The sequence below is a fragment of the Rhyacophila brunnea genome, unplaced genomic scaffold, assembly GCF_057557595.1.
Source record: "Rhyacophila brunnea isolate RB1 unplaced genomic scaffold, BYU_Rbru_1.0 scaffold_11, whole genome shotgun sequence".
In the NCBI taxonomy this organism is placed as follows: domain Eukaryota; kingdom Metazoa; phylum Arthropoda; class Insecta; order Trichoptera; family Rhyacophilidae; genus Rhyacophila; species Rhyacophila brunnea.
In genome coordinates, this window is record NW_028232763.1 from 32,278,576 (window position 1) to 32,415,627 (window position 137,052).

The following is a 137,052-nucleotide window of genomic DNA, read 5'->3' on the forward strand; positions in this document are numbered from 1 at the left end:
TAATTATGTGGCATATCATTGTCTTGCGATAACCCCTTCAATTTTGCTACCGTGTTCCATCAATACAAGTCTATCGATTTAGGAAAGTTTATATTATAATTCAGAATGTTATATTATTTAATAGGTAAAATATGTAAAAAATTCTATAGGCAAGATAATTTGATGGCAATAATATTATAATTGTTTCACCTTTTCTTTGATTTCATAATTCCTAAAAGCAATTTTGGAATGGTCGCTCCTCTTGGCACATTCCTGAATACATACCGAAGAAAGGATGTTTTGATCTAGATTCTAGGTAGATGTAGGTAAATTATTTTACAGTGCACCATGGATACGCCTAAGCGTTTCTCAGGTATATTGGAATTGTTTGCTATCATTGAAACAAGCATTGTAGCGAATGACACCAAAACACATGCAAAACGCCCACAATGCCACTGTAGAATGATTTACCTATAATACCTACATCAGAAATGGGCCCACAGTGTCAATATACTCTGCTTATAAAGTGTGCACTGCATGAAGACGTACAAAAGATCTACATTTTTTTCCATTTCATATACCTAATATAAAGTATCTCTATGAATTGCTGGTGAAATTAGAATCCCCGTGGGCATGGCGGGTCATATAGGAAGACCCGGTAACTGGAGAAGTGTGGCGAGAGACCGGAGTGAGTGTAGAGTGGTTGTGGAGGAGGCCAAATCCCACCCCGGGATGTAGCGCCGTGGAAGAAGAAGAAGAGAAGTGGGCATGGCGGGTTCATTTAGTTAGCTTAGAGTCACGTGGAGGACAATGCAGTATTATGTGAGGAACAAATGCAGATTTCTCTACGTGTGTGAGCTATCTGTATGACTGTGAGTCATGGCATCCTACCAAGGCCCAAAGGTCTCAACTTTTGAGCTTTCGTAAGCGATGTCTACGTCAAATCTTAGGGGTACACTTACGTCCACGTTACACACTCGATTTCGTGAGGTGACACACAGTCAGTCCTTAGTGATTTACGTGATCACGGAGAGACGCTTCACGTGGCTTGGGCGTGTGTTCCGGATGCCGCCATGGAGTGTGGCACAGTCGTAAGGATTCTGGCTTCATGACTTATTCTCCCTTACCGTGCAGCGATGCTCCAAACGTGATGTATGATGGGACAATCTTGTATTAAAATGTCAATGACCGTAACCCATTAAAAGAAATCCTCCCAGCTGATCGCTTCCAAAAAAACAACAACTGTTTTACCTGTAGTACCTATAAAAGAATGAACTACAGCGAAAAACATCTATTTTTTTAGATTAAGGGGGTCGGTTTTTTGGGATTGTACAAGATGGCGGCTGTATCCGTAGACGCTCCCGTCAGGAAGTAGTTTGATTTAGGATGAGATTTTTTGAAACATCAAGAAGATTTCCCGGGAAAGTCGATGCAGATGACATGGGATAGAGCAGAATGGAAGTTGATTAGAGATTTTTCAATGTATTATATGTATCGGTTTAGCATTCTGTGGATTGGGAAATACTAATTGTAAAAAGAAAAACCAGGAGAAGGGGAGACAATCTTAGACAGCTTGCTGTTAAATGCAATTGAAAATGTTGAAGGATAGTCTCCTAATGAAGGAAATTTAACGAAATAATACGAAAGCTCGTGGCTAGGCGTCGTGAAGGCGAAACTTGCTGATTGAAAAGGGAAGAATGACGTGTTAATGATTAAAAATGGGTCCCATGAATAAACAGAACACGAAGAAACAGAACGGTGACAAAACAGAACAGCGATAAACAGAACATGAAGAAATAGACCAGTGACAAAACAGGACAGCGATAAACAGAACTATGACTTTTCAGGAAAAACATAACATTTAATATTGAAATTGTCGTATCTCTATATTATGTTGTATATATTTTTAATAACACTGGTTTTCAATATGCCGTAAAAATCAAATTATATAATTTCTGCATTCCTAATCGCTTGAAAGACTCAATTAAACGGGACTCAATTCGGTGTTGCCGGCAAGCTAGAATTATATCTCGTCTTAATCAATCTAATATGTTCAAAATGCTTGGGTAACTAGGTTCAACGAAATAATGAGTTTAATAACTCTGTAGAGATAAAAAACGGGAATTTAGCTACATATTTGAATATGTATTGTAATCTATCTATTAGCATCATATTAATAATATTTATTTATTTGGCCAACTGTAGCCTTTTTTCAGCATTCTTGAATACGATTGAATTAGGTACCTACACGTTTAATTGAAACTTAATTTAATCCTTATCAGGTTTTCCGTTGAATATTGACAAAAAAGATAATAATTGTATGCAATTACACATCATAGTTTGCGGATACAAATAATATCCAAAGCGACATTAAATAAATGCATTTTATAATCCGTTGCATAACTTGTATTTTCCCAAATTTATTCCTTTAATTAAGTGGTTTTACAGTGAATGGTGCTAACCTATGGCAAATCTAGCTGCATAATAGCCAAAATGTCGGTTTTGTAAAACAATGGTCATATACTTAATAAACAGTAAAGTTGATTTAATTAGTTGAGTATTTAATTAATAAATAGACACGACAAAAATGAATGTTTTATTTTTCCCCTGGATGTTCTGTTTGGTCAGTGTTCTGTTTTTTCGTGTTCTGTTTTGTCCGGTTACCGCTTCCAACTGTCATTCTCGACATTCTCGAAAATATGCCAGATAGGATTCCAAATAAGCTAAATGGCAGAAAATATGCTAGATTTTCTAAAAATAAAATTATAATTAGAGAAATTAGCATTTCAAAACAATACGTCATAAATAATTATTTTCACATTGAAGCTGAAAGACATCATACAAATAAAATTGTCATTAGAAAGGATGCAGCAAAGTTTGTCGGTTTTAAAAACAATCCTATATGAACCCTTGCATATCACAATGCCGAGTAAATTACACAGTTGAAGGTAAATTTATTATTCTGTTATCATTGCCGCTCATTCCTGAAATTCGGTTCCAATTATTTTCAACATGGCTATTCGTCATTTCGTTCATGAAATTATACATTTATGAATTGTATTGGTGAATCACAGCTGACCTAAAATATAAAATATGAATCATTTAATTGGAATCGAATCGGTATTTCAACGTGACTCATTTCAGTTAATTGAATCGTGCCATATCCTATCACATTTTGTACCAACGTGGATAGTGTGGATACATAAGTAATATCGCAATAGGGAAGGTGATTGTCTCGTAATATGTCATTTCCTGGAAGTAACTAACATTTATATAGACTTACTTACACAAACAGTTTTATCAGCAATCGCTCAATAAATCTTGATCAATAACGATAACCGATACCTAATCATGTTTAATCTGATGGTTTGTATTATTTTATTATAATTTTAAATTATTATTCGTAATGCATGCTACATTCGCTACGGTATATCGACATCCTACGATGACCATTGAAGTTAATCCCTCCAAACCAAAACCCGCCACGCACCACACCCGGTCTTAATCGGGCGTATCACGTGGCCCTACATTGGCGATGTGAAGCATCTAGTTAAGTTTTAGGCCGGGAATGCCCTAGGAGGAGATACCCAGGACTAAGGTTGCTACGCTCAGAGTGAGCTCTGACTGAGTTTAAAATTACTTTCTAATGCAGAGTGCCGGGGAGAGAAGAGCACAGGGAAATTATGAAAATAATAATGATTCTAATGTATATAAAACAAAATAACGAAGCTAATCATACGGACAGCAAAAATTATGTGAAGAGATCTTCACGTCCGCAGTAAGACGCCGCAAATTTTTTAAATGCAAGATAATTGGCCTTAGTAGCAACCAAGTCGGACGGCCCGATGGGCCCAACAGCTGGTTGGACCGACCTGAGCATCTCCTCCCGTTCGGAGCACATTCTAAGACATTCCCAGAGGATGTGGTTGGCATCCTGAATCTCCCCTCCGCATGGACATGTTGGACGGCTTACAAGTCCAAGCTCAAAGAGCTTGCCAGCGAACCCACCGTGTCCAGTCACAAATTGACTGGTGGACTGCCTACGATGACCATAGTAGGTATGGTCATAGCAATAATTATTAGATCGTTTATTATAAAGGGCAGTTTTTTATTCGATTATAGATTTAGATTTTGTCGCCTTCAAAAATCCACTTTTATTCTTTATTCAGCCTTTTGTCATTTAACTAACATATTGCAGAAGTATGTGTTGGAAGTTGGAGCTAAATACGACATACATAGTGTTATGGAACGGCGGGATCAACTTCATATAAACACCTTTTAACTGGCTTTATTAGAAGGTAATATAGGTAGCTATATAATATATATATTATAATAGATTATGTTTTACACCAGGGGTTCTTAACCGCGGAGCCATTTTCGTGCGCCCCTGCAAAGTATTAAATAAGTAACGGAAAAAAATATTCATTGAAATCGCAACAAAATAACCATATTTTTGAGATTAAAAAAATTTTCATTTCAAAAGGTAAAACATTCGAACAATTAGATATCCATCATTGGTGATGGACTTGGTTTTTGACTGATATATTTTGTGAAAGATTAAACAATTTTAATCTTGAACTTCAGGGAAAACAATAAAGATATAGCAGAAATGATTAGTTCTATAAAAGCCTTCAGAGCTAAAAATACAGTTTTGGATAAATATTTTATCGAAAAATTCTCTTGTACATTTTCCAAGGATGAACAAAGTGATTGGTGAAAATATTTTTGATGTAAAATTATGAATTATTATCTTAACACGCTTTAGAGCAATTTGAAAATAGATTCCAGCAATTTTCCATTATCGAACCAATGGCTACATTTTTTTTTAAATCCATTAAATACAGACATAAATATTACTAAAATTGCTAATTCCATAGCAGAAATTCTTCAAGAAGACATACCAAAAATTAAAGAAGACATTTTAGATATTTAAAATGACATTATCTTAAAATCGTTCGATTTTAAGATAATTTTTTGACGAATTTTTAGAAATCCGATGTGCACCCGCCATTATTATCCCAAATCTCCAATGCGCCCTCTACCGCAAAAAGGTTAAGAATCCCTGTTTTATACAATAACTTGTTAACAGTTTGATTTGATACAGTGATTGAATGCAGACAATGCAGTCGATACGTCCTTCTTTGAGGTTGAGTTAAATCTGAATTGAAAAGCTATTTTGATTCTATTTAAAACAAAAATTAATAGAACTACTTATGGCATTCTCAGACAACAATATCCGTTAGAAAGAATTTTGAAACAACGAGCGATTAAGATGCATTGCGTGTAAGTCGATTAGATTGTTAAGAATAATGGTGCGATAAAGCAAATCTTTATCAAATACATTTTCAGCCATTCATTATGCATGCTTATTAATACTTGATAAGAATATAAAGATGGGCTCAAAGCTGAGGGACTATAACACTATCTAGCAGTGGTTCTTAACCGGTGCACCGCTAGCTTGTAGCTCATGCAGCGCGAAAAAATGATAAAAGCAATTGAACAAATTCGACCTAAGCGATAGTGCCCATAGAACGCGTCGAGCGGGCGAAGTCGGCGTATGAAGCGTTTATTCATAACCATAATCACACGTCTCTTGCCGCGCATTACCCTTCACCTATGTAATAAGCGGCCCAAGCAGCACAAAATAATTATTATTACAGCGTCTCTCATAACAAAGCAATAAAAATATTATATTATTTCGGGGCTTGTAATTAATATTTACGACGACATTATTCAACCAGCGAAATATAGGACACGGAATAAAATTAAACAATGACTTCTCTGTTATTAAATAATGACTTCTCGCCCGTCGAACGACGACGCTTCGAGCAGCGTGATTTTGGTAGCCGTGTTCAATGAATGGACTTCTTTGTATTTTCATTAAATCGTATCGCCGAGAAGCGAAAAACGGTGAGTCATGCGGCAGGCGGGGCACAAGGCATCGTCAAGTCAAGTCAAGTCATTCGATGATTTACGCGCCACTTGTAGAAATTTTGCGCGAGCGCCGCACTCGCTGCGTCAATGGGCTTTATGCCTTTGTTTCAGAAATCTGCAAACTCCGACATTCTTAGGTATCACATTAATTGATTTTCACATCAAATAAATACCATTTTGTTTAGGGTAATTTAAGTTACCTACTTACAGGTTTTTTTCCATAATATGTACCTATATTATATATTTTCTTTAATATTTTTTTTCTTTGACTGTTCTGTTATCTGTTTAATTTGTAATAAATGTTATGTCCGCATATTTCTCTATGTTTTCTGACCGTTTGATTCTGGTGCACCGCAATTTTTTTCTTAGGATCAAAGGTGCACCGTGACTTCGAAAAGGTTAAAAACCACATACGCCACGTGAGTAATACTAATTATTAAATGGCTTTATGGGATTTTTTTTCCGAATTGTAGATTACGAGAAAATAATATGATTAGTGGATTTAAACTATTATAATGAGATACTAAATGCGTTTATTACTTATGTGTAAATTCTAGATAGGTATGTTTGTAGATCGGTGCTTGAAGTTTTTAGCCTCCTAAATTTAGGAAAAATGTGTGTCAGATTTATTTTAATACCTATATTGTAATAATGACCAACATATTTTGTGGTCGCGCCTTAAAGTTGAGAAGCACTGATGTAGATCATCATATTTCTGGAGTGGCCGCGAGGCCCCATGGGTCCTATATTGGTAGAAGTCCTACGGCCTGATGGGCGAAGATATATGCCTTTCCAGATTGCCACAGATTAAAATCATCTACAACATTAGTATAATTATTATAGGTAGGTACATAGTCAGATTAACTTTGTTTAATCTCAAAATAATATCAGAAAGCCTGATAGTTACATTACGTACATTTATTTGATTCCGATAACAGGTAATGGCGGGTGTAGGGAAGTGGATGCCCAAGAGACTGACTGATTTTTAAGCCCCATACGATAAAAAATAATTATTTCAAACCAAAATAATTATTACCTACTGAATATATCAATGATTGATGACTGACACAATAATATTACATAATGGTTTCTTTGGATCTATTCATACACAAGGCGGTTATCGACGGTTGTTTAAGTGATACATATTATTACTTTATCATATTTATGTATTGGATTGAGGTGTTATGATAATTATTACAATAAGTTAGCCGTCTAAACTGTCAAAACTGTCTATCTCGCTCTAAAAGTTAACACAGCCAAGAGAGAGGTTGTTAAAACATAACACTTTTTGATAGCTTAGAGACGGTTAACTTATTGACATACCTAACAGTTAAGCGCCTCAATACATAAACCGATATGATAAAGTACCGTCGATAGCCGCCTTGTGTATGTTTGTTTATACCCCGTTGATGTTGGTTGCAGAGATTTTGTTATACTTTATATACCTATGATTAATTATTTTTAATGGCATACTTTTAGATATTTTATAGATAGACGAATATTTTTGACTATTACCTACCTATTATGACTTGGCTTACGCAGGGTTCAATTGAATTTTAAAACTAACCAGCACAATCTCTGCAAATTGTATGTCATACAATGAAAACAAATAATTAGGTTGACTGACAAAGTTTAGTGTGCATTATCGTCTATTTATTTAGTCTACCTTCACCCTTCACCGCTGATATAAAATGTAGCAGCAGCGCTCAAAATGGAAAATTTTACGAACCGGAGCGCTCGAAAATATTAACATAGTTTTTTAATTTTATGTGTATTTTCAAAAAACAGTGTTTGATTTTTTGTTATATCTATCTAGCTCAAACGGTCAAATTAATTTTTCCACGAGATGGAGCAATAATTTTCGGGATTTCATGAACTGGAACTGCGCTCCGGTCATTTCGAGCCCTGTGTAGCAGGCAATGCATATTAAATACGCAGTTTATATTCATAATTACCAATTTACCGCTCGTTCATTAATTTGCTTTTAATAAAATGTTATAAAATTAAATAAATTTATGTTGTGAGACGCTTCGCGTTGCTTTCCCGATAAAGGCGATATCATAAATTCGCGTCGAGTCGGACGTTGCAGCAATGTCACGGCCGATGCAGTCGTCTGCTGCCACGCAGGGGAGGGAGTGGCGACCAGTGCAAGAGGGGTAGAGGGCACATTATTTCGTGGAAGTCAGCTGACGGTTGCTATGTGAGCGGTGCGAGCGAGAGGGAGATACCTCGACCGCGCGCGCATCTCCTCGCCTGCTCTACCCGCCGCCGAATCAAACCGAATTTTCATTACATCGCAAACAGTTCTTCAGTTCAGTCGTGTACGCACAGCCAACGCGCCCTCGTCGTATTATTGCGAATTCGCGTAAAGTTAGAATAACCCTGAGATACTTTACATTCGATTGTGTGTATTATTTTCAGTCGAAAAAGCAATCCCGTGCGATCCGGTCGCAGTTTATTCTCGTATCCCGGGTAACAAAGTTCTGTACTACGAAGAAAAAAAGTTTTCTTTATTTGAATTTTCAAGAGTCTGCAAGATTGAAAAGTTACCACCGACCGTGCCGGACAGTAAAATAAAAGTGGTTTTCTCAATTAAAAAAAAAATGAAATTTTTGTTGCTACTCAATTGTTGGACAATGGTGATTGGGTCTTTTATTGGAGACTTCGACGTGTGGTATCGCAGTGCCGGCTGTTTGACTGCGGGGGCGGAGGCTGAGGCGAGGGGCGCAGAGGGGGGCGTCTAGACAGGGTACGTACCTCTCGGCCACGTTGGCAACGTAGAATAACTCACACATTTACACATTCATACGACTTTGAAATTACACACTTTACTTTATTACTAAACGGCTCCGTAGACTAATGGTAATTAATATCTTACAATATTAGACTTTCATTGACTTCGAACCCATAGGGAAGCGTCATAGTCAATTTTAATTGGGTAGATTTGGTAGTTTGTCATGCCCGTTTAAATAATAAGTACCTAATAAGATCAACCGTGTCTTTAATCAAAATAAAAAGTAGGACTGTTGGTACACCACCAGCATGAAAAAGCGTGGTGTTTTAGTCAATTGGCCCCCAATGCGACAGTACTTGGAGATGTCTTCAATCATGGCCCATGTAGACTGGCTGAAACTCAGGAATCTTTAGCAGTTTGTTTACTTTCCAATAACTCTTCCGAACAGTTTTTCTTACACACTTTTAAGCATATGTGTATTAGATTTGGAAAATGATGCATATTATTATTCCATTCGAGCAATGAATAAAGTTCGTCCTTTCAGAGGTTAAATGAGTCACACTTTGTTCTCTGTTTAAAAATAGATTTATGAAAGTAAGTTGATAAATGTGTTACAAAAAAAAAACTTTCGAGCACAAATTCCGTACACACTTCTTACCACTTAAAATAATCTCTGTAAATAACTCTGTGTCGACATATAGTTTCGTGAGATTAACTTTACTAAAAGGCGTATATTTTTTGGGTAAGGCCATTAATTGACCTTCGCTATGTAAGTAAAATATTCGCATACTCCCACCTGACACCAATAAATAAATAATCGAAAGTCTTATGCCGTCTTTGAGAGTTCAGGGCTTAGTTGAGCTCAGATCTATTTGGACGTACAAAATTAAGTCTTATTTTATTCCCTACCTTCCACTACCCAGTACTGAGTATGCATGACGTGATATTCTGTGATAAAGTTTAGTATCTGTAAACAAAATAAAAAAATACGTCCATTTACGTAGGATTTTTATTCTATTTTCAAATTATATTAATTTATGTAAATGCGATGACAGATTTTACAACGGTGACTCCTCGAATATTATTGTTCTATCTCTATGACGACAAGTTTAGTTTTATGAACAAGTTTGATAATAATTATGTAGGTAGCTGTATATAGCTGATTATTTTAGATTATTTAGACTATCTTAGTGGATATCTAGCATATTTAGGCATTTGTAAATCTGCAGCCGAGCTACACTGCTTGGTCATTAAATTTTTCTCCTTGGAAATTAAAGAAATCAGCACCTAGGTGTTTATATTACCCAATGACATATTGATATTACCTATTAGAATTAGAGGATATCGTAGTGCAAAATAGTACTTACGGTCAACGCTTTGAGATCTCATTCCTGTGGGTCTATTCACTCTATTATATACTCATCGACCACTAAAGTGATCAAGGGATAAACCAAAAATAAAAAATAACAGCACCTCTCTTGCTGCTGTTAAAATTTAGCACTATTGCAACAATTACAAACATCTGTTTATTTAACGTAATCTGGTGTTATAGGTCTGTTCTCATGCCTTTGTTACTGGTAATGAGAATATTTCATCAATCCTTCATAAATGATATTCTTTGCGACATAATTTGTGCCTAATGCCGGGTCCACACTGGCAACATGTCGCGCGACAACCTCTTTAAATTTTACGATAAGTATGATAATTATCGTAAAATTTAACGAGCTTGTCGCACGACATGTTGCCAGTGTGGACCCGGCATAACGCACAGAGATTTTCGATGATTTTAATCGATACACTAATAATAATTATTATTCATTTGTGTTTGTTTATTCACTAAATAATCGTTGACTTTCAATGAAGAACTCAACCGGTCCCTTTATTTGACCATTTTACATTGACCATCGACCATGGAATAGCGATCGAGTAGAATGGGTTGTGAAGATTATATACCTACCTATGCATGCGGTTAGATATTCGTAGTCGTATGCCTGCATAGAATAGTTTTTTTTATGTCTAGTCTTGACAAAGATACACGGCTGTTCGAAGGTTGTATCAAAATTGTTTCCGAACATTTAACAATATGTTCAGATACAATTGTCATATTGTGTATTTTTGTTTTCCGACGGGGACGGAAAATGTTCATATTATGCAGATGTATTTGGTTTGGAATATTCTTTAGGATTGATTTATGGTAACATTTAAAAGAAAAGAGTAGATACTCGAATCACCAGACTCGGTGCTATTGAACAGCTTCAACCACACCCACCATTTTTCCATTACTCGGTCATACTCTAACAACTAAGGAACTTCTACTCGTTATTATTTACCTTTTACGTATATTGATTACATACATATATATAAGAATTTCATGCGATAAGCACACAATAAATCAGTGATTTCCAACCAGGAACGATAAAAGAAAACACTAAACTTGACAGTTTTGCTTGGTTGCATTCTGCGTCATAGTTATAATCTTTTGAGATTATAACACTTCACCATCAGCAAACATGTCTTGTGTGTACCTATGCGGATGTGTATACTTATACCAAAATAGCAGATTTTCTGTACATAATATATTATTATGTTTGTCTGAGATTCCCGCGTAGAAGTTATAAAATTTAATAGGTCATGTTACATTAGTTTTGCCGAGATTTTACAAAATGTTTCCGCCAAACAAAAAAAGGTTTGGAATCACCGCAATACAATACGCAACATTTTCTACGCATATAAACGAGGAACCATAGTAAAGAAAGATTCCGTTTGAGTTGTTGCTAGTGTTACTACATTATCATGGTGAGACAACTTTAATTTGAAGTGTGGTGATATGGAGAACTAATAGCGCGTAAAGTTGCGTTGGCACGATTCAAGTACGATCCAAGTAAGCTTGGACCGAGCGCACTCGTACGAGACAGCTTCATACTAATTAGTAATTACTCGCTACCAAGCTACTCGGACTGCGTTCTACTCATCCGAGTTAGCTTGGATAGGAGTAATTAGTATGAAGCTGTTTCGTACGAGTGCGCTCGGATGGCGCTCGGTCCAAGTCAACTTGGATCGTGTCAACGCGGCTTAATACACAGTCGATATTCACATCGCGACGTTGAAAGTTGTCGGTCTCTATTTCCTCGGGGTTGTTTTTAAAATGTCTTTAGGTAGGTTCCAAACGTAGATTTAACATGTTCCAAAATAATATTATTGTTCGAGAGGAGTCTATTGTTTAGTTCATTTTATTTAAATCTTTTAACATTCCCCAAATTAAGAAAACTATTATTTTTAATTTCGCCAAGTATGTACTTACTCCTTACCTGAAGTCAAGCTACCGCCAGCCTTTCTTCGAATTCGTGGGCGGGCTGGAAATCCGAAGATGTCTGAATGTTGAACATGTCTCCATTTTTGCATACATGTTTGTAAGCTTGCTGGATGCCTAGCCCACTCTTGCCATAAGTATATTTTTTATACAAATTAATGGGCTCAAGGTGATACAACCATAATCCGAAATGTATTACTTTACTGTGTACGATTATATTTTATTACGTGTTATTATTTTGGTATCTAGTCAATTTTGTTGCTCGACTAAACATTGCCTCTACGAACACCAGAGGTTTTCGTTGTTTTTGTGGAAAGGAGCCATTATAAACGAACGTGTTAAAAAAATTGCCTGCAGAATCTTCTTCTTCCACGGCGCTACATCCCGGGGTGGGGTTTGGCCTCCTCCACAACCGCTTTCCAATCACTCCGGTCTCTCGCCACACTTCTCCAGTTAACGGGTCTTCCTATATGAAGCCAGTCCTCTTCTACGGCGTTAGCCCATCTCCTTCTTGGTCGGCTTCCGGCCTTGCCTTTCATATACCTACAGCTACACAATTGAGATTATTCATTATGTTTATTGTTTCAAATCAAAGTTTATTAATAGGATTTTTAAGTCACCATCGGGAGTGCGAGACACCTGGGTGGATTCTATCTTACTCCAACAACTCTCTTCACCAGTCCCTACCCAAAGTGGTTGCTTCCCAGTTCGGTACCCCAAATATACAGCAGTCATTGGTCGTTTATATCTACACAATTCCATTGAATTATGACGCGATGAATCGCTGCTAATATAATTTTCTACTCGCATGCGTATCCCTTACCGGATAATCGATTTCATCAGCTATCTCCATTTCGAATTAACCGCACGTGTGAAGTCAGCTTTCAGCAGTTTTAAAATTGGTTAACAAATTTCAATTATATCTTCGTGGTAGGTACTGCAATTATGTATACTTGTATACTTCAGAATCCGCCTTCAAAAATCACTGTCCTCGGCAACTCTCATACAGTTTTGGACTGTATATTCTGAGGACCCTGCATTGCAACGTACAATGCAATATTTAATTAAATTCACCGGTTTATAAATGAAACCTAATCTAATAAGTTTCGCCATCGCTTGTGTTGATTCTGTTTGGGTTTTGTTTGTATGCTTTTTTGTTTGATCTTCGTGCAGTATCTATTTATATTTATCTTTTAGTGGAAAGTGGTCACATCAATAATTAAAATAAATATAATTAAAATAAAAATAAATAAATTAAAAATAACGAAGTGCGTTATAACTGAGTTTATGTTTGTTGTGTTCCATTCGTTTTTAATATCATATCTCACACGGAATAATCGTTTAATTTTTTCCGACTCGTGGGCGGTTTACAAAAAATTGCCGCTGTCAATTGATTCACTGATTCGATGCATTTCCGTATTTGCTGAGAATCTCAAGAGTCAATTTAAATTTACAACTAATATGAATCCTTTTTCGTTTGTGGTATTGTAATCAAACTTTGACCTCGAACTTTCAGCAAACGTCTGTAACGAGTAACGACTGATCATGGCATTGGAACAGTAATTCACTGTATTTTGTTGTTACTAATTTTGGAGACAGTTCTCCAAAATGCAACCGTCCATTACAATCCTTTTTGTCTGGTTGAATTGTCATAATTTTACAAACGTTTACTTTTCAATTTTATTTGGTTTCTTTTCGGTCGTTCTGTCATGGGTTTTTTGAGGTCTTCTTGACCATTCCAAAATGCAATCATATTGTAAGTACCCAAGATTTTCTGTCACTCACGTCATTACTAGTTATCTCGGAGCTGAGTTAATACTGCTGTCAGTGTGCGTCGACGATCTTCCTCTGATTCAGTTTGTCTGTCTCAGTTTTACCGTTCCACGACGTCCATATTGTCAATAGTCATTCCTTCATTTCGAATCTCAGGATATTGATCGGTTTGTTTTGTAACCTGTCCAAGGAATTAAAAAGCAATCGGCGGCAACACCACGTTTCTTGTCACCACGTTCAATACCACGCGCAGATGTGGTAGTCACCATTATTGTAATCTCCTCGATGGTAAATCAATACTATTTTACTACTGTTAGTTTCAGCTATCTCTCATTATCGTCGTTATTTCGTACCAATAAGATTTCTTGAATATTATGTTTTCCGTCTTCTGCATTAAAATTAATGAACTGTACCTTGGCAGTTGTGCCAACAAAAACGGCGATGCTACATGTTTTTTTTGTATTCGGAAGTGACGAAGGTTAGTGTAGAATACATTATAAATTACAAAAAATAATTTGAATCGTGATGGTTGTCATTGTCCTCGCGTAGGTAAAACAGTATACAAAAAGAAAAATGCGAGGCGAACTCGCACATAGAAATTCAACGCAACATCAACTGAAAACTAATGAAATACACGATGACTTAAGGTGACGCATCAGTGAAACGCCAAATAATTTTCAACTGTACGCGCGACGAAATTTTGGACTCGCTGCCATTCAGTGAGAGAATGTTGACCCAGGAACACGTCACTTTGCTGCGTGATGGCGACGGGTCAATTAATTCTAAAATCGTGTAAAGATGACTAAAAACGTTACCCATTTACTTTAAAAAGAAAACATGTCAATGAATATATTATTATTGTTACTAATAGAACAATAAACAGAACATAAAATGGACGTATGTTGGATTTATATGACAAATAATATTTCGTTTGACAGGCGTCATTTTCACCCGCCACCCGCAATCCGCGCATCGCCTAGCAACGATCTTCGAACACAGCGCTCAATATTATAATATAATAGCAGCAAACGTTCCTGTAATCTCATAAAATCATCACATGCCAGGAAGAAGTATTATGATGATTCATAAAATTAATATCATGTTTGCGTTATAGGTACATAATGGACATACTTTTGTTATATCTTATCAAGTATTCATTAATAAGCATGCATAATGAAAGACTGGAAATGTATTTGGTAAAGGTTTGATTTATCGCACCATTGTTCTTATCAATCTAATCTTCTGGAATGCAATGCATCTTTGTCGCTCATTGTTTCAAACCCTCTTTACGGATATGGTTTTATATGTATCCATTTTTTTTATCAAATGGAATGTTTGAGAATGCCATGTGTAATATTAATAATGTTTGTTTTATATTTAAGCAAAATAGATTTTCAATACAGTTTTAATTCAACTTTAAAAAAGGACGCATCGACTGCATTGCAATCAATCACTATATCAAATTAGACTGTTATCTAAAACATAATCTATTATATTATGTATATTACCGTCTAATAAAGCCAGTTTGTTTATAAAAGTTGATCCCGCCGTTCCATAATTCTTTTCTTTCTATATTCTGGAGAAACTTATATATTGATAATTAAATAGGTACATGTCAAACGTACGAATGACAATATAACTTGTAACGATCCTAGTAATGCCAGAAATTACAGATGCATCGATCTCAGAGAGGTGTTGTGTTAAATTCGATCGTCAACTAGATTGCACGGGTTGCGGTTGCTTTGAGTTGGTATGTGCGAGGTTGCTAGCAACCGTAGACATATAAATCAGACCGTATAGCTGCATAATATACAGACTCGCAGATAGGTCATATTCGCAGACAGACACGTTGCGTTGTTTCTTGCGAACGTCATAAGACATAAAGTATCTTTATTCGTTCCCTGGAGCGAAAGGACCGAGCCGCGGAGAGGAGGAGGGTTTGTAGGAGCATCGAACCACTGACATTGGCGAGCGCGCGGTCGTCACGCGGTCAGCGGTCAAATAAAATTTAATATTCAATTTCCAGAATCCGACTCATATAGGTTTTTCTTTGCCACTATTTTCCCTGGCGATAAATTATATGTCTAGACCTACCTCGAGTTTATCCTGTGTAGTAGACTTTTTCTGTCCGATATCTTGGTCACTTATTTATCCTTTTCCCTTGACAATATTTCAATAAATGCTAGGTATGCAGTGTATCAATCTCTTATTCTTTGTCATTATCCTCGGCGGTGGGAGCCGCGGACTTCATTTACCGCAACAGCCCCATTTGACGTTTCTCCGCAATTCTTTCCGCGACTCCTTCGCTCATCGACTGCATCTTTCAGGGTCCGACCACACACGGGTCCGATCGGCCACGCCGACTTGATATCAACCAAGGCCAACTTTGCGGCATTCAAAAAATTTGCTGCGTCGTATGGAGGACGGAATAATTCCGATCCCTCCTTAGATTCATCACTTTCAACTCCTGACTCCTACGTTTCGGCAGAGTTTCAGTACACGGATACAGACGGCAGAGCAAGTCAAGATTCTTTTTATTTTCTAAAACTCTTTCTTCAATCACCAAGGTGCGTGGTTGCTACATCAGTCCCGTGCAGCATTGCTTCGGGACAAGGAAGTGTGGCCCTAAAATCTTTTCATTCTGACACGTTTATAGCGTCGTGGAAGGCGGCCGTGCACAAACCGCGACTACACATACATGGCGGGTGGAGATGGGGAAACTCAAATCATTGCCTTTTTACGCTCTTTTCACACTACGGTGTATGCACCGTTTTTTCCGGCACGAGCTCAGTTTGTGGTTGAGTGTTGTGCTGTGCTGTACGATTTAAACCGTCTGATGTGAAAGCGTGCATCAGGTCACCTACAGCTACACCACTGAGTCATCGGTGGCCGTCCGGGCTCAATGAATACAGTGAAAAGAACGGCTGCTATACGGCGCCGTTTCGGTTTTTAACCGTCGCCGTATGATGTTAAAAGCACATGCAGTTCTTCACGCCACTAAAAGAATGTCGTGAAGAAGATATTCACGAGCTTGATCGTCCGTGCAATTTGTAGTAGATATCCTTCACTAGCATCAAATCTTGTCCAGCCGTTTTTTGTTTCTTGCCTTCTGTTTTCACGATTCCATACCGTAAAGGTACCTTTTGGTGAAAATTAGAGATCGCACTAGACGTCATTTTAATGCACAGTTATCTTCTGGCTCTTCTAAATTCTGTCTGGTTTAGGATTAGTTGAGTAACAACCATTTGTGACTGTTTCCTAACTGATACGCCCAAGTAAATAATATGTTGAGTCATTCTTTAGGGCAGAATGTAAATATTCCATGCCTACTTACTAACTTACTTCCTTCAAAGTCTTCTCTTATTGAATGTTTTTTTATCATCGTCTGGAATAGTCAGATTAAGTTACATTTACACCAACTTGGATCACCATATTTATCGCGGGTGCTACTGTTCGTTTGTTTTGCTGGACTGCGCTTTTTACTTATTTACCTACCGCAGTTCATGTGACAAGTACCTAACTAATTCTTATTGAACCAATACTTTTGAAGTTATACTTCTTTTGGGTCGTTTGGTAGGGAGTGAAATTGAGAGCTGCGCGCGCACACCGCTACGAAAGTGCGCGGAAGTATGAAGTTAGATGCGAATCAGTTAGCTGTATACAAACGCAAGCTTGATAGTAGAATTGTTCCGTTGCCTAGGAGACGAATTTTTTATTCTCGGCCATTTGCAATTCCTTACGTAAACAAACGATTAAACGTCAGGCAGTTGTTACTTTAAAAATAAAAACAACGAGAAATAATTATATAGTTTAGTAATATAAGTTAAAGTGTTTAGAAATAAGCCAACGGCGCTCCAATAAGCGGCCCTTCTTCTTGAGTGTGTAATTTAACAAGATAATTAAGATCCAGTAGAATAATCTAGGTTATCCCAGGTTTTTGTTTTGTTACGCCAAAGAAGTATAACTTCTAACCAACCTAACCTAACGCGCGTACATAGATTAGATAGTACATAGATTTTTTTATTGGTTGTAACTATCTTAACTCAACACAAAATCCATGTAAATTCTTTTATTTAGGATACCTTTCCCTATCTGACGCTGCCCTAAACAGGGAGATAGAATGCATCTCAAACCACTTTGACAGTCAGGGCGTTCTTATTCTGCCAGGGCCTAGTAAAGTACTGAACATTTTTGTCCAAATGCCGATCTGTCTCTCTAGTAGGTATCCTTTTATGTGGTCAAACATGAATCCGGTTTGATCATCGGATTACGTCGTCTACTTTTTTTCATATAATGCCATGATCCGCACGTACGTGTCCTAAAACACTCGGAAATTATTTCAAAACAACTCAACAGCTGGTTATCTCTGGTAAAAATCATTATGTCCTAATAAATAAGATACTGGATGGATGAGTCATTGAAATGTTTCTGCCACGACTTGTTGAGGCTGGGCAACTGGGTACACGTCCATTCTTGTCGATTCGATGATCAATGAGGGAATCGTGGTCTGCAATTCTTGCCTTCTGTCTCGTACCCCATTTTATTTCAATCAAGTTGGTAATTTCATTGTCCATATTGGCAATGATTGGAATAATTCTAACATTATGATTGTTAAGTGCGCAGTTTGGATATTTTATAGACCGTGACGAAGGGGTTTGGCTACCCGCATGGGATAATTTTATCATAAAACAACAATTTATTATTAGGTTCATAATACTTACCATTGTTTGGTTAAACGATAATTATTATTTATTATAAAAGTAAGTAATATTTGGATTTAGAAGAAAGTGTTAATATTTTATTGCCATGGATAATTTCATTGTTGTTTGTTGTGTTGATTGCACGTTATGGGATTGTGGTTGAGAAGAAACAGGCAAAATTCGTGGAATTGGATGAAATTGAATCCACACAAATGTTACGTTTGTATGAATTGTTATTTTTCGCCTCTGCATACTTGAACTAAACAAGATCAATACATAATAATATTATTTAAAACATCTACATCACAAATACGAGTTTGTTTTGTAAATAATCGTGGGAAATACAAAATAATATTGTTAGTTGCGGCATTTAATATACGTACCTATTATACTTTGTCCAAGGGTGGCATCATGAACTTATCCTCTATTAGCAGCGCTTATAGTGGGTACATATATGCCAGTTAATAGGGAATAATTATTATCAAATAGTAATGGCAGAAAATCGTTGCTAATTATTACGCAGGTTCCTTGAATTTCCTGTAGGTATTTTAACGAATATAAAACAGAACCATTTAAATGTTTTGCGACATTCTTTATTTCAAATTTGTAATCTGTTCGAAATTCAAAAGATATCTGAACAAACAAGCTAGTACCCACCTATTGTATATTTTTCGAAGTTTTAGAAATCAAATCTTTCTTTCATACAAAAATAGCGATTTATCATAATGGAGTGCCAGTGTCCTGCTATAATAATATGACTGAATGAAAAGCGATATTCTCCTACCAAAATTAACATCGGTATTTTTTCTCTGTATTTTAGGGCTTCTTAATTAAGTATTACTTTTTCGCGAACCCCGTGGTTTATTATTGTCTCATCGGTGTTTTCTTTAATCAATACCTACAAAGTTCTCATCCTCCAAATTCTTATCTTAGCCATAACACCATTAGTATGTGTCCATTGACATAATTATGTGGACGTTACATTTGAAAAGTAAAACGTCTCTAGTAAAAATGGCAATGTCCTTATGCATCTGGGGGTTCGGTACTCATACAAGTTTCGTTTGGAAAGTAGATGAATGTGGTTGAAAAATGAACGCTACTTAAATTGCAATAAGTGTCATTATTGGAAATGTACGTTCGCGTCCTTCCTGCAGTGTTGGTCTATTCTGCTAAGATTATGATTATTGAAAGTTCTTATGATATAATATGAATGAACATAAAAAATAAGTGTTGGATTTTCTATTTAGCTCAGACGGTCAAATTTTTTTTCCGTGAGACAAGCGATAATTTTACCGATTTCACGAACAGGAACGGCGCTCCAGTCCCATTTCGAGCCCTGGGATGATTATTTTTTCAGCTGATTGTTACCTATGCTGTAAGTAAAGTGTAAAACATATTGTGTATTTTATACAGACATATTGATCGCACACGAAGTTATAAGCTATCCTAACGGGTATATTGTTTTAAAAAAATATTGATTGAAAATATACCTATTACATAATTTACGAAGTGCGCCATTTGACAATAGAAAATAATAAACAAACGCGATATACCTACATGCTTATGAGATGACAGTAATTTGACTTATTATTGTTTTTGTTGAGATTGAGATGATTAATTTGGTCGGCCGCGTTGCACAGTTTGACAACGGATGCCGCCGCGGCCTTCAAATGCGATTTCGCGAACTCTTTTTGTTGCCCGAAAGTCGTACGTCGCGGCCGCGGCAACGGTGCGCGAGACGAATCGAGTTGCGCGGGTTGGGGGCTGTGTCGGCCGCCTCTGTCTTGGCCGCCTCTGTCTTGGCCGGGCGGAGTGCGGAGGTAGGGGGCCCGCGGGTGAAGGACCCAGACAGTTGCGAGCCCCCTCCCGCGACCGCCTGCATATCGCCCCCGTGCTTCGAGCCACCACCGCGCGAATTTCCGAAGGTCCAATGGTTTTATTATCGTCGAGCAGTCGTAGTGCACTTTTGGGTGAGTTCCGACCGATTACTTTTTGTGGAGGTTTCCAAGTCAAATTTTATTATGACTTCAAGTGTACAGTGTTGGATCGCAGACGCTTGCAATGCGATGTTATATCAATAATATATGACAATACTAGCGTTTATACCAGGGAACTCAAATACCTAAGTAAGGAGTAGCAGGTAACCGATCTCGAGTAAGGAAGAATCCGGGATAAACTTAAACACGTGTCAAGAATACGTTATACATCGAATACTGACTACTGCTCTCGGGTTATGCATTGACGCTCATTTGTGTATTACACACACTATTGCACGTCCATAATGCGTGTTTCATTTTCTTAGGACACTTACACATTCAAAATGTAGCGTATTGAATATAACCTATCGGAATTCTATTTATTATCTGTTTTGTGGTTTATACTCAGCTTGTGGGGTTTCCTTGCTATTTGTGTACTTTCCCCTTATTATTTAATGAATGTTTTGATCCCTTTGTCCATATCAAAGTTTTTTTATAGGTTCTGATTATGTTTGCTTGATTAGATTAGGCACATTCTTTTGCCCAAAGATAATCTAATCTTTTTTGAAAATACTCTCGCCTGCCAGTAAGTTGGCTTTTGGATTATCCGCTCATTATATTGCGCCATACAATTTACCATGAGAGAACCATTCATCACTTAACTTATTGTTTGTCAATTGAACGATTAATCTTAATAATTTATGGCGAAGCAAGGCTAATCGAGAATTGAATCTACAAGGCCAAGGAATCTTCTTCGGTAAAAATTTCACCGCTGTCGTTTCCGGAGTCTGCATTCCGGACAAACTGTGTTTTTATAGTTATAGTAATAGCAAAACAAAACGTCTTTTACTTCTGTCTATTCGCATTTTTTATACTTTTATAGCATCGCTTGCGTATTTTATAATATACCTATATTTGCTACGTTTGCGAATGGTTAACAATAACTGAGTTTGATCCCTGACTAGTTTTATTGTTATTTTATTGCTAAAGGTGGAATCCGTTTCACATGTTTTAGTTGTGTTTTTTTTTCATTTTTTATTTGTCTGACGCAGGACGGTAAAACTTTGGGCCGCGTGCTGAACTAGTCTAACATTGGTGGATTAAATATAATTATAATATGTAGGTATGTTAAATATTAGATTTGAGAGATTTCTCGTCTCCCTTGCACGTGGAGGCGTACCTGACAATCGCCAGACGTTACCAGAAATCGCAGGTCTCGTGTCTAATGCGAGGGCAGTTTGGTATTTGCAAAAATGCATGAGTGTCACTACACACATTAGATGTGCGTACAAGTTCAGCATCTGCAAACATTGCTACCAAATCAAAACACTCCTCCACATTTACTCGTCGTTACTTCAATTTGCTTGTTTGTCAGTGCATTTTCACATGTTTTTTCACCCGCGTCGGAATACAAAAACACATGGGCATTTAAAATGTTTGTAAACAGTTTTTATACATTATTTATTTGCGGGTAAGATGTATGATATATTTAGTTATCTACTAGGGCTCAGGGGTTACTAAAGTCGATTCGGATGGAAAAATATTATGTTTAGACAAAATTAGCTAAAATTTAATAACGTGTTGACTTCGGTTTAGAGGCCATGAACTGAAAATGACAGTAACACTGTCTAGTCTTTCATTAGACGAAGGCTCGTTGGAAGGACATTGTCAACCAGTTCCCTTGATCAAAAATAATCTTGTAAATTAGTAAAGTATTTAGTGATTGATTAGTAACCCACCTTCCTGGTGAACAAAATTCCTTATATTTACGATTCGTCACTGTCCAGGAATGCGACACGGGGCGTTTCAGTACGTTGGGACATTAAATAAAGCCCACAGCGCTAGCAATTTAAGATACTTCAAACCGAACCGTGTATTAATTTTTACGATGTACCTAAGTACTCGAAATAATAATGATCGACGTTTTGTTTTATGTAGGTATTTATTATATTGAAAGAAAAACTATGCACCGGTGATGCTCAAATATCGTGATATCATAATATTATAATGCTTGTCCACCATGGATTTATTTATAAAAAAAAACGTATGGGTATCGAAATACATATAGGTCAAAAAGTATCGAGAATTCAAAGTATTTGACGACGCTACCCGTATCTACTAGAAGTGAAATATTTTTAAAAGTGCTTCGTTTTCTCTGAACAGGCCGCGTGGAAAATTTACGGCCTCGACCGCTTTTCGTTAGATTCGGTCTTATTTGATTTTTTTTATTACTTCAATGTCGTGCAAATTTTATGAAAGTTTTGCTAACTGACCTACGCATGTATCGACATACGGACACCTTCTATGTTGTTGTTTCCATGACAAAACAGAACAGTGACAAAACAGAACAACGATAAATATATCTATGACCTTTCAGGAAGATTATAAATTTAATATTGAAATTGTCCTATCTCTATTATGTTGATGGATTTTTAATAGCACAGATTTTTAATACGCCATAATAAATCAAATTATATACCTAATTTCTGCATTCCTAATCGCTAGAAAGCTTCAAATAAACGGGACTTTGCCGGCAAGCTTAGGATATCTCATCTTAATCAATATAATAATATGTTCAAAATGATTGGGTGACTAGGTACAACGAAATAATGACCTAACATAACCTAACTTAAATAGATTCCACAAAAATTAATGTTTCATTTTTCCCCTGGCTGTTCTGTTTTGTCACTGTTCCGTTTTGTCATGTTCTGTTTTGTCCTATGTTGTTATAGCCCCGCAGCTTTGAGCCTATCTTTGTATTCTTGTTAAGTATTAATAAGCATGCATAATGAATGGCTGACAATGTATTTGATTAAGATTTTCCTTATCGCACCATTGCCCTGATCAATCTAATCGACTGAGATGCAATGCATCTTTATCGCTCATTGTTTCAAACTTTCTTCTAGCGGATATTGTCGTTTGAGAATACCATATTAATTAATAATTAATATATTATAATAATAATTAATGTTTGTTTTATACAGAATCAAAATAGCTTTTTAATTCAGAAGAACGCATCGACTGCATTCAATCACTCTATCAAATCAGACAGTTAACAAGTTATTGCCTAAAACATAATCTATTATATATTATAATATTACCTTCTAATATGTAAAGCCAGTTTAAATATAAAGGTGTTTGTACTATATGAAGTTGATCCCGCCGTTCCATCACAATGTGTATCCTAACATAATATTATTATCGTCGTTCTTATCTATGTTATAAACCACACATCCAAATTGTCGCTATTTTTCAGGAGACTATTATAAAATAAAAACCAAGGCTGACAACTTATAATACAGGACGTGGCACTGAATTGATAATTACGATAGTACTGCTAGTAATAAATAATTATCTTGAATGTGCAATGCGGGGTAACCTGTTGGCAATATACATTTGAAGACCTCAAGCAAATATCATTCTATGTCACACCTGCATCATTTTGAGTAAATCTATTTTTAAAGTTCCAAACTCTGAATAATTGTTCCAATTATTAATCTTTCACTATAATTTTTAAACGATTTGTATAATTATTTAACATAAAAATATGATTAATAAACACTATCTACCATTTATTTGAAAATTTTACTCAATTGACAAAAATACAATATACCTACCCAGTATTCATGCACATGGAATGATCTTTCCTTGACCACTTTTCTAGAAACACGTTTTTATAGGACACATATATTTTTCCGAAAATGTTTTTACACAGAAAAATACGTTAAGAAATTCTTCACAAGATGGCATTAACAGTTCATTTTATACAAACAAATGGAATGATATTATTTGCTTGTGGTCTTTAAATATTTTCGATGCATATTTCGTTTAACTTATTACCATTTATTTCCGTATGCAATGATCATAATTTTTTTAACAGTTTACAATAAATTATTGCATTCGAAGTGTAATCAATAACTAGCACTACCATCGAAGTTTACAGTTTGACTATACTCTATTGTTTTCCTTGGTAGAAACTGTCTAAATTATCGTTTTAAATATTCGAAATTCAAAAAATGCAAACTAAGAACAATATAATGTTCGTAAATGTTGAACACGGCTTGCAATATTGGCAGGTTTGGGAGATTAATGTGTATTGTTTTTTGAAATAACTATAAGACGAATCGATTGACAAGTTTTAGAATGCCAACTGCATTTCAAAAACAATAATGTACCCTAGCTAGGTTCTTTATCGACATTTTAATACTGTGAGGCTACTTAGTTATTTCTAGTTGTGGTAAATTTGTTTTCCTTGTATTTCTGAAATATAATCTCGGTGACGTATTCGCCTCATTGCACTGACAGGACAATGTTCTGTCAATATTAAGAATTCTTTATTGCTTCGTTTCTTCGTAAATCTTTTCTTTCATTATCCCCCACTGCGGTCTTGTTTCTCGGAATTCCGCTCAGAGATTAAGTGGGTAGGTACTCAGACAGTCGTAATTTTACTTCGAACGAAATATGCAAATAAACTATGGGTAGGTACCTACTGCATAGTCATTCTTACATTTTTTGCAACTCGTGAGTCAAACCTTTGATGTATATACCTACATTGCTGCATCTCGCTGTAAACTGTGTAAACATGCCAGCAAGTATCCGATTTCACTGCCTGTGATTGTACGATTTTCTTGACATATGAGTATATTATCATCTGCCATTAATTGGACCGCGATACCCGTACGCAATTGCTAGTTTAACAGTAAATTTGAATTTAAAAAAATATATCTACCTATGTCACTTTAGGAACTGTGGAGATTTTAAGTATAGCCATTCGAAACTGGCGTATTTCCATCTTCATCACCGTTTACAACTTGCCCTCAAATGACTTTCATGTATCTCATCGTAAACTCCCCACGTGCGAACCGTCCCTCATATAAACACTTGCGCATTTACTCTATACACAAGATCGGCGGCTATCGAGAGTAGTTAATCATATTTATGTATTAAGGTATCTTGCTCAAAGGTTAACACAGCCAAGAGAGATGCTGTTAAAACACGTTTTTTTGTTATTTCCCTGTGCCTTTTCTCTCCCCTGCACGTTGCATTAGAGTAAAATCAGTAAACTCAGTCAGAGCTCCCTTAGAGCGTGGCGACCTCAGTCTTGGGTATCTGTTCCTGAGATATTACCAGGCGTAAACAACTGTACAGATGATTTACATCAAACGCAGTGCCTCGTGATACGCTCGATTGTGTGGTGCGGGGCGGGTTTGGTTTGGAGGACGTGTTGTTAAAACATAGCACTTATTGCAACAATTACAACTAACTTATTGTAACAGTTATGATTCCTGAATACATAAATATGAATACATAACTATCCTCGATAGCGGCCGATAGCAGTATTGTGTATAGAATAGATGCTCTGATAGGTCGTCGTGTGAGATGGCACCAAAAAGAAAGACGTACAGTCAAATGCTTCTATAAACATAACCATATTAGCGTGAGTTTTTTTTTTCTAAAAACTAGACATATTCAGAGGTGCTCTGAGCGAGAGAAAGCGATGCAATATTATTGATGTCCATACAGTTCACATTAGCACCCGTAACAATCAAATCAAATTTTCCCTGCCTAATTAATGCGTACCTACTAGAATAAGTCGCATTTGCGCATTCGTGGTTAAATTGTTCTACCATGTAGTTATTACACTGTTCAGTTCGTATTGAATTTCTGCAAGATCATCTGACAATAAGTACTACCGTAGTCCGTTTGTGTATTCGTGTCCACTCCATACTAGTAATTTGTGCTCTCTACTGGCATGCTTCGTCACTGGTATGTGTAACAGCTGCGGCAAGTTTGACTGCTCTTGTCTGAGTAATGCACTTGAAATGTGGCGGTCAATGAAACGGGTTGCAGGACTCGTTTCTGCATAGGTACGCGCCGATGAATAAATTAAATTTAAAACGTCTGCGGCAAAATCTTATTTTAGATATTGAAAGTCATTATGGCACTTCAAAGTGAGTGTTGCTCAAAGTTTTTGGACGCGTACCTACCCCTGGTGGTGCCCGCGTACGTAAAATGATTTTAGGTATTAATACTCGCTCACCCTAGCGGTTATTTTTTTTTTTGTTTCCTGCATCCATAATTGTATGGATGATTTATGATGGTTTTCCGTCTCGGGGTTTTGCCGACAATGTTTGTAATCTGTACTAATCTCTTTTTTAAGATTTTTTAAAGAGTTGAGACACCGTCCTGCTGTACGTGACCGGTATTTGTAGGTATTCATTATAATGATTGAATTACTTTGAATACAGCCTACAAATGAACCTGAATATAGTCAAAAAACTAATAATAATCCTACTCTACTTTCGAAATAACATTTAATCATGCATTGAAACAGGTGATCAAGCAACCAAGGTTACTCTCAACACTCATAATATAAGGCTTTGAGCTAACAATGTTTCAGCAACACGTACTGCATTGTTATTAGCTATTAATAGGCACAGAAAAGATTAATAAGATAAATATATGAAACCGTTGGACCATAGATCTGAAGCAGGATTATCTTTATTACTTTATGACGGTCAGGCAATGACGTATTAAATACGTAAATGTCATTGCGGTCAGGCCATGCAAGCCAAGAAACACAAAACGAGACGTAACTATTGAAAATAACATCTTTACCACGTGTGTAATTTTATCCCATAATTCTGCACGCGAGATTTAAAGCTTGTGTCAGCCTCACCCAGAAGGCAACCCACTTCCAATTTATTTTTGTGTTTCCTGATAAATAGCTTATGTTATCAATTCAGTGGCTTCACTGTTATGTACTTATCTTAAACATACAAATACATAAGTACCACATTACTCTAACCAACTCCTAATGATATGCATGCTCAATACTTATGTATGCTTTGATTGTTCAGATTTCGTACGTCCATGATGGCGGTTTGATAAGTTAATACTATTGTAGAGAAACATGGTGAATGCTGAAGTGTTACTAATTATCTTATACTTTGACCTAAAGAAATAAATGATTACTTAAGAATTTTCCTTATTTGTAACATCAAGGGTTTATAGTAGGTTAAGATATTTGGCGGGTAGGTAGAAAGAGATAAGTACACGTTTAAATTTGACTGTTCTATTTATGACATATATTAGATGTGGAGTGAGCTGTTTCTGGTCTGCTAAGGATAAAATTTATAAAAATCTTTTTCTTGGTAGTCTAATAAAAAAGTCGCCTTAATTACATATTTCATATTGTCGTAATACAATAATGTCTGTATATATTATATATTTTTTTAAATTGTGTGTGCATATCCCGAGTATTAATTTCCAGCCAACGCCAGAAATATAAAATCTTCACAACAAATCTATCCACACGTCATTAAACACTGTCAATTCTGTGTTCTTAAAATACCTATATGCATCTATTCTGTTATAATTTTTACAGATTTCGTCTCTTTTGAATATACATCTTTGTTTCCCTCATAATACGAAGTGTGTGTGAAGAATTACATAGTCACAATTAAATATTTTTGTAATTAACGATGTGAAAACTCTCACATTTTAAGACGTTTTTACGAGATTTAACTTGAATAAATATATTGTACTTTGATTAATTGAAATATACACAACATTGTTCGTTGATAGTTTTGCGCATAATATAAATTACCTAGTTGTAGTATTGATTCTATGCAAATCGTTTTAAAACATCTTATTAGTCGATTACCTATACAAGAAATGGTCGTAAAGTGTCATCTTATTACCACGTTTTTATTACTACGTATTCTTGTTTGTCCAGTACACATTTTTTCTTGTTTGTCCAATACAATTTTGCAATCGATTTTTATAACTAACTTCCCGACTAGCTAAACATTTGAAACTTTTAGAATATATCAAAACACGATGACAATGAATTATTTTAATATTTTTAGCCATCTTTAAGCAGAATTGAATTCATTTTCAGTTAATGCTGTCTTGTATGGAAAGTTATTTCGGAAAAAAATCGTAAAAAGTAAAACACTATTATTGGATGCTAAGGGGGTCCTAGCAACTAAATTATTAATATATACGTGCGTTACCATGGAAATCAAAATGACATTTCAGTAGTCTATATTTATTCAGTATTTCTATCAAGTACATAAAAAGTATTTATTAATACATAGAATTGTCAAGTTTATATGATTCAACACAACATTTAAAAACGTGGTGTATAAAAAATTCTTTTTATCTTGTAATTATTTTATTCTATAATATTTTAAATTTTAAAAACTTATCTGAATAGCGTTTCAAATTGCACGCCATTTTAATGTTGATAGATGATAATAATATTATGATATTTCCGCCATCTTGGTATTTGATGGGCTTCCAAAAAATTCAGCATCGTAAAATACATTATTTATTAACTGAAAATCAATAAAATGGCGGTAATTATACACCATTGAAAATTTGGTCGACATATTGGAATTTAGGGGCTTTTGGGTAAAATGTTAGCTGTCTAAATGTCTCCTAAAATGACTTTTATAGGCATATCTTCATACCGCAATTATTATTATTTAGCAGCTAGACTATTAGGTATTAAAAAATGTCGTTTGTTGATACAACTGGCCCCGATCTTTATTATGTATTTTATTTGATTTAATGAGTGAGTTTGAAATATATTATTTTATAATAATCAAGACGTAATTATATCACTGATCATTTTTATGTGCAATTTTCCTGACGGTTTTTTCTTTTTATTTGCAGCTCTCCGTGGATCGGCGCTCCGCAAGGGTCACTCCTTTGACCGTTTTTTTTTTGCTGCGCGAGCGGCTAGTGACGTCACAGTGTCTGTTTGGCTAAAAATGCATTTCCTGCGGCGGCAGTCAGTGGTGACAGTGACTCGGCCGAGCCAGACGCCGTTTCCTGCGCCCCGTCATGGGAACCGTGCCCCGACTGGCAATCGCATAATTATTATTTCGCATCGAGATCTCTATCAAGTAAGTTCTCAGAACCCTTTTTTTGTAATTCTGTGGCTCGCATTAATCATATTGTTGTTTAATGAGATTAATTAGCATGTAAGTGCTCTTTGGGGCATTGCGTTTTAAATTAAAATTTAGTCAGTCAAATAAATTAAGGTTCTTTATTAATATACCGTTGGATAAGCCACTATCTCAACCAATCCATTGAAATCAGGGAAGTGGATTCCTTCTGGAAGTGACTATAAGTAGGTACGATTCTAGAGTGTGGATAAACTTAAACGACGTAATTAAGTATGTACTTACAAAATTTTTGTCGTTAACATAATATGCGCTAACGCTTGTCACGTGTACGAAGCGTGCGTTCAATTATTGGTAATATTTGAGGACATTCAGGGGGCTTTGTATTCCTTGTGTTTAATGGTCTGGCTGTCATTGAGAAACTGACCTCATAGCTTTGGTGTGTGGCGACTGGTTTTCGCATTTCTATAATATAGGACTGTTCTGTGATTCGGATTGGTTCGACAATCTGGTGAGAAATGAAAGTTTGCCATTTACTCTGCCATGCTCTGAACCCAAAGAGAATAAAATAATGTTCAAAATTCTAATGAATTTAGTTTTGTATTTGTTTTGTTAGTTTAGTGTCGTTCCAACACAAATGAAATAGTACAAAACTTAATCCATTAGATTAGAATTACATTTGAGTTTATGCAAAGTTCTAATTATTGTCAAACCTGTGTGGTTGGCGTAGGAAAGAAACCATGCAATGTGGGAAAGAGATGGTTGTTAAATTTTCAAGTTATATTATATGTAGCCAATTTCGTGGAGGGGTGTAATTGGTTAATCGTGAAAATTGATTGGCAATTAAGTTTTATAATGGGATGTTCTACCCCTATCACACTGTTGGGCATTATTATAACATTATAACGTGATATTGTTACTTATACAATAATAATTATAAATTTACCAGACGCGGGACTTGAACTCTGGACACGCGACTCTTGATGCTGACATTTCTAGCATTCGACCACCGCGGCCGCTAAGTAGATTCGCCATCTTTGTAAAATTTTCTCCACAACATCAATCGCTATTATTATGGAAATAATATTACAATTCGATTAAATATCATATTAGGAGTTGTTATTTGTTTAAATACTAAATTTTGGCTGTATACCTTCTGGCATTGGCCAATGACTCAGTGGCGGCTGTACGACTTTATAGGTGCGGGGTTTACCCATTAACTATTAAATATACCTACCTACTGTCTCATATTATACATTATGTAGGTACCAAGCTATTTAATATAATAATATGCTTTATAGTAATGTCTAATTTTATATGTTAAATATCATTTTTAGAGTAAATAATATCATTATCAGAGTCCCCCTACTCAATCACATCTAGCAAGCTATTTTTTTACTGATTCGGGGTTATTCGAATCGCTCCCCAGTCGGTCCGTACTAACGCTAATGCATTTGAATCCTTTGTAGAACGAGATATTACGTACCTCGGATACAGAATGGTACACAATCATTCCCGGTCAGCGAGAAATAGACGCCATAGCTTTCTTAATTTGTACCTATTATATTGCTGCGGAAATTCGACATTATATTATGTCATAATTTACAACAATTGCTTTATATTATAATTGTAATAAATGTGTATAAAATAGCGACGAGTTAAGATGTATAAATGTAGGTATATTATGTCCAATAGTAAAAATATTGGATGTGTATTTTTTACATAATAGTGATGTGGGGATGATACCTACAAACCCCCAAGGTAGAGCCGCACCTGGCCACCGTAGTCTATTTTATTGCAAACTTAAAATTCCAACACAATAAATTATTATATACCCATTGGACTAGTAATAAATTATTTGTCTAGCGTAGCACGTGGCGCGTGACACGTGACACGTGACTTGACACGTGGCTTGTATTCAACCTTGTGACATTTTTTTGCAACAGCTGATCCCAACATAATATTACTTACGTCGTGTCGCTACGTTTTTATTCGGAATGCGTCTATTTATAATCCTATTATTTATTTAAGGCGATGTCTTTGGCCTAAATTACACATATAATGTGACTTTCACGCCATCTATTTATATTTACAGGCATCTACCATGAATTTCTAAAAATCTGTTACTAAAAACTTTGGTCGATTCCAACCAGATGGCAGTAAGTTACCATAATAAGTTAATAATGAAATTGCCAGATGAAAAAAAACGCTAGACAAAAATTCATTTACATATTATAAGAATATAATATATTCTACTTACTATAATATTATTATATATATATATATACTTATTCAAATAATTATTATTTTTTTTAAATAAGTACAATATTTTATTATATCGTATTGACATTTTTATGATAGTATATTATAATATATTGTAGGTATATAATTTGATCAAATTCAATTACACAAAAAACGTTGTTTATGGAATTACCTTCACTTATTATAATATAAAAAAGTTCTACTAGTTATTTTGTAATATGTGACAATCTAATTCACTGTGAATTGACACATATAATTTTAAATCGTCTGCCAAGAGTAAAAACTGGATTCCATTGATAACATTGACAATGTCACAAGATTTGATATAATACACGTGATATGATATAAGAAAATAAAATATAATCGCTAAGACACTTCGCTTTCTTCCATTTTTTGTGATGCAAGTGCTTTAATCGTATGTCCAATCACGAGAGTCCTTTTTGCTGTACGGCGTGGGTACGGGGAATTTGAAAAAGAAAGTTAGTAAGCGTCCTTTGTAAACCATGTACGGACCTGTGTAACTAATTGTAAAAACAAAATATGTAATGGACTATAAAGTAACGTTGTCCAACCAAATATTAAAATATATAACGCTAAGACCGCACGAGAAAGACTTAGTGTTTTATTTAATTTTACCAACATATATAAATCCTTTTTTTATCTTTTTTTTGTGAATCCGGGGTTCGATGGACACCTGAGCTAGCCTGGAACCCCGGGTATCTCAATTTCTTATCTCTGAAAACTGCTTGAGATTCATACAGGATAAGAAATGAGATGAATACAAATTGAAATCACCAATGATGGTTATACAATTATCAACTGGCAAGTTTTCAAAGTATGAAAAGAACGAATTATATGCATCGCGAGACGATCGCGGTGGAAAATACACGCAACAGTGAAAAATGACCCATTTCACCGTAATCGAATAATAACGACGTCAATAGCTGCAGCAAAGTGACAGTCAACAACAGATATACTATCTGGTCGGTCGGAGCGTACAGCAATGAGAACGCCACCACCTCTCTGCCCAAAATAAAAATTGCATTATAGTGAATTTTTTTTTAGCTTTATAAGCTGGCGACCCCACAGAAAACCCGTCGCGTTCCGAGGTTGGGAACCCTTGGTCTAAACAGTCATCTCGCTCGAAAGTTTAGCTTTGCCAAGAAAAGTGCTGTTAAAACATAGCACTTATTGTAACAATTACAACAATTGGATACAAACCTTCCTTAGATAGCAGCGGGAAGCGTCTTGCGTACATAGTCTAAGGAATAGACACGCTGGATCCAAACACATGTTTGTGAAAAATTGTTTAGGTTTAGGAATCAGGTTATAGAAAGTATTGAGAATACTAGACGTGTTGAAAATAAATCTTGGTGAATATCTTCACCTTGGAAGTGAATAGAGGTAATCCACACAAAATTCAAAAACGTTTTTATTTGACCAAACAATTTTTGAAATACTTATTGGTTATAATTATTATTATGGTGAAGAAAAATAACTGATTTTTTTACAGGAACATGTATTTCCATCAAATTTGCTAAACAATCTAATACACAAATGACATCCGTGAAGCTCTATTCACTTCCAAGGCGACGATATCAGGAAAACATGTATAATAAATAGTAAAACGCATGCGTAGATTAGAAATGCTTTTTATTATCGCTCAAGTCCGACAATTCTAGGAATATATTCTGGAAGAATTGCCAAAGAAACCAAAATAACCACTAAATAAACTAACTATATATGGTATATAATTATATAAAAAAGTTCCACTAGTTATTTTCATTAAAACATTTTAGAATATAAATCATTGGTTACATTGTATAGCATTGTAAATTAATAATAATTATGAGATATCGTTATAAGCATAGAACACGAAAAATCTGAAAACCATCGTGAAAATCCACGAAACAAGCATGGCATGCATAAACAGCTACAAAAGAAGTTGTTTATTCTAATGAAGTATATATAATAAGCAATATTATTGAAGTTAACCCACGAGCCATCACGTGGCCCTACATTGGTTGATGTGAAGCATCTAGTTCAGTTTTAGGCTGGGAATGCCCTAGGAAAAGATACCCAGGACTAAGGTTGCTACGCTCAAAGTGAGCTCTGACTGAGTTTAAAGAAGTTACTTTCTAATGCAAAGTTCCGGGGAGAGAAGAGCGCAAGGAAATTATTAAAATAAAAATAATTCTATTGTATATATAAAAAAATAATGAAGCTAATCATACGAACAGCAAAAATTACGTGTAGAGATCTTCACGCCCGCAGTAAGACGCCGCAAATTTTTTAAATGCAGGATAATTGGCCTTAGTAGCAACCAAGTCGGACGGCCCGATGGGCCCAACAGCTAGTTGGACCGACCTGAGCATCTCCTCCCGTTCGGGAGCACATTCTAAGACATTCCCAGAGGATGTGGTTGGCATCCTGAATTACCCCTCCGCATGGACATGTCGGACGGCTTACAAGTCCAAGCTCAAAGAGCTTGCCAGCGAACCCACCGTGTCCAATCACAAATTGATCGGTGTGATGGTCAGGAGTCAGATATTTGGTTATCTCCAATCGCCATTTAATGTCTGGAAAAAATTAAAATGTGTGCCGGCCCTTGGTTGATTCATTCCACCGTCACTGCCAGGTCTTCTATGCCGCGTCAAGCGTCAATAGACGTATAGTCAGGTTACTTTTTCAGCAACAAGGTATTCAGGGCAAGGTGAAAGTCACCAACAACGGCCTCCTCACCTTTGAGGAGCTTCGTTGACGGACCGCTGACCTGTATGTGCAGGTCAAGTGGAAGAATACGGCCAGGACCGGAAGCGCGTCCGTTGAAGTTGATCGGTAGGCCTTTGTGATTTCTAAGAGCGCACTACGTAGTCTATCAGTTTTATGGATACGCGAAATTCCATGTTCAAATGTCAAGGAAAACTATGACATATTTATTGCGAGAATTATATCAGAAGTCAACATAAATTACTTTTTTATTTTCTTCGCTTTAGTTTGCAAATTATTTAATATAAACTCAGGTTCGCGAATTCTCATACCCCGTTGGATACGGCTATCAGCTAATTCTGGAAGAAGGCAATCATTATAAAAACTTATCAAACGCGGTAGAACACGTGTCTCAAACTGTGGATCTGGCAAAAGTCGTATGATTTCGATTCCACTGTCGGCATATACAATTAAATCACAGTATTCCTTCTTCGCAATGTACAACTGTCCCTGTATTTGAAACCAATAATTATGTGATTCTTTTAAGTGAAGTACGGAGTTCACAATAGTTAAACATAATATATTGTTTTGTAATGCTGCCTCTAAAATTGGTTTGGAACCGATGGACGGAAGACATTTAACTTCTATCAACCCATTTTCCCCAATTAAACCGTCGGGGCTTGCTCCTAAAAATGGGAATTCCGTTCTTACAAAAAGACCACAAGGCATAACAGTGACTTTGTTTTTTGCTTCATATAAGGCAATAGCAGTGCGTTCATTCTTCCTGCCATACATTATATCCTTTGTCACAATATCACTTGGGAAAAGCATATTTTTAACAGTATTATGCCGTGGTGTCGTATTTCTCATTTTGAAAATATTCCCAAACTTAGATGCTGTCAAACGTTTATGCCTGGCATCAATCCACAAATAATTTTCACTTTGCCCTACTGTCGCCAACTGCAATTGCTTACAATCTGTATCGCAAGAAACCCCAGCCTGTAAAGATTCCATAATTTCTTTCATTTTCTCCTGTTAGTCCAACTGTGGAATATCTGAATCGGCAGCATGCGGGCCATATTCACAGTCAGCTTGGTTGCTTACAGGGACAGTTGGTTTTTTATACCTGGAAGTTAAATCTAAACGTCTCGCCTTAAGACGATTTTGACGATTTAGCCGACTAATAACAACACTTTTAATTATTCGACTAGGAGACATACCGGTTATATTTTTATGCATACCTAAAATATGTGCTGACCCCAGCGAATGAGCTAGTCCAGCACCATAACATCTACCCTTATAACTACTGCCTCTGGAGAAATCAACTCTTTTTCCACCTGTCAATTTGCTCACCAATGACATATAATTTTCTGCCGAGTTTGTGGTAACATTCGTTACCAGTCTATCAGCTTTTTGAATTATTCCGTCTAGATGGAGGCGTATACCTTTCATCATCAAAGATTTTTCCAAATATGGTACATTGTTTATATCAGGATGTGTCTTCTTGCAGTAATCTGCACGGCACTCAGAGTGTTCGCCAAATACATGATTGGGTCCATTTTTCAAATCCAACTTTAACTGAGTGATATTGCCCTCGCATCGTTTTATAACGCATCGTGCAGCACTTTTGAGACGTTTAATCTCCTTCCGCAATAAACTTCGGCTTTTCGTATCGTATTTTACGTTATTCCATCGTATAAAGTTTGCTAGTGTAGCATTTGACCATGTGATTCGCGCATTCCATTTTTTTAATTTTATACCCAAACGGTGCTCTCTCACGCACCCTAGCAAATACACTTGAATCACCATACCCTATTAAAAATTTTACCCATAATTGATGTTTGTCAAAAATATAATTTAGTCCCTCAACTACAATGGTTTGCTCCATGCCTGTCGATGGTCCAGAAAAAGATATATTACACTCATGTTTCTTAGCTGGTTTTTTTTCATTGGCTGCGATGGTACAAATGTGGCAATATTTGTTCTTAACACCTAGGTAAAGAAGTTTTCCTGTTCGTTTTCCGATGATGCATGCCACTCCGGATTTGGCAGAAAAACTATGGCCATAACTCCTTCTTGACCAACCTCCGTCAACAATGACCGTTATATAGGGGTGTTTTTCATCAATTTCATTATTTTCTATAGCCAACTGTTTCTCGATCTCTATATCCTTCGACATTTGATCACACAAATGAGTTTTCCATGACTGGCCAACTTTTTTTTCATGCCTTTGGAACGTTCCCGAAGACATGAATGGAATTCCCACAATACCGCATAATTCCTGTGCCTGACTGTAACCAATCCCGATATTTAAAGATCCCCAAACAAATGATGTATTAATCGTAGACGTTTGGGGTTCAGTTAATACTGACGCTGTTTTCTCACAACACCTGCATTCAAAATGCAATGTTGACTTAATACCGTCTCTTGTTTCTCTTTTTAGGACCATTTTTCCTCCAGTGCATTTTAACGGATGACTAAAGACTTGTTCCATCTGTTTAAACAGGTATCCAATGTCGACGATGCGTCTGCCAGAAGGCATAGAGCTCTGGATGTCTTCGTCGACACAATTGTACTCAACGACTAAAGGTGGTAGATTGTCCGAATCATCTGTGATGGTTATATCCAAATCATTATATATTACCGGAACAGGTTCGATAACCGATGGTTTAGGTCCAGTCGTTTTCGAATACGTTTTCAATTTTTTCGGCCAACAGCTCTGAATGTCTTCACAACTCTCAAGTCTTACACAATAATTGTGCTCATCTGTCAATACTGGAAGATTGTCTGGGTCATCCGAGATGGATACATCACTATTTATCACCGGAATTGGTTCACAAGCAACGGCTGTGTTGGATGATACTAACTTCCGTTTCCTAAAGTATTCATCACGACTTTCCATCAATATTTTGGTAGTTTTAGATAGTTTTGTATTTTTTCTAGTGTAGGACTTATATTTTTTAACACTTACACATGGCACATCCATAATTATTAATAAAATATAGGTACTAGATCAATATGTAACAAAGATTTATATTCACTTATCACACACCTCTGGTATTCACTATTTAATTAAACTACACTGAATATGAGATGTAATTTAAACACTCACAATATAATTTATCACAACAATATCACGTAATTTGCACTGAGTAACATAAATTATATAAAAATGCATAAAACAAGAATAACAACACGCCAAACGTCAGTAGCTACAACATAACCTAATAAAATAATTTTGGTTGCAGAAAATCATACAATGTGTGATTTCTTCACCAAAAATCAATCAATAATCACACGACCTACTTAGTAACGAAAATGTTACTGATTAGTCAATTAATTTATAATTAATTACAATTATTATAATTAATTAATAAAAAGAAAAAATTGATTGGCGGTTGGCGAAAACGCGTGGTGATTATTGATGGTGCTGCCATGTCAAAATGCGAGATTTGTTTATTTTTATCATAAATAATGGTATAAAATAGTTGTAATTTAAGCAAATACTAATTAAAAGTAATTTTCAGTATCAAATTTTGAATATAGGCAGGTTCCTACGTATATTAAGTAAATATTGTAAGTTTAATTTGTTAAGTTATTTTTATTCATATGGCAATTTCGCATAGAAGTTTAACACAAACTGATTTTTGCAAATCTTCAGAGAAAAATGTTACCTTTTGTCTTGTCTATGTGTGAGTTTCATTTTCAACGTCATGTTATGGTTGTGTGTGTATTTTGTATGAAGGTATTTTGTTTCCAAATAATTCCACGACGGCAGCACTATACGGCCAAGCGTCGGCTAAGTGTTGTCAGTATGTTGCCAATTCGAGCAATTATTATGGTTTCGATTTCTATCGATTCGTTAATATACAAAAATACAAGATTAAATTTAAATAACTGCCGTAAAAATTAATAAATAATATTTTTAATAGAAACGCTTAGCGTTATTCGCGATAAATTGCGTGTAAGCCGAGATTTTTCGATTTTAATTGCGTGCTTTCTAACCTCTAAATCGATGTTTTTTAAATTTGAAAAAAGAGATATAAGGATATAATAAATTCCAATTTTCGCTTAGCGTTTCCCTGGGTAATAGATTTACGTACATTTTTATCGTAATTTTGATAATAAATCTTATGTCATTCATTCTTACCACCCGATAGAAATGTACCGAATTTGACACTTATTTTTGGTATATAGAACTCCATGATACTTCTTAATTTTTTATTTTATTTTTCTCATTACTTTTGAATATATATTTACCGATTAATAAACTTTTCTAGCTATTTTTCGATAACAACTTTACCTAGAGACATCACCTTAACAATACTTCGTAAGCCAAAAGTGATTACTTTTCTGTATTTTTCTTATTATTATTAATTGATGACATATTGTGGTACTTTGTACAAACAAATGGGTAGGTATGTCTGACAAAGTTTAGCATGCACTATTTATGTCAAATATAAATAGATTACTTCCACCCTTCGCCACTGTTGTATTTATGTAATTCTTCTGCAATATATCGTCGTGGTAAATGCAATAGGTCGTATGTCAAAAAAATCTCAAAACTGTTTTATTGCGCCATAGTGATCAGCTCAGTCATCTACACGACCTCGAATAGCTCTTATGTCGTTGAACCAATAAGAAGTCGACTATTTCAACACTTGCAAAAAGACGAATCGACACGTCATTGATATTGGTCAAGCCAAACAGTTGTATGTCAAACCTCATCATGACAGTAATGTTTTTGTTTGTTTCTATTCCTCGTTCTTGACGTTATATTCAAGAATTCATCAAATAATTTGATGTAAGTAATTTTCTAACCACTGTTTTATTTAAATCTACTTTATAATTACATTACTGTTGTTAATTTTAGTAAATTTTTCAAGATTCTTTCTAGAGATACTAACCTTACTTTTTGTCTCATTTATTTATTATTGCCAAAGTAATTATTTGTTCAAGATCGACAGTTTTAATAAGACACTGTTTATTTAGAGTAAAAATTAGTTATATAATAATGCAATTATTATTAATTAAATAGAAATTTGGTACACGAATCTTTGACATAGAACCTTTTGCATCAGGGAATTCCGAGCATCGGTTTTGACATACGATCAATTGCATCTGTTCCAGATTACCAAAAAGCTATCAAAATGATTAATGGAAGTCGTGGGCGGTACTTGGTATCTTTAGCAGTCAGCAAAATTACTTCATCTAAGAATAACGGTAAGAATAAATAAGTTTATCTCGTCATAAAACAATACGGTGTGGAGTGGAGATGACATTTTGCTGAGGAGCATGAACGATTATCAAATTTAAAAATCATTATTTTCTTCAGGACCTCAAGTAACCTGTGGAGTCGTAGGAACCACTGACGATGTGGCGTTACAAGTTGAACCTGGGAATGCGGCGGAAATTGAACTCTTAAAGCATCCATTAGAAGAAATTTTTCAAAATATTGGCTCAGAAATAGAACTCGATTTTGCTGAAGTTAATAATACTTTGACTGTTGAAACTCCAATTTTAGAACAAGCAGAATCATTGTTGAAGCAACCTTCGGACATAGAGATAGCAGAGAACACTGTATCAACACAATCAGCCCTGAGACAAAATATAAATTATGATATGACGATGGCTGAACATCTAAGTGGCCCTGAACATTCACTATCTGACAGCAGTAGTGACTCTGAAGATCTGTATCAACCTGAAGCTAATCAATCAAGCTCATCAGAAGATTTAGAGGAGTTTGCTATGCAGTCTGACACCCATGGTGATGAACCTAATGAGCAAGTCAATCAAAGAAAACGAAAAGGGCAAAGCATTAATTGTAAACTGTGGAAGAGGCAAAAAAACTCTCAACTGCGATTGCTAGGCAAGTCTTATGTGGGTTTTGAGAAGAGTGAAGAGTCCGGCAAGTATAGACAAACGTCTAAAAAAAAATCTAAGACCATAGGTCCACGTTGTGGTGGGCATAATGTGCGTCCTCAAAAGGGTGGGCCAAAAACAGCCTTTAAGTGCGATACAATTAGTGATAAACAACGCACCGTGATATTCACAAATTTTTGGAAAAAAACAAGTTGGGATTCCAAAAAAACATTTGTCACCGAAAACGTTTTGCAAACCACCCCAAAATACAGAAGAATCGCCAGTGAAAACTCAAGAAGAAAACAAAGCTTTCGCTTTTATTTTACAGCAAAAAATGAAGAAACTGAAGAAATAACTGAAAATATAATTAAAAAACAAGTTTGCAAAAAATTTTTTTTAAACACTTTAAGTATAGGGGAAAAATGCTTAAAATTATGGACCTCGAAGGTTGAAGAGCCGCAGTCATCTGAAACGAATTTAAATAAACAGAAAGATGCAACACTAACTATTTCAGAAGAGTTAGAGACCTGGTTTAACTCTCTGCCAAAAGTTGAATCGCACTATTGTCGATCCTCTTCAAGTAAGTTATACCTGGAGCCAATTTTTTACAGTTTTCGAGACATGCATCGCTTATATCTAGAAAAATGTGCTTCTGAAAATAAAAGAAAAGTATCATGGGGTACATTTCAAAATACTTATAAAAAATTGAATCTAGACATTTACACGCCAAAAAAAGATCAGTGCAATGAGTGCACTTTGCACAAAAACGGGACACTCGACGAAGAAAGTTTTCAGAAACACATTAAAAAAAAGAACGATGCTAATGCGGAAAAAGAGTCTGATAAATCCTTAGCTCTGAAAAATGAAAACATCAGATGTTACACAGTCGATTTGCAAGCTGTTCTTCTTTCGCCTCGTTTAAATGCTTCAGCAAATTATTATAAAACAAAATTAAAAGTACACAACCAAGTCTATTATAACCAAGCCACGAAGGACGTCTCGTGTTATGTATGGCATGAGGGAGCTGGGGGGCTTGAAAGTGACGTCTTTTGCACTATAGCTACTAAATTTATCTTGAAGGAAATCGGCCATCTGGTACCGCAAAAAGTTATAATATGGAGCGATGGTTGTGCGTATCAAAATAGGAATGTAAAATTATCAAACGCACTACTCGACATCAGTATGAAGAATAATCTTATCATAGAACACAAATATCTGGAAGTAGGGCATACACACATGGAGGTTGACAGCGTCCATTCAACAATCGAAACGAAGCTGAGAAATCGAAAACAAATTTTCGTCCCTGCCGACTACATGGCTATCATTGAAAGTGCAAGAGTAAAGAAACCATACAAAACACTTTATCTCAGCCATGACGATTTTCAACAATTCAGCACAGACTACTACAGCAGTATTCGGCCTGGAAAGAAAACTGGCGACCCATGTGTAAACGATGTCGTTGCATACCAGTATACTCCAGAAGGTTTAATAAACTTTAAATTGGACTTCGGCCATACATGGAAACCACTTCCAACACGAGCGCGAGTTTCAATCGCAAGCAGTGAACGATTAAAATTATACAATGGGCCTTGCCCTATTGAGGAGAGTAAATACCAACACTTGCAGGTACTAAAACTATTAATTCCAGAGGACTACAGAGATTTTTACACCAGACTACCGTTTAAATAAAAAAAATACTTTTTTATAAAAAAAATTAAGTATTCTTTTAAAACTGCTATTTTTACTTTTAAGTAGGTATTTACCTGCTCTGTTTTAATGCTTTTTTAAAAAATATTTTATGTATTGTATTTTAACTTTAATCTTTTCTTTTAAAAATTGTAATTGTTTTTAAAAGTACCTAATTAAACAGATCTCCAATTTATAATAAATCTACTTTTTAAGCGTTTATGTACAAGTGTATAACAATATGTATATTAATATAATATAATCTGTATAATATTATATTCGTTTCATTATAAATACCAAATTTTAGTGAATTAAATATAGGTATTTATACATAAAAATTGGACTTATGTCAACAAAAGTGGCCAACATTGATGAGCAAATAGTCGTATGTCAACCTAACTTTCTAAATATTCATCTTACGTAAAAATGTTGATAACCATCTTAACAGGGAACAAATTTAACCATGAAAATAAATTTGTGAAAAAAATCGGTGAAATGGGGTTAAGATGGGATAGTTTTTTGTCTCTCCTGAAAAGTTTGGTATTTTTGACATACAACCTATTGCATTTACCACGACGATATATATAACTGTATGCCATGTAATTCCGGTGCTAGATGGCATCATTGATATACTAGGCATACACTGTATAATGTAGGTAGATAGTATTTAGCGGCCTTGCAGGCCGCCGAATCCGGTTGGCTTGAAGAAGAGGCAAGCCAGATCGAAGTTCTCTTCAGTGGCCGAGTCAGGTATAAGCATAGAGGTATTAAATAAAAGAGGGGCAAGGAATCGGCTTTCTCATACAACTGAATGAAGCAGGCCAACAATAGCCGACAACTTACGAGAAATAGCGACGCGATAAAAAAAATGCAGGGTATCACGGAGGATTTACTTTGGTCATTATAACGTACCCATATAATATAATGTTAACGTGGAAATGTTGCCGCAAATTGATTACCAAACTTTTTCACCATACTCGCCTGCTTCACCATACTTTCATATAACCTGCCGCCCCTAGGGTATAAGTCTCTCAGCCAGAGTTGGTGCGAACACAGATACGAAAGATTGTGTGTATTGGTGCATATCTGAGGCAACAGAAATTGCACAACGTCTACGAGAAACAGCCGTTTGTCTTGCTTACGCCCACTTATTGCGCTTATAGCGAAAAGAGGACAATATGCGCATACGTTGATGTCGTTGAAAGATCCTTTTTGTAAACAATGCGTCTGTGTGAGCATTGCTTGGCCTCAACTCTTGTTAACACATCTATACAACGTCGCTTAAGTCATACCACCCCACCGCATACCGTGATCCGTCGGAAACATCTCACCTATCTATAATACTTTTAATTTTTATTTCTCATATTGTAATCTATTCTACGGGAACGTTGAAGATTTGGAGTCCACGTGATTTTGCAGTTCTTCCCACCCAAATTGTCAATTAATCCATGTCATAATATGTCATCATTTAATTAACAAATATATTGCCTATTTAAAAGTTTAATTAAAAATTTTGAAGTACTACATTTTGCGGATTATTAACCAATATTTTTTTATTGCACTGAGCTCAATTTTCGTGTAAAATTACCCAGGGTCACGTGCGCAACAGCCGACGGAGGTTATAAAAATTAGTGTTACGTTTTCAATTTATTTAAAAAAAATATATATATTGCACATAATATTTTCAAGTTGCTATGTGACCAATGTTCAAATAGTTGATAAAAAGAACGGCTCAAGTGTTTCCACCAGTCAACAACGATAGAGTAAATAATTATAGACTAACTTCTTCATCAAGTCTTCTACGTCACAACGTGCATGTGCTGACACTATTACGTCACGCGCTTATACTATTATGTCAGGCAGTGGCAAATGGTGGATGTAGACTGTTAAGATCCGACAAATAGTGCACACTAAACTTTGTAAGTCAAACGTATTTGTTTTCATTGAACTAATACTACAAATTGCAGATGGAATTGGTCAGCTTTTAAGATTCAATTATTGACCCCTGACCTAATCGTACTAAGAATGCAAATTACGGATGTTTTTTTTTTTTTTTTTAATTCGATTAAACCCTGCCTAAACCAAACCATACTACAAGATCTAAAAATCTAATCTAATATCCACAAAATTTAAAAATTACCACACCATAATGCAATGTGTATATTCTTAGTTCAATAAAAACAAATAAATATGACTGACAAAGTTTAGTGGTGCACTATTTATGTCTGATCTGATGAACAGCCTATCTCCACCCTTCGCAACTGCCAGATGTTCTTATGACGTATAAGTGAGGTTTGGAAAAGTCTTCACTTTGCGACTAGCGAGTGTAGCAATGTGTACCTGAATCTGGATCACGGAGCACATCGTACAGTTCTGTAGTAGTAGTTCTGCAGTTCGTAGAGTAGCATCTATCAACGTAAAGTATAACCAACGAGTTTAGGCGATAATTATGTACTCGTTACTCGTACTATATTATATCAGTCGATATCAAGCCTTTGAATCAAGCAGTTCAAAATTAACCTTTCAATTAAATAGTCGTTCCAGGAATACTTGTCCGAGAATGACGTAAACTATTAAATATTATATTCACATAGATAACTAAATTAATAATATCTACATATAATATAGATACATCCTCAAAATATAATACAGTACATACAATAAATTAATAACCATTGATTGTAAAGAGTTCTGCCTGGTTGAGCTTTTGTGGACTGTGTTAATAGACGCGACGTTCGCTCAAACCGTATCAGATTTAGCGTAAGAAGGTCGAACAGATGTGTCTTATACGAGTCACGCTGTAGTTAGCGACGATAAAGTTAAAACTTATAACAAACTTCCGCGCTCGGCTGTCTTGGAGTAACTAACTGTTCTTCGCAATTACGGTCGATTCATGACCCGTAACTGTCGGTCGCCCACATGATAGACCATTTCAAACATTTTAACTTCAAAGTCAAATTACTCAAAACTAGTATTCTCCTGTTAGTGTGTTCTGCCAGAACAGAGACGACATATTTTTCAATTCAATTTTTTTTTAATTTTACATATTGTGGACATTACAAATTATAAGTTTAAGACGTTCACAACATGACATAAAAAAAAATGGATAGTATGTTATTAAACAGTAGAAATATGTACATACAAAAATATTAATTATATAGGTACATGGAAATACACCGGATGAGTTAAGCAGACCCTATTTTAAAAATTTATAAAATAACGTCCACCTATACTCATCCTCACGTAGGTGGAATATATCAACACCCGAAGCAATTTCGTTGAACATAGTTATTCCAAAATGTTCCTTATTTCAAACTTTACCGTCTGGAAACCAATAAATAAACAAACTTTATTTTAAAGTCATCCTTTTGACGATTACTTATTAAACTCACATGATAGACTATTTCAAACATTTTAACAGCTTCAAAGTCAAATTACTCAAAACTAGTATTCTCCAGTTAGTGTGTTCTGCCAGAACAGAGACGATATTTGGTTGTATTTTATCAGTTTTTCTATGACAAAAATAGTTATCTTTTTTTACTCTTAACACCGTAATAATTGCCATTCGGTATAGAATATAGATTGACAGATTGCTAAGTGGCAACTAAATCTTAAAAGTATGTCGAAAAAAGTAATACAATTTGACGTTTAATTTTTGCAATTTACCTACTAATGAAACAATAATTGCGAGTAATAAAGTATTACAATATCTTTAGCATTGGGCCTAAAATGTAATTGATATACAAATCGCTTGGTTTGACTGCCAGGCAATAAAAGGAGAGAAAAAACTATTCAATAATTCAGTCTTTTTGCGACCCTGACTTACTTTTGAAAACGCACACACTGATAGTAGTAAAATATACATACAATATATATGACTACATACATCTATGGAAGTGTAATATATCTGCCCACACACAATATATTATTATTACTGATTACTTTGTTGAATATATCGGCATTGAATTGTTTATAAGTAATTGTTATGTGTTATTATATAATATTATTAATCATTGTATATGTTTTTGATCCATCACCATTGGTGTCGATAATTCTATTGTATATATTGTAAATATTGTTTGAAGGCGCAACGCAAACATAGACCTCTCCAAACCAACCCGTTCCGCACCACACTCGGTCTTAATCGAACGTATCAAGGGGCCGGGCCCTACGTCTGATGTAAAGCATCAGCAGTTTCTTTTCAGATACCCAGACTAAGGTCACCACGCACTCAAGTGTGATTTTACTGAGTTTACAGAGACTTTCTAATGGGAGATAGGAATACGGTGATCTAACAAAAAAAATAGCAATACTTACGGATATACAAAATGATGTGAAGAGATATTCACGCCCCATATAAGAAGGCATATGATTAATAAAATGCGAAAGCCAGTCGCCGTGGACTAAGGCTCTGAAGCCAGTTTCGGATTAATAAAACGCAAAAAATACAAAGATCTCAAAATATTACCAATTATTGCGCGTTTCGTTTACGACGTGACGTTTACGTGACAAATTCTAATGCAATTTTGATACAGACGTAGATATTGGAAATAACACATTATTAAACACGTCAAATTTATCCCATGTTTCTCCACACTCTATAATTATACCTTACTGTATCTCACCCGCTTCCCTTATTTTTGTACATATTCCATTTTTGAAAGCGATGCTTTATTGAAACACTAAATCTTGCACCATTTTGGACCGGAACCAAACCCCGAGAACTCTATATTTTGGAATCGGGACCCTTAATTCCAAATCTTGTTAACTCCAAACAGGATCCCATTGCAATATCGGGGTTCCTGATCCTTCTATCATTTCATAGTTTTTCTTTAATATTCTATTTTTATTATATATTTTTTGTTATTGTTCAATCATTCTGAAGATGCATTCCGACGTATTATTAGTTAAATGAAAACAAATACGTATGACTGACAAAGTTTAGGGTGCACTATTTATGTGGGAACTTAACAGCCTACCTCCACCCTTCGCCACTGTATCTTAGTATATATGTTACGCCGAATGTGCGAAATTGAATATTACATGAAATGGGCAAAATTTTGCCTAAATCATGAAAAATGCAAGCCCGTTGCCTTATTCATGAATTAGACAAAATATCTGGAGAGTGCGTGAAATCGGCAGTAATTTTTCTGCCTACTTCATGTCTTGGACAAATTAGATAGTAGCGCTACGGTGGTATTTTTTGCAACTAAACTAAATGTATCAAATGCTCATGGATTGGTCAAAATAGATGATCGCGCTCCGTGGTGTTTTTTGCAACTAAACAAATGTGTCAAATGTTATTGATTTGAATGACGTTCATATCCATTTACTATGCGCAAAAAAATTCTAGAACTATAATATGATAACGGAAGAATTTTATTGAAAAGTATTTTCGCCATTTGATTCGTGCTTGGGTATCAATTGTGCAATGGTCGATTGAATGTTTGTGATAGTTTGTTGACACTTGATAACTAACCTCAAAATGGACATTCAGTTGAATAATTTAATTCAGAATTACAAAACCTAACCTAACCTTATAATAATAATATTATATTATGTCTAATTATAACTAATAAAACCATCCGTATTAAATTTACTTTTTCTTCTGTCATGTTGACAGTTCAAGAATTCCATACCGTGGCGAATTCATGTACTCAGCAGAAAAATTACCTAATTCATGAATAAGGCAACAGGCTTGACTATTAAAAATTACCTAATTCATGAATAAGGCAACAGGCTTGACTATTACATGAATTAGCCAAAATTTTGCCCATTTCATGTAATAGTCAATTTCGCACATTCGGTGTAGCATATACATTGCTTGTGTATCTCATCTTATCTTCCCCACAGGTTAATTTAAATGTGCTTACGGGCCATAGTTTAACCAGCGCCGCAGCCCAAGTGTCAGTGTCCGGTGCGAAGCGTCGCGACGCCCATTGTCTGCGTCGGTTGCCAGCGGGCGCTAAAATAGATTAGCCAACACGCTTTTGGAATAATCTCAATCCCAATCTGCTCACTCACTTGCCTCTGTCGACGAACTCATGTCAACACCACGCTGTTGCTAATCATTTTCGACGGCGATGAACTTCTGCGATGGTGGGCCAATAACATTTTAAAGAAAATGTCTGCGCTACGTCCTGCTCGAATATCTAATAGATTATAGAACGGTGCTGATGTGTCTTGAAGAATATATTATATTACATAATATACACGTACGGTTTCTATCCTATGAAGGCCATCCACTAGCTAAAATACCTAGATGGCCATCTGTAATCCTTCACCGACGAAAATGTGCGAAATAATACGGTGTGTTAATTTTACCACGTTTTTATTAGCTCGTATTCTTGTTTGTCCAAATCTTGCAATCGATTTTTAACTAACTTCTCGACTAGATAGTCATTTGAAACTTGTCGAATATATCAGAACACGATTACAATGCATACTTTTATCCATATGTAAGCAGAATTGAATTCATTTTCAGTAAATTCTGTATTGAATGTTTCGGAAAAAAATCGTAAACACTATTATTGGTTGCTAAGGGGATCCTAGCAACTAAATTATTAATACATACGTGCGTTACTATGGCAATCAATATGAAATGTCAAAATGACATTTCAGTATTCTATATTTATTCAGTATTTCTATCAAGTACAAAAAAAGTATTTATTAATACATAGAATTGTCAAGTTTATATGATTCAACAGAAAATTTAAAAACGTGGTTTATAAAAAGTTCATTTTAGGTATATTGTAATTTTATTTTATTGTACTAATCGCAGTTGTTTATTATTTGTGTACCTACTGGGATATATTTATAGGAAAACTTTGTTTCGTGTGCAAGCATAGAGTATATTGATAGTCTTTTTTTTGTTATTATACTATAAACATATCACGGAAGTGTGAAGTTCGATAGTTTTGACGGAAAATATGACTTAGTTGGAGCGACATAAAACGACGCAATAGGCTTCATGTAAGAGCCGTCGGAAATAATAATTGTAATGGTATTACCATTAGCCTATCTACTTAATTCGTGCGCAGTAGAAGATATCGCAATCTGCGCAATTTCAAAGTTAAGGGCGGACGTGCTCAGCGTGGGTCAAAATGGAGCTTTTTTTTTCTATTTTCAAAGCATGATCCTGGACATACCTTAAACGTTGTAGATAATCTATTTATAAATATTAATTCTTGTCAAATTTGGGATCACAGAGATTATCAATATCGTTTTTTATCGTAAATATTTCACTATAATAATGTCGATATAAATTATACTGATGGTTTTATAAATGTGTTTAAAAATTAATAAATGTAAAAAACACCACTGCACATTTATGTACTGAAATATAAATATATTCTAAAACATTAGAGCAGAGGTTTAAAAGAATACTATTTTATGTAATAAAAATACTTTATGCAGTCATAAAATGTTTATAATAAATATTTGACCTACGCTGAGCATGTCCCCCCTTAAGTTGTTCCATTATAGTACCTTTATCACTGTCAAATGTATGATAATGGCATTGCAAATAGTCTTTTAATCATGATCTATTTTTAGGCGACTTAAAAGATGAAAACGCAGGTTAAATCATTCAAACTGATTAGCACCACTTTATATAATATATTGTTAGCGCAAGCTTTTGTTGAATTGTCTGACGTAGCTTTTAAAAATCCTCTGGACATTAATTGCTAACTACACGAAAATTAAAAAAAATATAATATATAAGTAGTATTTACGGCAATCTTGAATTTAAATTCATTTGGTTTTGACTACACATACTTAAGTGCTTTCGAAATGCTGTGATTTTATTAACACAGCCGTTTAATATTCGACAATAGAATTCATTAAATTTCATATTGTCAGCAGACGTTAAGTTTGTGTATATTGGTAGATATGTATAATTAAATTTGGGGACTTTTGGCAGGACGATTTCACGAGCCCACCACAGGCTAACCCAGCGATACTCAACCTGCGGCCCTTTAAGCTTTTATGTGCGGCCCGAATCACATTTATTATCAGGAATTTCGTATATCTTGAGATTCGTTTCGACTTTACGCACAGATAGTGACACCTGAAGAGGTTGTCATTATGGTCCACATCAGATCTGGTATAAGAGTGTTGCTATTGCACACGATTAATTAAAAAAACACGCAAAATTTTTAGAATCTCAAATGTTTTGTAAAAAAGGGGGTTTCATGATTTTTTTCGTCACACCAGTAGTGATGCGGCCCGCGTTACTTCACAAATATATGTATTTGGCCCGAAGAAAAAAAGGTTGAGTATCACCGGGCTAACCGATCCGCACCTAGTTGGAATACATTTGGAGTATAAAGTATAATGTAGGCAAAAAATATTGACTATTGATATTTTCTTCCTATACGATATCAGCCATCAATACCTTTTTGTCTATAACGGATCATTTGATACTTTTCCCCTAGTTAAGGCTATACTTCAGCTGGGGCACGGTCTTAAACGATCGTGACTACGCGACGCGAATATTGAGCAAATGACGCGTGCAGAACAAAACATAATTTGTCATAAAAAGTCAACATGCGTCCATTTAATGTTATGTTTATTGTTCGATTCCCGACCATGTCCGATCCTGATAGGATCATATGGGTCTCCACGAAGTGGAAGTTTGTATTGACAGATTTTTTATTTTACGAGAAATGGATGTCAGCCACTTGCTCAACCTATTAGGTGCATACCCTGACACACACAAATTGAAAAAAAATATGTGTACTTGCCAGACCCAGGATTCGACCCTTTTGACCCACGGCTTTATAGTCCAACGCTTGTTCGATTATAATACTGGGTGTTCGATTATAATACTAATATATTCATTGACATGTTTTCTTTTTCAAGTAAATGGGGAACGTTTTTTTAGTCATCTTTACACGATTTAAGAATTAATTCCCCCGTCGCCATCACAAAACAAATTGACGTGTTCACAGCTCGACTTTCACTCTCCGATTGCCAGCAAGTCCGAAATTACGTCGCACATATAGTTGAAGATTATTTGCCGCTTCACTGAAGTACCGTCTTAAATAATATTTAAATGCTGATTGGAAATGACCATGCATTACAATATTGTAATATTTTATAGGTTATTTTTAGCATAATTTTACTCCAAATGGAGCATATACACATGGAATAGAAAGTGTTTAACTTAGAATTATTTGTTTGCCGTTGAATACTTGTATAATAATGTATATAAATAAAAAAATTAATGGGAACTGAAATACCAAACAGGTGTGGGAGTAACAGGCAACCGATATCGAGAATAGAAGAATATGGGATAAACTAAAACATGTGTCAAGAATATGCTTGTCCTTCGTTCTGAAAACTGCTCTCGGTTTATGCACTGACGCTCATTCAATTTTGGTGTATTTTAAGGTTGCAACACACTTTCGCGTCTATAATGTGTGGTTAGGGTACTCACATTCATAACCCTGCGTCAAAATGTCGTGAAATCGGAATTCCATTCATCTGTTATGTGGTAGGTATATGCTTTTGATTAGCATGACCATTCGAAAAAGACACCGCACGCTATCTATATAGGTACATTTATATCGTAGAAATATTATAGTTTATAGTTTGACAGTTTTAGTCGCTGTTAAAAACACCCAATCCCCGCAGTGTTATCAGTATAACGTACCTACTGTGAAATATGGTGGGGATGCTATTTTTTTTTTTGTTTTTAATGTTTTAAACCTTTATTTTTACCATCGATTACTTTAAAATTAGGTAAAATTACATCATGATTTAAAAAAAAATGTTTATGACGTTTTTGTATTATTTAAAAAGTGTCATTACTTCTCTATCGATAGATAGTATTCTTTCCATACGTTACTGGTAGCTATAATCGAAACGTTTTCTTTCGATATGACGACCCTGCACCGCGATTTCCTAACTCTCGTCTCGTGTGGCACCAGCACCGCGATTTCCTAACTCTCGTCTCGTGTGGCACCAGACGAGATGACGTAATTGTGACGTCACGCTCGAGGCATGCCGACCGCGCACAGAATAACCATAGAAAATTTTATTATGATACACCTATATGTGTATGGTGACAATGAATAGCGCCGCTGTCTGACCACTCGCTATTTTCTCGAATGCTATTATCACTCCGGTAGTACGTCATAATGATGTCATATGACGTCATCTCGACCGGGAAGCTTGCACTCGCAAGTTCTAACATAGAGCCCCTGGGCAGGAGTGTAGATGCGGCGACGGCTGGCCAGCAACAGCCGAACAAAGATATTCCAGACGTCGCGCCGCTTAGTTTAGATTACGTATCGCCATTTGACAGCTCGTTAAAAGCATTTGTGGGAATAATTGATTCGATGGATGTCAGATGAGGCGTGCTACGAGAAGGGGCCACACGTTTTATTCTAGGATGGTTTTAAAGAACGAGAGTACCTGCTTCTTCGGACACCTACATAAAATGCTGTCACCCCTTCGTCCTACTGTAGGTTCGATTCTATGTTGGAGCAAGGGCAAGGTGGAGACCGACAATACGTTGTTTCAGGTTTAGACTCATTTAGTGAATTGTCATAACAAAAGATGTTTGAGAGAATTCTTCTGTGGATGGATACATGGATGAAATTACTATCGGCAATAGTGCTTATTTTAAACTATCATACAATAACTGTTCACATGTAAAAATGCTGACTGTCTCCTACCTCATTCTTCAAGAGTAAGCGAGGCGCGATGTTGTCATTTTTGGTACTATTTGACAGGACGTTTTGAAAGTCGGTTGACGTCGAAATGAGTAGTTCGTTTTTTTACCGGCGGGTTCGGCATTATCGTTCTACTGCGCAGAGCGCGCGTTAAAATTCAGAACCTTCCAAACTTGTTTGATTCATGCACGTAATCTTGCCAACTACAGGATAATACAATATGTTTCCCCATACATTGTCTTACTGTGCACAGTAAACCTATGCACGTGTAAACGGGACGGGTATTATACTTAGTAATTCCAAAATATTTTTCGTATGGTTGAATAATTATTGCTAATTATAGAAGAGTTAATACACAATATTGTGTTGGCAATGCTGTGTTGATTACATTGTATACATATAATGTAAATGACAGCTTTCTATTGACGATAATGCTATACTAGACGCTAAAAGTGCTATACAAATTCATTTCTCCTGGATAATAGATGTGAATTTCGCTGCGAATGAATGTTGCGGTTGGTTGGTATGGGGCGCAAACCGGTGAATTAATTCTCGTAATTAAATGATTTCTTTACAACTCTATGTATTTTTTTTTTTGATCTAAATAATCGGCTAGTAAGGGGTCTTCGCCAGTGATATTTACCATATCTTTAAAATTCTGTTAAACTAATTAAATATTCAGTAAATTAATGGGAAACTATCTTTGTTTCAGATTTCAGACAACACCCATAAACTGGACGACCATCATTGACAAACATTGGATTAACGTTATGTGTGTGTGCTACAGTTCGAGAGTGCTTCAAAATGAATCGTTGGGTTAATTCACGTCTTGCATCAGTCTGCTGCTCGTTCACTCAGGTAACCACGCTGAATATTATAATTCCCAGCACCGACTGTTTCATGTTTTATTAATTCAGTGCATTGACTGCAAAGTGGCACGCCATCTCTAAAAGTCACTCGGGATCGGTTTGATTAATCATTGAACGGATGTACATTATAATATGATTCACGGCGTTCATTCATTAATTCTTTCGCGTGTTGCTGGATTTCCTCACACCCTGTTTGTTCATTTCCGGAATATCTTAACTTATTATTTTTTCTGTTTCGTCGACACCCTGATTATTCTGGAATATGTAGGTATTATGAAACAGCTTATCTATCTCTCTTTGATCTCTAGTCTTTGTAGTCTCTAGTCGATGTTCGTCCTCTATCCTCCTTTACTTGGTAATATTACATATTATATAATACATACCAGGGAACTCAGAAATAATGGGAACTGAAATACACCACGGGTAAGGCGATAGCAGGTAACCGACTCGAGTAAGGAAGAATCCGGGTTAAACTTACACACGTGTTAAGAATACGTTTTACGTCGAATACTAACAACTGCTCTCGGTTTATGATTTTACGCTCATTTAATGTTGGTGTATTACACACACTATTGCACTTGCATAATGCGTGCTTTATTTTCGTAGGACACTCACACATTCAAAAGCCCGCTTCACCATGCGGCGTATTGAATATTGCCTATCGGTATTCTATTTATTATCTGTTCTGTGATACACACATAAAATATCGGTGCGAAATATATTATGGTGCACGTCGCGTACTATCACGTGACGTCACAGTAAACTGCCGCTACGGGGAAAATTGTGCTAATGTCGTTTTTATTGTTGTTTAAAATGTTATCAGACTGATGCTCCCATCCCGCAGCACATTTTAAACCTTTAAACGAACATTGTCAGTTGGAAAAATCTGCCAAAATAACCAGAACAACAATGAGGTCACTTCACACTGTACTGCACTGCATCGATACCTGTATGACAATACATTCACTGCTGACCAGTTAATTACTTTTTAATTACCACATTTAAATATGTTAATTATATCTAATGGCCAATTGTCGCGTTGTTAGCACTAAATGAGTTAATGAACGTTTTTTTTATCATGTTTTACATGCCTACATATTTTCGAATCACGTCAAAATCGCGTGTTTTTTGTTTTTAACGTTTGGCACTACTATGTATTTTCTATAAGAATGTTGTCTATTATCTATGGTCTGCGGGTTGGGTTACGTTCAAAATATTATTGAATTTACAGAGACTCTTTACGAGGTTACTCCATCGTTTAATCTACAGAGATCGTGTTCGTTCAAAATATTCTCCAAAATGACAAAACCATAGACTAACTTTTGTCGCCGTTACAGTACGCGACATGCATCTTAATAGGTATATTCGCAACTTTGCCCTGCTCTGCAGTCTGGTAGTGTGTCCATATTAATATATTATATATTGCCAAACAAAACTATAGTACCTCTAGCCACCTATCAAAAACGTTCTTATTCATTCCTACAGATTTTACTAGATTAATTTATATCAGCTGATTTTGTTTCATAATCATTTTTTTTCTTTCTTGTATGGAGGAGCCTCGAACATGTTCCGGCGAGGTCGCCACTTTTGCGTATCGACCTCGCCGATGTTTCGCGATCCGCGTGTGCGTGACTTATCTATATGGCTGTATACAACAGTGTGACTGTGCCGCGTGCTTTTTTTGACTGTGTTTGTGAGAGACCTTTCTGAATCACTCGCAATCGAGGACGGGATTCGAACTTGGATTCGTGAATTCATCAGTTCGATTGGGAAATGGGCGCTAATTTGATACCGCTGATTGAAAAAAATCGTTTGTAGTAGTACCTACGTAATATAATTATTATAATATTACTTCGTTCTGCTGATTTAGTTTTTGACACTATGTTTTTATTTAGACTTTCTTTGATCACACTAAATTAATGCTAACAATAATTATTTGTAGTATTAATATTATACAATGCTTTATCGCACTTCAAGCATTTGAAGATGCATAATATACTCAGCGATCACTTGTAAATTGATATTAATTCTTTGATTCAACGCACGTGTCTTGGGCCAGCCCAACAAAAATGTAAAATAAATAAATTTGATTTGATAAACTTTTTTAGTCATACATATACCTACCTTGTTTTTATTGAGCTAAGACTACAATTTACAGATTGATGGTGTTTTTTTTTAAAATCAATTAAGTCCTGACTTATCAAACCATAGTAGTTTTGGTTTATTTTGGGCGATACGACAAAATTGTGCACACTTTTTCATTCATACATACCTATTTGTTTTCGTTTGATTAAGAATACATAATATTACACATATTGTTACATACCTATTTGTTTTCGTTTGATTAAGAATACATAATATTACACATATTGTTGGTTCATTTTTTAAATTCAATAAGTCCTGCCTAAACCACACTATATATTATTAGATAAAAAATATTATTCTATAATATTATATAAAATATTCAAAGTCATGTATGATTTAATTGCATAATTTTAGATATTTTATAGGTAGACGAGTATTTTTTGACTCTCTATTTTGGCTTTCGTAGGGTTTTATTGAATTTTAAAAACTAACCAACACCATCTGTAAATTGTAGTATTATTTGAATAAAAACAAATACGTATGACTGACAAAGTTTAGAGTGCACTATGTATGGCGGATCCCGCCAACCTTCACCACTGATATTATCTATTTATTATCTGTATGAAACTGAAATTCTTCGGAAGTTCCAGACGAAGCAATTCACTTATCGCCGTTTACCGACCGGGATAATGTTGTGTTATGTAAAAAAAAAGTGAATTGTTTCTTTTTAATGCGTCGTCATCTAAAAGCTTTTGTGCCACTTCCCACTGGTGATGTGTGACTGGAGTGGTGGGTGACCAGAACTGGCAATCGACAATGAGTCAGTGGGTGAGTCTCCACCGCACTGTCTTCATGCGTCACTGCGTTACTAAATGATTTAGCTTTCGTGATTCAGGTTCAGAATAATAATATATACGTGCTTCTCGTACATTTCTATTACAAAACAATTATTATAACCGACCACAAATACTAATGTATTATTAGCGACCCGTGACTAGCTATATTAATACAGGCGCGCTCACAGATAAATGATTATGGGGGGAATTCTAAAAAATATCCACATTGATTAATAATTATTGATTTTTACGGCGACAAGAGGGAGGAAGTTAACATAATCAAGTGCCACTGTTTTCCATATTTACCCCACCTTCTACTTGAAGCATCGCTTTAACCATGGACCCATCACTTCTCCGGGTAGTTACATTCCCTATATCCTCATATAATATTGGTGTATTACACACACTATTGCACGTGCATAATGCGTGTTTCATTTTCGTAGCACACTCACACATTCAAAACCCAGCAACAAAATGTAGTGTATTGAATATTACCTATCGGAATTCTATGTATTATTAATTTGTTCTGTAGAGTGTAGATAAACACCTACAGGTATAACTAAGGATGCTCACTTACGAGTTATTACGAGCTGTCGCATCCATATTAAACAAGCGTAGCCGTACGGTCATAATTATTAGGATAGTGTCCGTTTGTGTCGTCCGCGCTGTTTTGTCTTTTAGGCATGTCGCATCAAAATATTAAAGCAAACATTGAAGTTCCCAGATGGTTGGACCATTTTATGCGTAATACGACTCTTCCAGTGGTCACAGGCCTCGCGTGTCGTACAATGCCGAGAGTACCTAGTGCATTGTTGGCGAACCCTTTTACGTACGCGTGCCAAAATTTCTCAAATATTATTTTTCGACTGTCTGACGTGCCGAGCAGTTTTTCATGAGGAAAAGTGAAAAAAATATTTTTATAAAAATCTATTTTATCATTGTAAATCGATCAAAATCAGAGGTTGACGACGCGGCTTCTTCCGCCGCCTGATGACGTCAGTGCGATAATATTGTGTGTGACGCACAAAGCCTAAGCGATAGCGCCCATAGAACGCGTCGAGCGGGCGAAGTCCGCGTATGAAGCGTTTATTCATAACCATAATCACACGTCTCGTGCCGCGCATTACCCTTCACCTATGTAATAAGCGGCCCAAGCAGCACAAAATAATTATTATTACAGCGCCTCTCATAACAAAGCAATAAAAATATTATATTATTTCGGGGCTTGTAATTAATATTTACGACGACATTATTCAACCAGCGATAAACTGGACACGCAATAAAACTAAACAATGATTATCTGTTATTAAATAATTGCTTTTCGCCCGTCGATCGACGACGCCTCGAGCAGCGTGATTTTGGTAGCCGTGTTCAATGAATGGACTTCTTTGTATTTTCATTAAATCGTATCGCCGAGAAGCGAAAAACGGTGACTCATGCGGCAGGCGGGGCGCAAGGCATCGTCAAGTCCAGTGTGCGCTGGCGTATTTGATAACGTTGTATTTTCGTTGATTTACGCGCCACTTGTAGAAATTTTGCGCGAGCGCCGCACTCCCTGCGTCAATGGGCTTTATGCCTATCGGCTTAGGAAAATTATATACTTCAATTTGACAAATGTAATGCTTATTGCTATTGTTTATTCAATGCGATCTGTCATTTTTCTGCATTTCGTCATAAGAAAACACGCATGGCTATGTCGTCATTATTTTTTAATATTATGTAAGTAAATATTTATTTCATTTAAGTATAAAACTTTTATATTTTTTTTAATAGGAATTTTCTCTCTTCAAAATAAAACATTCGCGTGCCATAGGTTCACCATCCCTGACCCAATGGGAACAACCCGTTCAGAAGGCTATTCGACAGGAAATCATCGGGTCACGATCCACAATTTTTATGGGTTCTGACGAATAATAAGAAGTGATATTCGATTTACATAAATGATTTGTATTTTTTTCCGTTTTGGGACCCCCTCCCCCTGTGCGCGCGCCTTTATAGTTATACCGGCAGTTACTTATTCCACGTGTCTTGAATTTCTAAGGTTTTTGGCTTAATACACTAACACAATTTTGTAAAGAACCTATAGATATGTACTCTTTTTTGAAGTTCGTTACCGGACATTGGCTATGATTTTGACAATGTTTTTTCCGCTGCTCTGATGAGTGTTCAGCTTAAACCAGTCTGTCATGTCCTCGCTTACCGGAAACCCTTCCTTGAATAATATGGTACAAAGTTGTTACTATTTCGGTTGTCACATCGTGTGGACTGTGGACAAATTAGTATCCTAGTTTTAACCTCTGAATATTTATTTACGTTGTCGCAGCATCGACATCTCTTTGACGATCGGACCAAGTTAGACCAGATCGCATTTAAATTATGTGATTCAAGGATTAACACATCCCTGAATTGTTTTTATATCTACTGATTTAAAAGTTTAAAAAAATTATCTGATGCTAAAATTCTTTAATGATCATTTGATCGGTTATTATTTGTTGTTGATTGACTGAACGGAAGACATCTAATAATCATTATTGATGTCACTGGCTTCTTATAATAATGTTGCCCTTCCCGAACGAATCCATCATTGTCATATCGTGCATTATACATACTATAATGCAATGTTTCTTAACCTTTTTACATCTGCGGACCACAAAAAAATCAAAAAATGTTTTGCGGACCATCAGCATTGGAATAAAATAATAAATATTTATATTTACACTACTTTTGAAACAGTTGTCGAAATATAATACAACTTCAAATGTTGGTTTTCTATGTAAACCATGCCCCCCCCCCCCCGTCCTTCTATGAAACGATTTATGGCTACTATATACAATAGTGTCATTCATCCCGGAAATGACTTATTAATTCATTGTGAACCCTTGTAGGTGCACGAGTTCTGAAAGATATTTATAACTTGAAATTTAATATAAGCTTTTAAAAATGGATACTAACTATTTTTTAACTGCAGAAAATTTTTGCGGCCCACCCAAAAATCTTCGCGGCCACCGGTTAAGAAACTATGCTATAATGAACGACAGTATGACATACGATGATTTTAGTGTGTGATCCGGGCACGTGACTTAACAACTAAACATTTTTTATTTTATTATTTTTGTTGATAAGACTTATCTGTGCATTACGTCTGTTTTGCTGTCACTTCGGTTCATTATACCAATGTAGTTCCTATATTATAATCTGTCAAACTCGGGTGCTATGTTTAAATTCCCCAGTTTTTCGAAAGCTACGTTTATTTACCAATCATTCAATATAGAATGACTTTTTTGAAAAGCACTTTAAATCTTTGTCAAGGTGATGATGGAGTTGTGTTCCCTGCAGATTGCAGACCATATCAAGGATGCCACAGATTTTTCCACTATCGCAGTCTTCGTGTTTTTATTGGAAACGCATATGAAAAAAAAGGTTCCACTTGGCTTCTTCTACCACTTGTTACGTGGTGAACATAGCAACAGGTGTCGCGAACGATCCAATAATATCATTGCCGCTTATCACCTCTACAGTTTAAATTAAATAATGTAGACCGGTATGTACGTGCGTGACATTTCTATTGTTTTGAGAATGGTTTGCCAATTTGCTACACATATCTATAACAAAATATAATAATATGTACCTACTTATATCAAAAAGAATTCCTTTGTATTTAATAATCAAATTAATACTTAAATTTATTTTATATTTATATTAAATAAACCATTTATTTTATTCAACGAATAATTCAAAAGATGTGGGAATGTAACATTCTTTATATTTAACATACATTTTTTTAACAAGTACCTACACCTCGGATACATACCTACCAGGGAACTCAGTTTTTCTGTGATATCTACCTACTGGAGGTGTTTTCGAATTATGTATGTTCAATATAAAGAATGTTACATTCCCAAATATTGTGAATTATTCCGTTATATTTAAATAAAAGAAATTGTTTCTTAAATTATTAGCAAGTGCAAATATGTTATAAGCTATATTGGGGTGATCCGGATGTCGGTTAGTAACTGATATCTTAATTTAAAACACAAAGACTGATAGCCAAAATTAACGGAATTTTATTTGAAGCATTTCACCCTAGTTAATTTCGTCGTAATTAGATAGGATGCCCTATCTAAGTAGCTCAATTAGTAAAGCGCATTTGCGCGAATCTAGTGCTTACAGGTTCAAGTCCCCTCGGTCTTCGTATTTTTTCTGTTACGTATGTATCTGAGGTGTTTTAAAATTATATATTATGTTTATAATCATTTGTTTGTTTACTTGGTAGATTCATTTTGGTTCGTACTTAGGTACTGACACATTTATTCAAATTTGGAATTGTCTGAAACTCGTTTCAGCTGTCTCTATTACACAGGCCGCCATTTTGATTGCACTCGTTTGATCACGTACTCACTCTTTCATGTATCCAAGTACCTACTATCGCGAAAAATGTTTTTGCCTAGCGGCAAAAATATTCGCGGTACATATTTAATTCGCCCGGTTCAACGATCATTTTCCGCGTGACGTCATCGCTGGCGGCTCGCCGCTCGCGCAGAGACATCTGGCGGCAAATGACAGACGCTGCGATTTTCAATGAATTTATAATAATGAGTATAGGTAGATGTAGGTAACCTATTGTCTTTGGGCCTATTGGGTAACCTATTGTTTTGTATTATTTTATGTCGATGGATTAGATTGATTATGTTAATAACAATAATTAATAATATACAGATTGTTAAATCGTACTTCGTGTTTTCCCCTAAAAGTGGGAACACACCGGCAACAAGTCGCGCGACAACTCGTTAAATTTTACGATAATTATCACAATTGCTTAAGAAATTTTACGATAATTATCATGCTTATCGTAAAATTTAACGAGTTGTCGCGCGACTTGTTTTCGGTGTGGCCCCACTTTAATGATTATTATTAAACCTGTTGGTGTCAGAAGTAAATTGCAGATTTGTGTTAGTTACCCCTGCCTAAACCAAACTATAATAGACAAAATATTATTCTATAATTTTATATATTTTATTGATAGCCTTATATTGAATTTTAAAAACAAACGAACACTTAAGGTTATAAGACATTTTCGCGCAAATCTCGTTTTTAATTGGGTTTAAATCAAAAACAAATTTACGAATTTAGCATATTATCACCGAACATAGTCGAGTATCATATTCATAAGTCTACTGGCCTACAACTTCTTACTATCTTGGATTCCCCTCATTTAAAGAATTCTAGTTTCTTTTATTCGTTCTGTGTTAGGTTGGGTATGTTTATGCTTATTATGAACATATTAATAATTGCCTCCGATCATGTTCACCTATATAACCTATATGCTAATAAATAATTTACACTTCTGTGTGGTTTCCTTTCATTAAACTCATGATCTTACTGACAGCAGTGTCGTAACAACAATGGAGAGTTCTCTTAAGAACAGTGTTGCCATCTTTTCAAAGTGGAATTATAGTACAGAGCCTCCAAAATTATAGTATTTGGGGAAAAAATATAGTACACGTTGTCATCTGTTGAAAATGTATACGTTTTTTGTTTCTCAGAAAAAAAATAACGGAGAATTTGAAAAACTCCGAGACCCCTTTTTATTTAGGTACCTCTTCCGACCAAAAATGCTTCCCGAAGAATTCAATAAATTTCATTTTAAACTAAGTCGAGAGATTTTTTTACGTTTTTCGAGAATTTTTTTTTCCAAGTTCTTCAAATCTTCTTATATTGCGATATTATAGCACTTTGCACCAATCTGTCGAGCAGAAATATCGAAATTTTAGTACTTTTTACATATTTTTTCCGATATTCAAAATTATAGTATTTTGGGCGTACTATACCTGTTTTATATCGTACATAGTACGCGGACCAAAATTATAGTACAAATACTATAATTATAGTACGGTTGGCAACGCTGCTTAAGAATACATTTGCTTTTGCTAAAAAAAGAATAAGAATAAATAAATACATTTGCGAATTGCGATGCCGAGTCATTTATACGAGTTCTACTTGGTGAACGATGATTAAGTCATGTCACGTGGTGTGATGACTACTTCTCAAGCGGATATGCTTCCCTACCGGAAAAGAAACATCTTATTAGCCAGATATTCGAACTGTGGACTTGTTGGAAAGTATTTTTGCGATATACCTACCTATATGAAAATATAATTTGCCGGTGGGTCTCCTTCTTGCTGAGATCAGACCAGGACCTCGCCTGCAGGAATTCTCTCATTGAATGATAGGATACAGAAGGTACTTTGGATGCCGAAGGTGCGGCCAATTACGCAAACGTGTGTATGTCAACCGCGGAACACAGAAATGATGGGAAGTGCGTTTACGTTCTTGGTGTGGTAGTACTAACGTGTTCAATCGTAAGAGGATCATATTGGCCTCCACAAAGTGGAAGTTTAGTTGTATTAGCATTTTTTTTTTTGTAATAAAATGGATGTTGACCATTTGCTTAACCTACTAAGTTCATACTCTGGGTCCAAGCACACATTTAAAAACAATATGCGAATTAGCCAGACCAGGTCATCGTGGGCCGTGTGTGGTGTGGTAGTAGTAAAAAGGTTAAATTCTCGAGTGTGGATAAATATGGGATAATCTTAAACTTCAATTGTTTTATCGGTGAAAATTGACCCATATTAAAATCCAGGTGCCAGTGGCGTACGGTGACTTCTGAGATGAGGGATGCTCAACAAAATGCTTTGTTTTATTTGTCAAACCAGATATTATGTAGTAATACCAGAAGACTTCGACTGCAATGACTTCCGGTTATCGACGAGTTGTCCACGTGTTTAAACTGTGAACTAACAAGCCCCTCCTATTTAGTTGATCGCACTTCGACTCCAGCGACATCCGGTTATTGCCAAGATCTTCTTGTTGGACAGTTATGAACATCTTTCGATATTACAGAGATGCGCCGTAACCACCGGATCTATAGACCGCATGCCACTGGCAGGTACCACATAGCGATTATTTTACATTTTCATGTTTACGAAAGAATAAAATTTTGTGCAGGCGTACTTGTGCAGGTAGTCAAAGAAATTTATTCTATAGACAGTTTCTTTTATTATTCTCGAGCATTGATATAGTATATCAATGTTCTCGAGTGAATTTTTGAGGATCACTTAAAAAGGCACACTGATTACTAAAATTGATATAATTCATTTCTTATTCATTTAATTCAAATAAACCCTTAATATTTGTAGGTATTGAATTCTTCTATTATTTATTTATATTTTAAGTTAGTTTTGTGTATCAGCGGAATCAAGAAAACATGTCAAATATATGTTTTTGTGTTTATATAGCATATTTTATACAAAATGATATAACATTATGATACCTATACGAAAAGATGTACTATAACTGGAGCTAAATACACATTCAAGATATTTAGATGGAGGGCTATTATATGCTTTTTACTCACTCAAACACCTCATACCTATTACCTACCAAAGTGATCATTATTTTGTCAAATTTAAATAAAAATAGATCTTATACCTAAACCAAATAATTATTAAAAATATATATCTGACTATATAACTAACACCATAAAATGATAGCTACATAATATATTATTAAAAATATTTGATTTTGACCTGCTCCCTGCAACAGCGGCGCCAAATTGGCGTCGATTGTCTGGGTTGAGGGTTGAATGGGTTGACTATTAATGACAAAATGCATAATATGGGGGACGGACGTTAATTTAATATTGACCACTCCATTCTTTTCGCGTAGGATAATACATAATACAATACACATGTATCGGTAGAATCTGATTACCACTTAGGGCGGCGGTTTGGTTTCTCCGTATATTTTGTGTACCACAAGGCGTTCGTCGATCGTATGTCGTGGCTTTTTCCATGACTAATAAAGGTGGCAGTTTTACCTGTGACGCCCTGAGTCACGTGAAGACTTGACGCTGATTGGTCGAATCAGAGTGCATAGCTTGGGGGTGACACACATCTGCCGTGGAAAAGTGTTATCGCTCGCTCGATCGCGATTGCGAAATTATTTACCCGCGTACAAGTTTTTTACAAGTTCAAAATTTACGCCCAGTGTGTATAGTTCTTGTTTCGATGAATAGTGTGATTCATTTCAGTATGTGACTATGGGCAAAACAAAAACAATTTGCAAACTGCATACGAAATTGCGTGGATGTTATTGGTTTGATTAATAAGCCAATAATATCGCAAATTGAGATGCATGTCGCCTACTGTCACGTCGTCGCGGCTATGGTTTCGTCATTTTGCAGAATATTTTTAACGAGCACCATCTCTGTAAATTCACTGATGAAGAGTGCCAACTATAATGTAGATTGTAGATGTAGATATTAGTAATTTGAATTATTATTAATTATTCATGCTAATTTCAATTAATCTTAACAGTTTCTACGTGTGCGTACGTTAAAATTACTTGCTACATGACATCCATAGGTATTTTGAACAGAACCCAACCTGCAGACCATAGATGATGGATAACATTCTTGTAGAAAATACATAGTGCCAACCGCTAAAAACAAAAAACGCGATTTTGACATGATACTCGAAAAGTGTAGGCATGTAGAAGTTAAGGTGACGCATCAGTGAAACGCCAAATAATTTTCAACTGTACGCGCGACGAAATTTTGGACTCGCTGCCATTCACTGAGAGAATGTTGACCCGGGAACACGTCACTTTGCTGCGTGATGGCGACGGGTCAATTAATTCTAAAATCGTGTAAAGATGACTAAAAACGTTACCCATTTACTTTAAAAAGAAAACATGTCAATGAATATATTATTATTGTTACTAATAGAACAATAAACAGAACATAAAATGGACGTATGTTGGATTTATATGACAATTAATATTTCGTTTGACAGGCGTCATTTTCACCCGCCACCCGCAATCCGCGCATCGCCTAGCGACGATCTTTTTAGACCGTGCCTCAACTAATGCATGGCCTTAATAAAAACGATTGAGTCATTCAGATGTCAGTTCAACGTGAGGTGACCTCATTGTTGTTTTGGTGATTTCGGCAGATTTTGCCAACTGAAAATGTTCGTTTAAAGGTTCAAAATGTGCTACGGGATGGGAGCATCAGGCTGATGACATTTTAAACACCAAAAAAAACGACATTACACATTTTCCCCCGTAGCGTCAGCTACACCGGTCACGTGACAGTCAGCGACATGCACCATAATATGATTCACGCTTTAGTTGCGCAACAATTAATAGGTAGGTGCGAAAACATTTAATTGATTTTTTTTTCAAAAGATCCAGCATTTACTTAGTGGGTAATAAATAATTTATTATAAATTATTATAAATTGATGTTTATCACACGGTATTCAACACATATAAAAGTTTTGCGGCACGTGTTTCGCTCAGGCTTGTCTTGGAGCGGTTGGACCTAGAGATTGCAATACCGAATTAAAATACCAACACCTGTATTCGTATAATAATTGGAGAGATTTGAAAGAAGTATCTACCAATAAATATAATATATTATGTAAGAATCTTTTTAAAATATTAATATTTTATAGCATGTGTCATTGCTGGTCACTAAAGATGATGAAGGGCCACGGAAGTAAACCAAACATCGCGTAACACGATAAAAAATACAGTCCTGTTGTATGTTAATTAATACATTTAGTTTCCACTGTCAATACCGAATAGGTACCTATATCGGTATTGTCTGATTTTTAAAAGCGCTATTTAGGTATCGTAAAATACTGGAATATCGGTTTTGAAATACCGGTATTGCAATCCCTAATTGGACCGATCACAAAAAACGCGGGGCACTTATACTTTTGCAGTAGAATTATAGAAGAAAATTCGACGTGTTTATAAAGCTATTCATGGCCCCTATTTAATTCCAGTGTTGCAACGTGTCAAATATAATATTTTCATTGAATTTTAGGACGAAAATTTAATAATAAAAAAACATCCGGAGCAGTAGAGCGCACAAACCGGGTAAACCCAAAGAGATTGGACTCAAAGCCCTATTGCTCCGTGCTCCTGCTCCAATGCTCTGCTTCTAACTATTACTTCTGATGAATAATTAAATTTAGGGTCCCTGGATTCGAATCAGATCGAGGTGCGCATCTCTATCGTGCTATTCCTCCGTGATCCGTCCGTCTATTCCTAAGTCAGACTATATTCAGGCCCTATATTCAGGCCGTGGCACTGAATTCCGAATTACGAATTAGGATGGTAGTGCTAGTTATTAATTATCTTCGAATGCAATGCGGTAACCTGTTCGCAGTAAATGAAGATTTTAGATTGAGTAGGTTTTTCGTTCAAATTAATTAATATATTCCCATTTTTAAGTTGATATCGTAACTTGCATCAATACAATTATAATTTGCAAACACATGCAACGGCCATTAGTTTCACCTGAATCAACATCGGACGTTGTTACTCATTTCCATAATGTTATTTCATAATATCCGTGGGCATTTATTATCCAAAGAAAAAAATGTAATCACTGGATCAATTATTATTGTGTACTTACTTTATTCCGCTCGACGTGCACTCGGAGCAGGCAATTTGCTATCGTAAACATATCCAAAACGTGTCAATTTTATTCAACTATCACCAATACATGACTATCACACATCATAATATGTATTTTTTCGATTTCCGCGTACCTACTACATCATTATGTATGTCAGAATGACGATATAAAAATTCCGCGGGTCCGTGCAATGATCCAAGCTTTATTTTGCAGACGGGCAATTTATTATAATTAATTAAAATAGTGATGTCCCAAGTAAAATATTTTTAACTACCAACGTAATTGTAATTACCCATCTAATTTTCTGAATTTGAATGTTACATTCTTAAATCTTGTGAAATATTCGTTGAATAAAAAAATAATTAATTAAATTATTAGCAAGCACAAGTGAGTTACAACAAAAAATGTTGGATTGATCCGTGACGACGGTTAGTAATTAAAGTAATAGCTATTTTGATTTAAAAATACAAAATCCGATTGCCGATAGTAACTCAATTTGGAAAGCGCTTCAGAGAGTATTAAGAACCATCAGATAAAATTTGTCGCAATTAAGTATTATACCTATAGAATAATGGTATATGTGTATGGGCGCGAAAGCCGAGAGACGCTGGGTGTCGTATTTTTTTCAAAAAAGGTTTTTTCTATTGCTTATATTATATTTTCTCAGATGAGTAATTTTAAAAATTATGTACTTATCAATGAACGAACCGCCAAATAAAAAAAATAAAGCTTCTATGTTTTCTTTTGTACTTCAATATCCGATCTGTAGTCCTTACACATTTTTTTATTAGTGTAAATTTGATAATTTCGAAATTGGTATAGGTATGTATAATATATTAATGGTTCTATTGGGGTTTTCTTTTGATTAATATGTTTTTACCTACTAAATATTCGATCTAAAATGAAAAAAATAACATATCATTTACGTTCAATGAATTGAATCATAAAAAGGTTCATTTTTAATAACGTAATTGTCTGCCGTAATATGGATTGAAAACCAGTGCAATTCTGGAAAAACCGGGATGTCTTGTAACACCGTACACATATCCATCCATGACTTGGATTTCACAATAAAAACCACATAATGATTGTTCAAAAGAAATGTGATTACCACACGTTTGCGAATTTCTACGTAAATAAATGACAATCAGCCGAATCAGCGAATTCCTTCAAAACGATTGCATTGCATGGCAACCTATTTATTACTAGGTAATTTCTTGCTAAAATAAGTGTCGTCAAATTGTATAAATAAATATACACACATTCTGTAGATTTTCCGTGATTATCTTTCATACTCAGTTAAAAATAACAGGAATTAAATTAGTTATATTATATTCTATAAAATATTGTTTAATTTTAAATTTATATCAGTATACATTTTGAACGCGTTGTGTGAAGTGCATTATATTGTAATTATGTTCACTCAATGTGGGAACTGTCGGTTATTCAGTTATTTCTCCTAGAAATATAATTCATTAACATTGAAACTGATGGAGTTATTTATGTGCAATTATTCATATCATATATAATTTAATAACGATCGTGGCTGGCATAGGCTGCTTGTCAACTGATGGGCAGGCGAAACCAACACTTAGTTTATATTATTTTAATTACTGCATACTACTTTTCATGAGTATTTTTCTATTACTTACGTTAGAATGTGCAACAGTACAAATACAAATGGGTAAGTCAAGATTTCTCTCAATGACGTAGTGTTTTATATACCTAGTTTGGACACAGTGTGACAATATTATTTGTACTTCTTGTAGCCTTTTTTTGTCCATGGGGCATTCGCTAAACACATTCGGTTCATGCTCTGGTTCCTGACACGAGCAAAACACGTAGTTTAAAACAGTTAGACCCTTATTCCATCCGTGGTGGACGAAAATAAGTTCAATCAAATCATTGAAATATTTATCTGGTTTTGGAATTTCTTACATACATGCATCCATTGTAGGTACCTACATATAATTATATTATTATATCTTTGACTTTTACGACATTTCGTACGTGCGACCGAAAAAAAATGTTGTCGATTGATTTTTACACATTTTGAAAATGGTCTAAAAGGTTTTTTAATTAGATAAATTATTATAATATTTTTTTGAAGTTGACTTACTAAAAACACAACAGAAGCCGGCCGAATCTTTTTCGAGACCCTGTTTAGCTTTTATTGCTAAAAATTAATTGTCACCGGCGAATATAAGTAGAAAATTCCGTTCCGGTTCAAATTCGGCAGCTTTTTTTGTAGATTATCTTTCCCAATATTTTTTTACTGGTAAATGTGATAATCCGTCCTCGAATTCTCGAGGCGAGATCCACCGTCTACCTATAAAACAGTTTGTTTTTTGTCTGTAAAATTTTAAATTTGTCACATAATATGAGGTTTCAACATCTCGACGACAATACTACCTATGTACATTGTACATTTTCAGTGTTATATGGATAAGTTATGTAACATCACTGTGCAGAAGTGAGAAAAAATATATACAATGTCTCTAATCCCTATGCTTACTGCCTGCTTATGCAGTTTTACATTGAAATTTACCAGCGGGATGTCATTTAACATTGACTTCTATTTTATACTATGATTATTCCACAGTGATGAAAAATAATAATGCCATACTGAACTTGACCTCGCCGAGCTATTGTGCATTTCTAGTATTCCAGTTCATTTCTTCTGGTTTAAACCAGATTGCGTGAGGTTTATCAGTGGCACACAGCGCAAAATGTAGGCAAATTATCGTAGAACATACGCAATTTAATGCACGATTACCACTGCGCTATAAATTACCGTATTTAGTTTTGCAGATTTTCAGCTGTTTCGGTTGCCACACCACTACCAAGGAATCTGCCATGATGATATTATGAATAATGTGGTAACAACGAATTGAAATAACCAATATGATTAGAATACCCATTTATTTATGCAAATTGTCACATATTTGTATACATATACATGGATAGTGTCACTAAACTGGTGTAGGTAAAATCCGAAATATCCATCGACTTTTTAATTTGATTTATCAATATACTCACGTTATGGCGTACTAATTTATGTTTTCTTATCTTCCTCAGATAATTCCGACGTCAAGGATGGATGCATGAATATCAAAATGATCCTCATCAGTTATTCGCCTTTATCTGATAGGTATATTCAAGAATACGTCATACACCTCTACGATAATATCATGGTAAAACAATTTAATAATTATTTAAAATTGGAACGTTTATAATCATTATCTCACTTTGATTGTAAATGATTTATAGTAATAGATATTATATCTACCGACAATTATTTATCCCTTACTATCAAATCAGCGACTTCATCGATTTGATATCATATGTTATCGCTAATCTTATTCCATTTTTGAAAGCTGGCGCTAACACTTTTTCCTAACTATAGATAAGTCAACCGTGAAGTGGTTATTCTCATTAAAATTGCATGTTTCCAGCCGGTACATACTTGAGATAATTATAATAATTGTCTGTGAATTTTATTGGCCCAATCGTCGACGGCATTGAGGCGGGAGATTTGTTCCGATTTTTTTTAAAATAACCAACTAGTACACCGCACAACATTCGTATATTATTGTAATTATTATTTTACTAATAGTTTATTTATTTATTTTTTATTTTCCATTATGATCATTTCGGGCGGCGTAGCACGCAATGTATTGTATTATCATTGTGACATCCTGTCAGAACGTGAAAAGTTGCGTTGTCCACGATAGCTTGTAAGTACACTGCTTTTCGGATGATTAAAGCCATTTAGTTATAAAAAAAAATTATACCAATGGACGCTGCATAATATTATGAAGATTTGAAGGGTCTCATACGATCCACGGCTTTATTTAGAGAATTTATATGTTTTGAAGGGATTTAGCGATTACTCAGTGGTAATTCGTGAAAAATTGTTTGAATATTTTATCATTATAAATTTATCGAAAATACGTTTAGTTTATAGAGCTCGTGTCAGCTAGTGCTCGTGGTTTGTAGATATTTTTGTTTCTCGAGATTCAATAATTCTCGAATTCAAGAATATTTTTTTTCTCGGGAATTCGAGATTGGTTTATTGATTTCTCGAGAATACTCATGATATTTTTTTCTTTTTATATTCAATGCCAAAAAAATCGTTGATTATCGAGTGCTTTGAGTTCCGATTGCGATCGATGTTTCTTTTTCCGTCTGCAATTTTGCAATATTTCGAATTCTTGAGAATCTCACTGGTCTCATTGATTTCTCGAGAAATGACAATTCATAAAATTTCGGAAAATTAATATATAGAGATTTGATCTACCCTTTCTGTATATTTCTCGATCACAACCTCTAGTCTGAACTATGTCACATTTTATTTATGAAAAAAATAACTTTGTCATAGTAAATTATTGAACATTATATTATTTAGAAATACTTGAACAATATCTTACATATTCTTAGAAACAAATATGAGCCCAGACAGGACTCGGATTCCGACCGATGTGATTTACCAATTTAGCTACCTGCGCCCTACCTAATTATGACAAATTTAACTAATAGTCATACAACTTACGCCCTCTATAAAGTTCGTTGATATTTTAATATTGCAATACATTCTCAAATCTTGTGAATTAATCGATAAATAAAAAATAATGTTTAGCTATGAAGAAAGGGCGGGGGAAAAACATGACATTTTTAGAATTACGTCAACGTGTACGTGCATTAAACTTAGTGCCCTTGTGTATTTAGTCTCAATTATGATTGATTTTCATTTAGTATAGAACGAACGGGCCTATACGATAGCTCGTATAGCTCGCTGACGCAAGTGAAAGTAAATTCGCACCGAGGAATATACGCGCAGGGCAACATAGCAACCAGCAACCGGCTCGGTGCCGCCTATCTGGAATGCAATGTGCCAAATTATCTGGGCCGCAAAAAAAAATGCTTTAGTTTTTCCCGTGGTTGGAGCATACTTACTTTCATCTGTCGCTGTCTCGGGTGCGAAGCCAAACCTTTTTTCCGCGATCGCATATTTCACGATAACGGTAAGCTATTTATTTATTCGATTTTTTCTGGTAGGTATTCTTTGAAATTTATTCAAGTGTTCATGGGCCAGTTTTTCTGACCGCTGACGCCTTTGACATTGAGCCTCTTTACGGAGCTTACGTAGTCAAAGAGAATATCCTGGCAAAACGCCTGTGTCTTTGAACATATTATTATGACCGAAGTGTGTACTTTCTGCGCTTGATAATAGTCATACGTTATCTTGGCCGATTGGCTCGTCCTGAAATCGACAGTATTTTATTGTATTGTTTTTTTTTAATTCGATAATCCGTTGTTTCGTAATTTATGGTGAATACCAAATGATAATCCATCATATTATAAATTATCATAAATTTATGTAAAAAAAAACATAATTTCAGGAGTGTGTCTTGCATGACTAGACAACACTCCTCCTTACTGTTTTTTTGTTGTTGAGAAGATCCTGTGCATAGTTAAAAAAGAACAATTGAACTGAAATAACTTCTGCAAAATTTTGTTTTACTGCTTTTTTAGCTTTTAAGCAACCAACTCTCACAATATAGTGTTTGTGTAATCATCTATGTACACTGTACAGTATGTACACTGTGCAGTAATACCCCGACTTACGCGAACTCAGGAGTTACGCGGTTCTTGATTTTTGCGTTTGGCAACACTTCAGAGCCAGTTCCATCAGAAAAGCACAATATGACAATTAATTGCAAGTTGACGGAGGTCGCAGCCCAATTGAAAAGAGCTTGAAATTTTTAGAATACATGACGGTGAAGAACGCGTTATAGCTACAACGCAAGGAATAAAAAATATTAACTTGCTAAGAAGAAATCCTGCGTCAAAAAATTAAGGCGTTGTGTCGTCAGACGAATTTGTCAGATTTATGAAGCCATCGACATCGAAATAACTTTTTTATGTACTTAACTCATTTATTTTTTACAAATAACTGCAATTTTATTAAATATTTTCCTTCTTAACTATTCTGTTTGTTGGTCCTTGGTCCCAATTAAACAAAAGTTACATGTATTTATATGCAAAGTTGTACCCCGACTTACGTGAATTCGACTTGGGCGATTTTCGTCGAGCCCACATATTATCGCGTATCTTCGAGGTATTAATTAGGTACTGTAATAAATTATGTCGAATATTGATTATAAAACAATTTTATTGTATTGAACTATTTGATATATACTGGCAATTCAGTAAGTATATTACAACTCAATAGGAGAATTCTTGGTTTCAATCAAATCTATGTATATTTTAAACATGGTTTCTTCACTGCGACAAATTAGTGTTGCCACACATTTAAAGATTGACCAGGATGTATTCAATCACGGAAATGTTTCTTTTAAAAGATTACGGTACACACGAACACCAAGAGCATGTTTATTTTACTTCCTCTGAAGTGGTGTGTCATTTTACTTTATCATTGTTCATCATTGCTGTTGAGTGAGTTTTCTTGGTGACGAATGTTTTTTTTCTTCTTCGTACAGTCATTCAGAATGTACTTGGACCTCTCTGGCGTTTGCAATCTCTGCGCAATTCCGCCACACTGCTACACCATGGCATTAGAAATAGCCGCGGCGTCTGCTTTTTTCGCAATCTCTTTTGGTTTTGGCCAATGTACAGTTGCGATTATTTTTACAGTGTAAGTTTTAGTTTGTAGTGACGTGACCCGACTTTCCCGCACGATTCGGCCGGCGCAATTTTATTATTTCTGATTTTTGGCAACTCGATTGGTTTTTGGCTTGGATTAGAAACCAGAAATGCTATGTCGATTTTTAAAACTGAACGATATTGAACGAGAAAAAAAAATAGATAATTAAAGTGGAAATCTCATTGTTGGTAAATTTGATTAACTTTTTACGTAGCGCAAACGAATGCCAAAGAACATTCATTGTCTGATTATATAGTATGTTGAACTCACAGAACAGATCATAAATAGAATACCGATAGGCTGTATTCAATACGCCGCATGTTTATGCAGGGTTTTTGAATGTGTGAGTGTCCCACGAAAATGAAGTACGCATTATGCACGTGCAATAGTAATAGTGTGTGTAATACACCAACATCAAATGAGCGTAAATGCATAAACCGAGAGCAGTTTTCAGTATTCGACGTACAACGTATTCTTGTCACGTGTGTAAGTTTAACTCGGATTCTTCCTTACTCGAGTCAGTTACCTTATCCGTTAAGTATTTCAGCTCCCATTATTTCTGAGTTCCCTGGTTGAACTCATTTAGTCAATATTTTCATATTTCCTTTATTCGTTTTACAAATATTACACCTTTGGAATGTTAGGTTAGGCTAGGTTGGTAGGTATTCTACCTGTAGTTTGCTCGATTGAGACAACAGCTTATCAACTCTGACACGGTATTTCATGTACGTACCCGCGCTCGGGGACCACGTGGAATGTTCCGTCAGCCGATTAAATGACAGTCCTATGTCTTATATTATTTAAGCACTTTCGTGTTCTCTATTTTATCTTCGATAATTGTGCGGATGACTTTATATTTCGGTATGCACAATATGAAGCGTCCAAAGTAGGCAATTCTACTTCTTTTTTTTCGATAGATTTACGCCATTAACAATTAGAATTAAAATAATGTATCCCATATCAAGATCTATTTCACGAGGGATGCCTGGTGTTGGCAATAATGGCTAATCAATGACTCCAAAATTATCAGGTACACTTGCACGTTGCTATAACTGTGCAATGTCACGAATTGGCTTAGCGTTCTCAATGTATGTAGGAAAATGCAATGCAAGTCTCTTAAATTTACTGTGTTTTGGCCGATAGCCTTCAATATAATCGAGAATCAAAAATGCATTCTTTTTATATTCCTACATCAGTTTAATAAAGAGGGCGCCATTTATTGTGTTCACAAATTATTCTTTCACAACTAAATAATTAATTATAATCGAAACATGGCACGTGGCCGCCCCCGCTTTGATTTTTTTTAATTTCGAGGGGCGACACCATTGACGGAACATATTGCGGCGCGAAAAAATTAAACGTTCGAACAGACTCAGCGGCGAAAAGAAAATGGAGGCGTCATTTTTCAGCTCTTTAATGTACATTAATTAATAGCGAAGCGTTGCCAGACGACATGACACGGATCGGGGCAAACCTGAAAAAATAAATATATTATTATTTCTTTCTTACTTTCGACTCCGGGTAACATTTCGTGCATCTATTAAGCGCGAATCAAATTGAGGTGCATGTCGCCTACTGTCACGCTGTCAGAATATTTTGAACCATCACCATCTCTGTAAATTCGCTGAAAAATGACCCTGATGAAGAGTGCCCACTATAATGCTATAGTAATTTGAATTATTATTAGTTATTCATGCTAATTTCAATTAATTTTAACAGTTTCTGCGTGTACGTTAAAATATTTGCGGCATAACATCCATAGATAATATTTTGAACAGAACCCAACATGCAGACCATCGATAATAGACAACACTCTTATCGAAAATACATAGTGCCAACCGCTTTAAAACACAAACGTGATTTTGACATGAGTAGGCATGTGGATTATGATAAAAACGTTCAAAACGTCATGCAGGTGTCGTTGCAGTGCAGTTCAACGTGAGGTGACCTCATTGTTGTTTTAGTGATTTCGGCAGATTTTGCCAATTGACAATGTTCGTTTAAAGGCTCAAAATGTGCTACGGGATGGGAGCATCAGTCTGATAATTTAAACACCAATAACAACGACTTGGCACACTTGTTTCCCGTAGCGGCAGCTTACTGTGACGTCACGTGATAGTCCGCGACATGCACCTCAATTTGGTTCGCGCTTTACGATCTTAATTATTGTAGTCTTTTTTTTGCATTCTTGAGGAATCTCGCGTAACCCTAGTTGAGAATCACTCGTGTAGGAGTGGATAAAGCTGACGCTCCCCGCCTTTGCCGCTTGCACAGACTTGAATAGGATCTTCTGAATTCTGATAAAGTTGAATCGGAGAAATGCGTCATCATCGAACACACGTATCCGCAGCTGATTGAATGTGACATATTATTATGTCTAATTTTATGCTAATGTAGTCAGTGGAGCAGCGTTGCCATGTCTACTGAAATTTCAGTAGATCTACTGATATTTTTGGCAATATACTGAATCTACTGATATTTCTTCATTTCACAAAATTCCCACCAGCCTGGAAAAAAACTAGCCATTTATGAAAACTTGGGAATCTGTGGCTAAAATTTTTTCTCCTAAAAAAACGAGCCGACCATGAAAAATAGGGAACCTGCGGCCCGCGGTGAAATATTTTTCCTAAAAAAAACAAGCCGACTATGAAAAATTGGGAACTTGCGGCCCGCGGCGAATTTTTTTTTCTAAGACAGAAATCTACTGATATTTTGTCGAATCTACTGAATTTTTTTTACACATTCTACTGAAATTAAAAATTTTGACTTGGCAACACTGCAGTGGAGTGGTGTGGCTGGTGAGCGGAGTAGACGGTCCGCAATAATTATTTCGCACTGTGAACTAGTGTCCCGTGTCGGCCTCAAAAAAAAATTAGATAATTCGCGAGGCTAACGGCGACGCCCCACCGCACCGCCGTCATATTTTCACACTTCGCCAGCCATAGGGGCTTTAATACCGGTTTTCCGTTCTTCATGTACCGGTATTTTTTGAATTTGTGTGATACCAGGAAATTTTTCTTGTACCGTGTGTCAATCGATTTTGTTTTGAGGTATTTTATAAAATTGTTATATTTTAAAATATACCACATTACTAACACTGTTTGTGGGAATTTACTCTAAATTAAGGTGTGGAGCATAGATTTTTAAAGAGGCGACTGCATAGATTAACTGGTAGAATAGTTCGACGAAGTGACTTGAAAAATAGCACCATGCCGTGTTTTGGCGTATCTGCATTTATTATTAATATTATTCTCGGAAAGTTTAATTTCATGGCATTTCTTTATGGAAAAATGCATATGTGTATTTAACTTATTTTGATACCTACATACTATATGTATATTTAACATTTCATATATAGTCACTTGTTACCTGTTTTTCATTGTTTTTAAAAGCGTTTACATATCTATTTAGTCTGTAACTAATTCCTCATTTGTTAGTGTTCCGAGCTCTTTCTTCTGAGTCCTTTCTCAAGAGAGATACTGTTGTGAAACATGTGCAACTGTTGAGTTGTTAGTCGTGCTTCAGTAAATGTCTTATTATAATTACAATCGGACAGGTGAACGTGTGTGATATTGAGTTGACGTCATGCCGCATGTTTAGACTGAGCAGTGAGTCTGTCCGATAAATTCCAGACTTTTTCGAAGTATTTTTTAAATTGTAGATAGTTCCGACAAAATGTAAAATTTTATTTATCGTCGATTTAAATTATACGCAAATAAAAATACAAAACGAGTACCTATATAAATAGTTTTGATATTGTTACGATATAGTTGGTCTTTTCTTTAATATTTCGAGCCAAACTTTTAATATTTCGTATGGGAAAAAGAGCGATGGACTCTCAGGACTTCATGTAGATACAATAACCATGAAAATTACCTCCAAAACCTTACGAGATACTAAACAACAAAACAACACAAGAACACTACACAAAATATTTAATTCTGCCCATAAAGTAAATTAAAGATATAAATGGAGGAATATAATTAACTACACATCAATGCAACTAACCCTCCCAACCACTTTGTACGAAAAAGCAAGGGCATGATTATTTATTAATGACTGTTCTTTCAATTGTATTTTGTTTTATTTATTGGATATTTATTTGCCATGCTAAAAAATACTTGAAATACAGAGAATTTTTGAGTTTTATTGCAGTTTTCACTTTATCGGATGCGTCGTAAAAACCGGTTATCTCGTATGACTAATTTCCCATCGAAATACCGATAACGTCACGACGCGCCGCTTGCATCCGCCCTGCCGATGCCGTTCCTTTCCTCTGTCGTCGCGTACCCGCCGTCTGCCAGCCATTGCCATTTCCGCGTCTTTATTTGCGGTGATGAGTTTTTTCGCGAACCGCGAGCCGCCGCTTGCCAGTCTTGCCAGTCTCGGCCGCACTTTTACTGCACTCGGGTTATTTTTATCCGCCTTTCGCGGCGGACGGACACGAGGTTCCCTGAAATATGACGGAATGCGATTTCTGCATGAAGAAGTGCTACCCTCATATCCGGTTGAAAACGGCAACGTTGCCTTTTCTATACCAATTATTCCGTCATTTTTTTTTTTTTTTAAACTATCGCATCGATGACATTGCATTTAATTAGTCGTTCTGAAAGTGCCCAAAAGTGTACGGCAATAAGATAATTATTGAAGATTACAAGAACACGAGGTCGGAAAAATGAATGTGCTATGGAAAACGTGACCATTATGTGGCGCTACCGTATAGGAAACTTGTTCCAAAGTTTAAATTGTTGTGCAATGTGTTTTATTCAATGTTTTCCGACCTCTAAGGGATGACGATGACACTTTCCAAAGAAACCATCTCTAACATCTAACTAGACAAAATAAAGTTTTAAATTATGTTTGACTGTCTCTTGTGAAATGAGAAACGTAGTGAAGTGTGATTCATATAATTAAAAAGTTGTGAAATAACTTATACAATGATAAATTGCATAAAACTTAAATCTCGCAATATCCAGATCAATTTGAAATTATGTTCTAAAAAGATTTCGTTAAACTCTGTGAAGTTCTCGGCGAAAAAGCATGTGACTGCAGTTCAGTAGTGAATCTAGTTTTGTGTTGCCACGTTTATAAATAAGGGTGATAATCTAGTAATCTACTAGATGGAATACGATGAACTTTTACTGTGGCATGGTCGCTGCTTGATTTGAAAAATAAAACAGTGAGAATGAAACGTCGTTGATTATGGAAAACGTCATTTTTTTCTTGGAACATGTTGATTTTCCTAATTCATCTGACTTAAACGCTGTGTTTTCCTACTGTACAAAATATATTCCTTTGTAACTAACTCTTCCTTTATTTCCGCTTGGATATTATGGTTTTACGTTCTTGCCACGTGGGCCAGTGAATTCACGCGAAATTTAAAACTTTCATTCGGTGGAAGATTTCCACTCTGCACTAGTGATTCCCTACCGCTCCGCTCCGCGAAAATTCGTAAGATCAAGTTCAGCTTCAAACCTTTTTGATAATAGACAAAATAGAGTAATCACAGTTCTAAAACACACAGTATTTTGAAATTTTAGGGCTTAGATATTGCGCCATAGTTATTATTGAAGGAGTGAGAGTTTTAAGTGGGAGGAACATTTTTGTAGTGAAAAAGAATGTAGGAAAAAATAATATAAGTATCATTGGTCATTGAATGTCACCGCCTACTACGCATTGTTCATTTTGTTCTGACGAAGCTTTTAAAATTTACACATTGATGTTTTTTTGTAAATCCCATTATTTTTGGACGATGTGGAAGTATGTTAATATTAATCACGTATGTATCCGAAGTGTGTAAGCAATAAATGGAATATTCTTTAAATTTATTTTATTCAAAATTGATAGTTACTAGTACTTAATTATTTCGTTCGGTTCGGGGCGGCACATTTTAACAGGACACAAAAATAAGGGAGGAATGTGACCTAAGGAGCAGTGCTACAATAATATATGTTACTTAATTATTTTGTATCCAAATTTTGATTAAATACAGTGAGCGGTGACGCTTTGATTGAATTTTGTAATTTTCCTTTCTTATTTCAGTTGGGTTCCGCGAGATTTTATAAAATACTTCCAAGGGTTTTCAGCCGTACAAAAAAGGTTGGAATCACTGCTTCACACAATAATAATGTGTGTCTACAACTATGCACACTGCTATTTTTTAAAGACAATACTTGTTAGTTTCGTGTAAATACTGTAAAATTGTCGTGCCATGCGTATTAATAAATCCGATGCGATTTCTAGAAAGTACCACTTCCATGGCCGGCTGAAAGACATGATTCATAAAACTTTAACTGTGTATAAATTCTAACATCTTTATTTGCAGAGATGATTAATTCCTTCATATCACATACCACACTACAGTAAACTTAATATATTATTTACTGTGTTATCTGTTCGCTTTTCTTATTAGAACCGATTAGATTTTATCATTTAATTCACTATTAAAGGAAATGCCGATACCTACTACTTAAAGATTACGTTTTTTTCAGGCTTAATCATTGCTATAGGTATACTATTATAATAATCCAATTCACTTGAAGTGACTAGCCATTACAATACTGTGCAAGGATTTTCTAATTTTTGGATAGCCCCATTACAATATTTTCTCCAGAAATGTAGGTATTAATCTTCTGATAATTTGCAACCTTTTTACTGTGACGTGATGTTCTGTATCGCCCCTTTGCCGACGTTTTCACCTATCAGATTTTTTCCCACGTGGACGTTCAATGACATCTCTCCACTTCCGGTGTACGCCCAGTTTTTTGAAACGTCAAATATATAGTTGATTTATCAGTCATAACACTGCTGGCGATGATCTTTGCTGATTTCGTCCACTTGTCTTGGGTTTGTAGATTTCCGCCGAACTCATGAATTCGTGACAGCCGTTTGTCGACTATTACAGGATGACATTACAGTCCACTGTCGTTTGAAACATTTTGGCGTGATCTACGTTTACCCGCCTCTCATTTGATATTTTGTATGTTGTGCGCGTTATGCAAAACATGCATAATATATATCCAATTTATACTTCACGTTGCGCTATTAATTATATATCACATAATATATAAGGCAATTGTCGGTTTTTCGTCGTCACATCGAAGGGATGGTGCGAATATGCACTGATCAAACAGTGTTGCAACCAGGAAACACATAAATAGGGGACGTGGGCTACCTCCATAGTGTAGCCGTGAGAAGGTAGGATTCTCGAGTGTGGAGAAACATAGGATCACCTTTAACACGTGTTTAATAATATATTGTTTTCAATAGCTACGTATGTTCCATAATATGCATTGATGTTAAATCAAAATTGGTTTTTCTTGCGTTTCTCTACCTGACAGTCATTAAGAACTATACCGAGGCTGGTCTTATTGGATCTTATTACTCTGTTCTGTGATGATTTCGTTGAGATTTTTAAGGTGAAACGTTAACCATTCTTATTCCCTTAACCAACTTACGTAATAGTCATTCAAATTAACACCAGAAGAAACCCGCGGACCTCGTCGTCCCATTTGATTTCTATTGAACTCACGGTCTATAGCTGGAGTGAGTGAAAGAGAAGATGTGAATCTCCGCGCTTTAAACTGAGTCGTAGTTCCCTTACCCGTCGCATTGTGTTTTTTGCAGAGTACAAAGTAATAAGTGCCCAAAAGAGGACTAAACTATAACTTTCACAACGCTACAATATACTTAACCAAAAAACATCGACAGATTGTGATGGATCACGGCCTACTTGAAATTGGGGCATATCCGGTCTATTTAATATTATTTTAGTCGTATGCTCGGCGATTTTTCTTATTGATATGTCAAATTGCTGGCCATTTCTTCTGTATATTGTGTATAATAAATAGTATGCAGGCCTACCTGTTGTCGATGTATAACATACAAAATGTTATCTGTCTTTAAGTGATGCGGTTACAAAGACAATGGCAATTCAACCAGCGAATCGTTTCATATTTATCGACATTGTTTGGCGTTATCTCTAAGCGATAACGAAGCGAACAACTGATTAGCCATTGGAAAAACATATACCCACAACTACTTCGAAACGTTACTCAATCCATTTTCAGTTCTTCGGCCGCGACCTCTTTTTTTGTAATATTCTTTCATTATGCTAAATTCTCCCACCCGTTTTAAATTTCACCATGTACATTTTTTCGCGAAGACTAAAGTATCTATGTTCGTTTTTAATTGGAATCATTTACGTAGCATCGCTGAATTATGGAAAAATATATCATTATTTCGAACAACTGAGGCCAATTAAATGTGTCTATAAATTACTTTTTTTTTATTCTTTCTCGTCCAGAAATCTTTGTCACTTGTTGGATTCAACTTTACATTAATATGACCGTTTTATGCATTGTTCAAATCAAGATGCATTACCCTTCGGTAAACATTATACAGAATTTACAAACTGTTCGAATTTCAAATTTTGCCTTGGATTTTTGTTTTTTGTAAACGTCCTTAATACTAATGTTTTTACGTCTGACACTTCCCCAAAGTGTCCTGCATTTCGTTAGTTATCTGTAACCTTTTTATGTCCTGAATTACAAATTATCATTGCCCAATTGCCTCATCTACATTTTGCATTCTGATAAAGTCGATCGGTTGTGTTGAACGGGTTGTTGCACGGATTAGGCTTTGATTTTCACTACACGCACCAGCAAGCCAAGAGTCCAAAAGAGAATGTACGCGTGGTGCGGAGGATTCCCGATGGAAGCGTAAATAGAAACGGCAAAGCCTAGTCCAAATCAAGAACACCTGTGTTTAATGTTGTCCATCCGCGACGGAAATCAAACGTACGATACTTCCGATCCAGTGTGTATGTTGGTTGGCATTTCCTCCATATTCCTTAGTAATTTTGGTTCAGTATCAGAATTAATCAATTTTTCTTTTTATTACTATTTTAAAAGATGATTCTCTCAGTGTTTATTTTATATAGAACGGGTTGATTTATCACTTACTTGGACCAAGCTATTCGCAAAATTCTCGTGTGGCTCAGACGAATCGTAAATAAATACATCAAACAAAGCTCATACGTAACGTGACCATTTATTCCTGTATTCAAGAAAAGTTTTATTCATAGTTTTTATTTATTAATGAAAAGAACATGAATGAACACGTGAAAGTAAACAATTTATTTGGTCTCATATTTTTCTGAAGAACAAAGTATATTTGGTTTTGATTGCAGGATTTATTAAAATTTTCTTTGGTAATTAACATTGCTTTAAGAATTGCGACTTGCAACTGTGTTTTTTCTTAAATAAGAGAAAAGGCCCTTCCTACCGGTGCTTTTCTATATATTTTTTGAAATTGTTACTGTGGGTTGCTCTCTTTCTGTAAACGGGACATTTCGGCGTCCCGACGCTGATCTTGGGGACAACAGGATAGGCTATCTAAAAACAGGACGTATGGTCACGTTACTCATACGTCACATAAATATGCAGTAAATGCAAACGGTCTATATTTTTATAGGTACATACATTTGCATAACACATCTACATCTTTCTGGGTCCATCATATTATCGTTAGTAACATATAGGGCTGTGTTATGTATGTTTAGTTGAGAAGTTCCACTATCGGTTGTCTTTTTAGTGCTTATCTCGTGATCTATATGTGCATAATGCCGTCCAATTTATCGTAATATGCTATGGACGTGTACTTTTTTATGCGCGCGAGCCATGTGTTGTTTGATAATGATGATAAGCAATCTCGCCGACCGCCGACCGGAACTGGAGTTCGAGTTACCTTCGCCAGTCTTCACGGCACCAGATCAGATCGTATTCCGAGCGGCCGCGTCACGGCTGACAAGTCAAAGAAGTTGCGAGACCTTTCGCGAGCGGATGCGCCGCGCTTTGAATAATTTTCGCGACAGCCAATAAAAGTGGTATCTCTGGCCTCGCCGTCCCTCTGGCGGACACGTCATGGACACTTGCAAATATCAAACGTTCACCGGCCGGTCTCGTTGCAACGGGTGTCAAATATCTAGTTATTATTTTTTATATCTTCGAAATCGGTCTCATTCGGCGGCGCCATAGTGTTGCGAAATTAAGGCGATATTCCGTTGGAAAGTCAAAACTCAAAAGTATACACTACAGTAGTCAACATGAATATAGTACAAGTGCGGGGCGCGCGGGGAGGGAGCATATTATTATCCCGAACAATTCCCAACCCCGAGACATTTTCTACATTTAAACATACGCCTGCCTTCGCGGCGTAGGCTACCATCGAATTATTTTCTTTTTTAACACACAAGGCCACGTGGCCTAGTTACAGTAGTGCAGTAGTAATGGAACAGTATTGTAGTAAACAGTCTGAAGCAAGTGCCGATTGCATTATGCATTCAATTACAATGGTCGACGCCTCCATAATACCCAGCCGCAGTTTGTGCACGGCCGCCTTCCATGTCGCTACAAGCATATTGAAGTGAAACAAAATATAGTGCTTCTCGTGCCGTAGTGCTTCAAGAAATCGTTGAGAAACAAGAAAAAAACTCATACGCGAGCTTATGGTCAGGCTGAATTGTGGTGTAAGGTGTTTTTGTTTTATCCCGTGTACTGAAATTCTGGACGGCCGGAGTTGTGAAAAGTCCAAGGCTCACTGTATAGTCTGGTCGTGACCCGAAACTGCAAACTTCGATGGTAGTGCTAGTTGCTCACGCTTCGAATGCAATATGGTAAACTTTTTGTAGAATGTTATAGCCTGCTCATATTCCATTCGTTTTCACCTTTTACCAGTGGAATCGCAAAACGATGAAGTTTCGCATTATGTATGTTAGAGTATCCTCCTCGTAACTTTGCAATTATACGCAGTGACAATATTTGTGTGTATACGCACTGCGTATTAGTGTAGTTATAAATACCAGGTGCCTGATTGGCTAATTTCATCAACTAATTCAAAATAATTTAAAATAAATCTGTGACAAATTGCAAGGTTACGTGGAGGATAGTATACTTATACATCCATCCTAATCATCACCAACACAAACGAATACCCTCCAAACCAACCCGCTCCGCACCACACTCGATTTTAATCGAGCGTATCACGAAGCCCTACGCTTAGATATGAATCATCCTGGGAATGTCTCAGGAGCAGATAAAAGTCATGAGTCACCACGCTCTCAAGTGTGGTTTGACTGATTTTACAGAGACTTACTATTAAAAATGCCCATGACAGAGAGGAGCACGGTGAATTAACGCAAATAATAAATCTAGTTGGTAAAGTTAAACAGCTGGTATCCCACAGTTTGATCGCCTTGGTGCGAACAGTCCCGCCTAGTTTTGCCGATGTTCAATTGTCAGACCGCGAAAGGCGGGCGGCCAAAAGAGTGAGCGGCAGAATTCGCGAACCGCGAAGTCCAAAAGTACGGCTGCTGAGTGGCCATGATCCGCCTCGCAACTCCGCCGACTGCTGATCATAAAACTATGTACCGACGTGATTGTTCGAGCGACTTTTTCAGACACGTCCTATTGCAGCGACGGCGAACCCACGGCATCCGTGACACTCAAATGAGTCACCGGATAATTTTCAGCACAGTGGAGCAAACGATTACCTTCCTCGGCCGCTTGTTACTGTTACCTCAACGACCTAGCATCCTGAAAGGGCGGTTTATACTATGTACTGGATTACTGGCGGCATGGCCCCCACATCCTAAAGGCGGACCCTCAGGCTAAGATCTTTGGCGGACCTCCTACCTATCACTAAGATTAAAAGTGGTGACACACTACATAACGTTTTTCAAATTGTATACAGTGTATTATTAACGATTTTTAATTTGTTAAGTTGTCGAGTATCGACACGCAATAATGAAAAATTACATCGCACAATCATATAATTTAAAATGTTGACCTTTTTTCTATTAGAGCTAATTTATGATGTGTGTTTATTTCACTTACCCGGTCAACCCGATACACCAGGCCCACCCAAAGCCCGGGCCCCCAGGCTAGAGCACTGTCAGCCCCCATGACTGACGATTAGGCTCCCTTACCGCTTTATTTCAGCCGGGACGATCCTCTGCGGACGCTTTCCAGTCATATCGTCGTTGAAAAAGGCACTTTGGTCGTCGCTCTTCAACTCCTCCCCGTCACTGCCCGCTGATGGGATTCAACCGAGTGTAGCTGTTTGGCATGGTTCGTCCACACACGGGCCAAATTGGCCATGCCGACTTCACGTCAATCAAGATTCAAGACCAACTTTAAGGCATTTGAAAAGTTTGCTGCGTCGTATGGAGAAAGGATTAATTCCGATCCCTCCTTGGATTGGATTCATCACTCTCAATTCCTGACTCTTCTGTTTCGGCAGAGTTTCAGTACACGTCTACAGATGATAGTTATTTCATGTCACTAAAGATAAATTCACAAGATTTTTATTATTTTCTTAACTTTTTAAGAACCAAGGTGCATGATTGCTACATCAGTCCCGTGCAGCTTCGTTTCATAACAAGGAAGTGTGTCTCTAAAATCTTTTTAATTTAACACGTTTATAGTGTCTGGAAGGCGATGGGGTTGCATATACATGGCGGGTGGAGATGTGGTAACTCAAATCATCTTTTCATTCTTCAAGACAGGAAATTTACATGTTATCAAGTGTGTAGAATTGTAGATTACATTCAAAGATACCTAATGAAAAAGATTCGCCATCGCTGAGCCGTTTCTATCTGGCAGCCATTTTAATATTTCAGCCGGCGTCGTGATTGTATATTCATCAAAATAATGAGGCGAATTATTCAATCGGGTTGTGACGTCACGTGTCTCGAAATCATCACGAAACATTGTATAGCGATCAGCTGTTTCACCTTGGACATGCCGCCCGACAGCGTGTGATATCAAATTCAGCTGCTGCCCAACATTAAACACTAAATTATATTATCGCTTGCCAAACGCGTATACCTCAGTACACAAAATGAAGCACGTTTCAATTATCAGCGGTTAGGATTGCAGACGCTTCTCGAATCTTCACACACAAACTAAAAAGGTGTTTGGTGGGCGACACAATTAGAATGGATCGCTTAGCCGCGTTTTTTTGCATAAATGGAATTCGTTCTATTATTTTCGATTCACTGATGGGATGGACATTATTATCCTGAGACATTTTAGAAAACGCACTAACTGCTCATTTTTTAAACGACACTTTATTGATATTTTTACATCTTCACTTCGATCTGTGCGCTACCGAATTATCTACCGATTGAATTGAGACATTTCAAAATTGGTGTGTCCCAGCTCCTTCCATTCTTCTCAGTCCCTAGTTTTATTCGCTGCCATGTCGTAAGTAAGTTCGTCGATCCAGCGGATTTTAGGGCGTGGCAAGTGTCCATTGGATAGTATTATAAGTGTTCATCGTGTTTCATATAATTAGAACCACAAAATAGAAAAACCAGTTTACTACCCTGTGGTTTTAACCTTATGGTGTAGCAAATTTTTAGTGACGTTTCAAATATCCAATTCGTGAACTATACAATATTCGACGGTCAATTATTGTTTGCGTTGCTGGGTGTGCAGGCCCCAGGTTGAGTTACCTGTAGGGACAGCCAAAAAACGAACCATGCTTTGCATTTATTATTCCAGTGTCATTATTTGTGGTGTGGTCGGGTCATGGGTCATTGCAAGAGGCAATTCATGTAATCATGTTGGCTGTTACATATTTTATCAATCTAAATTATTTTTATTTTTCTAGGTGAAGTAAACGGGTCACTACTGGAGGGTGCATGCCTCAAAGGATTTTCGGCATCCATTTACGATAATTATTGTAAGTTGTGCGCCTACTTCTTTGGACATCGTGAACACTGAAAAAGAAGTCCCATCACGACTACTAACTACATTTCCATGCTCATCCCTTGCAATGTCTTAGTTTATTTCCTACCCAATCTTCTACAATATTATATGCATGTAATAATGTTAATTATCATTGATTCTGTGGACTACCGAAAGAAGAGAAACCCTGGACTGGAGGGGAAGTTCTTCAATTCATTATACACAGTGTCAGTTTCCTTGCGGGTTACTCGGGCACCCTAGGCTCGGTTATTTTAGAGTCAGGTACCTGAAGTAGCGCGCGAGGAGATTGATATTTCATCACAGCACGAAGACATGGTTAGAAGTTCAACCACAGCAAAGGATGCACAACATCACACACGAGAAATGAAGAGCTCATCAAAAGTGATTTATATAATATTATGATATGACAAGCAGTAGTTTGGTTATGTTTTTAGATCTGATAAATGGATGGTAATCATCACCTACTTATTATCTGAGGTCATAACAGAAATCCATCTTAAATTTAAGATATGCCGTCTACTGTAGGATAGTGGTATCTCCTCAAGCTGTAATGGACCGAAATAATTAAGAGATTGAGGATACAAATGGCATGTACAGCAGAACCTCGATGTATCGTACTAATGCGGGAAAAAACAGTCAAAATCTTGTTTATTCGTCTTCATCCAGACACACCCGTTGTGGAGTGATGTTAATTCGCTTTCACTAATACTGCTTTGAAAAAAGAACATGTTTTGTTTGCACTTTTAAAGTCTACTGTTTTTTTTTATAATCAGCACTCTAAAATTACGAAAATGCTTAAAAGTTAGTTGAATTTCGTTACTTACTATAGTCATTAAACGTTATTAAATTATCATGTGCAGAACATTGTTTACAAGTGGTGACACTTGGATTTAAATATGTATAACAGGGTTTATATCGAGGTTCTACTGTAGGTACATAGGAAAATGAGTTATGGAGAATTTTCACATCGCCACATACACTCTTGAAAATGGATTCAATCGTGTGATAATAAATTAACATTTCTTCCCACGAATTAAATTCTTAAAACTTTTTAATTGCCGCATTTATTCTACTTACAAATATTTTTTTTTCGTATAATAAACTTAAAAAAATACGGGTTGCTCATCGGTGGTATAGGTACCTGTATTGTTTTAAAATCAATAAGTATTTTATTCCTAACATTGGATTCGATAACAAGTTGATATAGGTACCTACTTGACTCAGTAACCATCTATGCGTTTGCATCCCTTTAACCATCAGCTTCTTAATTAACGGAGAAAGTTAAATACAGTTTCTGATAACGACATCCTCTCATATATTTCAATCAGGGAATACAAGTGCGCTATTTTCTTGGTGTGGAATGTTAAAAGATACGATTCTTCAGGGAGTTTTGTATTTCTCACGTAGGTATAATATAATTGTTTGCTTCTCATTAAGTTTTAAACCAAACTGCCGTCAAAGTCTAGGTCTATAGCGACTGGCTTTCGCATTTCTATCAATCTGTTATTCCAAATCTATAAAAGACTTCCGTCGGTAATGTGTATAATTTATTTTCAGCATTTCATCGTGTGTGTATTACGTCTTGTTCAAGATGTTGATCGTTCTCTCCTTAAACTGCTTGTTTCTATGAAGAAGAAGTCCTGTCATCTTTGTCACATGTCTATTGTACTTCATCAGGTGCTCTGGTGGTTTTGTATCCAGGCGCTTGCTGGAGTACACTCAATGTGTTGGCAACTTTTCACCACTCTTAATAATTGAATCGACAATCATGTTTTGTAATGTTTGTCTTATTTTCGGTTACATTATTATTACTGATTATGTTTCAGAAAATCTACATTACATTGTTTCCATGTTCCATGTTTCCAAGATGTCTAAGGATACGAAAGCCATATCAATCACACTAGACACAGAAGAAAATGAATCGAACCATTCAGTCTCTCGTCGCAGCTAATGTGAAATACGGCAAGAGATTCAAGTCAACCGGATTCTGGCGTCATGGAAACTCATCAAATACCATCCTCATGGTGTATACGGCCGAGCGACAGGGATACTTGGATGCGCCATGTGGTGCAACGGAGCAGACATGGACAAAAATGAATCAGAGAATTGTGGACTGAAGTCTGAATATTATTTTAAAAAGTGATTTCAAAATTATGCATAAAGCGAATATCCACCCAATATGCTACCAGTTTTCATAGTATCTTAAAATAATTTAAAAATTAAAAGTGGCGTACAGCTGACAAAAATAAATTTTAGCTACGCGAATGTTGGATAGTTAGAAGGCCCACTACATAATCAGACCGTGACACGAATCTGTAAACTACGATCGTAGTGATAGTTATTGCTCATATTTCGAATGAATTAAATGAAATACTACAGTTACTGCACTAAGCGTATTTAATAGTGTTTGTATTACATTTTAACTTCTTCCTGTCAAAAATATTGAATGTCAGATACGAGGTGTCAATGTTAGGATGGTTATGGTAAATTGGCCATTAAAAAAATTAAAGAAATCAATAGAGAAATATAACTTCATCTAAAACTGTAATCGTACATTTTTTTTAAAAATATAACCACAAATGCAAATATGTAAATATCACTTTGAACTACCTTTTACGAAATAGCAAGGCCACGATTCGTAACAAATTAATTAAAAAATAATATAAATTGTAATTGTATTCGATTATATTTTTAATTAAATTTTGAAGTAATACCGTTTATTGATTTATCATTTCAAAATGAAACAATTATCATGTTCTAACAACAGTTTACCATATTGCACTCGAAATATGACCAATAACTAACACTACGATCAAAATTTAACCATGTCCAATTTACAATTTGACCATGGGATTACACTTCAGTATTGCGTGGGAATGAAATGGTTTTATTTTTTCATACAAAGCAGTTGCATTATTTTTTTAAAACACTTCTTTTTCACTCACCAACGTTGCGATGTGTCAGTGGCTGATTGTTGTAGTGGGCGCGAGCTCTTACCAGTCGCAAGTGCAATTCACGCAGTAGAAGGCCTTCAAATTCAAAAATGGAATGCAAAAATATGAATTCAATAAATATTTAATTTCCACGGAAAAGCTGACATAACTTCACGCAACAAAGATAATAGCTTTATTGCCTTCAGACATAACCAGATAACATTTTTTGCATCGTTTTGAACGGTAGAAGGACGCCGAATTACAAATGAATATTACAAAATTTAATTCTAAAACTATCCGTAAAATGTACTAATAAAAATCGCACATTTTATAATATGTAATTTTTTTGTTAAACTAGTATTATTTTTTAACAAAAAATAATCTCGGGTACAAAATTTGGCTGTATTAAACATCGTATTTTTATTCTTACATATAAATATAAGGTACAAAATCCCAGCATCGATTATCAAGAAAATCTGGTGTATTTATTATTCTTTCGTCGTGGTGAGAAATTTTAAGCGGTGTTGAAGAATGCTGATTCGCCGATGGGAACTTGGATACATGAGGTCGATTGGCAGGCCCAGACTCCGGTGGTTGGATGGTGTCTACAAAGATAATAGAGCGGCCGACACAGACACGGAGGAAGTTCTTAGAGGAGACCAGGATCCGCTATGGGTTGTTGGGATGATGATGAGACGAACTATTCAAAAATTATAGATCCAACAAAAAAAAAACGGCAAGTTTGCAAACACAACAAAGATAATTACTCGCTTAATATTGTGGACAGTGTGGCCAACTGTCATTGACAAAATATGTCAGATATTATGGCGCATAAGAAAATGAACTAGTTGATAAAAAAAACATTAGATTGATGAAAAATGTCCACATACTAACACTTTTCAAAAATAAGTCATAATTTCGAACATTGTTTTACGATAAGAAAATACTTATATTGAAAAATAAAATACTTCTTAACACACTAAGTTAAACAACCAACAATAATTAAATTACGAAATTTGGTTACATTTAATTTATTGGTAAAATATTATAAGATATAAGTGTCCAGCGTATTGATTTTCAAGGAAATTGGTGTAATTTATTCTAGTTTTTTATGAGAGATTTTAATCGGTTTGTGTTGTTGAAGACGCTAGATTTGACACCATTTGCCAGATGCCTATTTTGCAAGCTAGATGTATAATAAAAATAATTAGATTTTGCAAGGAAAACGCTGAATTCGTGATACCTACGTAATGTACTGGGCTCAAGTGTCGCCATCTTTTTCTTGCTGATAGTATAAAGGTGTAAAAGTTAGAGTAGGTAGGTATCTATTTCTGAAAAAAAAACTAGTACAGGAACATTTTTCGTCGCAAATTCTTTCAAACTGTATTTTGGCATATTTGGCGTACAATTATTATAGTATTTTATGTTTTTCGCGAAATCAAAGTGCGGTTGGCAACACTAACTGGGCTAAGTGCATCATCAGAGGTTGGTCAGATATTCACTGTTATGTAGGGCCGTCAAAAAATATGGATACTTTGAGGTATCGACACCATAGATCAGGGGTAGTCAGCCTTTTTATACCTAACGCCCACTTTTGTATATCTGTTAGTAGTAAAATTTTCTAACCGCCCACCGGTTCCACAGTAATGGTGATTTATGAAGTAGGGAAGTAACTTTAGTTTATAACATTTATAAAACAGAGTTACATAATTAGTTACCAAATACTTTATGTCAGACTTTCGCTAAGTTTGGCAGAATAAATCTTTATAAAACAACTTAACTGTAGTTAGGTTAAATCTATCTTTTTATTTATACTTTGCACACATAAAGTCGAATGAAATTACATTTCTTCTTCTTATTGTGCCATCCCCTAGCGGAGGTCGGCCACCATCAAGGCGATCTTATATTTGTCGTCTGCTACCCGGACCAGTTCGGTGGAGCTGCACTCGTACCAATCACGGAGGTTCTTAAGCCACGAAATGCGGCGCCGTCCTCTGCTACGCTTCCCATTGATCTTTCATTGAATGACAAGTTGGGGAATGCTGTATTTTTGTCCTCTCATAATGTGGCCGAGTTATTGTAGTTTCCTGGTTTTGATACTACGTAGAACTTCTCGGTCCTTCCCCATTCGATTGAGAACTTCAACATTTGTCACCCGGTCAGTCCAAGGAATTTTGAGGATGCGTCTATACAGCCACATCTCGAAAGCTTCAAGTCTCCGTGACATCTCTTGGTTTAGCGTCCATACTTCCATACCATAGAAAAGAATTGAGAGCACATAACAACGTACCATACGCAGTCTCAGACCTAGGTTAAGATCTCGATTGCTAAGGAGGCGTCTCATTTTGAGAAAGGCACTCCTTGCGGTCTCAATTCTAGTTTTTATTTCCTGAGACTGGTCCCATTTCTCATTGACCCATGTACCTAAATATTTATAATGGGTCACACGTTCGATTGGTTCGCTGTTAATGACAAAATTTGTGTTGATGATGAGATCGCTATAGATAATGAGATCCCTGAGGATGATGCCTTTACAGCCCACCATGATAACTGGAACGCCCACTAGTGGGCGGTAGGGACTAGGTTGACTACCCCTGCATAGATAATATACACTCGCAAACGATGATTGTCCGCGATTGATTTATTGCAGACAGTATGTATTATCGCGGCCATAACAAAAAATGCACGTGTAAACACGTATTAATTATCGTGCAAATTGCATTAAACATTAATTGGTTTTTGCGATATATGCGCCTGTACAGTAGAACGATAATGGCGAACCTGCCGGTAAAAAAACGAACTACCTACACCACGCAGACTCATTTTGAGGTTAACCGATTTTCACGACCTATCAAATAGTACTATAAAATGACAACATCGCGTCTCGCTTACTCTTGAAGAATGAGATTGGCGAGACAGCCATAACTTTTGCGTGTAAACAGTAGTTATTATCGCGATAGTTTAAAATACACAATAGTGGTGTAAAAAGTATAGGCGCTATGGCAGTATTTTCATATTTAACTCATAATATTTTGTCTCGGTGGCTTGCGGTTTGATAAAATATAATAATTGTATTATTTACGTTGAACTAACTTAATAATATAGTAAAACTCATAAATCACATTAATATTAGTCATCATAATATGCGTGACTAATTGAATCATGCCAATTAAAAAAATAATTAACGAAAGGCTTAACGAGTCATAGCAAGTAGCAACTACTCATAAAAGCATCAAACCATCCAGCGGCGCAGCCTAGCAACCTCATTGCATTGCAATAGTTGATACAAAGTATTGGGGCCCAGCCGGACAAGGAGAACTAACTTTCAACCGTTGCTAGGCGATGCATGGATTGCGGGTCGCGGGTGCAAATGACGCCTGTCAAACGAAATATAATTTGTCATATAAATCCAACATACGTTCATTTTATGTTCTGTTTATTGTTCTATTACTAACAATAATAATATATTCATTGACATGTTTTCTTTTTAAATTAAATGGGTAACGTTTTTAATCATCTTTACACGATTTAAGAATTAATTGGCCCGTCGCCATCACGAAGCAAAGTGACGTGTTTTCAGCTCGACGTTCTCTCACTTAATGCGAACTAGTCCAAAATTTCGTCGCGCCTACAGTTGAAAATTATTTGCCGTTTCACTGATGTGTCACCTTAATAACGATTAATGAATACGATTCAAATTTCATATTGTAGCTAGGGAAATGGTTTACACCTGGACAAATCTGTAGTCATACGGTATCATTGTTCCATGAATAAACAGAACATGAAGAAACAGAAAGGTGACAGATGAAGAGTGTCAGGTGAAGAAACAGAACAGCCTTAAAGATAACTATGACATTTTTCAGGAAAAAATATAACATTCAATATTGAAATTGTCGTATTTCTAGCTTAGTCTAGTCAAGTGACAATTTCTCGAGAATCTCATTGATGATTTCTCAAAAGTACCTACTCGAGATTTCTGTATATTAATTTTCCGAAATCGAGGTTGGCCTTTTCTGAATATTTCTTGAGTACCAAATCTCGAGACGAGATTTCTCGATCACTACCTCTAGCTATCCTGTATTCTTTTAGTCATAATCACTGTTAGGTCCAAGATTCCAAGCTCCAAGTCTAGAAGTCGGGACCATGACAAATAAGCTCCTAGAGACCATAAACTATCCTGGCTGTGGACTACATCGCGATGTGAGTATTGCTGACGTATTGCGAGGTATTAGTTTTATAAACCGACACACCTCAAGCTTGCGCTTGGCTACGTATCCATTTTACGCATAAACATCTAGTTTATAATATAAATTGAAAAACGTTGTGTGGACCTGGTTGTCCAATCCAAAATTATTTAGTTCTGAGATAATTAGTGTTAAAGTTATAGATTCATTGGAAACAAACTCAATATTGTTTCAGCAAAATACCTGATAATTTATCAGGTACATCACTCAAACGCTTGTATTCACTGTTATCTGTTGAAAAATCTTCCCTTTTCATCCAGCACTTCACGAATGTCGGACTTGTCCGCCATTTTTATGTGGAATAGACAAATGTCGGACTCATAATTAATTATTTTGTGATTGCAAGAAATGACTGTAGAATGTAGATGGTAGTATCATAAGACGACATTTTTTACTGATAGTCGTATTTGAACCTGACAAAAATGAATATTTAATATCGATGAGATTCTAACTCAGTTTTTTTCGTTTTTGTGGGTTGGACAAGCTGGTTCTTTTCCACACATTATGTCATATACGATTTTTGCAAACTAAATGATTAGGTAGCGAAAGATGCTACATTTGGTAAGAAAACCGCTGCAGAATATATTGTATCGATAACGTCAGCGGAGAAAGTGTAGGGGCCCATTGCGTGTTTTTTTTTTATAGGGACCCAATGTTTATTAGCTACGCCACTGTAGCCGTCGTAACTTTATAATAAAATAAAATTAATAATATTATGGAAACAGTTGTCTTATTAATTTATTGTATAACATACCTACTGTTCCTTTAACCGTTTGATTTATGGAAGAATACAAATAAAATAAGTTTCTTGAACACAATATTGTACTAGAGGTCACCAATTTTTTTGTCATATTATTTTGAGAGAGTTTTTAATGATACCATTGTGTGAATTATTACATACACATAGGGACACACATTGATATTAAATTTGATAGCTTTTGATAGATCGAAAGCTTTATTATAGCACCGCAACTTTGAGGTTATCTTTGTATGCTTATCAAGTACCTATTAATAAGCATGCTGGAATGCATTTGATAATGATTTGTTGATCGCACCATTGTTCTTATCAATCTAATAGACTGGAATACAACGTATCTTTATCGCTCATCGTTTCAAACTTCTTCCTAACGGATATGGTCATCTGAGAATGCTATACGTCAGGGTTTCCCAAACTATGTTCCGCGGAACACCAGTGTTCCGCCGTACCTGAATAGGTGTTCCGCGACCATTTGGAAAGGTTTTATACACTGCAACACATTTAAAGATATTCTACTAAGTAGAAGTAAAATAAGTAAAACTAAAATAATTATTAAAGAATCTACTTCATATTGAAAGGCGAGTGATGATCCAATCTCCACTGATGTTTACGAAATCAAGTATCTAGATAGGTCATTGCTCCCACAAGGAGGGGGCTAACAGGCCTCTAGCCCGGCGTGAGAGATCGACCAGCCAAGTGAGATAAACACACATCATAAACATGCACTAATAGTAAAAAAATGCCGCTTGCGGCGCTGTTTCTCTACAAACATACCAACATTTAATAATATGTGGTTTTGCCATACTTACAATTTTTGATTATTGTTATTTGACATGTCCATAATTGTGCATATCAACATAAAAGTGGGTGTATTAAAAATACAAAAAATCGCTAAAATATACCCTTAATTTTACCTCAAACACCATTTGGAATATGCAACTGTAGATCGTCACATTGCCTTTAACGTTAGCGATAAGTAGGGGGCGCGCCAAAGATCCTTGCCTGGGGGCCCGCTTCAGGGTGTGGGGGCCATGATATAGGTACAGACGGAGGACCATCTTTTCTCATACCGTGCGTATGAAAAATATGGGGTGAGTATATTGTTTTTAACTGACCGGCTGACAAGTCTTGTCAGTTTAACGACAGCTGCGCTAATAAATAACCTACAAAATAAACTAAGCGTTCTGTTAAAATTTCCGGTTTTGCGAAGTATTCCATTGCAGAAAAAGTTTGGAAAACCCGGCTATACGTAATTCACGCATCGACTGCATTCAATCACTATATCAAATCAGACTTCATAAGTTATTGTCTAAAACATAATCTGTTATATATTATTACTTTATTAGTTACCTTTTAATAAAGCCAGTTTAAATATAAAAGGTGTATATATGAAAATGATCCCGCCGTTACATAACAGCTTTAACGGCCCACATGCCCAACGAAGGTCAAAATGGAGCTTTTATGGTATTTTCAAAGCATTAATTAGCCTGAACATTCCTTAAACGTTGTAGATAATCTATTTATATATTTTTGAAGCCTTATTATCCTTTATATTTATTTTAAACATTTGTTGACTGCATTAAGTATTTTATTACATAAAATAGTATTTTTTTAAACCTCTCGATCAATGTTTTAGAATATAGTCATATTTCAGTACATCCATGTGCAGTGGTGTTAAGATTTTTAGATTTATCGATTTTTAAACGCATTTATAAAACCATAGTAAAATTAATGTTAACATTATATAGTGAAATATTTACGATAAAAAAATATATTTTATAATCTGTGTGATCCCAAATTAGACAAGAATTAGGCATTTTATTTTTCAAAAAATGGGCACGATTAACAGAAGATAATTCTAAAGATACTAATTTACGAGGGTAGCCGTTTATATTTCTGGAATAACAAACAAAAACGATTTTTGTATCAATGAAAACTGTTTTATTGTTTTTCAAAATATTCTCCACGACAATTTATACATTTTTGAACCAATCTGAAAAGCATTTTTGCCACTTTGTAGAAGGTAACTCCAAAACATGGTTTTTGAATGCATCAACCCTCTCCCCTCGTCTGGTGTAGAAAATCGTTGACCACGCAATTTATCTTTGCCTGTCGGGATTTGGTGCCAACTCGGGGCTGTACGGCGGATGACCCATCAATTTGATGTTTTGAGTGCTCAAATAGGCGCTTGTTTGAGCCGATGTGTGAGAGCTCGCATTGTCTTGATGAAGGATGATTTAACGCCGACGGTTGCTTTTCCTCATTTCACCAAAAACTTCTGGAAAACAAATGGTTGTGTACCATTCAGAATTGACTGTTCTATGATTCTCTAAAGGTACAGTTGCGACATGGCCCGTTTTTCCGAAAAAACAGGCGACCATTTGCTTGGAAGTGCTTCGAGTGCGAGTAACTTTTGTTGGTTTAAACTCATTTTGGAAGACCCATACGGTCGACTGCTGTTTACTTTCGGGCTCATACGTATAGATCCAAGATTCATCACCTGTAACAATCTTATAAACGGTTTTTGAAGCACCTCGATCGTATTTTTTGAGCATTTCCTTGCACCAATCAACACGCGCCTGTTTTTGTGCGATTGTCAAATTATACCAATACGAACATAAGCTTCCTTACGTCTAAATGTTTATGCAAGATCATAATATACACGCTAGTGTTACTAATGCCCAGAGATGCCTCATTCTTACGGTATGTCACATGACGATCTTGCATCGATACAGCATCGATTACAGCATCGATGATTTCTAGAGAAACAACTGATTTTGGACGACCTTCACGCGGTTCATCTGTGAGCGAACGACAGCCACGATAAAATTCGCTAAATAAGGCGATATATCGTAGTTTTTGATGGTGCTTCATCTCCATATAAAGCATTAAGTTCAGCGATGCACTGTTCCCGTAATAATCCACGTCGAAAGTTGTTAAAAATAATCGCACGAAAATTTTCACGAGTTAATTCCATGTTTTGGCCGAGATAAATTTTTCAAATGAATTAAAAAAAAAACAAAAAGCGTCCGTTTGTTAAAACGTTCTGAGTACTTTTGCCGTTCAAAATGTCAAACTTCAAAATACAGAAGTCAAATTGCACTAGCAACACCAGTGTTGCAAATTCACGAAATATAAACGGCTACCTATGTATTATAAGCCCATTCAAATGTAAAAACATCCTACGAATAATGATTGTTTTATAATAATTATTGACCTAAGAATAAGGTAGTATTTTTTTGAAATACGCCATTTCTATTGACATTTCCCAGTGGTTAGGCTACAACATACGGCCGTACGTACTACCGGAGTGAGTCAATAATCTTTGAGAAATTAACGCTACTCTAATACTGGCGTTATTCATTGTCCCCATACACAAATAGTTGTTTTAGGATAATAATATATATGGTGAGCCGTGTGCATTGGGCGCAGTGTTGCCATATTTTGAAAGAGGAATTATAGTACAGAGCCTCCAAAATTATAGTATTTGGAGATAAAATATAGTACGCGTTGTCATCTGTTGAAAATGAAAATTTTCCCGATTTTTCATAGTCGGCGGGCCGCACGTTCCCAAATTTTCATGGTCGGCTTGTTTTTTTTAGGAAAAATATTTCGTCGCGGGCCGCAGGTTCCCGATTTTTCGTGGTCGGCTTGTTTTTTTGGGAAAAATATTTCGCCGCGGGCCGCAGATTTCCAAATTTTCGAAGACCACTCGATTGCGAAATGGCAAATGCAGAATTATAGTACTTTTATATAAAATTATAGTACGATTTTCAAAATTATAGTATTTTGGGCGTACTATACCTATTTTATATCGTACATAGTACGCGGACCAAAATTATAGTACAAATACTATAATTATAGTACGGTTGGCAACACTGATTGGGCGGCTCGCCTCGATGCGTGTATTGAGCATACGTCACATTACGTCATGTCGTCGGGTGACTTCATGTCACAAGTTACAACATAGGGCTTCCGAACGCCGACATTTGTCCTGTGCTTCGCCTTTCTTTGAGACTACCAAAGCCCACAAATCCCTCCAAGTTATCTGGTCCGCGCCGAATAATATGTCGAAAAAACTGCGTAGAATGCCTCTCAGACATGTTGTCGAGAGTCGTTATTTTATCTGGAGTCTTTGGATGATTGACTGGTTTGTCCTGTGCTCTGTCACTGCAATTTTCGCAATCTGTGTACGTTTTCTTATGTTATGCTTCACATCCGTCCGTTCCACTAATGGTTAATCCCACTGTTTCTATATATCGAAGTGTATCTACTTGCTACGAGTAAAAGGTTAGCCAGATCAATTCCTATAATCTCTACCCGGTGTAGCAGCCCTGTGAGCTCCATTTCACCAGCAGAGATCAATGTAGATCTGAGAATCTTATGTTATGTATATTCTGGCGTTCAGTGCAAGACTATAATATCATAATTTTATATGGGTACATGATTTCCCGTGAAAGTATAGTGATGAATTATTGAGGACTGACTACCTATCATAAACATGCAACATTTTGCGAGCTTTGAATATGGTTGCGTGTCTCGCGGACCGTGAACTCTGCGGTCTGATAATCCATATACCTACTTAGTATTTCTTATTAAAAACAATCATTTCTTTTTGTCAGTTGTTATCTATTACCAGGGCTTTTTTTTTCCATTTAACGCGGTGGAACGGCGTTCCGGCACCTTTTTTCACGGTTTTATTTCAAAATCAATTAAACGAAAAAATATTTGCGCTTAAGTAATTACAATAATAATTCGTTAAAATGATAAAATAAGGTACAGGTGGAAGCCATTTTGAATGTTGGCGTGTTAGTGTTAGTGAAGTAACCGTATAGTTTAAATAGCAAACATGCGTATGTAACTAGCTTCATACGTATGCTGCGTATTATGATTTTGACAGTTTGACGTTTATCGCATGGCAGCATCTGCGTATATTGTTATTTACGTTTGTTTAGTCAGTTTGTGTTACGATTACGTGTTGTGCAACTATTTTATATATTATTTAGTGCAACCCCAAGTTTAAATATGAAAAAAATTTCCTGTTACTTCTCAACCACCGGCAGCGGCGCCGATTCCGCAAATAAAAAGCTCAAAACAGAAACGATGACAGAAGATATGGAAATATCGGTACATGTAGATGTTCCTGAATCATCTCTAGCTGATCTCGGGGATCAAGGTCGAACTCAAAACGATTGGCCAGACTGCTGGTCATTAGATCAAAAAAACGATTTTTGCTCAAAAAACGAATGGTTGAACGTACACAAAATGAAACTTGGCTGCACAATTTGCAGAAACGTTGGAACTCTTGGAACTGAAACGACAATGGGAATGAAAATATCCAAAGAATGGGCCAATAATGAAATCACGTATTCTGGGAAAGAGAGGAAGCTACAATTGGGGTCACTTCGAAAAAAAATTTTCGATCACAGAGGATCTATTGCACACAAAGCAGCGTTAAAAATCATTTCTGAAGCCAAAAAAAAGCAGATTGAAAATACTTTTTTAAAATCGTTATCTCGCGAAAAAGTAATAACAGCAAACATTTTTCGAACTGCATATAAAGTAGCTAAGGAAAATCAATCATTCAATATGTTTGAAAGTGAAATTAATCTCCAAGAACTAAATGGGATCGAAATGGGTCATATTCTCCATTCCACTAACGCATGTGTTAACATTGTAAATCATATATGTGATGAAATGAGAAAAAATGTTTTCAAAGAAATTGTTCAATCGAAAAAATATAATTTCTTTGATAATTGATGAGTCTACCACCATAAGCCAAAAAACCACCCTCATTGTGTATGTTCGATGCTGTGTCGAAAGTGTTGGAATGAATTCACCAATTAATTTGTTTTTGGATTTGATTGAACTTAAAGACGTAACGGCAAAAGGAATATTTGAATCATTACTCCAATCTCTTGATTTATATGGGATGACAGAAGAATATTTAAAAAAATATTTAGTTTCGGTTGCATGCGACGGCGCTGCTGTGATGTTAGGTTCTAAAAATGGAGTGAAAAAATTGCTGACAGAAAAATTTCCTTCAATTATAGTTTGGCATTGTACTAATCACAGATTAGAATTATCAGTAAGTGATGTTGTAAAAAAAATTTCAGGGATCAATAGATTCAAATCATTTATTGATAAACTTTATGTTTTATACCACGCGTCGCCGAAAAATAATAGAGAGTTGCATTTATGTGCAGAATAACTAGGCGTTGAGGTACTGAAAATCGGAAGAGTTTTAAGTACCCGATGGGTGGCATCTAGTTTTCGTTCAGTTTCGGCTGTGTGGAATAATTATGAATCCCTTGTGCGTCATTTTGAAGAAGCGATGAATGACCCTACAAGAGATAAAAATGACAAGTGTACTTACAGTGGCTTAAAGAACAAAATAACATCAACAGCATTTTTATTGGATCTAGCATTGATGTGCGACGCTCTCCAAGAATTGTCGGAACTTAGTTTGGACCTACAAAATCGCAATGTGAACCTTTACATTGCAAATCGAAAAATAAATGAACTCGTTCAAGTTTTTGAAGAAAGAAAACAGAATTTTGGACCCTATTATAAATGTGCTGCAGCTGCTATAAGCAATCTGCATTTTCGTGGAGTTTTACTTCACGAAAAAGTTTCTAAAAATGATCCTCCTATTGATCCGAAAATATTTTATTCCACGTTGAAAACGTCAATTGAAAAAAGGCTGCTAGATAATAAAGATGTTGAGTTTGCACTTTGGGCTCGCGTACTTGACCAAAAATATTGGCCTGAAGACATTGATAATCGGTTGACATTTGGAGAGATGGAAATTAGAAACATTTCGATCAGGCTACAACTAGATGAACGAGAAATGATTCGTGGATTTCGCGAATACATTCTCGAAAAGACATATTCTGAAAAACTCTTGTGTTTGGTATATGCTCTGAATTCTATTCCCATTTCTTCAAGTGAATGTGAACGGGGGTTTTCGCAAATGAATCTTATTATTACCCCAACAAGAGCTTCGTTAAACACTAAAACAGTTTCGGCACTCTTGTTCATCAAACTCGTGGGACCACCCTTGACACTTTTCGATCCTTCAAAATATGTTGATAGGTGGTTACTTAAAGGAAGACATTCGGCCTTAGACTCTAACACTAAGAAAAGGAATCGAGATGATGTATCAGACGAGAATTGGAAAAAACTTTGGAAATCACTCTAAACTTTTATTCAAGTTCATAAATAAATACATTACATATGTATTTATAATTATATTTTAAAGTTAGTCTTATTTAGTCTTATTTGTACAATATATTTCAAATATAATGTATGTATTTTATTGTTTCTGTAGCTTTGTTTTGACTAAAATAAAAAAATATCGTAAAAATCAACCTTTTTTTGTTCGCTTCGTGGCATAGCTCCTTTAAATTTCATTTAAGTGACATTTGAATATAATTTTATTTAGTAAAAAGCTTGACATGAAGTGAGTTCCGGCACCTTTTTTTTAAAAAAAAAGCCCTGTCTATTACTGTTATACTTACAGCATATTGTTATCTATTACTGTTACTGAACCGAAGAATTAGTTTAGATAAATACGATGCATGTTGTTCTTTCAATGTGAACCTATTTGATCCAGTGCGAGGACCATATTGGTTGATATGGGGTCACATTCTAAGGGGGTAGTTATAGAACATAGGTATGATAATGTGACCTACACGAAAAACGCCTTAACGTTGAGCGAAGATCAGGGAAACAATTCAGTAGGCACCCATGATTATTGGGCCTCTCCCGATAGTCTAAATTACGTAATTATTAGGTGTAACCATGTCACCTGACCTGTAGCCAACCAAGGGGCGTACGTTCGTCCAAAATTCCTTGATTAACTGTCAAAATATTCAACATGTAGTTATTAGCATGTAAGAATTATTGTATCTAATTATAATAATAGTATGTCAGAGAAGAATGTGATTTGCCGAATAAAAGAGACGAAAGCCAAGGAATTTAATAATAAATAGTATGTAATGGAAGGATGACAACACTGTTCGATAAAAAAAGTCAGTCTAGAGGGAACATCGGCCCTCACGACTCGGGAGAGTAAAACAAATACAAATCGAGCATGGAAGTGAAAAATGGGATACGGAGTGAAAGGCCAAATATTAAGAGTTGTGAACGATAATAATTATTAATAAAGAAACTAAAATTAAGAGCGTAAAACATTTGGAAGTGTAACTAACATGAGTAATCTACGAATATAAATCGATCAAAAATAAAACGAGTTTCATTTAATCCTACCATGAAACAGATAGCAATTTAATTATTTTTTTGTGAATCCCGGGTCCTACCAACATCCCGAGCTAGCCACAGGACCCGGGATATCTCAGTGCCTATGTAAATTAATAATCAACCACAAAACCAAAACAGTTAAAATCAATTACAAATGTACAGGAGTGGAATGGTTGATATAGTAAATAAATAGTGGTTGGCAAATTGACAACCACATGCAATGTTTGCTAATTTTAAAATTGGAAGCAACTCCAGTGCAAACAATGTAATGTTTGATGATATAATGCATTGATATCAATGATATACTGTGATGAGTGATGACTGTGAATTTACATTTATTGCATGAATATAATAGGTATATGATTAATAATTTTACACGTCAAATTAAATTGAATGAATATTTTCATGTACCTATTCTTCATTCTATTAAAATGGATTTTATGCTGCTGTGGCGGGGGTCGCAGGTTATTTATTAATTTAGTTCACTACGATTCTTGATCTCCAAATGCCCACTTTCTTGAACAGTCCCAAAGATTTTTCTCAAAACTCTCTAACTAAAAGATATACACATTTCTCTCACCTATTTGCTGAGTGCATAGCATTCTGATCGGGTCTAGGACGATTTGGCACCGGATAACTGGACGCCACGGAATTTGAAAATAAATAGATGTTAGGTACTTATAGGTACTTTAAAAAAAATATTCAATATTATTATTTATACTTCAATGATTATATTATGATTTAATAGTTGGTAAGAATGTAAATATGCAGACGTAAACAATGATTTAATCGTGCATATCTTTAAGTTCCAACGAAAAAAGAGTTTTTTATTTTATATAAAGCAATAGGCATGGTAATTCTCAATCCGCGATAAAGAATACATTATGTTAAGAGTAAAATGAATTCAACCTACTAAGTAGTAGATAGAAACTGATTAAAATACCTCGTCTACATGTGTCTACGGCAGTGCGGCGTCCAATTGTCCGGAGGCCAGTCGTCCCATTCCCTTCTGATCCATACGGTAATACGTCTGGGCGCAGGAGAGTTTTACATAAGGTTGTTTTGGTTTTCCTTGGGAGTGCTTTGCTCTTTAGAAGCCTTTAGACACCAACATTGCACCTGTTGGCGAGAGTGATTCGGCGATTTATTTCGTCGCTTTTGTTATTGTTATTAGTGTCTGTGACAAGGGACCCTAGGTAAACAAAATATGAATCCACAGTAAGGATAAAGGTGTTATTATCTGTTATCATCTGTTGTTTTGTGAAGAACTGGGATGTCCCATTGTTGCAGCAGCTAGGTTATATATTCAGCCATTATAAAAATGGGGGTTAAGGTTACGATCCTATGTTTAAAGGAAGGTCGACTCAAGACCAATGGGTTCATTTTTCCTGGATTTACTGTTAACCAAATTTGCCACGCTGCCTGTCCATGTACCTCACTTGTCCATGTCACTGGAAATAGTCAACAAAATGACATATATATTATGCGAATGTTAATATTAAACTAGCCGATAAACAATAAAGTTGATATTTTATTATCCGAAGTGTGGAAGACTCCTTACTAGACGGTTATTTTAAAGCCTACCACATCAATAAAAACAAGTGTTATATTTATCAGTAAGATGTATATTATGTATTGTATGTTATATTATGTAGTAAGACAACAGACAAACAAAGGCATCGATATTATATAATATTATAATGTAATAGTTGTCGCAGTAATGAAAGGAGTTTTACCTACCAATAAAACTCTTATTATTCATGTTGACTTTGAAGTCCTTGAGATAGGGTTTGCTCTTTCTTCTTCGCGTGAGGATATATTCTACTAATTTATTTTCCCTTTTCTTGTCGTTGGTCGTTCCTGTTTTTATTTACTGGTCATACCCGCGCGTAAATTTTTTATGTATGTAATTTGGGATTCTTTTGTCTTCATTATGATATGACTCAAGGAACCAGGTAGAAGTTACCTGGACTTCAAAGTCAACATGAATAATAAGAGTTTTATTGGTAGGTAAAACTCCTTTCATTATTCGAATTTGACTTTGAAGTCCTTGAGATATCTGTTTGTTATCACCTGGTGTTGGGTATGCCAAATTCCTGTATGTGACAATGATTCATTGACTAGGTAAAAGACCATCGTGACTTTCCATGTATATGGTTGAATAGAGAAGTTAATGGGTTCTTTTCCCCTTCTGATGGTGGTGTATCCATCGTTCTCTGGTAGTTGTCGTGAAATGTTGACTCACTACGCCAGATACCTCTCTTTAAGATTATCATTGGGTATATGTACAGTTTAAGGAAGTCACCACTGAGCGGACACTGCCTGGTGGTTCTTGTACCCCTGCTTCCAACAGTACTGACCTTATCCAATTCCCTATAACTGTCCTGGTGGCTGGTTTTGGTGATCCTCTTGAAGATATAAATAATTCCGAAATAACCCTACCTTCCCCTCTCCTAGGGTTTGACATGCAGACGAGTTTCCGTAACCAGAATAATACTGGGTCGATGTTTTGACACGTGGAAGCGCTTAGCTTCCATTCCGATTGACGATGCTTGGCGGTATTTGTATTTGCGCCAAACATTGGCCATACAATTATGTAGTCACGTTTTTCCACCAATCCATTGTCTACTATTAGTAGTGTGAGGCCATGAACCCTTCGTCCCGATGCGAGAAGCAGCCGAGTAGGTAGCTGTCCTGCGAGAGGTTTCGAATAGGTTGTACTCCACCGGTGTTGTTTTCCTAAGATGATCTACCACTCGTCCTGGATCCCAAACCGGTGGTTTGACGGGTTTCGTTTTATGTACCGAAATTGCCTGTAACATATTGTGTTGTACTACCACGTTGATGCTGATATCTACAATGATAATCGGTTTGCAAAAAGTGGTGATGGCTGACTTATGCACCAGGATGGTGTTGTACGACAAACCCTCTTTGTTGTGCATGTTGCCTAGGTATCTGGCCAATTCCATTCGTTGAGGGCTATTATGATCCATTAGGTTCTTGTTACTCATGTCATTGTCTTCCATTTGTTCCAAGCTGGTTTGTAAGTTTTTAGAGTCGAAGGCCGCCATCTGAAAGTAAGGAGTGCCCTTTCTTCCACCATTCAATTTGATGTTATTTCCACCCCACCCGAAATTAGCCATAGTTGAAGGAACAGGTCCTAGGTCCTTGGAGGTGGACGGTTGGTCTCCATACCTACTAGTGTCGTATGTAGGTGCGGCATTGTATAAGGAGGTACTATCGCCCTTTTTCGTAAGTCCACTCCCCAAAAGCATTATTTCCAGCTCGGTGCCACTAGTAAGTACTTCCCTTTTTCTGAGTTCAGGTGCGCTAGGACTCGTGAAATTAAGTTTGGTGGGGGAAATATTCACGCCAATCTGAAGTCATACACTCGGCTGAAGGCGTCGTGAAACAGCGCGCCACTGTCTGCAACGTCTCGTGACACATACGTTGCAATGACATGTGCTGTTTCGCTTGCGAATAAATCCACCTCGGGAACAGAAACAGGGGGGTGGTTGCGGTGTTGATGAGGTGCCATTCGGGAATGAGTTGTCTGCGGGAGAGATGATCTGCCACGCAGTTGTGTATAATGTAGTAAACATGATGTTGGCTAGACTGGTAAATACTAGTGTCTGTCGGCATAGGTTTAGGAGGGTGACAGATTTTGTGCCGCCCTCGTTGTTGATGTATGGCACCACTGTTTTGTTGTCTGTCTGCAGAAGCAGATCTGATCCTATGATTGATTGTACCTGAGATTGAATTGCAAACATTTCCTTCCTGTTGGAATGCCATGCCATGGTAACTGGTCTTGTTCCCACGTACCTGATAGGTGGTGTTCATTCAGTTGGGCTCCCTAGCCTGTGTCAGCTGCGTCTGTCATCAGGAAGTGATTGATGTGTGTCAACTCTGAGGAGCCTATCACCTGGAGCCACCACATGATGTCCTGTTAGGCCTGTGGTGGGATTGTCGTCTATTGGCGAGAATGGGACCTCGACAATATTAATGACTGGAGCTTTGTAGCCGTCGGCAATGCAACCTTCCTCGTGGAGGTAGGATGCGAAGTTAAGTCGCCCCAGAAGGGATTGAACATGTGTCTGCCTGAGGGACCAACTGCCTTTTTGTACCCGCGTTGTGTCAAATCTGAGGATCCTTTCGCTTAGGGCCACCACATGATATCCTGTTGGGCCTGTGGTGGGATTGTTATCAATTAGCGAGGATGGGACCTCGGCCATATTGATGACTGGAGCGTTGTAGCCGTCGGCAATACAACCTTCCTCGTGGAGGTAGGATGTGAAGTTGAGTCGCCCCAGAAGGGATTGGATATGTGCCTGTCTGAGGGACCAACTGCCTTTTTGTACCTGCGTTATGTCAACTCTGAGGATCCTATCGCCTAGAGCCACCACGTGATGTCCCGTTGGGCCTATGGTGGGATTGTCATCAATTGGCGAGGATGGGACCTCGGCCATATTGATGACTGGAGCGTTGTAGCCGTCGGCAATGCAACCTTCCTCGTGGAGGTAGGATGTGAAGTTGAGTCGCCCCAGAAGGGATTGGATATGTGCCTGTCTGAGGGACCAACTGCCTTTTTGTACCTGCATTAGCAGATGGTGACGGAGTGCTACACAATTCTCCGGCGACAGGAACCTCCGCTTGGTGTGTATGTCCTACGTGATGTCCAGGGACCCTCATTGTTGGCTTGGGTTCAGACAGGATCTTTTAATATTTATTAACCACCCTAAAGACTGTAGGAAGGTTATCCTGTATTCCACCTGAACCGAGACTGTTTCTCGTATTGGTTGGCTACTAAGAAGTCGTCTAGGTTAGTGAATATTCTCAGCCATTCTTTCGTAGGCGTTCGGCGACCCAATTGGTCAGGGATGCCAACATAATCGGAGCGGTTGGCAGCACGAACGGGAGTCACGTGAATTGTAGGAGCTCCCCTTGATAGGCTAGTCGAACAAATCGACGATGTTGAGAAGCCATTGGTACCTGGAGGGACGCCTGGCTTAGATCTATTATTACTAGCCAATCTTCTGTTTGTAAGACGGCTGCAACCTCGTAATGGTGAATTAGTTTGAATGGCTTTGGCTGTAGGAACGCATTCAAACGCTTTCGGTTGAAAACAGGGCATAGAGCCCCGTCTTTTTTCTTGATCAGAAACAGGGTTGAGAGAAAAACTGGGGGTTTGACCCGCTTCTTCTAGAACCCCTGAGTTCTTTAAGTCCTCGATCTCGAGAGTGACCTCTGCTGATTGTTGCGTTTTAAAATCTTTCCGTAAAAGTAAAGAAGGACTTACCAATAGTGGTATCCGCACAAAAGGTATGCGGGCTACGGCTATTATTTTTTTACCAATGTTGGGGGGGGGGGGTACACTACGCCATCCAGACTCCACGAAAGTCTCTTAGGCGGTCCCCAATGTTATTGGTCGTCCAGATGCGGTCACCTTCGCTTAGAGTACGGATCCCTGGTGGAGCCCGTACCTCCGATGGAGAACTCCCTTCCCACAGGACGTCGCCCCTTGGGAGTACCCCGGCCATAATTTGAGTTCGAGGGCCTTCCGGGCTTTAAGCTCAGAGGAATCCTTGATAGTGTCTCCCGAGTGAAGGTATCCTTCCGGTAAGGATCTGAGTCATGTTCTCGCAAATTTTATTATGTGTTGTCCCCAAAACCCCCTTCGATTTTTTGGTACAGGCTCATCGCTGTTATGATATTTTGAGTATTGGTTGCCCAATCCACTAACCCTTGCATACGCTTTCAGAAGCTGTCCCGATGGGAAAACATCGCATTCTGGAGGGCCGCGATGGTCCTCTTCGTCAGATGGTTGCTGATGACGAGTGGTCGCACCGACGCAACTTGTCATTTAGATCTAACTCTACGACCAAAGGGGCAAGAATTGTTTTTTGGGCGTTGTGGCACTCCTTGCTGGTCCCCCTGCTGAAATAAGGTACGTAACGAGGATACCTCAAACATTAGCATCTTAATCGACGCTCGTACCTACGTTGAACTTTTCCTCCTGTAGCAGTTCTGCTTCGCCGTCTGTTGTCCATTGCTTTTAGAATATCCTCCTCACGGTAATTCAGATGTTGCGCCATAATCACTGATCACTTAACGTTCACTTAACTATCACTTAACGTTCGTCCAAGATAATTTTTTTGATAATTAGAAACGTCAAATCATAGGCTACATCTGAAACTGTCAAAAGGCAAATCCATAATGAAGACAAAAGAATCCCAAATTACATACATAAAAAATTTACGCGCGGGTATGACCAGTAAATAAAAACAGGAACGACCAACGACAAGAAAAGGGAAAATAAATTAGTAGAATATATCCTCACGCGAAGAAGAAAGAGCAAACCCTATCTCAAGGACTTCAAAGTCAAATTCGAATAATATATATATCTACAGATGCGCTGCGTCGTATATTTACTGTTAATACTCATGCGTTCAAATGTTGTAATAATCCGTACGCAAATGTATCATGTTTTCGTATAGATAGAACATCGAGATATCTACCGGCAAATTATCGTAACATATCAACATATTATTGCAATGGATTTTGTCGGTTTTTCATTATTAGCCTTCAAGCAAATACATTATTAAAAATTAGAATATTTCAAAAAACTTTCCTACTGCGATATTTTATTAATACATAATATGTGATATTTTTCAAAATAACATTGAATTTTCTACCTCTTATGATTTTTTGTTCAGTACCTATTTAATTAAATTAAACAAACTAACCAATACCACCCATTTTCTTGATTCTATGCCATTATTCAATGTTGTCATTTTAGTATGCACTGTTCATCGGTGGTAATCTGAATATCAAATATTATTTTATTATTAATATTGTTAGGTCGAAGCATCAAACATTAATAATAATAATTTTAATAAAATAATGGTGACATAAAACTCAAGTGGAAACAGTAGAGTCCTGTCCACAAATACGAATCAGTGAGCTATTTAAAATCATTCAAACCAGTGCTTAGCAAACTTTTAAAAACGTTTACTGGAATAAAATCAAGTTAATACGTTAATATATTTTTATTATTTAATTCATGATACTTAATATTTTTATTTTATTTTTAACTTGTAATGTCTTCAGGAGTAAGCCGGCCATATTATAATACCAAAAAAAAACTGGACAGGTTCCTACTAATAAGTTTCTGATTAGTGATTAATGAACTATGTATTAGTAAATTAGTTACTAGTAAAACAATGTATGGTCAACAAGAACACCCCGTGTGAAATTTAAATCGTTTATTAACTATAAATCATTGATGAAAATAACACAAAAGATCATTATTGCCTGAATAAATAGGGGGTTTACGACATTTCATAATACTTATGGTATTTTTACCATGCATACGACAAGTTTTGTTATGGATATTAAATAAACATTACTAAAAATAATAATGTGCAAAGTAGGTATCTACCTAAATGAATAATAATTTATCTATTATTACGAACTTGAACGCATTTTTTAAATCAACTTTTTTCACTAGGACTAGACCATGGCCCACTACTATAGTCAGGCCATGACATGAAGCTGTACACTTTGGTGGTAGTAGTAGTTATCGCTCATACTTCGAATGCAATATGGTAAACTGTTTGTAGAAAATAATGATTGTTGCATATTTGAATAAATGGCAATAGTTAGAAAACCTTTATTTACTTATTACAAATAGGTTACTGCATTGCATTCATAATAAAAGATAATCAATAATTAGAACTACAATCGTAATTCGCAATTCAGTGCCACGGCCTGAATATAGTCGGCCTTGGCACTAGCTAGATGGACAGATCACAGAAGGATAGTACGATAAAGCTGTACTTCGATCTAATTCGGGACTCCAAACAGTTCAAAGCAAAAGTTATTTAATTATACCTGCGCATCTATTTTATACGCAAGGCTGCTATCGACGGCTATCAGCAGCTATCGAAGGTAGTTTATCATATTTATGTATTGAGGTGGTCAATTGTTAAAATAAGTTAACCGTCTGAACCGTCAAAAATGATACCTATGTTTCAGCAGCACCTCTCTTGGCTGTGTTAACTTATAGAGCGAGATAGACAGTTTTGACAGTTTATACGGCTAACTTATTGTAACAATTATAATATCGCAATACATACATATGATAAACTACCCTCGATAGCCGCCAATAGCACCCTTGTGTATATAATAGATGCACAGAATCTTAAAAATTGTGTGTTTTTTAATATTTTTAATATTATATAATATACCTATACCTAACTATTCTCTACTTTGATTGTAGATTACGTGGACGTGAAACATCTCGTCTTACATCATTAATGGACGTTTATATATAAGTAGTACATACCTAATAATATTATATTCAAAGATTTTGATGACAGGTAGCAGCTACCTACTTAACTACCCTAAGTATTTTAATTTACAATTTATCTACTTACGTTATGTTCGTGTGTTAATATTATTATATATTCGTTAAATACTAAATTTGTAAGTAACTACCTGTACCTACCTACTGTTGTGTATATGTGTTGAGAATTACAAAAAAAGAGTTTGTTTACGTAGGTAAGTAAGTACCTATATAATATATACAAAATAAAAATAATAAATCATTCGAATGCATCGAATTACTTATTTGGAAAATTAAAATTAGACTGTTATTTTTTTCTACCGTAGGTTCTCAAAATCAGTCAGTGCGTTGGGCCCCACGTCACTAAACACGCCACCGACACAGTCTTTTCGTTCAAGTATGGAGATAGTGACATGTGTAAGTTGCAAAGTGATCTATCTACGTAGATACGAATTTCTTCTTCTCATTCGTGTTCGGATGCTGTAAGAAAATCTGTAGGTAATTAATTTTCAGACTCTGCGGACGTAGGCATTTTTGCTAAATTAATTATTATATTGTGAAAAAGTAAACGTTTTCTCTCATTTAGTAATAGGTATTTGCAGTGCTCGAAATGGAAAATTTCACGAACAGGAACGCTGTATAATTTTCCGAAACTAAGTACTTATGCTAATCCTTTCTTTACGTACGTACGTACTTTTGATATAAAAATGCAACAATAAACTTTAAACTTCTTACGTGGATCTATATTGGGCAGGTTGGTAAGGATTGTCAGCGCCGCAGGCGAAATAATCTTGTTTTAACAAAGTATACCGTCAAAAATTGTATTATTCTTTATTTTTACTTTATCTACCACTATAACCAGTGCATGATACCTCTACCACCACTCGTCACTGATTATAACTTATATTACTGTCTCATTTGAGATAGATAAGTTTGTAATTAATTAGTCATAACAAACAACATATCCACATAAGTACCTTATAGATTCAAATTAAAAAAATATTTACGTACTTATAGAAAATTTTACAAATTCCATTTAAATACGAGCACAGAATATCAAACATCAAGAAATAGTATTAAAATAGTGTTTAAAAAATAAAGAAATAGTATTAGAAAAAACAGTAAGTGCCTACCTATACCAAGAATTTATAAAATAGCGTTCACATAAACTCGTTCTCACGCAGGTGGAATATACGATTATCCGAAGCGATTTGGTTGAACATAGTTATTTCCTGCCCAATTATCATTAGCAATTATTGCACCTTGGCAGAACAAACAACTTAGATTATCAAGAAAGTTATAAAATAATATACTTATAATAAAATCAATACTAAGTACCAATAATGGCAGAGTTCTCATTTGTACTGGGTAGATATAAGTTGGAAAAAGTACGTAGCCTAAATACCTAGCTCTCTTTTTAACTTTCAGAATGCAGTATGTAAGCATACGTCTTGAGAAATCAATCGGATAAAACCATGGATAGTATCCACTATCCACACAGCTTTAAAGGATTCTCAAAGATTTATTTTGAACCTTCTCCACTATAAGGGGCATAAGGCCGTACCTACATCTAATAAAAGTTTCAAGTCATCCAAACAACGTAAACATAGCATTATTTGTAATTAAATTACCAATGGTGTGTCATTTTCATTTATATAAGATAAAACATGACGGAAGGTGAAACTCAGGTTGCTAAGCGCGATTCTTATAGAATAATATAAAATTGTCATTAATTAGTACCTACTATATTCAACATTATAAGGACTAATATTGTATTGTATGCATGTTATGTTACAATGGTGATGCTTTGGTTACAATTATTGTAATATACATCTACCACCGTATTTATTTAATAATCTATGACTAACACCACCTAAGATAATTAGATGTCCGCACTGGACACATAGGTACCTAATTTGTTAGTACCTACTTATTCTAAACGATTCAATCTATGTTGTTTGTCCTTCCCTACTCACATTATTATTGCCATGGAAATGATAATAGGTACCTACATACAATACAGATATTATGATAGTCGTACATTTTTATTAAAGGATATTCCTATATTTTTTTTAAACAAATTTACAAACAAAAATTAAGTAAAAGTTCTCTCCACACTACCTATGTATTATTTCTATTATTTTTAAAGTCACAAGCTACAATGCATGTAATAATAATTGTAATACAATAGGAACGTCCCAAATAAATAAACTCTGCAGAAGGCTATTCAATATTTTCTGCCCAAACCATCAATGGCCCAAACACATTTTTGTAGAAAAAATCATTCATTATTCATTGTGAAAATTGGGGTTTACGACTTATCATAAATATTTTTTTAACACAAGTCAAGTTGTTGAGATGATAATAATTATTGAATCACAGAACAGATGTTGCCACTGTATTGTCCACCGGAAAGAATTCCTAATGTTTTAGCAGATTTACACGAAGTACCTACTACGTAATTAAGCCTTCATTATTTTTATAAATATCCACAAAATTATCAAATTGTGCGTGTGGCCAGAATTATCTTAAATCAGTTTGGATACCAGCGACAATAGTATATGTAATAATATAATTATGTAAAAAAGGCGAATTTGTATCCCACAGGAAAGTACTTATTAAAAACGATAATTGTAAGGGTCATTATCCACTTAGTGTTACGAAGAAAAAGCGAATTTAACATAATAGACTTTTTAAAATATTATATTATAAAGCCTATTATAAGGAAAGTATTCATCCACAGGTAATTAATAAATAAATGTCAAAGGTTAAAAATTCTCCTCCTGTAATAGTATTTTGGTTAATTCGCCATTTTTACAATACACCGACGATATAAAGGTATTCGTATCGCCTGCTGAGAATTTTAACTAACTTTTAAGAGAAAAAATTGTTATTAAAAAATATGTTCAACACAAAGTTAAAATTAAAACACAAAACTTACCAGAAGCAACAAAATTCACTTACAAAAAAGTATACTCATCATGACCTATGGCAAATAAATGAATGAATGTAGTAGTTATATCACAAGATTTATTGTACTATAGTCGCAATTCAACAATAATGTTAATTACAAAACAAATGTAAACATCGTAAAAAGAGGGGTTTACGACACGTCATAAGCTTTTTTTAACAAAAGTTAATTGTTGAGATGAATACCATCTGTTGCCACTTAAATGGTTATTGGAGTGAATTCCTAATGTAATGTAATGTGGTTTTAGCAGATTTACACGAATTACCTACTACTTTATTATACCTTCATTATTTTTATAAATAACCACTCAATATCATTTTTTAAATGATCAAATTGTGTAGGTATGTGGCCAGCGTTACGTTACCTGCGACAAAATATTTTTCAATAGTTTCGGTTAACACGTTTCGCCTGATGACATTTTTGACCAACTTTTAGAACAATTTTTTATTAAAAAATCAAGTTAAACACACAGTTAAAATTAAAACACAAAACTTACTAGAATGTAGCAAAAAAACACCAAACTAATAATATAAACAATTTTGTTTAGAAACGTATTTATATCTTAAATAATACAAAATATTTTAAAAGGCAACTAATAGGAATATTATAGCGGATTGCACGAGTCAAAATTATCAAACTTTTTTGTACTAATTTAACCATCGAAAACACAATTCATTCACCCGAAAATAAATGGCAAAGTAATAATTTTTGTCACTCCGAATAAAATAATATAATAAATTAGTAGGTAAGTAAATTAACAATGCGTAAGTCAAAGGCAAGATTGTATTGAGATTTGAAATGTTTCATCCTTTAGAAATTATTAAACAATGTATACTTTATTTTAAGAGTTTTCAAATAGTGTCAGCAAGGCACATTTTTTTGGGTAATAAAGTAATTTACGCTTGCAGCTGGTTGTTTCTTGTTATTTAGACAATGCATTTAGGCATGGACATATCGACACAAAATAAGAAGGTTGAAAGAAATTTAGGGATGTCATAATTTTTATTTTTAACCCTTGCACGCCCGGCATAACATAACTTCGTTAATTTTTAATTTTGAGAAAAACTTTAAAAGATACATTCATATATAATTATCTCAATCTAACGAACCGCAACGCAATTTTAAATGAATCCACGAGCCGGAACGGTATATTTTGGAATTCCACGAACCACAACGGCGCTCCGGTGCGTTCCTGTCCATTCCGAGCGCTGGGTATTTGAATTTTATCTAATGCACATAATCGTACATAAATAATTAAATTATTGCGTACTCATAATTACCTACTCTTGATAAAAGTAAATCAAAATGTTATATAAATATGATCAAAATAATATAGGTAGGTAGGTAACAACTTTATCTAGAAAAAGAATTTTCTTACATAGGTAGGTACTTTGAAAAGTAACTAGGTAACCTACCTATAAAATTTTTCCGAAAGCTTTTTGCGATATAGTAATAATTAGCGGCAATTCTGTGAACCATAACATTGTAACTAGGTAGGTACCTGCATTATCGACAAGCACTTTCTTATTAGTGTCAATAATATTCGCTAGGTGATCGAAAAGTAGGTACCTATGCAATACGGAAAATAAAAACAACGCCAGCTGACATTATTGCTGATAATGGTGACACAAACATTCTAAAAAGATTAAAGTTTAATATAAATATTCATTTTTGTTGGAAAGCGGTGGTCATAAGTTTTGATATGTTCGCCATCAAAGGAACTCTTTGTATTATTTTTGCTCTGACGGTCTTCATAAGGTTAGTACATACCTTCGAACATTCCGAATATTATTACTACTTTTATTAGTTTTAAAAGGAAGGTCAGCGTGCGTAACCATAATATTTATACACAACTAGACCAATAAATAATGTCTTATTCCTAATATTAAAACCATTGTTTATAATCAATCAGGTTCAGTGTGAAAAATGTCACACGTCATGTTAGATAAGTTCAACCATTAAAAATGTCAAGAGACACCACTTTATCTTGAATGATGCTCAATAAAACAAATATTATCTCCGTAATGGTTTTAGGCGATTATATACATTCGAAAATTAGCTGTAGGTAATTCACGACATAAATACTTTAGATAGATTTTTATTTTGTCGTAAAATCAGTGTATTTTTTGCGTTTACGTTTTTAAATGTAACCTGCCATTGCAGAAGATCGAAATATGTGCCACTATAAAAATTTTACCTACATAATGAAATTTTAAAATTCGAATCAATTATTTGTGTTATATGAAAATCAATTTGAATTACAGTTCATTCATTTTATAAAGATGTAAAACCCTAAAGTGATACGAGAGGAAGGTATGCATCCCATTTTGACAGTTGTATTTTTGACATCTTGAATGAGCTATCAGATCCGGCGAAATTAATTTTATTTATACATTTTCACTATTTTGACCATGGCTCATCGAAATAAAAAGAGAAAGTAGATTTTTGTTTCTTTTACACTTCCACAGATTTAATTCTCTCTATAGTTGCCACTCCGCAATTATAAATCAGAGGTTAACAAATTGTGGACACAGGATATTATAGCCCTATACTAGAAACATTCGTTAAACTTGTTAGACTTCGATGGACGGGCTATGTATAAAAAATGGACTGTACCCAACTGCCGATAGTAATCCTGGATAGCAAGTCGATCGGTCGCTGATGAAGGTTGAGATGAAGGAAGCCCTTGGAGAAGGCTAGGACTCGGACCTGATAATGGACACCGGATATTTAAACATTCTAATAATTCTATGCACGGTCATAAACATAAATTCGTTTGCTACAGCGGTTGTTTTCTATCAGCGATAACAAAAATCCAAGGCAGCATGCTGCTCTTCCCTTATCGAAGACATTTTATGATTCCCTCCTGTCTGGCCCGTGACGCTTTGGTGCCCCGGGCAAACAATATTTTGGAACCCTCCCCCCTCCCATGGGCTATTGTATATTAAGAGCTATGAAGAATGCAAAGATTTGCTGAATTTCCAATGTGCTGCCACATTGTGATATAAGAACAGCGGTCTGGCCTGTGTAAGAGTTATTTGATCGATAATTAATCCTTATCTATGAAATAATTTAATGTAAAATGTGTCTATGTTCTATGTTCTACCTACATCCAGTGACATGTAAATTAATAATTTTCATATATTTTCTAAAAAACATAAATTACAGGCAGCCCTCGACTTTCGAACTTTCTACTTTTGCACAATTCGCTATTTTGTACATTTCTTAAAATTTAGATTTTTGTTGATAATGCAAAAACTGCCCATCCATGCAGTCGCGCCTCTCTCCTCTGTTCCCCGTCACCTTCTCAAGTATGTAAAAGGATGGTATTCAACTAAAAAGTTTATAAAGAAAACACCCGATTGCTAATACGCCTCGTTAACTTCGTTATACCTATTGATAAATAAATATTTTAAAGTACACTTTGTGATGTTTTTTTTATATCCCTCTCTCTACTTTCAAACATTCAACGATCGAACACATTTTCAGGAACCAATTACGTATGAAAGTCGAGGGCCCCCTGTACCTACTTTAATGTATTCCAAAATTTGTGACCTCTTTAATTCTCCAGGCAGTCACATGGCTCGTCTTACCCACAAGTTGGGACGTCAAGAAAGTATTGATACTTTTTCACCTATACATAATATACCAGTATTGAATTTTTAGATACTTTTTCTTTCAATATGATAGTCACACCTGTCATAAGCCTGCCCTGACCTGATGACCGATGGCTTTATTCCCTTTATTACTGAATTTTCTGAAGAAATGTCCAGTAAAACAATCAAAATAATATACGTATCAAAATAAAAATGCTTTGTTTCATTATATTTGTAGCAGATTGGGTATATTCATAATAAATAACAATTAACATTATTGCATCAAATGAATTGCTTGCAAAGTCTAAATGATATGGTTAATTTATTGCAGAGATATTTTTAAAAAAAAAAATGTGCCAATTCACAGATTAGTCATTCCACCTTACTAGTTATTGTGGTGACCCCTGCTGCAGATTGTATAATTTATTAATTATTTGTTTTTCAACAATGCTTGTTTTTATTAATTGTTTTAGGTGATAAAATTATTTTGATTAATTTTTATTGGGCTAGGAACGTAATATAGTTAACAATGGCATTATTATACATGGTCCGTGTCCATGACCTGAGATACCGGATTGGATATTGAAATTAGCTGAAAATGCCTGAAGCCACGATGTTTTTAAACGTAACCCATCATCCCTATTAATGATATCATGGTTCTTGTGACTTTCGATAGCCTCCTTTACTGAGCGTGAAAAATTTCCTTTATTACACCCAATATCTTGGTCTCAAAGTAAAATTTGTGGCCTGTGTCTATCGAGTGTTATGAAATCGCTGACATTGCTTGTTTATATGCCCTGTCATGTTCACTCATAGGCTTTTTTAAAACAGCATTCGTATTCATACACACAACAGTAACAATTTTGGGTTCATTTATATTGTAAATGTTCATTAGTCATTTGAGTGGCTTAATCCCAACCTCATTTTCAGTGCTGAAAAAGACCACACTCATCCACACGACTGGGACATCCTCATCTTCACGCAGCACTGGCCGGCGACAGTATGCTTTGAATGGAAGGGCAAGGAGCCGTCGAACACGTGTGCGTTCCCCTCTCAGCGAGACGCGTGGACGGTGCACGGGATATGGCCGACCAAACTGGGGACCATTGGGCCGGGCTTCTGCAACAAGTCCATGAAGTTTGACATCAGCCAAATCGAGCCCATAGAACAGCAATTGGAGCAGTACTGGATCAATATTGAGAAAGGTACTATTATTGTTTCCAGAATACTTCATATATTATTACTCATACCCGGATAACTACGCATTTGGACTGATTGATGTAATGAGTGTGTGCGGGATGCAGACATGACAGAATTGAAACTTTTGGTTTTGCTCCCCATTTTACTGCACATGCACTATAAACCATCCCATGTTTATTAATCGTCACTGTTCTGGCAGAAGACACTAATTCGAAAAAATGACATATTGAGTTAGTTATACCAAAATGTTCCTTATTTCAAACTTTACCGTCTGGAAACCTTCTTAATAAATAAACAGTCTTTATTTTAAAGTCATTCTTTTTACGATTACTTAATAAACTCGCATGATAGACCATTATTTCAAACATTTTAACAACTTCAAAGTCAAATTACTCAAAACTAGTATTCTCCAGTTAGTGTGTTCTGCCAGAACAGAGACGATTTCTACCTAGCTTCTCCGCAGACAAACGAAGTTACTCATCAATTATGACATATTTGTATAGCTACATACCTAGTTAAGATGTACTAAATTTAAGTGTCAATAGACGATTTCTATTTGGTATTGTTAAAATTTTCACGGGAGTCAAGCAATTTATGCGGTTGGCCGGTTGACTCGAAATCAAAGCAATCCGCCTTGTCAACTACTAGTGTATACTAAGTGTTCTCAAAAATTTTCATGTTTATCACGGCCACAATAGTGCATTTGGCAACGTGATTGGCTATCAACCGAAAGGTTGGTGATTCGAGACTGATCGTGGCTTACCATAGTCATTACATGTTTTTCCTATTGTTGAATCGGCTATTACCGTTTTTCATTATACATCAGTCGGATTCGCAACTCATGGCGTCAAAACTTGCAGACACTGCAAGCAGACTCATCCATCGCGGGCACAGTAGTTTCACGAAAACATAACTTCTTCTACAACCCTTACCATTATATCATGGCTGTGGATATCTTAACGGTGATCTACCAAACCATAGATTTCTCCGCTGTTTCATATTGATATCTAATCCCCGATCCCAGTTTCCATCCTTTAGGGTCCTTTTGAACGTCAGTTCTGTTGTCTGTTCAGTCGAGGTTTTCGTTTTGGTCCGTTCAGTCAATTTTTCAGTTGCCAGGTCAGTTCGGAATCGGCTAAATTCACTAAAAATGAATATTATTTATATAATTACTTTCTAAACATATTGGTTGGTGTAATACAGTACTATATTTAACCGGATGGCTGCCAATGACGTCTTAAGATGCAAACTTTTCCGCGAATGGAACGCCGCTCATACAAAAATGACGTATTTGGACGTCCCGCTTTAAACGGGAAATGTGGGGTAAATGGGGTGTAAATCAATTATTTTAAGCCAATGACATTATTAATGGACAACGCACTCAATACAGTAGATAGCAAGTAAATTCGCGCATAGCGATATTCGCACGTGTATAAGTAGACGTCACGTAATTTCCATTATGCGATATCACGCATCGAAAATTTATAGCAATATCACCTTTATTGTAATGGCGTTAGAACAGTGTTTCCAGTGTCAATGTTCATTTGAGCGAACCTGTTCAAACCGAACCATTCGGCAGACCCGACAACAAGTATTGGGAATTTATAGCAATATCACCTTTATTGTAATGGCGTTAGAACAGATTATGCCATTCGGCAGACCCGACAAAAAAGTGAGTGTCATTATTTTTTCCAGATGATTCGTCCATATTAATGTCATTGTTTTAAACATACAACGACATATATTGGGAATGTCGTCACATACTCAGAATTGAAACAGAATTTGGTTTTACTACTTGAAACGTAAATTTATTTAATTTTTTTATTTTTGCAATAACATTCGCGGCGTGCAAGGTACCGACCGCCATCCATACACCTACCGGCAGTAAAAAGGCTGTAATAAGAAATTATAATATTTCAATCCAAATTAGAAAAGTAGTATTAAAAATATGGCAACATACTAATTTACACGTCAATTTTATTGGCAACTCTAAAAACGGATACGATAACTGATAGAAAATCCATCCTGTCTCGTCTCCGTTTAAGTTTCAGTCTGCCGCTTCAGTTTTGCATTTACACGTCAGTTTAACGGACAGCTTGACAGAAACGGAGACTGGTTTGATAGCAAAACTGATCGTTTAAAAGCACTTTTACACAAATCGAATCCATGACATGCCGGTTGTAGAATATATCTGTGTATGGCGTGAATATGTTGATAAGTCTAAAAGCATAAATTTTCAGGGCAGCTATTTGTACATTTGGCTCTCTGTAGTAAATCAGATTATATGTTTTTGGATGTTTTTAAATTTCAGTATAATTTAAAAACATTCCTGAATTGATGTTTTTAGACTCCATATACGGATATATGAGCACGTTCCAAATGGTGTATTATTTTTAATCATGTTTGTTTTTCTGATGATAACAGCTGCTCAATTAATAAACACCCAATCATTTTACACAATAATGTTTTTCAAATTTGTCATATTTTTCATTATTCCATGTAGTATGACTAATTATTGTAATGTGTAAACACATTACTTTACTCATTATTATAGTAGTTTTAAATTGTTTTATTTATGATTCATTTGTTGCATATTATTTTTAACTTACTTTTGCAGTTCTTAAAATGTTAGCCTGAGATGCATAATAGTATGTTGAGTTATGTTCAATCGAAATAACGTCAAAATGGCATGCATAGATCAAAATACGATGACAGCTGCGAAATTAACGAGATAGTGAGGCAATGTCACAACCGCAGTTAGAATTGTTTTAATTTTTTAATTGATTCTATGAAGAATGGTAAAAGTATGCAAATGGCACAATATAAATAATTGAATAATTATAAATTAATAGGTAAATTAAAGTAAATTACCATGTTCGATCCCAAGCGGAGCATATGAGCCTCTAGAGTGAATGTTATACTAACAGATTTTTGTGTTAACGAGAAATGGATGTTAGCCACTTGCTCAACCTTAATAGGTTATACACTTAATAGGTTACACACTAATGGTCCATACACTGGGTCCAAACACAGATTGAAACAACAACATATGAATTTATAATATAATTGCGGATTGAGAATTATCCATGCCTGAGGCTTTATATAAAAATAAAAGAACTCTCTTCTCGTTGGAACTTAAACATATGCACATTTAAATCATTATCTATGTGTGCAAATTTAAATTCTAAATTAAATAATATTATAATAATTTAAACACAGTCGAGCTTGGTTATTACGAGGAAGATGGGACCGATTGAATTTGTTCGTTATAAGCATTACTTGTTATATCGTTATATAACATTTTTCGCGCCACATTCTATTTAAGCATAGAACATAAAAAATCTGAAAACCATCGTAAAAATCCCCGAAACAAGCATAACTACAAAAGTAGTTGTTTATTGTAATGCTGAGCCGCCAGCGCTGGTAGGTACCTACTGACTTCACAACGCTTGGATTTTTTACATGCAATTTCAACCATATGCGTGGATACTTTTTCAATGTTGTCGGCCAAAATACCAATTAGGTACTTAGACACTTAACTAGTGTTATAAACGTAATCTGATCCCGGTGGCATCGGTCTAGTTAACCTGCCCGGTCGGATTTTATTGCTTAGGGTCGAAAATGTTGTTTTTGAACGATCGACACATTAACAGTTTTGCTCGGTATACTCGAGAAGTAGCTCGTTATAAAAGTGAATAAATGTATGGAGAAAATCATAAACTAAAATGTCAACGAATGTTTCCTCATTACATTCGAGATCTCGCTATTTCCGTGATCGTAATAACCAAGTTCGACTGTATAAATAATAATATTAAATATAATTATAGTAGCCATAATTCACGAACGTCTATTTATTTTAGAATTTCATTTGATTGCGTGGCGCCCAGTTGTCCCGGCACCGAATCGTCCTAGACCCGTCAGAATCAAATAAACTCACTCAAAGTTTATTTAATTTTTGATTAAAAATCGATAGATGTCAGATTTTCATACGTCACTATTTTCTCAATGACATTTCCTGCGAGGTTTGCTATTAACATGTGTACAATGTTTACTGTAACGCTATCAGGCAATCAGCTGAAACGGTTAAATAGTTTGCAGTGATTCGTGACATTCTATGCATTTTGGCCTTAGTCGATAAAAATTTATCGCTTTGTAAATATGTTGTCACTGTTGTTTAATAATACATGACGAAAATAGTATGTATTTCTACGACTGCACACAAGAGTGCTGCCACCCTCCAATCTGACCCCCATTGCCCTATCATTTGTTGTTCATGCTATTATTGACTGATTACCTTATATATTAACATTCATTATAGATTTTGCATTTGCAATACTGAAATATTTCATAATGATAATTAATTGCTTAGCAAACATTATGTTGAAAGATTGTCACATTATTTTGGTATGATAATCATTTTATTCTAGCTTAAAATCAATAATTACCTACTAGGATATTTGAGATTCTGAGGATTGAACGAGTAAAAGAGACGTATAATTAAAAAAATCGGTGTGTGTACTTATGTACGCGCGTTAGAAGTTATACTTCTTTGGCGTAACAAAACAAAATAAGCCGTTACCTGAGTCTATTAATATTACAATGGATTAGGTAGATGAAAACGTACACGATTCATCTGTGTCTCATATAGCCCATGATAATTGTAATTTAATTATTGTATTGGACCAAAACTCATCTTTGCCATACAACGGTTATAATCGATTCAGAATTCATGATGAATCAATAAAAAATCAAATTTTAACCTTTTCCACTCGAAATTTTTTTTATAGGTACATACCACCCACTCGAGACTTTTTCCCGCACAAAGCATAATTTCAATATGAAACATTTAATTGGTGAAAAAAATGTAAAAAATTTTTTTTTTTTATTCTGTAAAATAAATTTATAATGAATATACTGTACTTATTTTTAGTTTATTTATAATTCTTGATTGTGTGGTATTTCACAAAGCAATCTCCAATATGTAATCCTGGCTTATCACAGAATCGTAATGAAATAGCGGTATGTAGAGAACTGGCTATAAAGTGTAAATCGTCCATTATGACTGTAAATATGATACAAATGAATTGCCTTCAAATACACTTGTAATATAAGCGGCTGTCTCGTAAATTTCCTAAATTAGTTTCGGGCTCATAACAACTCATTCCCAGTGCGGTACACATTATCAAAAGATTTCTCAAAAAATAATAAATCGATACGTAATAATTTTCATTTGACTCATTAGAGTATTTCACATTATATAGGTTCCGAATCGGCATAATATACTAGTAAGTATTGTCATCAAAAACAGTATTCAAATATAAAACTGTAAACTATACGAGACGCCCCTGCGCAAGCGAGAACCAATAAAAAATATAAACACACTTCAAAATCATGCGTGACAAACACTTCACTCTAGTCTGGGAACGTTCAATAAATAAAATTTATGTGACAAAAAAACATTGCTTGCAAGCGACGACCTACGAATAAAAAAAGAGAAGATTCCGATAAAAATACTATGTTGAAATTAGGCACGCAGTATTCTTTTGCCGACTTCTTTCTCAGATAAATGTAATAACCTATTATTATTCATTCTAACTTGATTGAAATCGCATTATAAAAATTTCTGAAAATATTACAAAAAATTACTTTATAGGCGATGCCGCCGCTACGGCGGCACTCGAGTAATACGGGAAACTTCTAATGCCGCCGATATGGCGGCACTCGAGTGTTAAGGGTTAATATATTTATTGAATTATTTACCGACTCAACATTCACAAAATTTATTTATATATTGATATATAATTTTACTCATAAATAATACTTACATAAATACAGCCTCAAATCTTGATACGCATGCTCTTTACTTGGTTGTATTGAACGTCTAACTAAATGACACTATGCGCATGCGCATGTACCCTTGAGACCGAAATGAATATAATCATAATAATAAATTATGTGTTACATCGGCGCGCGCAACTTCGTCACACGCCAAAAATACACTCTGATCTGTTTTCCCAAACGAATTAGGAGCAGTTTTCACATTACCACATACGAATTCATGCGTGAAATTGGATTTAAACATATAATTTCTTTGTGCAGATGTAGACTTACTATAATTATGAAACTCTAAGTATAGGGCAGAAAAACAAATTGAACCACCAAAAATTATTTTATTATTAGAAGTATAAACAAGAGAAGAATGCAGGTCTGCTGCAGCAAAAATTTATTTTATTTATTCATTGTACCTGTCGTACTTCTCGCAGGAGTGATCTTTCATGCGCAGGATGTTTGAAGTAGAGGCTGTGATTGAGAAATTTCATCTCGAGAATTCCTGAGAAATAATCAGAAAATGCCAATATTGAATCTCAAGAAATTTATTTCGCAAAATTTGGAGAACTCTCATTTTTCGAGAATCCATGAGAATCTGGAGAAATTGTCACTAGGCTAAGTTGCCGACCGCAACCGGAATTTAAAAAAAAAACAGCGGTATTCATTCGGTTCATGCATCTCTTATGGATCGCAGATCTTATGGAAGTAAGAAGGCGTTATAAGAACAGATATGATACTAAATACAAAGAACTACACAGAGAGCTGAGAAAGAAAATACGCCTAGCAAAAGCCGAATGGTTCACCAAAGAATGTACAGAAATAGAAATGTATGACAAGAACTTTGACATGTTTCACTCACATAAAAAAGTTAAAGAAATGGCAGGTATTTGCCGTTATACAGGTACCAACAGTCTAAATGACGGCGACGGCAACATCATCCTTGATATCAACGAGAAGTTAAGCAGGTGGAAACAATACGTAGAAGAACTCTTCAACGATGAACGACCCACTGATCACGGGGTGAAAGAAGTTGCTGCAACTGGACCTCCCATACTGAAAAGAAAAGTTGAAAGAGCCATTGACAACGCCAAAACCAGAAAGGCTACAGGCCCTGATGAAATTCCAGCAGAAATCCTAAAGCTTTTGAGAGAAAATGGAATACAGCTCATGGTCAAACTCTTTAATTCTATCTACGACCAGGGAGTCATACCATTCGATTGGCTGAAGTCCACATTTATTGCAATACCTAAAAGAACCAATGCCAAAGAATGTAGTGAACACCGAATGATCAGCTTAATGAGTCATGTATTGAAAATATTCCTGCGCGTACTTCATAACCGAATGTATAAAAAACTGGAACAACATATAAGCTCAACACAATTTGGCTTTCGCAATGGCCTGGGGACCAGAGAAGCTCTTTTTAGTATCCAAATTCTCATACAACGATGCCGCGACATTAACACGAACGTTTTCTTATGTTTCATTGACTTCGAAAAAGCATTCGATAGAGTTCAACACTCAAAAATGATTAATGTGTTGAAATCCACAGGAATTGACGATAAAGACCTACGGCTTGTTGCAAACCTTTACTGGCAACAGAAAGCCACCATTAAAGTCAGCACCAAAATGACAGAAAGCATCGAAATTCAAAGAGGAGTGAGACAAGGCTGCATACTATCCCCAATGATCTTCAACTAATATTCTGAAAAGATTTTTGACGAAGCACTGCTGGGATCAAAAGAAGGGATCAAAGTAAATGGAGTCCTTGTCAATAACTTGCGGTATGCAGATGACACAGTGCTCATCGCAGACAGTCGAGAAGGCTTATAAACTCTCATTAACAAGGTAACGGAGGCCTGTGATAAATACGGTCTCAATCTGAACATTAAAAAGACAAAATACATGAGTGTCGTGCCATATAGATGACAGAACGTGCACAGTGAATGGAGTCCCATTAGAGAGAACACATTCCATTGTATACTTGGGTTGCACTCTGGATGATGACTGGAACCATAACACGGAATTGAGATGCCGAATCGAGAAAGCCAGGGTGGCGTTTACTCGTCTAAAAAAAGTATTATGTAGCCATGATATACACCTGGGAATCAGAACTAGAATGGTGAGATGCTACGTCTTCTCGGTCCTCTTATATGGAGTAGAGGCTTGGACGCTCACAGAAACGATTCTCAAAAAACTTGAAGCTTTTGAAATGTGGGTGTATAGGCGCATGCTTCGTATCAGCTGGAAGGACAAAGTTACAAATGTCGAGGTGATGTCACGGATGAAAAAGACCAAAGAAATAGTCAAACTAATAAAAACCAGGAAACTGGCATACTTTGGCCACATCATGCGGCATCCCGAGAAGTATCGCCTTCTACATCTCATCATTCAAGGGAAGATCTCCGGTAAGCGAGGCCCTGGTAGAAGAAGAACGTCCTGGCTCAAAAACCTCAGGGACTGGTTTGAGCTTAGCACTCCATCCCTATTCAGAGCAGCGACGGACAGGGGCCAAATGGCCAAATTCATTGCCGACGTCTGATAACGGATATGGCACACAAAGAAGATACGACCTAGCTACGACAGTTTTTCAATACTCTTCTCAGTCCATGTCCGCTTCTTAATTGGGGTATATGGGTAACATGCGGTGCTTCCAAGAATCCCTGTCCCTTGCCAGTTTTCTTGCGTCTTCCCAGGACATGCCAGAATCCTGTAGCTCTGCCTTATACATTCTGAATAATATGTTGCAGTCTTTGAGAACGCAACGGTATTGCGATAGTGTCGTTGAAGCCGATGACAGTGTCACAATACCTTTGTTAATAAAATTTTACGATTCCTGAGATATAAACTGTTTAAGAGGCATGTTGGGTTATTTAAATGCTTAGTTATCAGAATTTTGAAAAATATATTATTAAAAAAATAATTAATTATGGTTATCTTATTGTAATGATCTTCCACTAAGGATTGAGAGTAAACAAAATTTAATTGGTTTTTTGTTATAGAAACTCCTTTGGATTCATTATGGGAGCACGAGTGGTCCAAGCACGGGACCTGCGCTTCAGTCCTGCCTACCCTGGACGGCGAAATGAAGTACTTTGCACAAGGGCTGCGCTGGCTGCAGCTCTACTCTATGTCGGACATTCTCGCCAAGGCCGGCATCACGCCCAGCAACGACACTCACTTCCCCCAGGACATCTACGACTCCATCAAGCAGAAGATCGGCAAGAATCCCTCAATGCACTGCCACACCGATGAAAAAACGGGAAAATCTTACATGTTCGAAATAAGAATCTGCTTCGATAAACAGCTGGATTTGGTGGACTGCGATGGGATTAAGGTGGCGGAGCATCTGGGCAATGACAAGCTTCTTCATTGCAATCTCACGCAGCCTGTTTATTACACAAGCATCGTGCCACAGGTCGCCGAGACTAGCTGCTGGGAATGGCCCCTCGTCGAGATGTACAAGATGATCATGTGGTTGCATTGGTTCACCTTGTAAATTGATATTGCCATTTGATTCTCCACCTCTCGATGTGTGGCGACTTATCAAAGGCTTTACATCTGTTCTGCATTGCTTCTTATTCAAGTTGTAAATAATTTATTTATTTTGCACGACTTCCTAAAGAAAACTGTAAAAATTGTTAATATTCTTCTTTCTGTATTATATCCTGTCCAGAAGTTAACTACCGCCGGTTATATTTCATGTTTGAAGGTTATGAACCAGGCCAAGATCCGTTTCGTGATGTTTTTGCTTAATTTAGACAGATATTGAGGTTGATTTTATTCACGAACACTTGAAACCTCTTTAGTAATTCGTTAAAAATCTGTAAAAATCTATGGAGAATTTTACTGTACAGAAATACTACATTTGTTTATTTAATTAATCCGAGGGTTCTACATAATATATTGATATCTCTGTAGAGTCTGTGCTTTATAACTTTGCACTTTTTACTATACTAATAGGCCTCTTTGCCTGATTACCTCGCATAAAATTAGATCAAATGATACACACTTGTATTAATATAATATGTAGTAAGTACCTAATAAGAAATTAAATAGATAATATATTTAAAAAATATATTATTAGAATATATTACATCATTTTCATCTCAGAGCCAGAGTGCAAAGTTATGAAGTGGCAACTCTGCTTTTTAATCTTTCTTATTAAGATTCTGTTAATAAATCGTCTTTTAAGCATGTACAATGGCATTACGGAATAGGTCCAATTCTTACATACAACACGGAAACGGTCCATTATTAAGCTGCATTCGCACCAAACCAGCAGTTAAATTCTTGAAATGAGAAACATGCCGTCTTCTTAGCCTCTATGATTCTATAAGTGATTTTTTTTTTAGATTAAACACTTATTCTTTTACATTTAAAATTTTGTTTGAGTTACTATCGATTGGTGACAATATGACGAATAGTTATTAGACATTTTAGAACTATTGCAAGTCGCATTAAACAAATTGTTATAAAGGTATAACTATATTTAAAGTTTAAGAAGCATCAGAATGATGTATCAAAATTACCACATAAATATTAAACATAATGGTTACATTAAGCCTCAATTTTCCGGATTTTATTATGTACGTCAGTTTCATGAATTCTCTGAAAAAATGTTTATTCAGAAACAGCGCTTTTGGTTTCCAGATATGGTTACATGTAAATTGTGCATAAAACATTTCACCGTGGCACAATTCGCCGTGAGCTTTCTTATCGGAAATAGATGACTGTATACTAATTTTATTAGATTCAATATGAACATTAATTCAATTTTCATAGCTGATTTTGGCAAAATTCATGAATTCAAGAAAACCTAACAAATAATCCAGTATATCAACTATTTTCAAAATTTGTTTGCTGCTGGCTTCCTGTAAAGTGTAAACCGACAAGAACCGTGTTTTATTTAGACATGAATTTTATATTAGTACTATACGACCCAAAGAGGTTGGACGGTCTTTAATATACGGCCATATATTTCCGATACAACATTTCACGGTGAAGTGCGATACGACGAACTGCATACGTACAAGTTTCCGGACACGTCCAGATATAGCATGCTAAAGTAGCATTTGGCCTGCGATGTAAAACGGTCCTTGATTATTTCCCAACAGATATAATAAAAGTACTCAACTTTGTACAAAAATATTTTTTATTTTTACAAATTATCTGGAATACCTTTATCGTCAATTAGTCTGAGATAATTGAGGTTCTACTTTACATAATAGTATCCTGCTGCATATTACTAATAGAGAATTATTCTCTCGGCATAATAAATTTTACAATGCAGAATTAACGGAAGTGACCTGGAACAATATTGTCAAAAACTGCACAACGTTAAAAATTAATTATTAAAACACTATGTGTATTGCGCAAACGGAAAAAATATATTATTTCATTTTACAATGTAGTAATATTTTTTTTTAGAAAATATTCTAGTGCGATCGTTTGTCGATAAAAATATTTCGATCTATCTGTAAGCAAAATGCAATGTCTTAAAAATGAATTTTGAGAATTACACTGAATAATATGTACACTATGTATTTTTTGCATAGATTTTTAAATGAATTAGTCAAATTTACAAGTTTATAGGTATTAATATAAAATTTTCCAGTTTTAATAATTGTCATACAATAATAGAGAAGGCCTCTTCAAGCCTCTTTTATAATTATATAAGAATACCACGCTTTTTAGTTTGTTTTTTACAAAATTTTATGTGACATTAAATTATTCATCTAGTTCTAGTTGTTGATTCGTGGCATTTTTTTTTTTGGCATAATATTAGTGAAAAATAATTTTTTATGCTTGTACTGTGTAGGTACATATTGCATCTTGTATATTATTATTTTGGTTTTGCTAAATTATTCACAAAAAATCATAATTCAAAATTATATATTTTTATTTTTTCAAAACGCTTATTGTATGTACCTTTAGTAATAATATAATTTTTCTTATTAGCATATTATTGTGTATTATTAATTATTAAAAATGCATTTTAAAAGGTTTTCTTGAAAACAATTTGTTGATTCAATTATTTTATTGTAATAAAAAATATGTTTCATTTCTTCCGCACTACTGTTTAGACATGTGATTTTTTAATGTGAAGAAAATCATAAAAAAGAAGTTTCCTAAACTTTTTTATGTAGGATATCTTTGTCCATTGTCCATTGTCAATTAATATTACGTATTGATACTTTATAATATTATTCTTAAAGAAACGTAGTCTTATGAATTTTTTTTTTGCTTTCAGATATTATTGTATTTCGATGTGATGTGAAGTTGAAAATTTTCAAAAGTAATAAATCATATTATTATAATGAAATCATTGTTACCTGATAAATTATTTTGGTAAAAACATACATAATTATATTATTATGATATTATATATACACTCATTTTAATAATAACGTATAATCTTGTTATATTTATCTCCTGCTATTCTGACATAATACTTAACGTCAAAAAAGAGTTAATTGTGATAAATATATCACTTTACGTATTCTGGCGGTTAATTATGTAAAAAGTTAACTGTCTGAACTGTCAAAAGGTGATATCTTTTAATAGCCCCTCGTTTAGCTGTCCTAACTTTGAGAACTAGACAGTATGTCAATGTTACATATTCAGAATTGAGACGCATGATCCGACTGTTTTGTTGCAATTATCCGGATTTTATTATGTATGTCAGTTTCATGAATTGTCTGAAAAAATGTTTATTCAGAAACAGCGCTTTTGGTTTCCAGATATGGTTACATGTAAATTGTGCATAAAACATTTCACCGTGGCACAATTCGCCGTGAGCTTTCTTATCGGAAATAGATGACCGTTGAGACGCATGATCCGACTGTTTTGTTGCAATCTCAATGAGATGGCTAAGAAAATTGTAGGTTATGGTTATGTCTGACGTGTCAATACAAAATTCTTGTGGTAAGCTCATCGCCAACTAGATGGCGCTCGCTCGGCTTTATCCACTTGTGTTCGGTCTTATCCGCTTGGGTTCGGCATTACGAACATATCCGAATTTGACCGAAATGTATTTTGCCGTATTATGAATTAGATAACTGTTTTGTTTATAGAATGCCTTCCGTGCTAATTTTGACCAATGAAAATAACGGAAACATGCTAAAGTGATAACCGTTAAGAATAGACCTGCCAGTCTGGTAAAATATTATTTTTGCCATAATCATTGAAAGATTTGAGAAATTGCCTAGGTACATAATATTTATCCATGAATGGTTTGAATATGTAGCGGGCAACAACCTAGGGCCTTGTCAGCGCAATTACGACAACGCAAGAATCAGCGAGTCATTCAACTAAAGCACAGTCGCTGGATCTACGATCATCATATTCTACAGGTGTGACACACTTCGATGAGGGTCGACTACCTTGGGCTTTGTCATCAAACCGCCTCGAAGTTGTAGCGTTGCGGCGGTCAGCGGATTTCCCAATTGCAAACTACATCAATAACGACCGTATATTCATTTATATAAATAGTGAGCCGCAAATTACTTCAACATAGTCAGTCTTATCAGAATACCGGTACACTCTATCATAACTTTGCCCTGTCATTTTACTATTGTAGTTATTTTTTTGTCAGTAAATAAACTCTCGATTCATTCGACTCCAGACTTTTGTCTCTAAACCTTCACCCCTATAAATATATTGACATCTCGAAGATCACTGTAATATTGTTATGTTCATGTAACAGTAACACGTATATTGAAATGTCTAATTTTTTCTTTCTTTATTGCATTGTGTATCCGTATAGATCGAAGTGACCTCTGTAGATGTTACAAATATAAAAATTCACAAACTTTCATTGTTCAATGTGACTTCTGTTTAATATTGTGACTGGAAAGTGGGGGCCGGAGACCTAAAGATATACATGAAAGAACAGGGATATTTTTGGTTCCCCAGAAGACCACTATGACGGGCTAAATTTAATAGAAGTCACGCTATAGTTTTTATTGTAACTATTAATTTGAATGTAATAATATCATAATAAATTCGCACTGTTTTTTAGATTAATGATAACTGTGTATAATTAATTTCTGTATTGATTTACTCCTCGGGAGCGCTGTGTATTGTATTTTTCTTCAGAAAACTAAAATTGTAACCTCACTGGTATAGCCTAAAAAAATCTGTGAATTTAAAATGTATTGTTTAGTGATTTATTTTGATTTTGTATTTTATTAAAGTATTTTTTGAAATAAATTTTTTTTTTTACTTTATCCTTTGCCTGTCCTTTCTCTCACTCTGGTGCCCACCGTCTCCGAGTCACAGTTACCTCTCAAACTGTGGGATGGTAGGTTTAAATGACATGACTTATTGTCAGACAACAAGAAATCGGTGATAACAGGAAGTCGCTGTAGTTGCATTTAAAAGAATTCTAGTGACCTACCTGTCATGGCGGCAACGCGTGCTAGAGGCATATTTAAATAATGTATCAGCTTTTCTTTTAGATGCGACTCCTTTTCTTCTTCGCAATAAACCAAAGGTTAACTAATAATATTCCAACATCACTCCTGATAGTTTTAGACATTTTTATTATAAAAAGCTTCAAATTACATAAATTAACAGATCCGTACACCACGGGAGCATAAAATGAAATGATAAATTTGGGGGCGATCATCTGAAAACGGAAGTGTGCTAAGCTGCACTGAAGGGGGTTGTTAGTTCACAGTTTTAAAACGTGGACAAGAAGTTCTTGTTTGACTGTATGTTAAAATTGATACGTTTATTATCAATGTACAGATCCAATGATAATGGATAGGTACTGCAGGTTGAGTTTTTAACCAATGACTAATCCACTTAAAAAAAAATTAGTTGAGTTACCTACAGGCAAAGAGAACATCTCTCCCAGACATCAGCTTAATCCTCAAAATACACAATTTATATACCTAAGGCTGATTTTCCAGTCACGCTGACCGTTGGCGCTGTTCGGCGAATATGTATTATCACAATGTAGCATTTCACAAATAAAGCTGATTGCTCAGGCGGTGACTGCGTGACCATATGCGGCGTTGACGCACCTTCACTGCCAATGACCATTTCAGTATCACGCTGAGCATACGTTACGATGAGTACAGTCGAAATGAGCAGTTATCGTTTTTTTCCATAAGTAATATGCGGCAACAATTCGTGGGTCGGGATGTGTAGTCAGGTAAGTCACAAAACAGCAAAAATGAGATATGAATGCCACTATACTAAAAAAAAAATATTCTTTCGTTGTGTGTAGTCAGTTAAGCCGTACGTCTCACCATTGGCGAGATGCAGTTTCAGTCAAAACATAATTTTTAATTTACGGGGTGTGTACACAGTTAAGTCACGTGAGTAGTCAGATAAGTCAACATTTTGTGTGACTTACCTTATTACTCATAGTTGGCTTACCTTCAAACGTCATACCTACTCAGTGTTGATTTTGGTGAATCTAACGTATTTTTTAAGATATTTTGAGAAATTTTGAAAAAAAATAACAACAGAACCTTAGTAAAATAGTCATATTATAATAAATTATGAATTATATAAATAAGTATGTAATAAAAAAAAATAATAATAAAAAATATACCAAATTTATCGAATTTGATTTATTTAAATCTAAAAACACGTACACAATATCAAAACAAATAATCTTGCTTCTAGGTTCAACCACATACTCCAATAACTTGTATGTTGACGATTCAATTGATGGCATAAAAGATCCTGATTTTAATATTCAAGAATTATTACAGTCTAATTTACCAACATTGAAGAACCCCGCCCTTCATGCTCAAATAGTGCTTCCACGATTACACATCACAACGATGTTTTACCTGTTACCCTCGTTCTCGATTGAGAAGTAATAATCACCAAAAATGTAACTTAAGGGATGATACAAAGCCTTCAGAAATGATAAAAAAGTTGCACGAAATACTGGCAAAAGTTACACAACAAGTACCTACAATGGAAGTTATGAATACGAAAAAAAGTCGTATCAGACAAAGCGAACCAGGAAAACAACATTATCACCAAGTAACAGTTCAATATTACTTGACTGTTGAAATGCTACGGAAACCAATTTGTAAAGGTTGTACACTAAAAACATTAAGTGAAAGTCACAATTTTTTTGAATACGTTTTGAAAAAAAAAATGTGCGACTACTTCCGGTAGACTTATTCAAGAAGATGCAAGAGGAAAAATATCTCTAAAAACAAAGATAGCGAAGAAGATAGGCAAATAGCAAAGACACATATACTCTCAACTCCATCAGTATAAGATTCATAGCTCTAGAAAGGACTGTCAGAAAATACTTACCGCCACATTTGACAATAATTGTGATGTATTCTCAATATTTGAAGAGTTATTAGCTCTAATCCCATCAATATTCGTTTATACGCAGAAATATTCCATGGCATGAACTCAATATTCAAACAGCCAAATAAGGATACTTGCCAAAAGTGTGATAAACTTAACTTAATTAAGAATTCCACCAACGATGAAGAAAGAAATAAAAATCGTTTGGAATAGAAAGAGCATCATGACGAAGCTGACTTTGCATATTCAGCTAAAAGTTGTGATAAAAAGTACTTGCAAGATTCCTCTTGCCAAATTGTAACATTTGACATGCAGCAAAATTTCCTGGCCTTTTACAAACGATATTTGACAGTGCATGATTGTGATAATAACCAGGGATATTGCTATGTATGCCATGAGACTCTTGCTAATAGAAAAGCTAACGATATCGCTTCATGCCTGTTCAAATACTTAACCAAGGGGATACATGATAATATTAAGCATTATGATCATGTATTCTGATAGATGTGTGGGTCAAAACAAAAATAGCCACGTAGCTGTAATGTGCATGATAGCAGTAAAACATTCTGAGACTTTAAGCAAAATTGATCACACTTTTTAGTCCCTGGCCACACAGATATGGAGTGCGATAGTGACCATCACATAATTGAGAAGAAAAAAAAGAAATTTAGTGGAACGATCGAACATCCTCATGATTGGGCCAAATCAATGTGTGAGGCTGCAAAGAAAAATCCTTTTAAAGTCACTGAAATGACGCGTGCAGATTTTTTTAACTACTTGGATCGATTAAAAGGACCATTGCCACTCAGAAAAATAGATACATATGGGAATAAGTTTTTTTGGAGAGATATTAAGTGGCTTCAATTCAACAAACACGAACCGGGAATAGTTAAATTTAAAAAAACTCTTGACGAGACGACTGCATTTTAACAAATTTCATATATAAGACGAGACAAGACGAAAGATTTGATAGACTTACTTCCATATATTTCACCGTATTATAGAGAATTTTATGAGTCACTTGAGACATCTGAGATAGTCATCGATATTTAACCTGATACCATTGAAGAAATCCGTACTGAAGTTTAATGATAACGATGAACCTTTATAATATTCAGGTTTGTGTGCCTTTTCACTACTTAAATAACATTGTAAAAAAAAAAGTTATAAAAATGCTACATTTAAATTTATAATATATTTTGTTCAATAAACCAATAAGATTTATGTCTAAAATGTGTGTTTTATTGCTAATATTAGTCGGATTAACATGAAAAAATAACAATATTACTTTGTGCGTAGTAAGGTAAGTCAATCATTTCTTGTGAAAATCCAGTTAAGTCAATTCCCTTTTTTTTTTTAAACCAATTAAGTTTTAATGAAACAAAAT

At 35.6% G+C, this 137,052-nt stretch overlaps 1 protein-coding gene and 2 long non-coding RNA genes across 3 annotated transcripts; all 3 read left to right on the plus strand.

Moving 5' to 3' along the window:
• The first annotated feature begins 8,216 nt into the window (after positions 1–8,216).
• On the plus strand, positions 8,217–53,398 carry LOC147078605 (uncharacterized). Its single transcript, XR_015072190.1, has 3 exons — positions 8,217–8,662; positions 29,089–29,321; positions 53,232–53,398. It is a non-coding gene; the product is annotated as an uncharacterized LOC147078605 (long non-coding RNA).
• LOC147078606 (uncharacterized) lies at positions 38,974–41,837 on the plus strand. The gene is made up of 3 exons (XR_015072192.1): positions 38,974–39,096; positions 39,423–39,515; positions 39,628–41,837. It is a non-coding gene; the product is annotated as an uncharacterized LOC147078606 (long non-coding RNA).
• Positions 53,399–116,309: 62,911 nt separating the features above from the next.
• Positions 116,310–130,872, plus strand: RNaseX25 (Ribonuclease X25). The gene is made up of 3 exons (XM_085960246.1): positions 116,310–116,508; positions 119,277–119,551; positions 128,375–130,872. Exons 1-3 carry the CDS (start codon positions 116,453–116,455, stop codon positions 128,869–128,871), a joined length of 828 nt encoding a protein of 275 aa, XP_085816372.1. The 5' UTR covers positions 116,310–116,452; the 3' UTR covers positions 128,872–130,872.
• The last annotated feature ends 6,180 nt before the right edge of the window (positions 130,873–137,052 follow it).

Bases quoted from the DNA above. Each gene is read 5' to 3' on its own strand.
- RNaseX25 (XM_085960246.1), top strand. From the start codon at position 116,453: ATGTTCGCCATCAAAGGAACTCTTTGTATTATTTTTGCTCTGACGGTC. The intron at 116,509-119,276 runs GTTAGTACATAC...CCTCATTTTCAG, and splicing joins GCTCTGACGGTCTTCATAAG to TGCTGAAAAAGACCACACTC. The intron at 119,552-128,374 runs GTACTATTATTG...TTTTTGTTATAG, and splicing joins CTGGATCAATATTGAGAAAG to AAACTCCTTTGGATTCATTA.